Source organism: Malus domestica, chromosome 05 (genome assembly GCF_042453785.1).
Source record: "Malus domestica chromosome 05, GDT2T_hap1".
Lineage (NCBI taxonomy): Eukaryota > Viridiplantae > Streptophyta > Magnoliopsida > Rosales > Rosaceae > Malus > Malus domestica.
Genome location: NC_091665.1, coordinates 2,705,166 through 2,847,048, shown reverse-complemented (window position 1 = coordinate 2,847,048; position 141,883 = coordinate 2,705,166). Strand labels below are relative to the sequence as shown.

At 38.3% G+C, this 141,883-nt stretch overlaps 11 protein-coding genes and 1 long non-coding RNA gene across 24 annotated transcripts; 6 read left to right on the top strand and 6 right to left on the bottom strand.

Moving 5' to 3' along the window:
- Window positions 1-15,676: 15,676 nt before the first annotated feature.
- Window positions 15,677-18,959, top strand: LOC103407259 (bidirectional sugar transporter SWEET1-like). The gene is made up of 6 exons (XM_008346206.4): window positions 15,677-16,094; window positions 16,218-16,254; window positions 16,626-16,721; window positions 17,638-17,917; window positions 18,019-18,138; window positions 18,551-18,959. Exons 1-6 carry the CDS (start codon window positions 16,046-16,048, stop codon window positions 18,758-18,760), a joined length of 792 nt encoding a protein of 263 aa, XP_008344428.1. The 5' UTR covers window positions 15,677-16,045; the 3' UTR covers window positions 18,761-18,959.
- A 20,296-nt stretch (window positions 18,960-39,255) lies between these two features.
- LOC139195864 (uncharacterized) lies at window positions 39,256-39,678 on the top strand. The gene is made up of 2 exons (XR_011580932.1): window positions 39,256-39,356; window positions 39,532-39,678. It is a non-coding gene; the product is annotated as an uncharacterized lncRNA (long non-coding RNA).
- A 2,346-nt stretch (window positions 39,679-42,024) lies between these two features.
- Window positions 42,025-42,996, top strand: LOC114824719 (uncharacterized). The gene is made up of 2 exons (XM_029101784.2): window positions 42,025-42,167; window positions 42,248-42,996. Exons 1-2 carry the CDS (start codon window positions 42,147-42,149, stop codon window positions 42,899-42,901), a joined length of 675 nt encoding a protein of 224 aa, XP_028957617.2. The 5' UTR covers window positions 42,025-42,146; the 3' UTR covers window positions 42,902-42,996.
- A 9,340-nt stretch (window positions 42,997-52,336) lies between these two features.
- On the bottom strand, window positions 52,337-52,750 carry LOC103407265 (zinc finger A20 and AN1 domain-containing stress-associated protein 5-like). Its single transcript, XM_029103625.2, has one exon. It carries the CDS (start codon window positions 52,748-52,750, stop codon window positions 52,337-52,339), a length of 414 nt encoding a protein of 137 aa, XP_028959458.1.
- A 9,021-nt stretch (window positions 52,751-61,771) lies between these two features.
- LOC114824735 (transcriptional corepressor SEUSS) lies at window positions 61,772-70,734 on the top strand. 2 transcript variants are annotated; one of them, XM_029101838.2, is made up of 10 exons: window positions 61,772-62,249; window positions 62,557-64,087; window positions 64,167-64,286; window positions 64,522-64,570; window positions 64,733-64,947; window positions 65,034-65,102; window positions 66,205-66,302; window positions 66,901-66,994; window positions 67,601-67,670; window positions 69,607-70,734. In XM_029101838.2, exons 2-10 carry the CDS (start codon window positions 63,035-63,037, stop codon window positions 70,539-70,541), a joined length of 2,703 nt encoding a protein of 900 aa, XP_028957671.1. In that variant the 5' UTR covers window positions 61,772-62,249; window positions 62,557-63,034; the 3' UTR covers window positions 70,542-70,734. The 2 variants fall into 2 exon arrangements, with proteins under 2 accessions (XP_028957671.1, XP_028957672.1); XM_029101839.2 differs by having other exon boundaries at window positions 61,774-62,249; window positions 62,626-64,087.
- A 1,393-nt stretch (window positions 70,735-72,127) lies between these two features.
- LOC114824736 (uncharacterized) lies at window positions 72,128-73,815 on the bottom strand. The gene is made up of 2 exons (XM_029101840.2): window positions 73,235-73,815; window positions 72,128-72,530 (listed from the first exon to the last, which is right to left on the bottom strand). The coding sequence occupies exons 1-2, from the start codon at window positions 73,461-73,463 to the stop codon at window positions 72,211-72,213; spliced, it is 549 nt and encodes a 182-aa protein (XP_028957673.1). The 5' UTR covers window positions 73,464-73,815; the 3' UTR covers window positions 72,128-72,210.
- A 2,540-nt stretch (window positions 73,816-76,355) lies between these two features.
- On the bottom strand, window positions 76,356-81,224 carry LOC114824734 (glutamate--tRNA ligase, chloroplastic/mitochondrial-like). Its single transcript, XM_029101837.2, has 13 exons — window positions 80,874-81,224; window positions 80,632-80,750; window positions 80,284-80,405; window positions 79,746-79,928; window positions 79,446-79,564; window positions 79,242-79,290; window positions 79,032-79,133; window positions 78,747-78,849; window positions 78,526-78,589; window positions 78,124-78,238; window positions 77,682-77,782; window positions 76,892-77,048; window positions 76,356-76,791 (listed from the first exon to the last, which is right to left on the bottom strand). Exons 1-13 carry the CDS (start codon window positions 81,116-81,118, stop codon window positions 76,561-76,563), a joined length of 1,710 nt encoding a protein of 569 aa, XP_028957670.1. The 5' UTR covers window positions 81,119-81,224; the 3' UTR covers window positions 76,356-76,560.
- A 1,510-nt stretch (window positions 81,225-82,734) lies between these two features.
- LOC114825197 (phosphatidylinositol N-acetylglucosaminyltransferase subunit C-like) lies at window positions 82,735-90,939 on the top strand. 3 transcript variants are annotated; one of them, XR_011581146.1, is made up of 3 exons: window positions 82,735-82,895; window positions 89,920-90,209; window positions 90,300-90,939. XR_011581146.1 is itself a non-coding variant. In XM_070822085.1 (2 exons), exon 2 carries the CDS (start codon window positions 83,169-83,171, stop codon window positions 84,078-84,080), a length of 912 nt encoding a protein of 303 aa, XP_070678186.1. In that variant the 5' UTR covers window positions 82,735-82,895; window positions 83,155-83,168; the 3' UTR covers window positions 84,081-84,228. The 3 variants fall into 3 exon arrangements, 2 of the variants coding, with proteins under 2 accessions (XP_070678186.1, XP_070678185.1); XM_070822085.1 differs by lacking the exons at window positions 89,920-90,209; window positions 90,300-90,939 and adding an exon at window positions 83,155-84,228; XM_070822084.1 differs by lacking the exons at window positions 89,920-90,209; window positions 90,300-90,939 and adding an exon at window positions 83,118-84,228.
- A 200-nt stretch (window positions 90,940-91,139) lies between these two features.
- On the bottom strand, window positions 91,140-102,530 carry LOC114824733 (uncharacterized). Of its 4 annotated transcripts, none has more exons than XR_011581148.1 (6): window positions 101,966-102,530; window positions 101,693-101,795; window positions 101,471-101,534; window positions 97,391-97,711; window positions 91,990-92,416; window positions 91,140-91,838 (listed from the first exon to the last, which is right to left on the bottom strand). XR_011581148.1 is itself a non-coding variant. In XM_070822086.1 (6 exons), the coding sequence occupies exons 5-6, from the start codon at window positions 92,101-92,103 to the stop codon at window positions 91,479-91,481; spliced, it is 474 nt and encodes a 157-aa protein (XP_070678187.1). In that variant the 5' UTR covers window positions 92,104-92,416; window positions 97,391-97,856; window positions 101,471-101,534; window positions 101,693-101,795; window positions 101,966-102,520; the 3' UTR covers window positions 91,140-91,478. The 4 variants fall into 4 exon arrangements, 2 of the variants coding, with proteins under 2 accessions (XP_070678187.1, XP_070678188.1); XR_011581147.1 differs by having other exon boundaries at window positions 97,391-97,856; window positions 101,966-102,526; XM_070822086.1 differs by having other exon boundaries at window positions 97,391-97,856; window positions 101,966-102,520.
- Window positions 102,531-106,853: 4,323 nt separating this feature from the next.
- Window positions 106,854-111,234, bottom strand: LOC103407408 (uncharacterized). 4 transcript variants are annotated; one of them, XM_008346341.4, is made up of 7 exons: window positions 110,594-111,234; window positions 109,512-109,592; window positions 109,075-109,218; window positions 108,637-108,766; window positions 108,348-108,548; window positions 107,710-107,877; window positions 106,854-107,556 (listed from the first exon to the last, which is right to left on the bottom strand). In XM_008346341.4, exons 3-7 carry the CDS (start codon window positions 109,206-109,208, stop codon window positions 107,053-107,055), a joined length of 1,137 nt encoding a protein of 378 aa, XP_008344563.1. In that variant the 5' UTR covers window positions 109,209-109,218; window positions 109,512-109,592; window positions 110,594-111,234; the 3' UTR covers window positions 106,854-107,052. The 4 variants fall into 4 exon arrangements, with proteins under 4 accessions (XP_008344563.1, XP_008344570.1, XP_008344579.1 ...); XM_008346348.4 differs by having other exon boundaries at window positions 109,075-109,210; window positions 110,594-111,083; XM_008346357.4 differs by having other exon boundaries at window positions 109,512-109,577; window positions 110,594-111,071.
- A 1,812-nt stretch (window positions 111,235-113,046) lies between these two features.
- LOC103407433 (small RNA degrading nuclease 5) lies at window positions 113,047-120,174 on the top strand. Of its 3 annotated transcripts, none has more exons than XM_070822963.1 (14): window positions 113,047-113,252; window positions 113,649-113,705; window positions 113,844-113,909; window positions 114,187-114,320; window positions 114,408-114,520; window positions 115,370-115,477; window positions 115,590-115,660; window positions 115,906-115,965; window positions 117,027-117,082; window positions 117,866-117,926; window positions 118,094-118,361; window positions 118,703-118,884; window positions 118,967-119,120; window positions 119,637-120,174. In XM_070822963.1, exons 1-14 carry the CDS (start codon window positions 113,139-113,141, stop codon window positions 119,639-119,641), a joined length of 1,449 nt encoding a protein of 482 aa, XP_070679064.1. In that variant the 5' UTR covers window positions 113,047-113,138; the 3' UTR covers window positions 119,642-120,174. The 3 variants fall into 3 exon arrangements, with proteins under 3 accessions (XP_070679064.1, XP_008344594.1, XP_070679063.1); XM_008346372.4 differs by having other exon boundaries at window positions 118,967-119,262; XM_070822962.1 differs by lacking the exon at window positions 113,047-113,252 and having other exon boundaries at window positions 113,654-113,759; window positions 118,967-119,262.
- Window positions 120,175-120,600: 426 nt separating this feature from the next.
- On the bottom strand, window positions 120,601-124,087 carry LOC103407439 (scarecrow-like protein 1). 2 transcript variants are annotated; one of them, XM_008346384.4, is made up of 3 exons: window positions 123,298-124,087; window positions 122,270-122,574; window positions 120,601-122,176 (listed from the first exon to the last, which is right to left on the bottom strand). In XM_008346384.4, the coding sequence occupies exons 2-3, from the start codon at window positions 122,514-122,516 to the stop codon at window positions 120,810-120,812; spliced, it is 1,614 nt and encodes a 537-aa protein (XP_008344606.3). In that variant the 5' UTR covers window positions 122,517-122,574; window positions 123,298-124,087; the 3' UTR covers window positions 120,601-120,809. The 2 variants fall into 2 exon arrangements, with proteins under 2 accessions (XP_008344606.3, XP_008344600.3); XM_008346378.4 differs by having other exon boundaries at window positions 120,601-122,574; window positions 123,298-123,980.
- Between the last annotated feature and the right edge of the window lie 17,796 nt (window positions 124,088-141,883).

Below are 141,883 nucleotides of genomic sequence, written 5' to 3'. Positions count from 1 at the left end.
TCAAGGTGAATTGACGTTGGCGCGGGAATTGGCGAAATATGAGGCTGAAAAGGCTAGAGATAAGGCAAAAGCTGCAGCTATTCAACAAGCATTTCAAGCAAAACAGAGGGAAAGAGAGCTACTTAGGCAAGAAAGGGAGTTGCTTAAAGAATAAAGAATTGCACAACGAGATCGTGACATTATGAACACGCGTTTAGAAGGGATGTCTCCAAATTCTAAATATTTTTGGCAGTCGGAGAAAGCGGATGTGGTGCAAAGGAGACGTGCAAGAGAAGCGAGATCAAGACAAGATGGTCCTAGCACAACAAGACAAGATGATCCTAGCACCACAGATTGGTTAAGTGATGATGAATAGGGTACTTTTTGTAATCGGAGCCCATAGTTTTCCAATCACTTTGGGTTGTAATTTATTATTTATGTTGTTTCCAATTTATTGAAGTTAGTACTTTATTTAAAGTGAGAGTACATTTATTTAATTTCATAATATATTTATCCTAATAATAGAATCTTTATTCATCAAATTGTTCACGTATAATGAAATTATAAAACACACCAAATAAATCTAAAAAACTCACCAATTGGAATTACATAAACACACCAAATAAAATTACATAAACATACCAAATAATACAAAACTCACTACAAAAAACACACCAAATAAAATTACATAAACACACCAAATACAAACAAACATACTAAATAAACTTAAGTATCTTCAGCTTGTTTCAATGCCCACTGGTGCTCTATCAAGTCAATTTGCCGATCATTGTGCATAGATGACCTTTGAAGTTTAGTATATCGTTGAATGACCCTTTCATTGTAATGTCCATCCCTTTCTAATGGCTCATGTTGCACGGGTTCTTCGGTGGCATCATGCGCACAATATATCAGTGTTCTTGAATTGTTCATCGTGTCTGGCTCTGGCTCATATTCATCAACCGCATCATAATCGAACTCATCTTCCACAATCATGTTATGAAGAATGACGCACGTCATCATGATAGATTGAAATGACTCTACATCGAACATTCTGGCAGCACCCCTGACAATCGCCCAACGATAGGATACCAAAACAACGCTCCACATCCTTCCTGCACCCTTCTTGACAACTTGCAAAGTGTTTTTCCTTTGCACTTCGCGGACGTGGCACTGTTTTGACAAATGTTTCCCACCATGGGTAAATGCCGTCAGCTAGGTAGTATGGCCCGTCGTACCTACGTCCATTGACGACATATGTGACTTTTGGTACCTTTCCTTGCAGGACGTCGTTGAACACTGGGGATTGGGCAAGGACGTTGAGATCATTTTGAGCCCCCGGAACCCCGAAAAAGGCGTGCCATATCCATGTATCAAAAGATGCCACTGCCTCCAAAATAATAGATTTTGCTCATTTTCTGTCCCCATATGCGCCTTGCCATGCACTTGGACAGTTTTTCCACGTCCATTGCATACAATCGATGCTTCTTATCATCCCAGGAAAACCTCGCATCTTGCCCTTCTTCAGAAGCCTTTGCAAGTCCATGTGAGTAGGTTTTCAGAGGTACTCTGCAGTGTACAAAGATTCTACTGCTCCGCAAAACCTCATCAGGGCCTCAAGAATGGTTGATTTCCCCATCCTCATTATCTCATCCACTTGGTCTGCAGATGCTCCATACGCAAGCATCCGCAACACAGCAGTGATTTTTTGCTGAGGTAGGAGACCCATAACACCACAAGCATCCTTCTTTTATACAAAGTAAGAATCATGGTTGCAAACATCAGTCATGCTTCTGTTGAACAAATGTCATTCCATTTTAAAACGACGTCTGAAGTACGTATTAGGAAATGCACTGTTATGGACAAAGTAATCGTCCAAAAGCTCTTCACCACGTCGTTGCCTGCTTCTATCAAAGTTTCTTGAACTGTTGGGCCTGTATATCTGAGCAACGGTTTGGATGACTCGACAGGAATGTGAGGCTCTAGCCATTCTTGTTTCGTCATCTCTCCTTCTACGCTCCTCATCCTCTTCCATCTCATTTTCGGCTATCTAAAGGTTGAACATTCCTTCATATTGGTTAAACAATTCTTCCTCTTGCTGAAGAAGACATTGTAAGGATGGATGGTGAAGAAGAAGCAAAAACTATGAATAATGAGATAGAGATGTTGAGAAAATTAGTGTGAGATTTGTGAGGATGAATGGTGGATTATATGGACGATTCAGAAAGGATTGGATTGTAGATAAGGCCACGTGACATGTCGTCATTCGTTAAAAATCTGATCGAAATCTGTCCTCAAAGATTCTGAAAAGATAATGACACGTGGCACGATCGTATTGGATAAAAATCTTATCGAAATCAATCTCCAAGAATTATCTTTTCGGATAATGACAAGTGGCGCAATTTTGAACAAGTTAAAATCTGATGGAAATCTTTAGACAAGATTCTCAAAAGATAACGACACGTGGCACGATGACATTGGATAAAAATCTTATCGAAATCCATCACTAAATAATTTTTCTTTTATATAAAATGACACGTGGCGTAACGAGAACGATTTAAAAAATCTTATCCGAAATTACAAATAATTTTATTTTGTATTATTTAAACAAACAAAAAAAACTAATATTTTATTGCCTATTGCCCGGGGGGAGGGCTTCAAGGATGGAGATACAAATGGTAATTACTGTTCATTAAGGGCAATTACTATTCATTAAAGGCAGTTACTGTTCAATAGGATGGATTCAATAGTGGATTGCCAGGGGAAGGGCTCCATGGGTGGAGTTGCTCTAATAGAATATATATATATATATATATATATATATATATATATATATATATACAGAGAGCTTAAGGGGAGGGATCCCCATTTTTTGAAAAAAATGGGGATTAGGTGTGGGGCCCACTTCACCTCAAATTTCAATGATCCGAACCGTCTATTTTGTTAGTCTCGATTCATAGATCATCCTTGCAAAAATTCAATTCAATCCGAAACCATTTGCCTATTTAATTATCAATATCAAATTTCATATTTTCTTATATAACAAAGTATTCGTTCATTTCCTTGAACCCAATTAGATGTCTTAAACATTTTCAATTTAGCTAATATTTTGCAAGGATGATCTATGAATCGAAACTAACAAAATAGCCGGTTCGGATCGTTGAAATTAGATGTGAAGTGGGCCCCACACCTAATCCCCATTTTTTTCAAAAAATGGGGATCCCTTCCCTTAAGCTCTCTGTATATTTTTGAAATATATATATATATATATATATATACAGAGAGCTTAAGGGAAGGGATCCCCATTTTTTGAAAAAAATGGGGATTAGGTGTGGAGCCCACTTCACATCTAATTTCAACGATCCAAACCGTTTATTTTGTTAGTCTCAATTCATAGATCATCCTTGCAAAATATTAGCTAAATTGGAAATGTTTAAGACATCTAATTGAGTTCAAGGAAATGAACGAATACTTTGTTATATAAGAAAATATGAAATTTGATATTGATAATTAAATAGGCAAATGGTTTCGGATTGAATTGAATTTTTGCAAGGATGATCTATGAATCGAGACTAACAAAATAGACGGTTCGGATCGTTGAAATTAGATGTGAAGTGGGCCCCACACCTAATCCCCATTATTTTCAAAAAATGGGGATCCCTCCCCTTAAGCTCTCTGTATATATATATATATAAGGTGACAAGATTCGAACTCATGCCGTGGTGCAAGGGCAACTCCTCTCCACCATTGTGGTGGAGGGCCACTTACAAGTACAGTTCGTTTAATAAGTTAATCAAACTCTTATTTTAAACTTAATTATCCCACATTCTACTTCTTCATTATGCGTTAACTTTCATCCCATGCATTGCAATTGTGATATATAATTCCTTTTCATTTTTATGAATTGATATATACTTTCAGTGTTGTAAAATACAAGTAACCTTAAGAACGGTCCTACAATTTGACTAGACGATGTTACGGTTTCAATATGTATTTGCATAGAAATTAGGAGTTCCAGTTTCATCTCAAAGATCTCTAATGTTTTACATGCATGAGAGCATGCATCTCCTTTTTCTTTTTCTTTTTTTCTTTTTATAAAACCTCGACGATATGAAGAAAATTTTATTGATATTGAAAAAATGTACACTAGTCAGGAGAAAATATAAACTTAGCCCCTTATAATACAAGAAAAAAGGGATAAAAATACATGACAAGAAGGGGGACATAAACCCTACTCTTCTAGAAACAAAAACAACAAAGATACAAAGAAAAAATGAGGGGACATGAAACAGTAAACACCTCTATTGTATGTCAAAGAATTGCACACAAAATTTAGTTTTTTTCCATTCACATATAATTTCAAGTCACAATTCCGAAAAACTAAACCAAAATGATAATTAAGCTTAATCTGTCATTCGGTAGCTTTGCAGGTTACTTTCGTAATCTACTTTCTATCGTTTTGGGAATATTCTCTTGAGGAGAATGTACTTACCAGCTATTAGAAGCAAAGACGTCTGCATGCACATAAACTAATTTCTACGTTAACCAACTGGAGAAGACAAAAAGGGCTTGTAAAAGACAGCATGTTCATATCTTACAACAAGTATACGTACTCTCTTAAAATTTACTAGCTTATTGGAGAAAAGGGTCGAGAAGAAGGCCAATTTATCATTGGCTTTTAATTAGTACAGCATTTTGTATTATGTGGACTATGATCTTGATTAAGATCATGGTCTATCACTATCAGTTTATCAGAAAGTATATGAAATACTAGTTGCCAGTTAGTCAGTCGGTGAAGTTTTCTTAGAAAGCCATTTTTCATGAGTCGACAAAAAACTGTTTTATCTGAAAGAAAAATGCCATGATGACGTTTCACTGGAATATTATAAATCTGTAGAAAGATAATATGAGTTAGCAAGATGTATGGGAAATGGAGAATCAAGCAAGATATATATCTTGTGATTCAATTATTCCAAAATATATAAAATTTTCTTTTGAGATGAAGTATATAAAAACTTAGATAATCGATGTGTTACCAAGATATATTTCCAAGTATATACATATACAGAAGTTAGATAATCGATGTTACCAAGATAATATTTCCAAGTATAGGATCAGTTTAGTCATGTAGGTAAATGAAGTTAAGCCAAGGTCAGAAGAAACTCGTGTTCCTTAAGATAAAAGAAAAGTTACTTTTGGGTTGATTTAATACACAGTGATAGTGTAAAAAATCAATTGAATGACAAAAAAAAGGTTGTTTAATACACACCCCACAATGTTATGAATCCACCTCACATCCGAAAAACTCCTCAAAAATTCCAGCTTTGTCCCTCATATTTCTGAAGCCACCCCACCCCAAAAATAAAAAGAAACAACAAACATCTACATTCGACGAGCACCCATCCCTAAAACCCATTAGCACAGTATCTCCGACCTCTCTCCTTCTCTCCCTAACACCCTGAGTCCCAACACTGAAACTCACCAAGCCCATTTCAAAAGAAAATATAAAAGAATGTAATAGTCCTTCACTTCAATTAAGCAATGAAAATCCCCAAATTATAGAGGTGTTTACTCGCAGAGAATTGTAGAAACATGCAATTACAAAATGAAAATTAGAAGTGCAAAAGCACAAATCAAATCAACAAGCACTAACTGTCTTGAAAATTGAAACAAGATAACAATTTCAAAGAATTCATCCGAACAAGAAGATGAACTTTAGAAAAGGTGGTGCCATGGTGAGTGGCTGTGTGTGAGGTGGGTTGCCGGCAAATAATTGAATGGTTTTCTTTTTCTCACCTTAATTCAAATAGGGGTAAAAGAGAAAATTCATGTGACAAATTTTGTTTAAGGTGTCTTCATAAGATTATGGAGTGTTAATAAAGTTACCCAAAAAAATCAAGCATAGTTGGTTTGATCCTAATAAAATATCTAAACTGTCAGCAACGGAATCACGTTTCACGTGCAGCAAAACAAAATTGCGTTTATTTATTTATTTGAAAACAAAATTGCGTTTATAAGTAGGCAGAATTCCAATAAAAAGATGTTTTGAACATTAATTGAATGAAAAAATTAAGCACGTGTGTTTTAATTCCGATAAAAGAGACATCTATTTGTGTTACAAGCTTGTAAATGAATATCACATAATTTATTAAAGAAAAACTAACGAAAAATCTAAAAAAAATTAATTTTAATGAAAAATTACAAATAAAAATATAGTGAATAGTACAAGAGAAAAATAAAATGTGGTTTTTCATTAAAAGTAAATAGTATCAAGAGTGTTTCATTAAAACTCTCATTTATTAATGCCATGTTTGCTGACCATTTTATTGTTGAGGAATAAGAAAAGTACATGGAAGAAGTGATGAATGAATAAGGATGTTGGGAGAAAGAGCAAAAATATAAAAAAAAAAGAATAAAGGATGAAACTATTGCAGTCATATTTAGAATAGGAATGTGATTGTGTAAATCCTATGAGATTTGGGAAAGTATCTTATATTCCTATTAGGATTAGATTACCTATTAAATGTTGTAATCCTAAAGGGAAAGGTTTTTTTTTATCCTACTACTATAAATAAAGGCACAATAGGGTGAATCAAACACACCTCACAATTAAATCAATCTTTCTTCTCTCTAATAGTGGTCCGCCCCCTCTCTCTCTCTCTAAACCTTAGTCGTTTAATCAAATAGGCCTACAACACGTTATCAGCACACTCTTGACAGAAGCTGAGGAATTGACGCATCGTAGGAGGAGGTTATCATCCACCAAATTCAAAGGCTTATTTGTTTTCTGCTAATTAGGTACGCTTAAAATAAAAGAAGATATTTGAAACGTCCACGAAGCAAGAAAACATTCCCCATGATGCATGAACCCCTCTCTCTTTATATTTTCCTTTCGATATATATATAGTGTATATGTTTATATATTTGTCAATATATATTTGTTTCATGAATCACACAATTAAATTGTTATGTGGAATTGGTGAATCAAATTAAATTAGAAGCAAATTTGGGTTTCCTAAACCCTAAGGGATTTGAAAAAAAAATAAAAAAATAAAAAAAACTGGGAATTGGACATGGTGCGGCACACCACCGCACCATCACTGTACACGCCACCATCAGGCTTCGGCCTGAGGTCAATGTAATGGGCCTGAAGCCCTAAGCTTGTCTGCAGTTTGATCCATGGCCTGTTGCTCCATCTCGAACTGCACCAAGCTTCGGCTTGGGCTCCACGCATCCAAGGCCCGCAGCCTTTATCCACCAGCCAAGTCGGTTGGGCCCTTCCCCTTCGCACACATGCAGCCAGTGTAAGCTGGGCTTATCCCCGTGCCACCATGGGCTGCTTTCCTGCAGCCAACTCGAGGCCCTTTTTGGGCCATGCTTTCTTCTCAAGGTACCCAACTCATGCCCCCCTTACCCACGGCACCAAGCCCAAATTATTTTGGGGCTATATTTTCGATCCAATAATATTATTTTAATATTATTTAGCTTCTACAATCGACCTTATATGGCCCGATTTATTGAATTAATTAAAAGTGACTTGCAGTCCATTAATCTGATAATGAATCCAAAATTATTGACCTGAATATCACTTTTGGACATTAACGATCCAATAATTTATTTTTATACTTTGAACCGTCATATACTTTCATAGTAACGAAGCTCTCACACTTGAGTTCCCAAAAAACCTTAAATCCACTATATTCAAATTAGTATATTGCATTCTGTGTTTCTTGCAGGAACCTCTCATTATGAAATAATTGTTCATAAAACTAAATTGAACCTGTAGTTTCAAATTTAGTGCCTTTGAAACCCGAAGTTTTCATTCAAAACATACCACATGAAACCTGTAGTTTTCATGTATAAATTAAACCAATACATGTCTATAGAACCTGTATGTTCTACGATATATGTCTATGGTTTACCATATGACTACTCACGTTTTTCCCTTTGTTTTAGGGACATGTCGAACTTGAACAAGCTCGATTTCTCCCCTCTAGAAGTCTTTGGAAGAAACTATCTGAAGTGGGTTCAAGACGTGAATCTCCATCTGACTGCAAAGGGTATTAGAGCCACCATCGAGGCACCTATCGCCGACAAACCTGTTGACGAAGCTCAGAAGGCTACTGCAATGATCTTCATTCGAAGACACATTCATGATGCACTGCAGACTGAGTATCTCACTGAGAAGAACCCACGCACCCTCTGGCTTGCTCTGGCCGACCGTTTCGATCACCAAAAAGACATATACTTGCCTGAAGCAAGACATGACTGACAACATCTTCGCTTCCAAGACTTTAAGTCCGTAAATGAATACAACTCCGAAGTTTGCATAATCTATTCTTTATTGAAATTCTACAAAGTGGAACTAACCGAATCAGATCTCTTGGAGAATACCTATTCGACCTTCCATGCCACCAATATTGTCCTGCAGCAACAATATAGGGCACAAAAATTCACCAAGTTTTCAGATTTGATCTCTGTTTTACTTCTCATTGAAAAACAGAACTAGCTTTTGATGAAGAATCATCAAGCTCGACCAACTGGCTCGAACGCCTTGACTGAAGCACATGCAACCTATTTTAGCAGCTATAAACAACAAAAGAATCGTCGTGACCGTGGACATGGGTAGCAAGCCCAACCACGGGCCTAAGGTCAACAAAGTGTCACACCTAAGGGAAGAACTGTGACCCAACAGCGTTCACCACTCGCCCCTAAGGCCCCAAACTTCAAGAATAAGGGCAAAGCTCCCGTTCAGCCCACTTCTACTGAACTATGCATGTGATATCGTTGTGGATTAAATGATCATTGGTCACGCGTATGTCGAGCTTCCCCTGAGGCTATTGCCAAGTATCATTCCCGTCGTGAGTCTAACTTTGCACATGTGGATCATTCGGAATATGCAACTACATCAATGGAGATATCGGATTTCCAGGAGGAGTCAGCACCTATGGATGAATATATTAGACATGTTTTTAGGGTGTTTACCCCTAGTGGCCAAACCCACTATGAGTGGTCGGCCATACCCCCCTATTTTGCTAGGTTTATGATTTAATTTTGAACAATTTTTCTAAGTATTTGGAATAATTTGTTTGGTTTTGGTTTGTTTTGAATTATGGATTGTTATTGGAATGGATATTATTTTCTCGAATTGCTTAATTGAATGAATGTACTAATATTTATACATGTGACCAATTCAATCAATTTATTTCTAGGTATGAATAGTGGGGAAGTTAGTTGTCTGGCAGATAGTGCAACCATGCACACCATCTTGCGTGAACGACACTATTTTACTAAATTAATACCCAAGAAATATCTTTTGACAACTCTCTCATGCTCATCCAACCTGATTAAAGGATACGGAAAGGCACGTATCATGTTATCTAATGGTACAATCCTGACTATTAAGGAAGCACTCTATTCTCCACGTTTTGGAAGAACGTTGGTGAGTTTTAGAGATATTCGAGATAATCAATATCATCTTGAAACCACTGAAGATCATGGTTCTAAATTTCTTTGTATCACTTCGTATAAATATGGTCAGAAGCATATTCACGAGAAGTTGGAACGATTGCCGAGTGGGTTGTACATCACAACCATTCGCGGCATAGAAGCCCACAATGTGGCCGGCCTTATGCCTGAGTTCCAGGACACTTTGTTGCTTTGGCATGACCGTTTAGGACATCCTGGATGTGACATGATGCGCCATATCCTCAAATCTTCACACAGGCATAAGTTATATCCCTATGTTGGAGTTCCACCATGCAAAGCGTGTTCTTTAGAGAAGTTGAATACTCAACCCTCCCATACAAAGATTATTCACGACCCCCCTAAATTTCTTCAGAGGATTCAAGGGGACATTTGTGGACCTATCCAACCAACTTGCAGACCATTTAGATACTTTATGGTGTTGGTTGATGCATCGACACGATGGACACATGTTTTCTTGTTGTCCACATGTAACGCCACGTTTACTAAACTCCTAGCTCAAATCATTAAGATAAGGGCTCACCACCCTGATTATCCGATCAAGTCGATTCGACTGGATAATGCTGGAGAGTTTACGTCACAGACTTTTGACGATTATTGCATGTTAGTAGGGATTGATGTGGAACATCATGTGCCCCATGTTCACACCCAAAACGGCCTGGCAGAAGCTTTCATAAAGCTCCTTCAATTGATAGCTCAGCCTTTGGTTATGAGAACCAAACTGCTAGTATCTGCCTGGGGCTATGCAATATTGCACGCAGCTATGTTGGTCTACCTGAGGCCTATCGCTACCCAACCACATTCACCGTTATAGTTAGTCACTGGATACGAGCCTGACGTCTCGCATTTACGGATGTTTGGGTGTGCCATTTATGTGCCAATAGCGCCACCACTACATACCAAAATGAGTCCTCAGAGAAAAATGGGAATCTATGTCGGTTATGATTCGCCATCAATTGTTTGATACTTAGAACCCTTGACAAGAGATCTCTTTACCTCATGTTTTGCGGATTGTCACTTTGATGAGACAGTCTTCCCGTCATTGAAAGGAGATAAGCATGCTAACATTCTCGTAGAACTCCGCGAATTGTCGTGGTATGCTTCCACTATGTCTTATTTAGATCCCCTTACTGCCCAGTCTGAAACTAAGGTGCATCAAATTATAGATCTTCAGAGCATTGCTCAAAGCATGCCGAATGTTTTTAATGATCTAGCAAAGGTGACAATATCACATATACCCGCTGCAAGCACATCTGCAAAGATACTCCGTGTACGTCAACAACCCACCTGAGAATGCCAGACCGTCCCCGAAGATAGAGAAGTCCCACCCTCCACGCGGCAAGGTACATTGGCGGCTAGCCAATCATCTGCTCCGACCCTGAAGTGTGGTAGACCCCTTGGTTCAAAGGATTCACAACCTCAGAAGAGGAAAATGACACCAACTAGTGACCCTAGTTTGAATCCGACCATCACTTACTCATCCGTTCCAACGCATGAGGTTATTCTAGATTACGGTGATGTTTCAGACGAAACATGCCAGCCTCCCGAGAATCGCGAGATTTCGGTCCATTACACAGTATTGGATAAGGTTTGGAATATAAATGAAATGATCGTCGACAATGCATTCTTGTACTCAATAGCTACTGACATCATGCTTAGCAATGACATTGAACCACGTTCCGTCAATGAATGCTGACGTAGAACCGATTGGTCAAACTGGAAACAGGCAATCCAGGTCGAACTCGATTCGCTCGTGAAACGTAAGGTATTTGGACCTATTGTTCCTACACCACCACGCGTGAAGCCCATTGGCTATAAGTGGGTTTTCGTGAGGAAGCCTAATGAGAAAAATAAAATAGTACGATATAAAGCACACCTCGTAGCGCAAGGCTTCTCTTAGCGCCCTAGGATTGTAATAGACGTTATAACGTTCCGCTACCTAATCATTTTCGTAGTTTCTGAAAAACTGAATATGCAGCTTATGGACGTGGTAACCGTGTATCTCTATGGGGATCTAGATACGGAAATATACATGAAAGTTCCATAAGGACTTCCATTGACTGGCTCAAATAGTTATAGACCATGGAACACTCTCTCAATTAGGTTGAAGAGGTCACTCTACGGATTGAACAACGAACTATGCCCATGCGTGTTCATAAAGAAGTCACATTCCGGATTTGCAATTATTGCAGTTTATGTCGATGACATGAATCTCATTGAGACTCCCACAGAACTTGAAGAAATTGCTGCACACTTGAAATCGAAATTTGAGATGAAGGATCTTGAGAAAACTAGATATTGCCTCGGCTTGAAAATCAAGCATTGTTTGGATGGAATCCTAGTACATCAATTGAACTACACACAAAAGGTGTTGCGTCGTTTTAATGAGGATAAAGTGAAGCCTTCGAGTACACCCATGGTCATTCGGACTCTAGATGCTAAACGAGATCCCTTCTGTCCAAAAGAGGATGAAGAAGAGATTTTGGAACCCAAAGTTCCTTACCTAAGTGCAATTGGGGCTTTATTGTACTTGGCTCAGTGCACTAGACCTGACATCTCCTTCGCTGTGAATCTATTGGCTAGATATAACAATGCGCCCATACGTATGCACTGGAATGGTGTTAAAGACATTTTACGCTACCTCAAGGGTACTACGGATTTGGGCTTGTTCTATACCCGCGAATTTCCAAGTGTTGCTGCCCCATATGGTACTCGGATTGATTATCGCCTTGTTGGTTACACAGATACTGGATATCTGTCTGACCCACATAGAGCACATTCTCAAACAGGTTATGTCTTTATCGTTGGAGACACCGTTACCAAGCAAACACCAGTTACGACTTCGTCTAACCCTGCTGAGATTTTTGCCCTGCATGAAGCATCACGTGAGTGCTTTTGGCTGAGAGAAGTTATAGGACACATTTGAAGAACTAATGGTCTTACATCAGTCATTGACCTTCCTACGACAATCTTTGAAGACAATGCAGCATGTATCGAGCAGTTGAAGAAGGGATACATCAAGGGAGACAACACCAAGCACATAGTGCCGGAGTTCTTTTACTCACACCAGCAGCAGCAACATCAGAACATTGAAGTCAAGCAAATCCGTTCCCAGGACAACCTGGCCGATCTTTTCACCAAGTCATTGCCCAAGTCTACATTTCAGAAGCTTGTCTAAGAAATCAGTATGCGTAAATTATCTGAGTTGAATCGTTTGTAGTTCTCTTATTTAGAAGTTATGTCTAACTTAGGGGGAGTATCTAGAAGCATACTCACATGATCTTAGTGTACTCTTTTTCCTATGATTAGAAGCATTTTTCCCACTGGATTTTTGCTTCCTAACAAGGTTTTAATGAGGCACCCATCCTGGGATGATCATACTCCGATGAGTACACTATTTCCGTCCAGTTTGACGTTCGTTTTTAAACATTATGCATACTTCTCACTTTTCTCCTTAATCTATGGGTTTTCCCCATACCTTGGGCTTTACCATAACGAGGTTTTGTGAATTTTACTACAAATGCATACTTCACTTAAATTTGAGACTCGCGATCACCCGTTGTACCTATGACTTCATCAACTATTTTACCTTATCTACTGAAGATCTGATGCGATAGTTTGTTGAGTATTTACACACTCAATGGGGGAGTGTTGCAGTCATATTTAGAATAGGAATGTGATTGTGTAAATCCTAGGAGATCTGGGAAAGTATCTTATATTTCTATTATGATTAGATTACCTATTAAATGTTCTAATCCTAAAGGGAAAGGTTTTTGCATATCCTACTACTATAAATAAAGGCACAATGGGGTGAATCAAACACACCTCATAATTAAATCAATCTCTCTTCTCTCTAATAGTGGTCAACCCCCCCCCCTCTCTCTCTAAACCCTAGATCGTTCAATCAAATAGGCCTACAACATAAACCAAAATCTTGAACTAAAAATAATTATTAAAATAGCAAATGGCTTGTAGTTCTGTTAGTTAAAAGTATTCGCCCATGCATTCAAGTTTCATGTTCAATCCTCTCCTCGAATGAATTAATGTAAACTATCCTATCATTTTGTAAAAATAAAAAAATAAAAAAAACAACTATTAAAAATAGTTTTTTGTCATTATTCAATTCTCTCAAAGCAAAAAATTTAAAACTAAACCGTTATCAAAATGACATATAACAATATATAATAGGAGGGCAACCTACTTACTCACTTCAATATCTTCTTCACAAAAAAAAAAATATCAAATATCTCTGAACCTCTCTTTAATCTGCTATCATCATATTCGTCGGGGCCAATGGCAGAACCTCCATTCCTCCTCCTATCTCCTCCTCTCCCCCTCTTCTCACAGACTTCCCTTCTTTTTCCCTCACATCTGTCCATCCCTACTACTCTTGAGCCACCCTCTATATCTCGGACTACACATTGCATTATCTCCCTCCCGCCTTCCCGTTTTCTTTCTCCCACCATTTTGTGAGCAGTTTCTCAAGGCTTTAAGCCTCATAACTAGAACTGAGCCATTCCATTTCAAGGTTTCTTCTTTGATTGTGGCTTGATTTGAGATTTAAAGTTGGATTTGTGGCTACTGGTGGGTCAGATATGTTGAGATTTGATGATGTGAGGAAGAGTTTGTCCCACCTCGGTGAGAGACAAGCCTTGCTATGGGCTTATATATGGTATTAGGCTTCTCCCCATATTGCCAATTAGTTTTATGATGGAACCCCAATTTCATCATGGTATCAGAGCAAGTTGTCCTTCGTGTGAAAGCCCAAAGGCCACACTACTCATGCGTCACCCATTTGTTGTTCACGTTAGGCTTGAAAATCGGCCACATGTGCAAGGGCGTGTTGAGATTGATGATGTGAGGAAGAGTTTGTCCTACCTCGGTGAGGGACAAGCCTTGCTATGGGTTTATATATGGTCTTGGGCTTCTCCCTATATTTCCAATTGGTTTTATGGTGGAACCCCAATTTCATCAAGATCCACCTTCGCCAACATGATTATTCGACAGAGATGCAGTCATCAACCGATTATGTGGTTGTACAACCTAAGTGCCCAAATCAAGCACCTCTGCCGTTTTGAGTGTTCAGATCTTGTGGCTTTGTCGCCTTGTATGCTAAGAGATGGTGGCTCCGCATATGTGACTTGATCTGATGACTCGTAAAAACTTCGGATCTTAGTAAGGTGGTGAAGCTATAGATTACGTTGGATAGAGTGTCATTGTCCTCCACTTTGATGAGCCGACCAGTAATTACCTTCTTGGAGTAGTTAGTTTTCATGTTGTGGTCACTCTTATGCGATGACTGTATGTTTCCATCGTCATTGAGCGATGAGTTATGTGGTCTCTCATCTTCCAATGATGACTTATATGGCTTCGTTCACCCCTGATGACTTTATATGGCCTCGCTCGTTAACATTATGTGGTCGCCCGTAAAGATTGTTGCTTCTATCATTACATTACTAATGACGTCTCCTCTGCGATGACTTTATGTGGCCTCGTTCTTTATCGATGACCGTCGTAGTCGCTAGTAAAGATTTGTTACGTCTATTGTTACTCTCAGATAGATTTATTCTGATGATGTCTCTTCCTCTATGACTTTATACGACCTTGCTCATTAGTGATGACCAGTGTAGTTGCCGGTAAAGATATGTTGCGTCTATTGTTATTTTGCGACAGATTTATATTGATGATGTGTATATGTTTGTGCTAGTAGCCATATACGGTTTATTCTATTTTTTTTTTAATTGTGCAAATTCACTTCGTATCAATTTGTTGCTTATTAGAGCTATGTACCAAATTAGAACCGTTGTACTTATTTGTTTGGCACCGGTATACTTATTTGTATTCATACTAGCATTTGCCTACAAACTTTGTGTGTATGAACACTTTTTTTTTTTTTTGAAAAAATGGGAAGAAGAGAGGGAGAGAGAAAACATTGGGGGAGTGAGAGGTTTTTTTTTTTTTTTTTTTTAATTTTAAATATTAGAGATATTTTAACATCATATATATGTGAGACTCAATAAAAAAGAGTAAAATTTGGACATGTGAAATTACATTATTGTTCATCTTTTTTTTTTTGTGATATTTTTACCCTTTTTTGGTTGACAAAGAATATTTCATTAATGTGGTTTTAAATATCATTCTTATGGTTTAAAAAAATAAAAATAATAATTAAAAAAAAACTATATAATATATCTGTTATTTGGAATCATTTCGTGTAGAAGCAGCAAAAGCCCAACAAAATACGGTTATCAATTGTGAATTTGTGAGAGAGTTTTCACAAGTTATTTCGAATCATTTCGTACGTGCGCAAAATCACAGATTTCTTTCAGTATTTTTACTGCAAGAGAAACCGCTTAGATACCGTTTACTATTCTCTCTGAATTTTTTCTTTAAAATCCCAACCGCTTCCTGCACTCCTCTCTCAAAAACCCCATTTCCTACTTTGTGAAGAAACATCTTGCTCTTTCCTCCATCTTCTCTCTCTCTCTCTCTCCCCCTCCTTTTCAGTGTAGCTTCTGGTACTCTGAGGCTTTTCCTCAAGAGTTCTCTGCTTTTCTTTCTCTCGTTTCAAGATTCGGTTGAAATGGATCCAAAAACAATGCATGTTTTCAAGGTTTTTTTCGGAGTCATTGGTGAGTTTCTGAATTTTCCTCTCTGGTTTTTCTGATTATTTTCTAAACTGTGATTCTTTCTTACCCATTTCCTTTGAGATTTTTGCGTGTGTTTTTTAATGCTCTGTTTCTTCGTTTTTACAGGAAATGGCACTGCTCTCTTCCTCTTCTTGGCACCCACGTATGCCCTCTCTCTCTCTCTCTCTCTCTCTCTCTCTCTCTCTCTCTCTCTCTCTCTCTCTCTCTCTCTCTCTCTCTCTCTCTCACACATTCTTTCATTTGGAGTCTAAAGGTGATGCCTTTTTGCCTAAATTTCATTTTGTTAATTGGGTTATGATATTTTGATTCTCTGTACATTCTGCGTAGTTCCAAAAGCAATAACCTCTCTCTCGCGCTTTTTGAGGCTAAAGATCATGTCTTTTGTGTTATAAATTTGTTTTGTTAAATGGGGTTCTGCATATCTGTTGGAGAAACGAAAAGGTTGAATCTTTACTGGGTTTCTTTAATTTTCTGTGAAATTTACCGAATTATTTTGGTTTAAAAAATGTGTAGAATTACATTTAGGAGGATCATAAGGAAAAGAAGCACGGAGCAGTTCTCGGGCATCCCCTACGTGATGACTATGCTCAACTGCCTCCTCTCCGCTTGGTATGCTGCTTTGCTTCTCTCTCCTTCATCTCTCTCTCTCTCTGTTAAATTTCTTGTTGCTGTTGTCTTAACAGTTGCCTTAATCGCAATGCTTTTTATCACTAAAATGTGCAATTTGGTACAAAAATATGGTTGGATTTCTGTGTGAAATATATGAATCTTGATATTTGGGTCGGATGATCCTGACTAATATCCTTTTTGTATTACATGTTACTATGTTACAGGGCTCTGAGATTTTGGGGCCTTGTGCGAAATTAATAAAAGGCCCGTATTTAAGATAGTTTAAAAAAAATATAGGATAATGTATTGATGCTAGAAAGTAATCACTTAAATCAAAATAAAGTTTAGCATTCACTAATTGCAAATTTAAAAATGTCATTAATAATAAATAAAAAGAGCTACAAACATAACGTTCACTAAATAATCAAAAGCAGTTCAATCTTAAATAACCAAACAAGAAAAAAAAACTTCAAAAACTCTAACTTTAAAGTTTCACTTGAATATATAATATTATTATATAATAAATTGAAAAAAAATACCCTTTTTTAAGGTATTATTATTGCCATTAAAAGTATCTCATTGTACTCCAAATTTTTATATTTAGAAAGGAAAAAAAATTAAAGCTTATAAGGAATGCACGATGAGATTTTAAAGTGCTAACAAAAATAATTTTTAATATAGAACATTATTACATATAAATATTAGGTGATAAAAATTTTAGGGGCCTCTTCAAATTTGGGGCCATGTGCGACTGCATCTTGCGCTCCCCCTCAACGCCCCCTCTGCTATGTTATACCATGTTTTGTGTGTGACATAACAGTTTTGTGCAGTTCGATCATTGCCCACATAATCAATTGTGTGTAATTAATTAATAACTTGGATTAATGTAATTAATGTATGATCTGCATAATAATAGGTATGGCCTGCCATTTGTGTCCCCAAACAACATTTTAGTGTCAACAATCAATGGTACTGGTGCAGCCATTGAACTGATATATGTGTTGATCTTCATCATTTTTGCCCCAAAGAGGGAGAGGGCCAAAATTCTTGGTCTCTTCACTGCTGTGCTTGCTTTGTTCTCTGCTGTGGCATTGGTATCTCTCTTTACCCTCCACGACAAAACCCGGAAGCTCTTCTGTGGCCTCGCTGCCACCGTGTTCTCCGTCATCATGTATAGCTCGCCTTTCTCGATTATGGTAAGTTTACTTGTATTCATTCATAACATTCATTCAATTTTATGGTTTAATTATGTGGAATTAATTGGGATTAATTATGTGTTAATTTGTGTATAATGCAGAGCACAGTGGTGAGAACTAAGAGTGTGGAGTTTATGCCATTTTTCTTGTCACTTTTCTCCTTCTTATGTGGAACTTCATGGTTCATCTTTGGCCTACTTGGCCATGATCCATTTGTTGCTGTAAGTATTTACCCTTTTGAATTTCTGTTACTTTTACCATATACTTTAACATACGGCTGAGATGTCATGGGAAAAGTAAAAACAATGAGGTTTTTGATCCCTTCGTCTTTTAACTATATACATGAACTTTTCTGTTTAACTTTTTTATTTTTATTCCCCTCGCTAACCCCTTAATTGACTAAAACACAAATTAAGATGTGATTCAATTCAAATTTGAAAACTAGAACTTGTTAAACTCGAGAGAAATTTAGGTGTAACAAGACGTGCATATCTTTGTGATTATCTCTCTTCTCACATTATCTATTACCAATGAAAGTGATGTAGACATGCACTGTGATAGTGATACGGTTGTATGTAAGATTTGATGCTTAATAAACGCTCCGTCTTACAAATAATGTGATATGTGGTGCAGATTCCAAATGGGTTTGGGAGTGGTTTAGGGGCACTGCAGCTGCTCCTGTACTTCATCTACCGTGACAACAAGGGCAAGGGCAGTGGCACCAAGAAGCCCAATGGTGCTGCAACTACTGCTGACGAATCAATGGAGATGGGCGTTGCAAAGCCTGATCAACAACCAAAGCAATCAATTACCATTAATGGCGCCCAAGATGGGCATGTCTAAGATCCCGTCTGCTTCCTACAATTGGGTTATTGCCACGTGGTAATGGCTATCACCAAACTTCCATTTTCCAATTTCTAATTTCTTGTCGTTGTTCTAGTCTTGTACGTGTGGTAGCTAATAATGTTGTAATCACAATGCCACTCTAATTAGATAAGTCATGATGGAATCAATCATATACTCGCCGATTTCTCTTTGTTCACTGATTAAATGTGTCTTTTTCATGTCAAATATGCGAATAATATTACTTCAGTTACCATTTTATTAGGATAAACTCTTGTTTGCCTATGATGACACTATGACACACGCTCATGGATTCCTTGTAATTGTGATGTCGCATAAGCGGCCGTACTCAAGATCTTCTTTTTAAAAGGAGAGGACTTTAGGATCAGTAATCAAAGGGGCCTATGTAGCTAGCAAAACCCTTGAACATTTTAATTGTGAACGTTGAGATTGCCGTGCAATTTGTGTCATTGTTCAAAACTTCAAAGAGAGTGAGAGTGACCTTTGGCTAGTCGTTTTGTATATGTGCTTTGTAGTAGTAGTGTTTTGCATTTGCTTCCTCCTAATCCTAATGAGAATTAGATAGTGATGGAAATCTGTGCCACAGTGCCGCCCGGGGAGGTTTCAGTAAGTCTCTTCTTCTGTCGTGACTGAGATTATCACCGTGTTCAATTATTAGACCTCTCAAACACATCGGGCCAAAATCTCATGTTACATTATTCATTTATACAAATGGGAGAACTTGTACAACAGTATACCGTCGTTCGTGACATTCTGTGTAAATATGAAAAACATCAATGAAATGCAATCACACAATCGCGGCATTCAAGACCGCTAACACACAGACGAACTACAACAACTTTTCTCCCGATACAGGATGGAGAAGCTTGTCGTTTCCATTCAACCACGTAGAAACGTGGTACGATGTGAATCATGTGTTAATTTAGGCAGCAATCATTAATCAAATCACAAGCCTACAACCTTGCTAGACCTTACTAGAATAATCTAAGAAAATGATCAGAGACTACTTCCATGTTATTGAGCATAACCTTCATTTCTTGTCAAATTGCAATCAACTTGCCATGTCCGATCAACTTGTTACCAACTAAAGTTGAGAATTCGGATTTAAGCTGCAAGTGAGACTTCGACTTGCTCATTGTCTGTGTTTTTTCTTTTCATGTTTGTGTATTTTTAATATAACTAGATTTGGTTTAGTTTATTAAATTGGAGATTGAATTAGAATTCTCGTGGAAACAATAATTGGACTTGCGAAATGATATACTAAGAATATCTTGTGCACTTGCAAGTTTTACACTATTGGACTCCATTAAAATAATATATAATTGTTTCTACTGAATAGATGGGTCTGGAGAGAACCTACTAAAGGACAACAACATCAAGACATTAAGCCTGCACGCTAGCCGAAGGGTAAATGCAACAGATTAAAGGGTGAGAACCAATTCACAACATCAAACTCCTCAGTCTGCCAAACTAAGTCCTTAAAATGAAGAATCTCAAAGTTTAACACCAGTGAGAATGAGAAGCATGAATGACATCTAGGGTACTTGATTACTGTGATTGAAAGAAAAACTTTTGAGGAAGCCGAGAAAGATATTGCATGGCAAAAAACTATGAAAAACGAGATTTCAATGGTAGAAAAGAATGAAACTTGGGAATTGGTTGACATATCAAGTGACAACCAGTGATGGATGTAAATGGGTCACCGTAGAAGATCAGAGCAAGGCTGGTGGCTAATGGCTACTCACAAAATCCAGGAATTGACTTCAATGAAACATTTGCACCTATGGCAGGCTTGAGTAACATAAAGACGTTAATTGCCTTGGTTGCACAAAAGGGCTAGAAATTGTACTTACACTTGTTTTAGTTTCTCGTCCATGAATAACATGTATTTGTGCTACAATCATTTTTCTCCTTTATTTGATAGTAGAATCTAACTCCGCCGTGTAAGTTTATCTTACATTGCCGGTCCCAAGCCCGGATAAAGGAGGAGGGGGAGGGCGTCAGGTAGTCGACAGCCGGCACTCCATGATCACGTCGAATCCTTATGAAAATGAATTTGATAGTAGAATCTAAGTTTTGCATATATTCATTATTTTGGAATTTTGCATGAAAATTACAATGCAGGTAATGTTGCCCCTCCTCATGCCATTAGAGGGAATACAGAGGGAGAAAATGAAGCGAAGCCACAATTCTAATGGATAGTCATTGCCACCCTGAGGATTGGTACCGTATATAGCAAGAATCTGCTCAAAGTGACAATATCTTGTATGACGGAGTTTGGCAAGCTCCCGCAGGTATACATAATGCTTATTCATACAATTATTACAATTTATTTTTAATCAGAAGAAACAGCTTAATTGGGTGCATTAGAGTCGAACGTGAGTGATCAAGTTTGCTTTCGCTTCAATCACATGGTACTGAGAATTGCATTCCAAGTAATCCTTGTAAGTCTTCTAATTTTATTTGTTGCGCTGCAATTAGATAAATTCATCCAAGTTTTTTCAAGTATTTCTATTTCTTCCTTTGCCTATTAAGATAAAGACATGAGATATTCGTGGAGCGTTAATTATTGTTATTATTATTTGAGTAATGCAATTTATCACTACCATAATTTTTAGTAACTCGGACGCACCTCCATATGGTCAGCCGCAATGACAAGAATGGAACCAGGAGGAGAATCTGCATGGAGCCACTTGGCCTGGTGCTGTATCTGAACTCCCCTGCCCACGTTTCGTGCAACGAGGACCAGTAGACTAGGGTCGCGATGAGGGAATTGGCCAATCTAATCCTTAGGAACCGAGAAATTGGACAGTGCTGGATAGTAACTTGGTCCCAAAATATTGTAGCCGGACTCCAACTTCATTTTCTTTTCTATGTAGCATTCTTCAAGCCCGAGAGATTTTGAAATCCCTCTAAGTAACTGGATTCCCATATCTCGCATTCTCTCACTGTACTCTTGTAAGCTCCTGCTTTCGATCAAATAAACAAGAAAAATGTAGCTTCATGTTACGAACTTACTGTCGAGATTACACAGAGATCTAAATATTAATTCTTTGCCATCTATAAATATTGAGGGAACAAATCTATAAGCACACAAGAAAAATGTAGCTCCATGTTACGAGATTTCTTTGCACTTTCTAAAAATGGGATAGGTTATCTCTTATTTATTGCCAGTATATCGCTAATCATGACTGATATATGGGAGACATATGTGGGATAACTTATCTCATTTTTGCTAAAATTGAACTAAATACCCCTTGAGAAGCTTCTCCTATGTATGTTGTGGATTCATGTTAAGTTGCGGTGATTGATTCTAAAACTATTCTGTAATGAATATCAACAATCAGAACCGCCTATATTGTGTGTTTGAAAGCTGGCTTACGTACAATCCGCGTTCATTTTTTGACAATATGAAAGGTGGGACGTGTTCCCATGTGGAGCAGCTCTCTTCTGGTGTTGCCGCCCAAAAAGGATCTGATTCTATCCGTCGGATCATTTGTTTCCGATTGATGCTTATCCTCATACAACCGATCACTTTGGAAAGCCAACTGATAACACTCTCCATCAGGCTACCTGGGATCCCATGATTTGTCACCTAAAAAACCACCATGGACATTACCAGTTCAAACTTATATATTATTTATCAGGACATTATCATTCAAGAAATCAGAAATAATCTAGTCATCTAACTGATACAACATTACAAATAAATAATAGGTTATCGATAAAACAAAATGAAATACTCATGATCCTAATCAAATGGTTAAATACTTTCTGTTTATGCTCGTATTTAGACAGTGTGATGTGATCCATTTTACTAATATCAAAAGGAAACGATGCCCATTCCAACTGTTTCCCCATGAAATTCCTTAAATGGAAGCCTAATGACATAATATATATATATATATATATATATAGGGACACTTTGAATGCGGTCTCTAACCACCAATCTTCTTGAATTGAAACCTTATTAGTTTTCAGTTTTTTATCAGGTCCTTGACTTTTATACACTTCAGCATACTAGTATTAAATGTATTTCCATATCACCTATTTTATTTTTTTAATTTAAAAATCATAATTTGCAATTACCTATATTTATGAAATATTAAATAAAACACATAATTTGTGGGATTTGAAATATTAAAGATAGATTAGAAACTTAAAAATCATCACGCCATCTTCAATCACAACCCAGAACCTCAGAAATCATGCTAGCGCAATTAACCACTAGCCTAGGAAGAAGGCCGGTCCACAACTTAGAACTTAAAAGTCACTACAAGATCATGGTCTGCCATAAAAAAAATCATATAAGAAAGATAATTGATACATATATAACTATGGATACATTCATCAAATCACCGAAAAAAATAATGTGGCACAAAACATTGATAGATTCTCCAAACCAAAAAAACATGGATACATTCTTAAAAAGAAAAGAATGAACCTAATAGCAAACTCCACATGGATACATTATCAAATCAACAAAAAAAAAAATGTACCACAAAACATTGATAGATTTTTCAAACCCAAAAACATGGATTCATTCTTAAAAATAAAAAAATTAAAAAAAAATTAAAAAAAAAAGAATGAACCTAATAACAAACTCTACATGGATACATTCTCAAATCAACGAAAAAGAATGTACCCATATACATTCTAGCAAATGTAGTGCCCCATGAAAGTATGCGTAAGCTACCTATAATCGTCATACAATATGGATAAAAATGTACCAAAAGTGATCTATATTGACAAATGGATGCATTTTACAACAAAAAAACAATATACATATAATGATATGTAGGGATATGTGTACATAAAATGCAACAACCAAATGAAATGTAACTATTTTATGTGGAACATATACTAAAACAACCCAAAAACATTGTACCCATAGAATATGTTTGATGAAATTTAACTAATAAAAGAAAATTGCACCCGAAGAAATATATGAATAGAGAAATTGAATTGTACCTATGATATATGTCACGCCTCGATCGCGACATACGTCTAGGATCGACATGTGACGTCACCAAGTATTCGTAAATCCAACAGACCCTGCCTCCAGGATATGTACAAAGCACAACTCAAGAATCAGATTGCATAGAAATCTTCGTATACTTTATGGTTGCATCGAACCTCTTCGTTAGACTGCCTACGTACCCTGCATAGGGATCAAGCCATTCGTAATTCACCATTTGTCAAACTCTAATCTTTTCGTAAAATACTTCTAGCAGAAATCATAAAGTACCACACTACACATCAACCATACTCCAAACAACAATTATCACCTTATCATGCACGCAGGTATGCCATTCCCATACATATGCTATTCTCTAGCCATACTGGTCAACGAGTCTATCATAATAATAACAATCTTATCCAACATCATTCTACAATCACTCCAATTAATTAGTTCCATGAATCACAGATGCACAATATTAACATTTAACTATGTTAATCAATCAACAAGATCACATATCAATTCACGAAATTTAATAAAGGAATTCAACATATTTCCATGCATGGATTCCAAGTAATACTATGGTAAACCCAATTTATAAACACAATGTCTACTGTGAACAATTTCTATTCACTCAAATCTAGGGGCCGGACTAACTTTATGAAAGTGAGCAAGAGTAGGGATGCCAGACCACTCAACATAATCCAACTAAACTATGGTCGCCTATTGCAAATGTACCAAGTACAACTAATCTGCATCACCCCTAGAATGCGTATGGTTCCCCATCGCAGATATACCAAGCATGATCACCCCTAAATAAGTATGGTCTCCCATCGCGGATATACCAAGCAGGACCACATCCTAACTCTAGGTAGTGATCACCCAACGCAGATATATCAAGCTGAACCATATGCATAGTCTAATAACATAGGCAGTGATCACCCATTGCGGATATACCAAGCATGATCATCCCTAACAGTCCCCCAAAACGGATATACCAAGCAGGACTGTATCCTATATAGCTCTAGGTAGTGATCACCCAACACGGATATACCAAGCATGATCACTCCTAGAATGCGTATGGTCCCCCAACACGGATATACCAAGCAGAACTGTATGCATAGTCTGATCGTGCAGGCGGTGATCACCCAACTCGGATATACTAAGCATGATCACCCCTGAAATACGTATGGTCTCCCAATGCGGATATACTAAGCATGATCACCCCTAAAATATGTATGGTCCCCCAACGCGGATATACCAAGTAGGACCATCCATGTACCACTGCTACATAGTGCGGTAAATTCAACACACAACCTACCCACAACTCAACCCCTATGAGTTACAACATAGTCACCTACACCATCAACTTCTCATGGCCACCAACTAATATGTCACACAAGCATATAAGTTCTACTAAATACTTCTAATAGGATTCTAGAATCACATTGTCATAACATTGATCATACTTATCATTCACATTATTAAGAAGATAAATAAACACATATATATCACAATATGATGTCTCATACATGTAAACCGATGTATATATCATTTGGGATAACCCACTAACCAATATAGGCCCACTATCTAGTAATATTGATTTCAATATTTAAGATCAATTCATAGCATATTGACCAAAAGTCAAGTCTCTGTCAAAGGTGGGGGTCCACAACCCTATACAAGTCAATCTGGAACATCCGCCCATGGATTTTGGATCCGCAACTTACCAAGGGTCTCATTTATCTTCTAGAATAATATTCTAAAACTTCAAAATGATCCAACGGTCGGATCTTCGTCAATTGCTAGAATTAGGTTGCTATTAACGTTTGGTTTTACAAACTTAGAAATTCAATTTGGGAAGATCCATACATCAGATTCATAATCCATCAGTTCCTATGGTCCTCAAATATTACGTACTAATATGTATTAGAGTTTGGTGACAATCTAACGGTCGAATCGTCGAATCATAAAAGGTTCAAGTGGCGTAATATTTCATACTAGGTTCAAACTATCGAACTATATCAAACAGTTATCAAATTTGAAATCAGAACATCAAATTTAACTTAAAAAGGTAGTGTCGGCCCAATGGCCATTGTATCATATTTTTTATGAAAATGAAAGAGGAAAGGTTGTGGGGTATTTCTCAAGTGTTTAATCGGTGTAATTCGCTAGAATTTGGCCAGGAAAAACGTCGGAAACCCTTGTTTCCGTCGGGGTGGGGAATAAGCAAAATGGGTCAAGGGAATTCATGCTTCTCCTCTCCCTCCTTTCCCCTCCTTCCTTCCGTTTCGGATTGGTCCTTCCCCCCTCATTTCTCTCCCACAACTCTTATTTTCCATCTCTCTTGCTTCCATCTAGTAGCTTCCAACCTCCTTTTTTTTCCCCTCTTCTAATTGGTCCCTTCCCAAAGTAATGGGAACCCCAAAAATATCAAATTCCTATTTTATTTAAGAAACTTCTAACGTCCATAACTTTCCTTCCTTGTCTCGATTCACGAACGGCCTTCGCCTATGCGCTCGTGGTGTCAAGCTCAATTTGAAAACATTAAGAGTGACCCCTGAAGGTCTACGGATTATAAATAATTATTTTTCAAAAATTTGCACTTTGTACTTAAGTAATTAAAATCTAAAATTAATTTAAATTCGCGAAAATACTATAAAGTACCGTGAATACGAAATACGTGAATTATAATAGTGAAATCCAAGAATGAGATTTCACAATATATGTGTGTGATGACCACATATTGAACAACAAATATTAATATCAGTTTAAAGAAAAAAAAAACTAAAAAGAAGAAAAAAAAATTGATGACTGAACTGAGTGGAGGTGTTGCACAGCACTGGGAGTTGGAACTATGGGGAAGACAAAGAAACAAGAATAGATAAAAATGATTCAGAAAGAACGTGAGAAATAGAATGTAACATTTAAGAATATAATAAATTTTGGATTGATAATTAATTGCCTCAAATTTAGGAAATAAACACTCAATTTTAGGTTGTTTTATTTAAAAAAAATTAATAAAAAATGTTGAGTTGGTCAATTAAATGATGACATGGACAAAGTCAAGGGACTTTGATAAAAATTTGAAAACCAATAAGATTTTAATCAAATAACATTGTGAAGAAAGAATGGGATCCGAATACATATATAGATAGATAGATGACATGGACAAAGTCAAGGGACTTTGATAAAAATTTGAAAACCAATAAGGTTTCAATCAAATAACATTGTGAAGAAAGAATGGGATCCTAATATATATATGTAAAAATATAATGGCATATGATAAATATTATAATTTTTTTTTCCACATTGGAGGTAATGAGGAATGGCATATGATAAATATTATAATTTTTTTTTCTACATTGGAGGTAATGAGGAAAGATGAGAGTTAAATGAGTGAGAGAGTTTGTGGATTACTTAATGTTTGACCTTTTTTTAATGGATGAATGAAATTGAAATAAAATAAAAATAAAAGTACGATATTGAAATGTTTTAATAATGTTATATGATGTTGCAATTTCATCTAAACGTGAAGAGGTAAAATATAATTTACCTTTTTTTTTCTCGGCTAAATTTAGCTAGCAGTTATTTGCATAGTTATTTTAATTTGGAATGTGGTTAGGGAGATCATCTTATTATACTATATTAGTGTATTATTTTACATGATAAGTCATGTGCACAACCATCGTTTAATAAGATAAATTTATTAATTAGTAGCATATATGTACGTAACACTTATCACATCAAATAATACACAAATGTATTTAAAAAGTAGTATCCTTACATTTCCCTTAATTTGAGGTATAGCAGGTCACTTCGTGACCTCTAGTGAAATCCCATCTCATAATTTATTGATAAAAGTCTTCCAAAAAAAAATTGATAAAAAGAATATGAAATGTTTTTATATGTGATAGGATTTTTTAGGAAGGTTGGATTCTATCTGTCTTCCGATTGTGGCACATCTTCATCAGTTCATATCTTAATATCATAAGTGAGCATCTTCAAAGGTAAGTGATATGTACATGTCACGATAATTCTCGCCACCTAGTATTGTAGTTTAGTCATATTTTCATTCACTTGTAAGTAAGAGATCAGATGTCTTAAGTTTAATTTTTACTTAAGAGATCAGATGTCTTAAATTTAATTTTTACCAAAAACGAATTCAAACAATATTATTGTGGCTGACCCATTATAAGAGTTAAAATTAGGCCTAATCGGATAAATGTTCCCCGTGGTCATAAGGTATTCGGATGATAGCCCATGTGGTAAAAAAATTCGGATTTAAACCCCTGTGGTCTAAATCTGTTAGGATTTATGCCCTTCTGTTAAATAATGATGACGTGGCTCCCACATATATGCCACGTGGCTGCCAAATGTCTGCCACGTGGCAAAAATAATAATTTTAAAAAAAAAACCTGAATTTTTACAAAAAAAAAAAAAACCCAGATCTGCAAGAAGAAGAAGAAGGAAAAGGGAGAGGGAGGAGGGTTGCGTGGGGAGAGGGCTCCAGCGAGGGGGGGAGCTGGTCTCCGGCGGGAAGAAGAAGAAGAAGAAGAAGAAGAAGAAGAAGAAGAAGAAGAAGAAGAAGAAGAAGAAGAAGAAGAAGAAGAAGAAGAAGAAGAAGAAGAAGAAGAAGAAGGAAGAGGGAGAGGGAGAGGGAGGAGTCGCGCGGGGAGACCGGCAGGAAGAAGAAGAAGAAGGAAGAAGGAAAGGGAGGAGGGTCGCGCGGGGAGAGGGCTCCGGCGGGGGGGGGGGAACGGGCGGAGGGCGGGGGGAGCTTCTGGGTTTTTTTTTTTTTTTTTTTGTAAAAATTCAGGTTTTTAAAAAAAAATTAAAAATTATTATTTTTGCCACATGGCAGACATTTGGCAGCCACGTAGCATATATGTGGCAGCCACGTCAACATTATTTAACAGAAGGGCATAAATCCTAACAGACTTAAACCACAGGGGTTTAAATCCTAACAGACTTAGACCACAGGGGTTTAAATCCGAATTTTTTTACCACAGGGGCTATCATCCGAATACCTTATGACCACGGGGACCATTTATCCGATTAGGCCTTAAAATTATACGGTTAGTGAGCATATAATTAATCCCCAATCAGATAAAACTATTAATTAATGCAATCACTTACTGCACCTATTAATACACCAATGAAATGCAAAAAGATAACCTTTCTCACTCTTTCCCTTAAAAAAAGAAAAGGAGAAAATAATTGATGTCCCCATGCATCGCGAGCTAAGCAACTAAGGTAAACCAACTAGCATGGGATAGTGACACAATGCACGTCCTTCGCTAGGCAACCGATTGATAAAATATCGGCCAATAGGAAGGTGAGTTATTGCATGCAAAGGCAGAGGTGCAGTTTGAATATTCTAGGATGGAATATACTCAATCGCAACTCAAACAACTATAACATTAATTTACATAGAATATATATTATATGTCCAGTTCAATATATATATATATATATATATATGTGTGTGTGTGTGTATTATTACATGGTGTTAGCTAGGGTTTCATGAGTATCAAACACATCAGTGTACTCTTCTATGTATTGTAATAAAAGTGAATGATATTGTCATATGTTTTATCTCCAAAATATATTATTAAAGTCACTTATTATTATGTCCTAATAGTATTTTGTTCATTTGTAAGTGATATATTTTAAGTTCTATTGTTGCAAAAGACGATTTAAAACACATTATTACTAGTCAATTGTGAAACTTAGACCACTTTCTCACCTCATTAATGTATTGTTCAAAAAACATTATTAAAAAACAAATAATATTACCATTTAAAAATAAAATAATAGCGTTGTAAATATGTTTCGAGGACATTGAAAAAATTGCTAATTAAAGTCTTAAGACTCCAACTGTCAGCTGCTAAGCTGATATTTGCTTTAAACGGGCGTTATTGCCTTTATCCCCTCAACGTAACGGTGTCAAACCCATGTATGGTTTACACGATGTGACTCATTTGAGCCTACATATCCCATGCATGTCATATGTTTACAATAATACATGTGGATATGTGTGCATGTCTATATGCCATGCATGATGCCATTTATGCACTACGTATGAATTTCTGATAAGCAGGCCTAGGGTTTCTTGTAGTCTACCTGTCGTCACTAACTTCCAACTAAGGGTTAAGGAAGCCCTTTGAGCCAAATGGCAAATATACCCTTTAAAATATGCATCAACGCTTTTACATTAAACCATTATTTGCTGTTATTCATATATTTATTTTTACCTTTCATAAATTTCTGTTAATTTTTGTTCTTTGGTTACTTTTTAGTTATTCAACTTAGCGGTTTGAAATTACTAAGAGTGTATAAAAGGTAAAAGTAGTGTACGAATAGCATCATAACACCATCATTCTTTTTCAGAGATGATTATATAATCTCAATCTTCTAATTTACCTTAAATAAATATCCAACATTGTTACAGCCCCAAAATCTCACAAGCAAGCTCAATTATATGTCCATACTCGATTATCATGAAGGTGCCACAAATTAATGTGAAAGTGAGAAATTGAGGGGTACATTAATTTACAATCACGCCACACCAATAAAATACTAATTTATAAATGAGACGTTTGTATAATCACACCAAGGCCATGAAAATCCATGCATATTTAGCATGCCAAGCCATGTTACATCGTTGACTTCGTAGACAAGTCCTGACAACCATGTTACATGCTAAAGTGGCTCCAAGCCACTTATCAGAGTTTGCCAAGTGGATCATGGTGTGGATGGTTACGAAAATTTATTGAGCTTGCGTGAAACTAAGGTTGTGGATAAGTTCTCCCTCACGCCAAACCGATGAGCTTTTAGCTTTCATGCCACGCCTCACTTAAGCAAGCCATCACTTATCTTAGTTATTCAATCTTTGAGCCATTGATGGAACTAGGATATTCCTAACACACGCTAATTAATTCTTTTGATGTATCTCATAATTTGGTACCGGAAACAAACTACGGGAGCTAAGAGTTTCCATCGAGACCCAAATCAAACTCGATCAAAAGGTCTCCAACAAACTTCAAGAATACAATGAAAATTGTTAAAATTATTACTATTTACATATGATTATATTTTCATATCAAACAATGACCCTCATTTCTTTTTATTTTTTTTATTTTTAATATTTTCGTATGAACAACTGTAATTCATAATGTTAAACTCAAGGCTCCTCCAACAACTAAAGACTAAGTCATTCTGTTGTTTTAAATTTCGAGATTTTTTTTTTCCGCATACAAATTTTAAGTTTCTCACACCTACTTAAACCCCCAATCTAACCTAAAGCAAAACCATTACACAATTTTTATAAATTCAAGGGCATCCAGCCTTATAGCATATATGAGCTTGTAAATTAATTAAAATTTTAAATTGATTGGTTGCATGGAGAATAAGTCAAAGAGATGAAGGATCCATTGTCATTTGTCACCCTATACTGAGGACAAATTAAACACACCCAAGCACAGTAAACCTTACTCCTAATAAGAGAGTTAATTAGTTAATCACATGTTTGTTCCACTTCTTAAAAATATTCAGAGGTACTTTTGTAAACTAATCCTCTTATTTCAATTTTATAGCGAGTTGTATTCGAGTAAAAAAAATAAAAGTAACATGATGTATTTTTCTTTCACACAAAAAGTCTCTATTAAAATCTCACTTAAAAAAAACCTTCATCATGTTAAAGAATACAATAATCTTATTTATAAAAATTGACAAAGTATATTTTAATATACACTAAATGATTTCATTCATGACACCAATTTCTTTTGTAGTAAAACTGTATACCTGATGTGCTACAGTCCTTTGCGTGATAAGATACTTTTATCATTTCAAGAGATTACTTGTATCTTTATGGAAACAAACAGTACAGAAAACTTATAGTTCCCATCTGTTTATATGGTTGAGTTGACTTTGAAGGAAGAAATGAATGGTCCTGATGGTTTAGAAGCGAAAAATGGCGACTCAAATATATGTAGGAAACTCTATTGCCCTCGTTCATGGTGAGTGCTGTCTCTACTTGGATTTCAATTTCAATACAGACTTTTTGTAGGACTGAGATATATTATATTATGAATTTGTATTTTAATTATATCATACGTGGATGTAGGTACTCAGCTTGCATGAGATTACAGAAGATGTTAACGTTAATCTGAATATCATGAATGAGGGGATTTCATCACCCCAGGGCTCAAGTACTACTGCACTTAATTTGATGAGTTGAAAGTTTTAATTTCATTACTTATAAATTATGTCATTTTATTTCTTTGTTTGATATTGAATGTCTAATTAATTTTTTCTTATGGGTTGATTGGCGATGGAAGCTGCTTTGTACAAGTTATGATAAAAAAATAATAATAAAAAAAAAAAAGCTTGGGTTTTTTAAGATGCGCCTCTCGCTTGGGTTTTTGAATCCGCGACTGAAATTAGTTTAATTAAATGTAACTAGAATTGAAGCACCGTTGATTAAACATGTCGGTTCTTTTTAGGCTACGTAAGTACGTATTATTTATCTACCTTAAAAAAGGCATGAGGCTGATAAAAAAAAAAAAAAAAACATATTTTAATTGTGGCCTGAGTCAATAGTGGCCGACCTTTGGATGAATTCCGCATGCCCCCTGTATGATCTGTAGGACGTTGTTTGTTCACGTCCATGCCCTCGCGTTAGTAAACCAGTTTCATCAAGTTTTCTATAATTTTGATGGGTATTTATGTCAATTTGAGTGAGCAGGCAGGAGATATTGTATGATGTGTGTGGACTGTGGTCTGTATTCATCATTGGAAATGATTCAGTTTATGAGAACCAATCACCACATCCACATGGCCGTATCCCATACATGAGGATATCTGTCACCATGACGGAGCAGCGGCATTGTCGTCGTTTTGTATCTACTCTTGCATGAAACGAGTTCATCTAATATTACGACGTTCTTAATTATAATAATTTAAAATGTTGCAGTCACGTTGAACTTGTTTCATATAAAAATATCAAGACTGATAGAGATCATCAAATGACGGTTCCTGGTAGGCCGCTTGTCCTTGTATACGTTTTTTTGCTTTATGTGTTTCTTCTACCCAAAGAATTACATAGATGCATATAAACAGTGTTCATGCGTGATGCAGCACCTAATTGAACAAGGAGGCTTTGATTTGTCAGGAAAAAAAAATAATAAATAAAAAAAAAACTCTCCTAACGTCTGGTTTCTACAGTTACATGAGACCTTTTTTAATATTATTTACCATATAAATAAATATTTTATTACAACAATTGTTATATAAGAAAACTATTCCAGCAAAACAAATGCTTAAAAAAAAAATGCTAGGAAAACTAAATTTGTATATTAAAATTTCAAATTAAATAATATGTTACCAATAGAAATGAACACGTTTATCAACGTTTAAATAATAATCCAATTCTTAACTTTCATGTCATATAGTTTATCAAATTTTATCAAACTATGCTAGCTCGACTGCATGACAAGTATGTCACTATTGTATCTTATCATGATGCATGTTTTATTTCCAAGTGTTTGGGAAGCCTTCTTGAAGGCCACGTGTAGTAAGTTGTTGTTGGCTATGTATCCCCCTCAGACTAACAACCAGTCTGAACGGAAAATCCGAACTTTCTTGGTGTATTACGTTTATTTGTCTTATAATTGTGCATGATTGTAGTTGATACTTATCTTCACTAGAAATGCTTGTAACTACGGTTATAAAAATCGTTGGTCTTTGTTGTGACACTATAGAAACTTGGAATAGAGATTCTTTGCTTAACGCTTACTTGACTAAAGAGTGTTACGAACAAGTGTTCAATTGTGAGAGTTCACATTATAGGAATGTTATCCTATTGTTGTTGTTACCCAAGGATATTATGTACTTACTTTTGGAGTTCGCAACTTTCGATTGCGTAATTGAAAATGCTATTTTCAGTTTTAAGTATCAATACAACTACTCTAAACATTATGTTGTTACATATTTCTTCAACGGAGCATTAGCACATATATTTATTGCTTCCTTAACCTTGAGTTTTGTGTCACAAATCATTTTAAATTTTGGGGACGAAATTTTCTTAAGGGGGGTAGATTGTGACAACCCAACCCTAATTTTACAATTTTATAAATTTTAAAAGCATGATTTTACGAAAATGCCCTTAGAGGCAAGGGTGTTGACTTCTGTTGACCATCGTCTTGAGGAACATATGACTTATTCTTTTGGCGTAATTGTGTAATACTTGTTAGTACGAATGCATAGGCGAAAGCCGGTTGCGAGTCCGGATTATAACAGTATAGTTACAGGCATTTGAAGTCGTTTTACTAAACTATAGAATTTTTAAATTAATTAGAGCTCCCACCATGTGGGAATGGAAATCAATCAAATTTTTGTTGTTGGTGGGCCAATTAGGCATTGGACCAATAAAAGAGAAGCTCCCAGCATTCTCTTCCCGTGGAGGACACCCACGATAAGACCCGGTTTCGAACCGGTGTGAAATTCTGGCCACTTCCACCATATTTTCAGGCGAAATTCACTCATCCATTACCTGTAACCTCTTTCATAACCTCCCCTCTTCCATTTCCACCCAAAATTAGAAGGAATTTGGTTGAGGTTTGGTGGAAAAAACCACTATGGGTGCCGTGGGAAAGGTTACTCGAGATCCACCAATTACTCGAGATCCACCAAACCTGAAACAATTTCATTCAATTATCACTACCAATAGACTTCCCTTGAACTCCTGAACAAAGCCCAATAGGTTTTAGGGGCGGCGGAACGTCGATGAGGAAGAATCGAAGCACACCCTTTATAGGGTTTCCTGAGGGTTTGAGTGAAATTGGAGCCTTTCCTAGCTAGATTGGACTTGGCCACAGGTATAAATCGATTCCTCCTGTTGTGTAGATGAATTTTCATGTTTGGATCGTGTGATTTGGTGGAGAAATGAGAAAGTTATAACGATTTAAAGTTTGCCCAGTTTCCGACGACCTCCGCCACTTTCGAGGCGTTTTTCGGCCAAATCATGGCGAGATAGCCATCTTGTAAGATACCAATCTCTTCGTCTCGTCGATAACTATGATTTTCGTTTTTGAATCACTTGTTTTCGTTAAGTAGTAACAAAGTTATGGACGTTGAAATGTTGCCCAGAAATTCTGGTGAGTTACCAGTTTCCCCGCGAACAGCCGTCTTTCAGACCATTTTCCAGCTACCTCCGGCTACCATTTGGACTCCAAGCTGGTATAATTTTGTTCTACATTTCTCTAGCTTCGATTTGGTATATTATGGGTTGAATTTGGTTGAGAAACAAGTGAGATATGGAGTTCTAAAGATTGCCCAGGAAATCTGCAAAATATGCAGAATTCGGTGAAGTTCCATTAAGGTCCACCACTTGATTATAATAGTAATCGACATTCCGACTGTTGGATCGTAATTGTTGATGCACAAAATCAGTGAAGACTTTGGTACAACAGAAAGTGTCAGGTTTTGTGACCTTCGCTTGGTTGCTTCCGTCACTAGTGAGGATAAGTACGTAAATGAATAGAGACAGAGAAGCAAACACAGGATGTACGTGGTTCACCCAGATTGGCTACGTCCACGGAGTAGAGGAGTTCTTATTAGTAGTGAAGGGCTTACACAAGTACAAAGGATCAAGCTCTCAATTTAGTGAGTTCTTGTGAATGATTTAACACAAAATGGCATTAGCCGATATTGTGGGGGAATGACCCCTATTTATAGAAAAACTTGTAGCTTTGTCACATTGACATGTGTCATGTTATGATTGGTTCTTGATGTCGACACGTGCTGCGCTCTGGTTGGCTTCTAATCTTGACACGTGTCGAGTAGTGATTGACCTCCTGGTCGGAGGGGAACTCTTCTGGGTCCTTGACAGTATAGCGTTGGCCGGTGCTCGGTAGTTTCGGGATTGGTCAAGTATGGTACAAACAGTGCTCCCCTAAGTTCCCGAGTGAGGGAAACTCCTCGGTTGGGGACTTGCAAGATCCAATCCCTTGAGTAATCACGAAACTTCTAAGTACCGAAGTGTGGTCTGATCTTCATCTGCCCTTCTCTGGAAGTACCTTTCCTCCATCCGGGAATGGTGTACTTAGCTGATGTTGACGCACAAGGTAATGTATCAATTTCACTTAAAGCTTAGTTGTAGTTTCGGGCTTAGTCAAGTGTGATACAAACCCTATAGTAGGAGTCCCCCAAGTCGCCGAGCTAGGAGATCTGCCGAAAGAGGTGACAGACAAGGTAAGCAGTCAAACTTCCAAGTAAGCAACCCAGGGTCAGAGATTTGACTTCGGCTTCCGGTTGATTGTTCTTCTTCTCATTGTCTCTCATTCAACTGTCAGGATAAGGAGAAGCAAATGGATAAGAGATGATATGAGATACTTTTGCTTTTGAAGAAGTAACTTTCCACAGGCTTATTCTTGAACTGTGCTGGAGGGTTTTCTGGTGCCCTTCAGAGTATAAGGCCGACTCAAAAATTTGAGGGTCAAAACAAGTCCATCAAATCTAGAGTACGTTCGACCTTGATGATATGGGATACTTTTGCTGTTGACGGAATAATGAATGTGGTATGGGAAGGTGTCGTGCTGTAGTGATCTGTTTCAGCCCACCGTTGAACCTTCTGCTTCAATCTTTTGCATGGCAGAAGTGGTGTGCAACCTTTGCATTCAAATGGTCCTTCAGAACATTCCTTCATAGTGACTCATCCCCGCTTGGCAGCTTCAGTGTAAAGAGCCAATATCTGATCAACTGTCATAAGGTATTTGCCGGTGGAATTCGTGACCTTGACAGCAGTTGAGGATGAGTACTCGAGAGCAATGCTAAGTAAGCAACCAGGCAAAGGCTCCAGGCAGTCAGTTCCAAATTGGAGGTTTGATTCCAGGTTCCGACTGACTGCTCTCTTTCTCCTTGTCCTGCAGGTGTGGACAAGGACAAAGACAAAGACATGGAGAAAGCATGATATGGGATACTCTTGCTTTCGACCCTGATGATATGAGATACTCTTGTTCTTGGTGTGGCTTATTTGCTGAGGTATTATCGGGGGGAAATAAAGCTGAGTATTTCGAGAGGTTATGTTGAGGGTGCCTTTTCGAACGCGAGAAAGGGTTGAGCATTTTTGCAGGTTTGCCTGTCCGTTGAGGAGGGAGGTCAATGTATATAGGGATTTCCCAATAACAAGTAGTAATGCTATTCCTTTACCCTTCTTGGTCACAGTAATGTAGTGGGAGCTGCCAGCTTCACGTGTTTTAATTTTGTCAGAGCACTTTGAAAAAGTGGTATGTGGTATCTGGAAAGCTGATGTTACGTGTGAAGATTACAGACAAGCTTTATCTAAGGAAATCTGGCTCTCGAAGTTCTGAGAGTTGTGCCTCTTCGGTTTTCGAACAAGCAATCCCGTCGAGGATCTGACTCTCGAGATTCGGAAAGCGGTGCTACTCCGGTTTTTGAGAAAGTAATTATGTTGGGAGTCTTTTCTCGAATGTGAGTAAAGGTTGGACGTTCTTGCCAACCTGTCTTGCCGTAAAACACGGAGGTCGACACACATAGGGACTTTTCAGTTGTCAAGCAGTGGTGCTGTTCCTTTACCCTTATGGGTAATAGTAGGGTAGCTGGAACTTCAAAATTCTCGTGCCTAAACTTTGTCAGAGATCTTTGACAAAGTTATATGTGGTACCCGAGGAGTTGATGGTGCATATGGAGAGCGGTGATTGAACAATAAGATTCACGTGCTTTCTACTTCACCAGAAATCTTCGACAAATTGCCCGTAATTTCCGCAAAGCTGAGTGTGCATGTGACAGGTGCTGACGAGGCTGAAAAAGCAGGTGTTTCTTCGATTTCTGAGATCGGCCCTCGTGGTCTCTGAGCAGCCTAGCTTTTGAGAAAGCAAACGCCTCTTCGATTTCTGAAGCTCCGTCGAGTGCAGATTTTTATAGAGGCTGGCATTAAGTTCCACAGCACACTTGAATCTCTACCAGTAGAAGCTCATTTCTTGCACTTCTAAGATCTTGATTTGTCTGACCTTTTCCCTCTTCAACACATTTGAAAATGTCTGGACCCTCCGACCGTCGTTTTGACTTGAACCTTGGAGAAGAGACAGCCACGCCTTCTCCAGACAACATATGGCGCCCATCCTTCATATCCCCTACTGGTCCTCTTACCGTTGGGGATTCTGTGATGAAGAATGATATGACCGCTGCAGTGGTGGCCAGGAACCTTCTCACTCCCAAAGATAACAGACTACTTTCCAAACGGTCTGATGAGTTGGCTGTTAAGGACTCTCTGGCTCTTAGTGTTCAGTGTGCAGGTTCTGTGTCTAATATGGCCCAACGCCTATTTGCTAGAACCCGCCAAGTTGAATCATTGGCTGCTGAAGTGATGAGTCTCAAACAGGAGATTAGAGGGCTCAAGCATGAGAATAAGCAGTTGCACCGGCTCGCCCATGACTATGCTACAAACATGAAGAGGAAGCTTGACCAGATGAAGGAATCTGATGGTAAGGTTTTACTTGATTATCAGCGGTTTGTGGGTTTGTTCCAAAGGCATTTATTGCCTTCGTCCTCTAGGGCTGTACCTGGTAATGAAGCTTCAAATGATGAACCTCCAATGCCTCCTCCTTCTGGGGTTTTGTCAAGTACTGAGGCTCCGGATAACCACCCTCCGGTGCTTTCTCTTTCTGGGGCTCTACCGACTGCTGAGATTTCCCCTAAGCAACCTTTGTGAAGGCTCCCTTTTGTTTGTTTATTTTGACTCATGTATATGTACATATTTGTGGCTTATCGAAAATATTAATAAATAAGCTTTGCTTCATTTCAATATATTGTGTTAAATACACCAAAGCCTTCTTCATAAAGTTCTTTGAATTTTTTCTTTTGTTGAAACCTGTATTGTTGAAGCTTTGTGAGTGAAGCATGTAGTTTGAGGTAGTGTTCCCTTAATTTCCCGAGTGAGGAAAACTTCTCGGTTGGAGACTTGAAAAATCCAAGTCACTGAGTGGTTGTGAGACTGCCGAGTATTAAGGTGCAGTAGCATATGGTGGGAGTCCCCCAAGTCTTCAGGCGAAGAGAGTTGCCGAATGAGGTGTCTCGCTTGTTACTAATTTGTCAAAGTAACGAATCCTTGTTTCGATGTCACACATTCGCATATGCCTTATCTAAAAATATTTCCAACTTTTGTGTGTTTGATGCTGCATGCTATTGACTAGACAAGATCAAGTGCAATTAGTAGCTTTTCTCTCTTTTTCATCTTTTCTTTGGTGGAATTGCTTTTCGTTTCCACTAATCAGCCTGAGTGGATGCAAGATAACACCATTCTCTATAGCTCAGATCGCAAAGTCGTCTTCATGAAAGTTGTTCCTTATCTTGTGAACTACAACATCTCCAAATTTGAGATCCCTCGGAGCAGTATAACTCCAGAAATCCAGGTATGATGAGTGACTGTTTATCATTTGTCTGTCAACCCGTCAGATTTGTTGTGAGCTTTGAAACTCTATTTTCTCTTGCTCAGATCAGCATGCTTTCTTCATTGAAGTTGTTCCTCAGCTCGTGAACTACAACATATTCAAAATTGAGATCCCTCGGAGCTGTATAACTCAAGAAATTCAGGTATGATGAATGACTGGTTATTATTTTTCTGTCAACCCGTCAGATTTGTTGTGAGCTTCGAAACTCCATTTTCTATTGTTCAGATCGGCATGCTTTCTTCATTGAAGTTGTTCCTCATCGACTCTTTCATAACATATCAAAAATTCAGGATGAACTAACGGTTAAATATTTCCAGATCTTCGAAACATCACAACAGCTTCGAAATCTGCAAGAAGCCGACTATCATGTTTGGAGCTTCAACACTTTAATTTCCGTCGCTCAAACAGAAACGATTCCTTCTTGAAAGTTGTTCATCTGCTCAAGAACTAGAGGGTGTCCAAAATTCAGCTCCATTGGAGAAAAGCAGCAGCTGCAAAAATTTGATAGGGGAAAGGAGGCGAAGCTTTGTTGGATTTCTAGGCTGGGGAAGATTCCAGTTTTTGTAGCAACTTCAGTACTGGTGAATTGCTTGTATTTTTGTCCATAACTAAATTTTGAACTTTGAATTATTATTTGATCTATTATAATATGTTTGGGAACATATATAAGTGAATAAATAAGAAGGAAGATTTTGGGCCCTTGTGGGTGTAAAACAAAAAATGTTTATGTTTACCCAAGTGTTTTTGTACAAGTTCAAGGGCATCTTGGGTTTTGTGAACAAAATTTGTTTATTTGGAGCAAGGTTTTGTGTTGAAGCTTTGTAGGTGAAGCTTTGGTGTTGAAGCTTTCTAGGTGAAGCTTTGATGGTGAAGCTTTGTAGATGAAGCTTTGTAGATGAAGCTTTCTAGGTGAAGCTTTGATGGTGAAGCTTTGATGGTGAAAGTATGTAGAGGGAGCTTTCTAGGTGAAGCTTTTTTAGGTGAAGCTTTGTAGGTGAAGCTTTTTTAAGTGAAGCTTTTCGGGTGAAGTTTTTTTTGGGTGAAGCTTTGTGGGTGAAGCTTTTTAGGTGAAGCTTTGTGGGTGAAGCTTTGGAGGTGAAGCTTTGATGGTGAAGCTTTGATGGTGAAAGTATGTAGAGGGAGCTTTCTAGGTGAAGCTTTTTTAGGTGAAGCTTTTTTAGGTGAAGCTTTGTAGGTGAAGCTTTTTTTTTTTTTTTTTTTTTTTTGGCGCTTGACACGGTCTTCATTTGCTTGTTTTGTAGTGACTGTGGAAGACGGATTGCTTTCTGATTGAGAAGGGTTCCGGCATCGCTTTGCACCATCTTCATGTGGGTAATATAGGAACTTCCTTATGTTTTGATCATGCATGTAGTGATAGAATTTGTTTCTTCTTATTGTAGATGTCAGAGCCTGGAAGTTCTAGTGATGAGGGCTCTTCTAGCTTTAGCTCTAAGTCTGAGTCTGCAATGTCGGAGTCTTCAGGGTCTTTGTTAGAGTCCTGTACTAGAGAAACATTGGATGATCTTCCCAACCGTCAAACTTTAGCTATTGCTAGTTCTTCCTCCATGGCGTTGGGTGAGGGGGTTGTTTTTTATGCCATACCCATAGTTCGCTCTGAGTTCACAGCAGACCATCTAAAGAATAACTTGTTAAATAATGAGAAGCAGGTTGAGGCGCTAAGGCAGTCATGTAATATCCCTCGTAGTGTAGGGATACGTTTGGTACATGATGAAGAATGGCCTTCTGAGCCTCCCCAGGGTCATGTTATGTTCTACACCCAGATATTACTGACTTTAGGGGTGAGACTACCTTTACATCCGTGGTTGCAAAAGATGTTATCTTTGATCGGATATGCACCTGGGCAACTCAATCCTGGTTTCTGGGATACTTTGATTGGATTTTATATCATTTGGATGGAGTGTGGGTTGTGTGAGCCTTCCTTCCATCAGTGGCGTTACTGTTACAAGATGCGCCCAGCAAAATCATGCACTGGTTATGCCGAGTGTGCATGTCGGAGTGAGAGAGAGCGTATTGTGTATGGTAAGAAAAAGGCATACTACACATGGAAAAACCGTTGGTGCTTTCTGTATAATGATTGGGAGTATGATAAGGGTGTCACGCCTGAGCGACGTGTGCTTACTCACTTCCAGACTGTAGGTTGTAACGTATCAACCGTTCGTACTATTTGCTATTTGTTGTGGTCTTTTCTTGCTTCTAACACTTTGCTTCATGTAGTGACGCGGGGCACCATCCAACTGTTTGGGCAGGAGCTATCTGACATAGAGAAGGTGTTGAGGGTGCCCAAAGAGGATAGACACTTAAGCAAGCTACGACCCTTATTTCGTCGGTACGGTTTCCAACCCTTAGTTTCCGAGAGCCAGGGACGATCGAGTAAGTTGTATCCTTCATGTAAACTTAGCTCAATTCCTTACTTTATTTGGAAAGTTGTATTTCTTATTTTGATTTTCCTTATGCAGTGGAGAAGGTAAGCAAGAAAACAGGGACTAGCACCAATAAAAGGAAAGCACCAGTGTTAGTTCCTTCGGAAGACATCCTACCGCATAAGAAAATTCATAAGTTCCGAGGAGAACCATCCGTTAGACCTAAGTCCCAAGATGGGGTCCTTAAGGGGCCTGCCTTTAGGAAGACTGGAGTCGAGGCCGTTGAAAATGCTGCTGCCGTAGTTGCAGGAGAAGGGAGCCGACTGTTGCCTCCTCCTCTTACTGTGGAGCACACTGTCCAGGAAAGTGATCCTGGTTCCCGCCATGAGGGGAAAGGCAAGGAAAGAGCTGGCAGTGTCCCGTGGAAGGACTTGAGGGTTGCCACGCGGCCAAAGGATTTTGGGGATATCAACAATTGCTTGGCAGGGCGTCGATTCGCCTTCGATGAGCTCGGAGAGCCCTTAGCTAAGGATGAATCGGATTGCGACCGGATGTTGAAGCTGTCTTCATATGTGAGTGTTACTTTGTCATTTCCTTACTTTTTCCTCTTTATTATCATTATTTAGGTAGTGATGATCGTCTTGCCATGCAGGTCATGGCCGAGTATCACGACAGACTGCAAGAGGTTGAGCGGTACAAGGCAAAACTGAAGGAGAATAAGCAGCTTGTGGACGAGGCCAGAAGGAATAAGGGACTTTTGACTCAGGCTCTCCAACTGAAGGACGAAACCATGGAGAGCTTGAAAAGGCGAAATGGTGAGAACCTAAGGCTTAAGAAATTGTTTGAGGCAACTAAAAAACAGTTGGAGGTGGCTACCTTGGAGGTGTCCAAGGTTAGGGGAGAATTGGATGGTGCCTTAGTTGAGATTTCTGAACTGGAGAAGAGCATTCCAACTGAAAGGGAGGCTGCTGTGCAAGAATACTTAAGTTCTTCGACCTTTCACCTTGCTATTAAACCCTACTGTGCTCAAGAAGCTCGCTTTGAAAAAAGGAAATGGATGGCCGTCCTTGATCGTTATGATGATGGGAGCATTCTTCGAAAATACCACGAAGATATAGATGAGCATCATCGAAAGGGCGAGACATTTGTCCTTGCTGTTGATCCTAGCAGCGAAGATGGGTCTGATAATGAAGGTAGTGCTGATGCACAGACTCAGCATGGTGAAGAGGATCTTGGGGATGCAGAGGATGATGGTAGGACGCGGAGTGATACTGCCAGGGGTTCGGCTTCAGATGAGAATGAATAGCAGTGTCTTTACTATCTGCATGTATTCTGGATGTAGTAGTCTGATGTGTGTATAACATGTGCCCATGTTATAAGCTTGAGAGTTTTGGATTTTAGTTGTTTATGAGTGTTTGCACTATTATTAATGCATGTTTGGCTATGTATGAATAGATCTGTTGTTTGGATATAAGCCCTTGTTTGGTTGTTCCTTTCTTTGTATAGTCTTGTCGACACATACTTAGATTTTGTTTCGTGTTGGATATATCTGCTTTGAGGTTTCAACACTTGAGTGTTCCATTGCTAGGAATGTAAAAGAGTGAGGGCTGAGTTGGCTAAATTACCTCTTTATTGAATTCATTGCCAAATGGCCTTCATTACATAGGATGCCGAACGGCTATAGCTCAACACTTGTACATCGTGAGTCTATTTGTAGTAGTACTTCAAGTGATCAGCGTTCCATGGATGGCCAAGGGTCTTGCCATCGGAGCTTCTAAGTGTGTAAGAGCCAGGGCGACTGATGCCAATGACTTCATACGGTCCATCCCAGTTTGGACTAAGTGTGCCTTCACTCGGGACTCTGTCGCAGAGTAATCTTTTCTTTAAGACCCAGTCTCCTATTTTGAAAGAACGAGGCTTGACCCTAGAGTCATAATAGTTGGAGATGCGCTGCTTGTAGGCGACATTCCTCAAGTGAGCTTGGTTTTTGTGTTCCTCGACTAAATCCAAGTTGAGGGTGAGTTGTTTGTCATTTTCACTTTGAATGTAGTTCTGGACTCGGAATGTTGCTTGCTCGAGCTCAACAAGGACAACCGCCTCTGTGCCAAAGGCAAGTGAGAATGGAGTTTCTCCTGTTGAAGTCCGATATGAAGTGCGATATGACCAAAGAACTTGGGGTACAAATTCTGGCCAACAGCCTTTAGCTTTGTCCAAGCTGGTTTTCAAAGTGCGCTTGATTATTTTGTTGATGGCCTCAACTTGTCCATTAGACTGGGGATGAGCTGGAGAGGCAAAGCATAAGTTGATGTTGAACTTAGAGCAGAACAACCTGAACTTCTTATTGTCAAACTGTCGCCCATTGTCAGTGACTATCGCATTGGGAATGCCGAATCTACAAAGGATGTTCTTCCACACGAAGTCTTCTATCTTTGCCTCAGTAATGGTTGCCAAGGGTTCTACTTCGGCCCACTTTGTGAAGTAGTCCACTGCAACGACTGCGTAACAGACTTTGCCCTTCCCTGCCGGCATTGGGCCGATCAAATCAAGTCCCCACTGGGCGAAGGGCCAAGGGCTGATCATAGGAGTAAGAGGCTCTGGAGGGGAATGAGGAATAGTCGCATATCGTTGACATTTGTCACATGAGTGGGATACTTTGATGGCATCCTGGTGGAGTGTTGGCCAGTAATATCCTTGGCGAAAAGTCTTGTGTGCTAGGGACCGAGATCCAGCATGATCTCCACAGACTCCCTCATGTATTTCCCGAAGGACGATTTCCGCCTCGGCAGGCGTAAGACACCTTAAGTATGGCAGGCTAAAACCTCGCTTATAGAGTTGATCATTGATGATCAGGTAGCGGGTAGACTTGTATCGAATTTGCTTAGCCTGGACTTTATCATTTGGGAGGGTGCCATGAGCAAGGAAATTATAGATCGGGGTGATCCAACTATCCCCCTGTTGTAAGTTGCATACTTCTGCGGCCATGGTGCTTGGTGTTGCCAACAGTTCGACATGAATTTTTCTTCCAATCTTGTCTTCCACAGTTGAGGCGAGGCGAGCCAGGGCGTCTGCATGACTGTTTGCCGCTCGAGGAACTTGGGTGATCTGGTAGTGGAAGTGTTTGAGCAAAAGTTGTGTTTGCGCAAGATATGCTGCCATGGAGCTGTCCTTAGCATCAAAGTTGTTGGTAACCTGGTTGGCCACTAATTGGGAGTCACTGAAAATATCAATTTGTTTAACCCCGAGGTGTTTGGCCAAACGTAATCCTGCTAGAAGGGCTTCATACTCGGCCTCATTGTTTGATGCCTTGAATTTGAAACGAAGAGCATACTCCATTGCTACTTTGTCGGGCGTAGTCAAGACTAGTCCCGCTCCACAGCCCTGTTGGTTGGACGAGCCATCAACATACAGACTCCATGCTGGGGTTGTTGGTTCTATCTTCTGAGCTTCCGATGGTAATGAAGCTACTGCTTCAGGTGTAGAAGCAATGTCATCAGGATATGTGAAGTCGGCGATGAAATCTGCTACTGCTTGGCCTTTTTCGGCTGGTTTTGGTTGGTAGGAGATGTCAAACTCACCCAATGCTATCGCCCATTTGATCATTCGTCCAGACGTGTCAGGACTCTGGAGTATCTGTCGAAGAGGGTGATTGGTAAGCACGATGATGGCGTGTGCTTGGAAATAAGGGCGAAGTTTCCGAGCAGACATGACCAATGCCAGAGCTAATTTCTCAATGTTGGAGTATCGTGTCTCCGCATCTTGTAGGGCCTTGCTAGCGTAGTAGACGGGCCGTTCGACACCACTGTCCATTCGAATAAGAACAGAACTGACTGCTGAAGCCGAAACCGATAGATAGATGATGAGAGTGTCACCAACTTCTGGTTTGGAGAGCAGAGGGGCTTTACTCATGTACTCTTTGAGGTTCCTGAATGCCTTGGCACATTCCTCCGTCCATGTAATGTACTTCTTATTTCCCTTGAGTGCTTTGAAGAAAGGAGCACATCTGTCTGTGGCCTTAGAGATGAATCTGGTTAAGGCTGCCACCTTGCCAGTAAGGCTTTGGATGTCTTTTGAAGTTATTGGCTCTTTCATGTCGAGGATTGCTTTGATCTTTTCAGGGTTAGCTTCAATGCCTCGTTGGCTAATCATGAAGCCTAAGAATTTGCCAGAGCCCACGCCGAAGGCACATTTGTTGGGGTTCAACCTCATTCGATACCTCTTTAGAATGGTGAAAGTTTCAGATAGGTTAGTGATGTGTTGGTCAGCATGTTTGCTTTTGACTAGCATATCATCAACGTAAACTTCCATGTTCTTCCCAATTTGTTCGGCAAACATTGAATTGACCAGTCTCTGATAAGTTGCTCCTGCATTCTTTAGGCCGAAAGGCATGACTTTATAGCAATATAGTCCCCTGTCAGTAGTGAAGGCCGTGTGCTCTTGGTCTGAGGGGTTCATGAGGATTTGGTTGTATCCTGAATAAGCGTCCATAAAGATCAAGAGCTCACACCCTGCCGTAGAGTCTATAAGCCTGTCAATAAGAGGAAGAGGGAAACTATCTTTCGGACACCCTTTGTTTAGGTCGGTGTAGTCAACACACATCCTCCACAAGACCTTTTGAAGCGAAAGACTTTCTTTGGTCGGATTTTTCCTAACAATGACCACATTTGCTACCCATGTCGGGTAATTGACTTTGCGGACAAAGCCTATGCCTTTGAGTTTTTCAACTTCTGCTTTCATTGCCTCGTATCGTTCAGCGTCATAAGATCTTCGCTTCTGTCTCACCGGCTTGATCTTGGGGTCAATACTCAAACGATGACAGATGACATCGGGAGAGATGCCTGGCATGTCCTCGTATGACTAGGCGAAGACTTCAGTGTTCTCTTTCAAAAAAGATATCAATGCTAACCGAAGGGGTGGTGACAATGTGGTGCCAATCTTCACCATGCGATCTGGATAATCTCTTGAGATAGGTACCTTCTCCAACTCTTCAGCAGGTTGGGCTTGCTGGGTGAAAGAGTCATCTCGAGGATCATCGGGTTGATTGTTGCTATCAGGAAGATCCAAGTTCGCTTCATCTAGGCTGGTCTTTGTGACTTGGTCATGTACAGACAGGGTTTCCTTGGGTCCGGGCAAGTGTTGTTGCTTAACTGAAGTGTTGTAACATGATCGTGCAGTAAGCTGATCTCCTCTGATGTAGCCGTTGCCATGGGGGGTTGGAAATTTCATCAATAGCATATGCGTGGATACCATAGCCTTGAGATCATTGATGCATGTGCGCCCAAAGATGACATTGTATGCCGTTGGGCAGTCAACCACTAGGAAGTTAGTGGTAATGGTAGCCGTGTAAGGACCTGTACCAATAGTAAAGGGTAAATGTATGCTCCCTAAGGGTTGCACGATATCACCGGAGAAGCTTATCAGAGGAGAAATCGAGCGATCGAGCAAGTGTTCAGCTACACTGAGTGCCCTGAAAGCTTCGGCAAACATGATATTGACCGAAGCCCCTGTGTCTACGAGGATTCGTCGAACATCAAAGTTGGCTATGTGAGCCTCCACGATCAATGGGTCGTTATGAGGGTAGATGATGCCTCTTTCTTCCTCAGGGTAGAAACATATCGGATCCCAGTTAGGCTTTTGATACTTCCCTCCCCTGATGTCTTCCACGTGAAACACTTGGTGACCAGGCCTCAGAATTCGTTCACTGTTTTTCATGGCCCTATTGGAAGATTCAGATATGGGTGTGCCGCCGCTTATGGAATATATGACATTCACCTGACGTTGGTTACGGTTATCCCTTTGAGGGTGAAGGAGGAATTGATCAATTTTTCCTTCTCGTGCCAAAGCTTCAATACGATCACGGAGGATGATACATTTCTCGCTATCATGGCCGTTATGCTCATGGTAGCAACAAAACATGCCCGCGTTATTCGGGGGCGTGTAATCTGGGTGCCTCGGCTTTGGCTTTGGTATCAGGTGAGCTATGCTGGGGTAAATGGCCACGCATGTGGCATTCAAGGGCGTGTATGTCTCATACCTTGGGGTAGGGGGTATCTTGACGCGGGTTTGACCCACTGCATTGACTGGCTGGGGGCGAGCGTTATTGTGGCGATACCCTTGGTTATCGGGATAGTGTCCCTTACTCTTTTTACTGGAAGGAGAGTGGTGAGGATGGAAATCCTTCCTCTTGCCTTGAAACTGATATGTCTGTTGACTCGGTGAAGCATTATGCACGGCATGGGGAGGTGCCACTGCTGTTTGGAAAGTCGAGGTCTTCTCATTTAGGTGAGTCTGGCTTCCACCTCCCACTTGTTGATAAAGGATGGTTGTAGGGGGTTTCTCCTGATATGTCTTTGCCTCGGCGGAGGCATGGTTATAAGCCTGCGCCATCACCTCAGAGTAAGTCTTCCAAGTATTGGCATTGATCATGTATTTAAAGAAACAATCACGTAGGCCTGCCGTGAAGGCTTTGAGGGCAGTCTTGTCGTCTGCCTCGGCACACCGGGAGTATTCATGGCTGAAGCGGCCAGCATACATACGTAATGACTCGTCTGGCTTCTGGCGGATAGTGTACAGGTCATCTGCAGAGTGCAAGCGATCGGTTTGGAAAATGTGTTGGGAAACAAATAGTTTCCTCAATTCCTCAAATGAGTCTACCGTCTCAGGTGTAAGACGACAATACCAATTTAGAGCTCCGCCAGAGAGGGTGGAGGGGAAGAGAAGACATCGCTCTTCGTCGGTGTGCATCCGGTATGCGATGGTGGACTCAAAGAGGTTAAGGTGCTCAATCGGGTCATCTTTCCCAGTATAAAGTTGCAAGCCAAGCTTCTGCTTTGTCTTTGCTTGAAGGGGGGTGTTGAGGATCCTCCTTGTAAGAGGGCCAGGCCTGGGTTGGTTCCAGTCAGGTATTTCAGCCTGACGTTCAGCCTTCAACTTGTTTACTTCCTCAAGAAGTTGTAGGACAAGGGGGTCCTGAGCGGAGTTATGTGCCACTGGAGCTTTCTTTCGTAAATCTCCATCTCCTCTTGGAATTAGGAAGGTTTGATCAAGGGCATGTGATTTTTCCCTGGACTCGCTGTACTGGCTTCCAGGGTATGTCTGTCGGAACACCTCTGAGTCCCCTGTACCCTCATGTCTCTCTAGGACTTGTTGCCCCTTCCCCAAGTTGGTGGCCGGCTCGGGCCGTGGCAGGGGACCGAGTCTCTCAGAAATCCTTGGGTCATTGATCTTTGAGCTTATATGGATGGAATTCTCTCGACGTTGCTTCAGGAAATCCCGACAATCGCGAAAGACGGCTTTCGATCCTTCTGCCCCTTCAGCAAAGAGGTGTCTCCCTCCGCTTCTCATGGTTCGGGTCGAAGCAACTGGGTTAAGAGAAGCCTCATGTTGATTATCAAATCGAGGGGTAATTTGTTCCCTATCAGGGATATCTATGTCGAATGCATGTGACCCTCCATGTTGGAGGGCACCCAGTTGATGGTTGACTTCCACGGGGGCAACAAGCTCGCGTGTCTGAGCTTGCCTAGCTTCGTGAAGTGTCTCGAAGAGCTTCTCATATTGCTCCTGGAGGACCTCATTCCTCATTGCTATCTTGTTGTTCTGAGCTTCCAACTCATCGACTTTAGCTTGAAGAAGAACTCGTTTTCCTTCCTTCTTTCGTTGTTTCGCACTATGTGCAAGGGGGGTGTCATTCTGTGTGCTGTGGCTTCCTTCGCTTCCCATGCTGGAGAGGGATGCCTGATCAAAAGAAAGTGTACGAATGATAGAAACCAGCTTGACACAGCTGAAGAGAGTAGGAATAAGTGTCGTTTCCCACAGACGGCGCCAAATGTTGATGCACAAAATCAGCGAAGACTTTGGTACAACAGAAAGTGTCAGGTTTTGTGACCTTCGCTTGGTTGCTTCCGTCACTAGTGAGGATAAGTACGTAAATGAATAGAGACAGAGAAGCAAACACAGGATGTACGTGGTTCACCCAGATTGGCTACGTCCACGGAGTAGAGGAGTTCTTATTAGTAGTGAAGGGCTTACACAAGTACAAAGGATCAAGCTCTCAATTTAGTGAGTTCTTGTGAATGATTTAACACAAAATGGCATTAGCCGATATTGTGGGGGAATGACCCCTATTTATAGAAAAACTTGTAGCTTTGTCACATTGACATGTGTCATGTTATGATTGGTTCTTGATGTCGACACGTGCTGCGCTCTGATTGGCTTCTAATCTTGACACGTGTCGAGTAGTGATTGGCCTCCTGGTCGGAGGGGAACTCTTCTGGGTCCTTGACAGTATAGCGTTGGCCGGTGCTCGGTAGTTTCGGGATTGGTCAAGTATGGTACAAACAGTAATCAAACTTGATTATTATAGTATGTAATATTTGATTATTATAGTATGTAATATTTGATTATTATAGTATGTAATATTTGAGGACCATAGAAACTTACGGATTGGGAATCCGGCATACGGATCTTCCCGAATTGGATTTGTAAGTTTATAAAATAAATGTTAACCGCCACTTGGTTTTGGGCAATTTGCGGAGATCCGATCGTTGGATCGTAATGAAATTTTAGTATGTTATTTTAGAAGCACAATGTGAATCTTTAGAGATTGCGGATTATAAATTTGAGATGCGAATCTTCCGGATCGAGTTTTGCAGTGTTGTGGACCCAACCGTCGATCTTCGATCGACATTTGACTTATGGTCAATGGGTCTCAAACTATTTTAGAATGTCCTTGAGAATGTACTTTATGTGAATTATGTATTCTATTGATAAGAGTTCTGAGATATGATTCTATAATTGGCCACATGCGCTAATTGTTCGGAACGCCTTGATGTGCGTGCTAGAGAATCATAGCGTGGACTCAGGTATTAGATATTTTCCCTTATCATATGTATATAATTGATAGTTCCACAAACGTTTCTAAAGTGATTTATGTATGTACCTACAATAATTATTGTGAACTACGAATGGCTTGATCCCTGTTTAGGGTACGTAGACAGTCTAACGAGACGTTAGATGTAACCATACAATAAATGAGACTAAATAATTGAGATAACAGCCTTGTTTGGGGAATTGAACAATGTGAAGAAGGTTGGTGGAAAGAGCGAGGTTTAACCTTATGAATTTGATGGTTAAATGTTGATCATAAATCGATATGTAAGAAATTTAGTGATTGAAGTAAAGAATTGTAAGTAGTGATAATTAAGTTAACTAGTGTTTTGCTGGGCTTGTTGCTAATAATTATTCCCAAAAGTAAATGGTTCGAGAGTGGGGCATTACAGTTATTGCATTTTAGGCCATTTGTTTATATGTTTATATATCTGGAAATATTATGATATGGTTGAAATTCAGATTTACATCCTAGTATATCCATATGTATATTCCTTGCACATAATTATTGTGAACACTCTAGAGTGCAAGAATGAACGCATGACACACAGGTAAGTTCAGGTAAGTATACGGCATTAGTTGAACTCATGGGATTATGGTATGACTACATCTATGTTTTAAGTAACTCCGACACGGTCGTACAAATTGCAATAGTAGGCAACTCCGACATTGTCGTACAGGTTGCTTATGAGTCGTACATGTGGTATTAGATGCATTTAAAGCTCATAAACCTGCACCCCGGTGTTAGTGCTCCCACCCATGGCCAGGGCACAGTCCTTCACGTAATGTTCACCTCCCGCACCATACGCTCACCTTGAATTCAAGGTAGGTGCACATGCCTGTCGTACATACCACTATAGGTGGTTTCGACTCTTAGGTGACTCTTCACCTGATCGTAGCACTTGAGTGTATTCATTTACACCCAGTCATGTCGTACAAACCACTATAGGTGGTTCCAAATCATGTGCAAGCGTAGTGCCGTATAGGTCACTAGAGGTGACTCCGACCAGATTGAGATATGAGCTATAGACTTAGCCATACAGGCCACAAAAGGTGGATCCAGCTGACTTATTATTTGCATATGCGATGAGATATGAATATGTCGTACAGGTCACTATAGGTGACTCCGACTTATGAGTTAGTATATATTTATGATGAGATATGTGATGAGATGCTAGCATATATTTGTGATGAGATATGTGATGAGAAGCTAGCATATATTTGTGATGAGATATGTGATAAGATGCTAGCATATATGTGATGATATATGATGAGATGCTAGCATATATTTATGATGAGATATGTTATGAGATATGTGATGAGAAACTAGCATATATTTGTGATGAGATATGTGATGAGATGCTAGCATATATTTATGATGAGATGCTAGCTTATATGTGATGATATATGACGAGATGCTATATATATTTATGATGATATATGTGATGAGATGCTAGTATATATGGGGTGAGATATTTATACAACCGTACATGATGGGTGGATCCGGTTAACATGCCATTTCTTATTGGTTCATTTCACCTGGGTTACTCATTCTTGTTAAGATATTTGACGTAGCATAACCGTAAGACTATTATTTTGGTTATGGTTTTGATTTATAGTCACACCTGTTATTTTCTGGAAAATTAAACAGGTATTACGGCGAGGGGCTACTATCTTTGGTAGTTGGAATTGGTTTGAAGCAATGACCAAAATATCAATATTATCGGTGATATTTCGCCGATAATATCGGTTTTTTTAGAGGACTATATTTTCACACATATCCATTTAATTATCATCAATATATCGATATTTTTGTCGATATTATTGCGATAATATTAGATACAATATTTTCAGTATTTTAATGCATTATTTGGGAAATATATCTCGATATTATCGATAATATCGCGAGATAAAACCGGAATCCGGTCAACCCGACCTTTCTCCGGCATTCGAAACACTGATTGACCACGCACCTATTTGGCGATTCGTCCGATCTTGCGATTTCCGATGCCTTCGTCTTCTTGAAGGTCTCGGCCGGGGCCTCAAAGCTGAAGGATGAGGTAGATCTCGGACTTTTCTCCGCAGAAAACTTCAAAATCGTGACGGACGAAGAAGACGATGAGGTGGTGGCGGCGGCCGTGGCGGCATTGAAGCACTTCTGGCACATGTTGTTGGTGGATGGATTACCGGTGACGTCGTAGTTGTTGACGCAGTGCGTTAGAGTTTCGAGGACCTTGAACTCCGTCTCTTCCTTCTCGGCTCTCTGTGTCATTTTTTTCACTCAAATTCTAATCGATCGATTGATCTCTCTCTTCCTCCCTTTTTTTTTCTTCTGTTTTTTTTTTTCAAAGATATAGATAGATGGAAAGAAAGAAAAATGGAGGGTGTGGTTTTTCTAGAGAGAGAAAGGAAGAAAAAATTGTGGTTTTAGAGAGAGAGAATGGAGAGGAGAGGCTTGGACGAGCGATAGGGAAAGAGAAATGGGGAGGGGGATATTATGAAGGACGGAAAGGTCGGTAATGGCGATGAAAGATGGGCCTCAGAGAGACGCGTATAAAACAATTTTGCCATTTAGTTTTACCGCAATGCCCTTCGTGCTTTTCTTTGATTATTACCTTTTTTGCTTAAACAAATTAAAGTGAAAAAAGGAATAATTAATTTTTCTTAATTTTTTTTATTTTTTAATATATAAGATCGCTACATATGTGTTTGTGATTACATATTCAGCCTGTAATATTTATATGGTCATTAAGATGTCTACAAGGCTTGCAAGCTAATATTTATTATCTAAGATAAATTTCTATATTTAAAAAAAACATCAAGGGGATTCGAACCCATCCCATTTTACTCCTTCAACAACTTCACAATACACTTACTCTACACATAGAGATGATGAAGATAGTGAAAATTTTGAACCTCATAGAAACTCTATGTGGTACTAAGTCACTCATGTATCTTACCCTGCAATGTATAAAGTGTAAAATATTGTACTAATTCATTATATATAAATGATTATGGTGTGTTTAAACTTCTATCATTAATTACTACATATTTTCTATACTCACAATGTTTGACAGCTCGCTATATAATGAACTTAAATCAGTTATGTAACATCCCACATCGCCTAGGGGAGCAATCCTTAAATGTATATTCCCATCCCTACCTAGCATGAGGCCTTTTGGGAGCTCATTGGCTTCGGGTTCCGTATGAACTCCAAAATTAAGCGAGAAGGGGGCCAAAGCACTCCTAGGATGGGTGACCCACTGGGAAGTTGCTCGTGAGTTCCCAGAAATAAAACCGTGAGGGCATGGTTGGGGCCCAAAGTGGACAATATCGTGCTACGATGGTGGAGCGGGCCCGGGAAGTGGTCCGCCCCAGGCCGGGATGTGACATCCTAGAATTAAGGCGTGCTGGCCGTCACGTGAGCGTGACGTAGCCAAAAGTGCGGCACTACACCATTCATGTCGTACAGACTACTTCAGCTACTTCCGACTTATATGCAGTGTAGTGCCGCACTTTTGGCTACGTCACGCTCACGTGACGGCCAGCACGCCTTGATTCTAGGATCGGGGTGTGTCAGATTGGTATCAGAGCCAATCACTGGCCGGAAGTGTGCCGACGAGGACGTCGGGCCCCTAAGGGGGGTGGATTGTAACATCCCACATCGCCCAGGGGAGCGATCCTTAAATGTATATTCCCATCCCTACCTAGCACGAGGCCTTTTGGGAGCTCACTGGCTTCGGGTTCCGTCGGAACTCCGAAGTTAAGCGAGAAGGGGGCTAGAGCACTCCCATGATGGGTGACCCACTGGGAAGTTGCTCGTGAGTTCCCAGAAACAAAATCGTGAGGGCATGGTCTGGGCCCGAAGCGGACAATATCGTGCTACGGTGGTGGAGCGGGCCCGGGAAGTGGTCCGCCCCGAGCCGGGATGTGACAACTTAAATCCATCATGCAATGCATTTCCTTCCAATTTTTTGTGATAAACTAATAGATAATTAACTAAATAAACATCCTGCAAAGTTTCAATAAAAATTTCCAAGTTTTTCTTACAATTTCCGTAGTTTTATTCAATTTTATCGCTATCGATAATATCCTGATATTTCCATCGAAATTTCGGTGTTTTTGGACTACCGATATTTTCAATATCATCGATATTTTATGCATTGGTTTGAAGAGTTTTGTTTTATTCATTCACATTTTTTGTTTTTGTATCCTTCCAGGTTTTAGCAGCAGAGTTCCGTATCGATGAAGATTCGTGGCACTTTTTAGCATCGATGTCTTTTATGATGGTATAATCATTATCTCACCTTACTATACTATACCTATACTCTGTGTTGATGCACAAAATTAGCGGGGACTTTGGTACAACAGAAAGTGTTAAGTTTGTGACCTTCGCTAAATTGCTCCGATCACTAGTGTGGATAAGTATGCAAATGGATAAAGACAGGGAAGCAAACACAAGATGTACGTGGTTCACCCAAATTGGCTACGTCCATGGAGTAGAAGAGTTCTCATTAATTGTGAAGGGTTTACACAAGTACATAGGTTCAAGCTCTCATTTTGTGAGTACTAGTGAATGATTTAGTACAAATGACATTAGAAATATTGTGGGAGAATGATCTCTATTTATAGAAGAGAGTTTCTAGTTTCCTTCTGACACTGACACGTGTCGTGTTATGATTAGCTTCTGATGTTGACACGTGTCGCGCTATGATTGGATTCTGATGTCGACACATGTTGCGCTGTGATTGGCCTCCTGGTTGGAAGGAAACTCTTCTGGGTCCTTGACGGTATAACGTTAACCGGTGCTCAGTAGTTTCGGGATTGGTCAAGTATGGTACAAACAGTGCTCCCCTAAGTTCTCGAGTGAGGGAAGCTCCTCGGTTGGGGACTTGCAAGATCCAAGCCGTTGAGTAATCATGAAACTTCTAAGTACCGAAGTGTGGTATCGTCTTCACTTGTCTTATCTGTCTCATAGGTAGATATGGCATTTTCTTTGGAAGTACTCTTCCTCCATCCAAGGGTGGTATCTTTAACCGGTGGAGATGCACAAGGTAATGTATCAATTTCACTTGAAGCTTACTTGTAGTTTCGGGCTTGGTCAAGTGCAATACAAACCCTATAGTAGGAGTCCCCCAAGTCGCTGAGCTAGGAGATTTGCCGAAAAAGGTAACAGACAAGGTAAACAATCAGACTTCTAAGCAAGCAACCTGGATCAGAGGTGTGACTTCGGCTTCCGGTTGATTGTTCTCTTTCTCCTTGTGTCGTAAACAACAACAAGGATAAAGAGAAGCAAATGGAGAAGAGATGATATGAGATACTTTTGCTTTTGAAGAAGTAACTTTCCACTTGCTTATTCTTGAACTGGGCTGGAGGGTTTTCTGGCTTCCTCTAGAGTAGAAGGCCGACTCAAGAATTTGAGGGTCAAAACAAGTCCATCAAATCTAGAGTACGTTCGACCTTGATGATATGGGATACTTTTTCTGTTGACAAAGTAGTGGATGTATCGATATGCGTTCTGTTACGCTTGTCTTCACATGCTTCCTTGTATCCTTCTCACTTGCCTTATCTATTCCTCAGGCAAATGTGGTATCTTCTCTGGAAGCATAAGATGTTGAAGATGAGTACTCGAGAGCAATGCCAGGTAAGTAATCAGGCAAGGGGTTCCGAACAGTTAGTTCCTGACTGGAAGCTTGCTTCCAAGTGTTGACTGTTTGCTCTCTTTCTCCTTGTCTTGCAGGTAAAAATAAGGCCAAAGGAAAAGACAGGGAAAAAACATGATATGAGATACTCTTGCTTGTAACCCTGATGATATGAGATACTCTAGTTCTGGTGTGGCTTGTTTGCAGAGGTATTATCGGGAGGAAAAGAAGCTGAGTATTTCGAGAGACTCTGCTGAGAGTGCCCTCTTGGATGTGAAGAAAAGTTGAGCATTGTTTTTTTATTTGCAGGTCTGCCTGACTGTGGAGGATGGAGGTCGACATATATAGGAGTCTCCCTAAAAATAAGTAGTAGTGCTATTCCTTTACCCTTCTTGGTCATAGCAGTGTAATGGGAGCTGCAAACTTCACATGTTTTAACTTTGTCAGAGCACTTTGAAAAAGTGGTCTGTGGTATCTGGAAAGTTGATGTTGCGTGTGAAGATTGCAGACAAGCTTTATCCAAGGAAATCTGGCTCTCGAAGTTCGAAAAGCGGTGCCTCTTCGGTTTTCGAACAAGCAATTCTGTCGGGGATCTGGCTCTCAAGATTCAGAGAACGGTGCCTCTTCGATTTTTGAGAAAGCAATCTTGTTGGGAGTCTGACTCTTGAGATTCGGATAGCAGTGTCTCTTCGATTTTTTAGAAAGTAATCATGTTGGGAGTTTGGCTCTTGAGATTCGGATGGCGGTGCCTCTTCGATTTTTGAGCACGTAATCCTGTTGGGAGTCTGGCTCTTGAGATTCGGAGAGCGGTACCTCTTCGATTTTTGAGAAAACAATCCTGTTGGGAGTCTGACTCTTGAGATTCGGATAGCAGTGTCTCTTCGATTTTTGAGAAAGTAATCCTGTTGGGAGTCTGGCTCTCGAGATTCGGAGAGCAGTGTGTCTTCGATTTTTGAGAAAGCAATCTTGTTAGGAGTGTTTTCTCGAATGTGAGTAAAGGTTGGGTATTTTTGCCAGTCTGCCTTGCCATGGAGCACAGATGTTAACACACATTGGGACTTTCTAGTTATCAAGCAGTGGTGCTGTTCCTTTACCCTTGTGGGTAATAGTAGGGTAGCTGGACCTTCAAAATTTATGTGTCTAAACTTTGTCAGAGATCTTTGTTAAAGTTATCTGTGGTACCCGAGAAGCTGATGTTGCGCATGGAAAGTGGTGCATTTTTTGAATCCTGAGAGTGGTGCCTCTTCGATTTTTGAACCAACGACCATGTTGCCCTTTCTTTTATAAGGGCACCAATTGTGTGCAAGAAGTACATTCAAAGAGTTATTGCTTGTAGGAATTTTCCCCTTACTTCAGAGATTTATTGCACCTCATTTCTCTTTCATCATTTCTGAGAATGTCTGGCCCATCCGACCGTCGTTTTGACTTGAACTTTGGTGAAGAGGCAGCCATGCCTTCTCAAGACAACATATGTCGCCCATTTTTCTTATCCCCTACTGGTCCTCTTACCGTTGGGGACTTTGTAATGAAGAATGATATGACCGCTGCGGTGGTGGCCAGGAACCTTCTCACTCCCAAAGATAATAGACTACTTTCCAAATGGTCTGATGAGTTGGCTGTTAAGGATTCTCTGGCTCTCAGTGTTCAGTGTGTAGGTTCTGTGTCTAATATGGCCCAACGCCTATTTGCTTGAACCCGCCAAATTGAATCATTGGCGGCTGAAGTGATAAGTCTAAAATAGGAGATCAGAGGGCTCAAGCATGAGAATAAACAGTTGCACAGACTCACACATGACTATACTACAAACATGAAGAGGAAGCTCGACCAGCTGCAGGAATCTGATGATCAGATTTTACTTCATCATCAGAGGTTTGTGGGTTTGTTCCAAAGGCATTTATTGCCTTCGTCTTCTGGGGCTGTACAGCGTAATGAATCTCCAAATGATCAACCTTCGGTGTCTCCTCCTTCTGGGGTTCTGCCTAGTACTGAGGCTCCGAATAATCACCCTCTGGTGCCTCCTCTTTCTGGGGCTCTGCCGACTGTTGAGACTTCTCCTGAGCAACCTTTGTGAAGGCTCCATCTTGTTTGTTTATTTTTATTCATGTATATGTACATATTTGTAACTTATCGGAGATATCAATAAACAAGCTTTGCTTCATTTCAACGTATTGTGTTAAATACACCAAGGCCTTCTTCACTAAGTTCTTTGAATTTTTCTTTTTGTTGAAGCTGGTATGTTGAAGCTTTGTGAGTGAAGCATGTAGGTTGAGGTTTTGGAGTTGAAGCTTTGTAGGTGAAGCTTTGGAGTTGAAGCTTTTGTTGGGTACCATGAATTGATTTTGCTTCACATTATCTTGATCAAGATAGTGTGAAGCTTTTGAGAATTTGTAGTTGTCCTCCATTGATGAAGCTTTTGTTGGTGAAGCTTTGGAGTTGAAGCTTTTGTTGGGTACCATGAATTGATTTTGCTTCACACTATCTTGATCAAGATAGTGTGAAGTTTTTGAGAATTTGTAGTTGTCCTCCATTGATAAAGCTTTGTTGAATTTCCTAATTCTTTTTTTTTTTTGGAAACTAGAAATTTGAAAATGTGGGAGAGACAACATATACAAATTTTTCTTCCACACTGTTGAGCAAGAGATTGTGATGCAAGCCACACCTTGTAGTAGTCGAAGTTTTGGATGAACCATATAAATTGAATTTGCTTCGAACAGTCTTGAATTTGCTTCGATGGTTTGAGAATTGTAGTTGCCTTCCATTGATGAAGATTTTATTGGCACCATAAATTGGTTTTGCTTCACACTGTCTTGATCAAGAGTGTGTGAAGCTTTTGAAAATTATGGTTGCCCTCCATTGATGAAGCTCTTGTTGGTGAATAGTGTACAAGTCATCTGTAGAATGCAAGTGATCGGTCTTGAAGATGTGTTGAGAGACAAATAGTTTCCTTAATTCCTCAAATAAGTCTACTGTCTCAGGTGGAAGATGGCAATACCAGTTTAGAACTCCGCTAGAGACGGTGAAGGGGAAGAGAAGACATCGCTATTCGTTGGTGTGCATCCGATATACCATGGTGGACTCAAAGAGGTTAAAGTGTTCAATTGGGTCCTCCCTTCCAATATAGAGTTGTAAACCAAGCTTTTGTTTTGTCTTCGCTCGAATGGGGTGTCGAGGATCCTTTTTGTGAGAGGGCAAAGCCTAGGTTGGTTCCAGTCAGGTATCTCGGCCTGACGTTCGGCCTTCAACTTGTTTACTTCCTCAACGAGCTGTAGGACAAGGGGGTCCTGAGTGAAGTTATGTACCACTGGAATTTTCTTTCGTAAGTCTCCATCGTCTCTTGGAAGTAGGAAAGTTTGAGCAAAGGCGTGTGGTTTTTTTTTGGACTCGCCGTACTGACTTCTAGGGCGAGTCTGTCGGAATACCTCAAAGTCCCCCGTACCTTCATGTTCCTCTGGGACCTGTCGTTCCTTCTCTAGATTGGCAGCTGGCCTGGGTCGTGGTAGGGGACCGAGTTTTTCAGAAACCCTCAGCAGTCACGATAAACAGCTTTCGATCCTTCCAACCCTTCTGCAAGAAGGTGTCTTCCTCCACTTCTTCTACTTCGGGTCGAAGCATCTGGGTTGAGAGAAGTCTCATGTTGATCAATGTTTTGATGATTAGCTCGCTCCTCATCAGGGATACCCATGTCGAAGGGAAGTGACCCTCCGTGATGGGGGGCACCCAGATGATGGTTGATGTCCACATGGGCAAGTACGCCTAGTTTCGTAGAGCGTCTCAAAGTGCTTCTCAAACTGCTCCTGGAGGATCTTATTCTTCATTACTATCTTGTTGTTCTGAGCTTCTAGCTCGTCGACTTTAGCTTGAAGAGCAACGCTCTTTCATTCATTCTTTCATTGCTTTGCACTAGGTGCAAGAGAGGTGCAAGAGAGGTGTCATTCTGTGTGCTGTGGCTTCCTTTGCTTCCCATGTTGGAGAGGGATGCCTGGTCAAAAGAGAATGTATGAATAGTGGAAACCAGCTTGGCAAAGCTGAAGAGAGTAGGAATAAATGTTGTTCCCACAGATGGCGCCAAATGTTGATGCACAAAATCAGCGGGGACTTTAGTACAACAGAAAGTGTTAAGTTTGTGACCTTCGCTAGATTGTTCCGATCACTAGTGTAGATAAGTATGCAAATGGATAGAGATAGGGAAGCAAACACAAGATGTATGTGGTTCACCCAGATTGGCTACGTCCACGGAGTAGAGGAGTTCTCATTAATTGTAAAGGGTTTACACAAGTACATAGGTTCAAGCTCTCATTTTGTGAGTACTAGTAAATGATTTAGTACAAATGACATTAGGAAATATTGTGGGAGAATGATCTCTATTTATAGAAAAGAGTTTCTAGTTTCATTCTGACATTGACACGTGTCGTGTTGTGATTGGCTTCTGATGTTGACACGTATCGTGCTATGATTGGCTTCTGATGTCGACACGTGTCGCGCTGTGATTGACCTCCTGGTTGGAGGGAAACTCTTCTGGGTCCTTGACGGTATAACGTTGACCGGTGCTCAGTAGTTTTGGGATTGGTCAAGTATGGTACAAACACTCTGTATCGCACGTGAAATGGGTTCCTTCCCGCTCACTAGCGCACTCTTATGTTTAAATTTATTCACATTTTTCCACATCATCACACTTTATGGCTTCGTCACCTTCCAGGTGTCGGCCAGCGCAGCTCGATTCGGAGTCCTAATAGACATTCCAGGTTGGGGTGTGTCACATCGACATTTGCTGAAGCAATATGATGAGTGATATCGATAACATTTGTCAAGTGTTGTCGACGCAACCTGCTAAGTGCTACTGAGATATGCTAACATGCATTACATCAAACATTCGGAGGGTCCCCGAAAACATTTACATGCTTGGTTCACGAGTTTTGAATGGTCGGTGACCCCCGCAAGCCATACCTTTCGGCACCGCTTCCACTCCATGTAAGAAGAGGAAGGTTCCAAAGGTGAATATTGGGACGAGGAGGAGGAGCATAGGGTTGGTGCACGGAAGCACCATATTATTATTATTTAAAAGAAAGATAATCTCTAAACCAAATTTTGTAAATCAAATAATGTGGATTATGACTTAAGCGTTGATTAACGTGCTTATTTCCTATTGGTGACACATTTGGTTTGCAAAATTTGGTTTAAAATTTTGATCTTCCTAGTATTATCCTTAAAAAAATTAAATTGTTATTGGTAGTTTTGAAAAATTTAAACACTTTTTATAAATTTATTTTGTGTTATAATAAATGCGACAATATCTTATTGGACTTGTGGGTCCTATGCTTGCCATGTCAGGACATCAATACAATAATGTCGGCATCTTAACAGAATGACCAAATTAATTTGCTACATCGAATCTCAAGACGAAATTGACCAATTATGAATTTGCATGACCAAAATAAGGAGCTAAGTTAATTTGTGATAAAACCCTAATTTTATTAAACATTTAGAATTTGGCAACTTCGTAAATAAGGCAGCAAAGAGTGCCATTTAATAATTAAATAGATGTAGTGGATCATGTATCATGACAATGATGATGATGATCATAGTGGGATGGTATGGCATGATACATGCATGTATGTCTGTGTATATATATAAATAGGCATGGCATAACGTAAGAAAGTTGGAGAGGAGAGGAGAGTGGTAGAATAGCATTTGACTTGGTTTCAGAAGAGAGAGAAAAGGAAAGAGAAAAAGAAAGAGAAAAGAAGAAAGAAGAACAAAGAGAAAAAGGTAAAGAATGAAGAAAATTCAATCGAATCGAATACAATTTTGACGTCCGCAAGGACACACAGGCTCTCTCTCCCCCTTCTGTTTCTCTCTCTACGAACTCTTTCTCTCTCTACAACCCTCTAATCTCCCTGTAAAGCTAAACCACCGAAGAAGACAGGACTTGTGCTCAGAGCAGCCAACACACAGACCCGACTGGGAGAAAACGGAACCCTAAAAAGGGGAACAGAATCCCCACTCAATTCAAATAAAATTGAAGCCGAACTCAGTGAATAATCAAAATTCCGGGTTTTATGCATTAGAATCTTTGTGGGTTTTTGGGAAGTCTCTCTCTTTCCTTCTGTCTTACCGTTCGAAGTTCTACTGGTGAGTACAATCTACTATTTCTTGTGTGTGTATTTTTGTTTGTTTATTTTCTGATTTTCATTCACTAGTGGTGGATTTGGGGGCTTTGGGTCCGATCGATGCTGTTTTAGCCTACCGTTTTGGCATTTTCATTACTATTACTGGTTTAGTTTTGCAAACTTTGGAAATCTTGAGATTAGTTTTGGGGTTTTGGGTGTGGAATTTGGGTTTAACTTGTGGGAATAATCTTAATTGGGTTGTGTTCAAATTTTGTTCATTTTGTGGGATTTTTTCAATTCGTGAATTTTGGTGATTTGGTTCATTTCAGGCTTTTGATTGGCGGTGGTTTTGGTTGATAGAGTGACAAATTTTGAGATTTCTAGTCTGGTTTTGGCAGAGAGTTTGATTTGTTTGTTATTACGAGGGCTGAGGTTATGGTGGATCTGAAAGTTCGTGTAATAAACAAAGATTCATGTGGAAGCCGGTCGGAGACTGCTTTCTTGGTGAAGATAGTGAGATTGTAGAATGTTCAGAATTACAGCCTGTTTATTGGTAATTGGTTTCTTTTTTATTTGGCCCGTGTTTGGTAAAACTGAGCACGACGTGCCCAAGACACAATGCTTAGCCTTTTCTGTTGGTGCACAATAAAGCCTATGGCCTTGGATGTAGGGGCACGATGCTTTCAGAGTTGAGCTCCATACCCGAGTTTTTGCATCTTGTTATGTAATCTAGGCTTGTGGAATTCACATTGCTTTAGATAGATTTAGTACTTTCACCAAGTATTTCTAGTTTGTGATTTTGGAAATATGGTGCCTTCGGGGCCGCCCACTCCAATTGGTGGTGCCCAGTCTGTTTCGCCTTCACTTTTGCGTTCAAATTCTGGAATGTTGGGAGGTCAAGGTTCCCAGTCGGCTTTTCCCTCGCTTGCCTCACCACGAACTCAATATGGTAATATGCTTGGCAATGTAGCCAATGTGTCTTCTCTCCTTAATCAGTCGTATGGAAATGGAATTTCGAATCCAGGGCTTTCTGGTCCTGGTAGCAACCAACGTGGAGGTATGGATACTGGTGCTGAATCTGATCCACTTTCTGGTGTTGGCAATGGAATGGGTTTCAATGCACCTTCTTTGTCATACGGTGCATCAAACATGGCTAATCCCGGTACGTCTGGTCATGGTCATGGTCAAGGGCAAGGGCAAGGGCAACAATTTTCAAACCCTTCTTGTAACCAACTGTTGACGGAACAACAGCAGCAGCAACTTGAAACACAGCATTTCCAGCATGGTCAGCAGCCAATGCAACAGTTCTCTGCCCCTCACAATACGCAGCAGCAGCAGCATCAATTTCAGGCTATTCGAGGAGGCTTAGCTCGTGTTGGGCCGGTAAAGTTAGAGCCCCAATTGACAAATGATCAACATGGACAGCAGCAGCAACAGCAGCAGGTGCAGTCTTTGAGTCTTGGTCCAGTGAAAATGGAACCCCAACAACTTCAAACTATGAGAAGCTTGCCACCTGTAAAATTGGAACCGCAGCAATCTGATCAGTCATTGTTTTTGCATCAACAGCAGCAACAACAGCTCCTCCACATGTCAAGGCAGCCTTCTCAGAATGCTGCTGCCCAGATGAACATCTTGCATCAGCAGAGATTATTGCAGTTACAACAGCAACAACACCAGCAACAGCAACAACACCAGCAGCAGCAATTCTTGAAAGCAATGCCTCAACAACGCCCCCAGTTACAGCAGCAGTTCCCGCAGCAGAATCTGCCTATGAGATCTCCTGCGAAACCAGTATATGAGCCTGGAATGTGTGCTCGGCGTTTGACACATTATATGTATCAGCAACAGCACAGGCCTGAAGTAAGATATCCCCATGCCTAATTTGTTGGTCTTTTTGGATGATTGTTATAGTTAGTGATGATGCCTGCCTTTTATATAGGACAACAACATTGAATTCTGGAGAAAATTTGTTGCTGAATATTTTGTACCCCATGCGAAGAAGAAGTGGTGCGTTTCTATGTATGGAACTGGCCGACAAACAACTGGCGTTTTTCCTCAGGTCTGTATCTAGGATATAGTAATCTGGTGAACCCCATCTATGTTTGGTATCTGTACTAGTAAAATGAGGTTAATTGCAAAATACATGCATCATGGATATTAGTATCCACATCTCATTTTGAGGAGTGTCCTCAATGTCATAGTAGCTGTTACATTATTCAAAATACACTTTCGGTTGGTGTTATATGAATCTTGAGCTATTTGACATTCATGAGAATATTTGCCATATTGTGCAGGATGTATGGCACTGTGAAATATGCAATCGCAAGCCTGGGCGTGGCTTTGGTACGTTATGCAATCTCTTTTAAGTACTATCTTTTGTGCCTATCAATGTCATATCTTGGTTGGATAGACACCAGTGTTACTTTTAATGCTCTATGTAGGTGCTTTGTTCATGTTCTTCTCAATTTACAACTGGTATCTGAGCTATTCTGATCAAATTTTCAGAAGCGACCGTTGAGGTTCTTCCCCGGCTTTTTAAAATCAAGTATGAAAGTGGTACATTGGAGGAGCTTCTTTATGTTGATATGCCGCGCGAGTATCATAATTCATCTGGCCAGATTGTGTTGGACTATGCTAAAGCAATACAAGAAAGTGTTTTTGAGCAACTTCGTGTTGTTCGGGATGGCCAACTTCGGATAGTTTTCTCTCCAGATCTGAAGGTTGGACAAAATACTGTTTTCATAACACCTTTTACCGTCTCGCACCACCAGGTATTTATCAACTGTCTCTCCTGTTCCTTTGGCAGATATGCTCTTGGGAATTTTGTGCAAGGCGCCATGAAGAGCTTATCCCTCGAAGATTACTGATACCTCAGGTTACTATCAAATTTCTACTTTTGATGGGTTCTTTTCTCCGTTATTGTTATGAATATAACTTATTTTTCCTTTCTAAGAAATATTTCAAAACAAAGAATATAATTTACTGATTGATTTAGAACCCTTGTCAAGTCATTGACAACTGGACACTTAAATGATTGAACACGATTAGGTGATGGGTTATCCTGTGCTTGACATTATATTCTAGGAACAAGGTTAAGTAATCACATTGATTTTTTATGGATTGTATTACCCTTATGATTTCATAACTAGGGAGTTTCTGTTCTCTTCATGTGGAAAATCGAAAAACTTCCAAATTCATCTGTTCAACCTCTTTTTGTGCAAGAATATGTACATTGTTTGGATGAAATAGGACTTAGTTGTATGTGAAAATATTGAGAACTAATATTGAATTCTAAACTTATTACTGTTCCACCATTTGCTCAAGGAGCAACTGCATTTGTAAGTAAAGAGCATTTCTTAGGATGCACCGTCAGCCAAGTGTTCCACAGTGAATTGGCTTAATGTCTTTTCTTGGATTTGTATGATTTGGAATTGGCGAATGATTATATCTTGAAGTATCATATGGGTAACTCTCAGTTGTATGCATTTCTTATTAATCCCGTTCTTTTATTGCATATTTATTGGATGTTCAAGCGTCCATGGCACCTCTTAAGTGTTGATCCATTGTCAATTTGTTATTTTGTGTAATGCAACTGAAAGGGTAGGTGCTTATGCCAAATTCTTTACAGATAGTGCTTTTGCCGAATGCTTTACTGATGGTACTTCTGCTGACTTTTGGAGCTGAAAATTTTCTAGACCATACCAAAATACATTGGCTCAAATTCAAGTCTGAGTCTAATTTGATTAAAAAGTTGACTATATAAGTATATATTTAGTAATGTTATATAAATGACTTATAAACGTCTGAGATTCAGGTCGAAGTGGTCTGGATTGTGTATGTCTTTTGGACATTAATCTCGATTTTACCAAACTAGCAAAATTCTTGACATTCCCTATCTGTTGCATGTGAGGCAAATTTGAGTATATTTACCAATCATATAGTACTTTGCATATCTAATGTTTTCTTGCCTTATGCAGGTTAGTCAGCTTGGTGCTGCAGCTCAAAAATACCAGGCTGCTACTCAAAATGCATCATCCAATATATCTCTTCCAGAGATACAAAGTAACTGTAATATGTAGGTTCTTAATCTCTCCGTCTCATTTTTGTAAACATTTGAGTGGTGTTTTTGCCTGACAAGGTTTGGGCTTTCAAATGGTTTTTCTTTTATAGAAGTTTGGCTATAATCGATGTTCATGGCTTGTTTGTGATAAGTGAATGTTGGATTGTCCTTATGCCTTCTTTTGCTCTGTATCTCTCTATTTATCAGTTCATGTTCTGTGCACGCACTTGCTCATACGAATAGTCTCACATTTCAAGTGGAGACATCAGCAGTCAATGCTTTTCTTGAAGATGAATGCTGCACATTGCCCCATCTATTTATTTTGTTAATGTCACAAAATTGTATGTTCTTGATTACTTATATAGGACTTCTCCGGAAAAAATAAACTTGTATCAGGAGAGACACAACAGAGGAATTGTGCAATTATTGTGTTTTCGTCATATAGATCTTAATGATACAGTGAGCCTATGTGCAGAAATCACCCGCCTCCATTTCAACCTTTGTTCTATGCAGTGGTGGATTTGTCTTTTTCAGTTCAAATGTCTAAGCAAATATATGGTTGGTTTAGAATTTATGATATTTGTTTAATTCCTCCTGTGTAATTTTGGTTTAGGTTTGTATCATCAGCGCGGCAGTTGGCAAAAACCTTGGAAGTGCCTTTAGTAAATGATTTAGGTTATACAAAGCGATACGTAAGGTGTCTTCAGGTAATTTCTTATTTTTATCTCTGCAAAGTTTAAGTATCATCATTGGCTTTGAGAAACACCTGGTATTTTGCATATAGTGCTGGAGCATTTGTTTGTGCTTTATAGCCAATGTTTAGCACCAACCTACTCGGTGTTCATCGTATTTGCCCAGGGATCATATTCCTGATATAAATTGTATGATCATAGTTGAACCTGTAGAAATAATTATTTGCTCCTATGTTAGATGTAGTGTCCATCTAAAATGAAGTTTCATTTGTTTGTATGGACACATGAGGAAAAGGGGGGAAAAAGGGGGGAGGGGCGAGGGGGGGGGGGGGGAGGTTTGGAATGATTTTTCTCATTCACTCTATCTTTTCTATAGATATGCCATGTAATTGTAATTGGACTGCTTGTGCCAGAAATTCCTTTGTTTCAAGAAAAAATTTATTACCAACATCTTGTCTCTTCTTCATGAAGTGTAATATCATAGATTTCAAACAAATTATGTTCCTAAGTTGGGGTCCTGTTTCAGTGAACCATGTAATTGAGGTTTCTTGTAGCCTGATCGACCATTTTGATGTTTTCTTATTTTATTTTAAATATTTAATTTTTTGGGGTGTAATGCAGATATCAGAAGTAGTTAATAGTATGAAAGACTTGATTGATTACAGCCGAGAGACAGGGACTGGACCTATGGGTAAGTTGATTTTGCTATGTTAACTAAATTACCATGATTATACAAATTTCTGTTCTCCATTCTTCTTTATAGTCTTTACTTTATGGAGATATAACGCTACATAAATAATTAGAAAAATTTACTTGTCACTAATAAGACTTAATGAGTTAACTTAAGACTTTTACAACTAAGATGTATAGATTTCTTAAGAATAACAAATGAGCCTACAGTGGAGTAGATTGGGTACTTAGCTTTGCAGTAAAGCTTAAGCTTTAATACTTTCATTTGGTCTCTAGGATTGGGTTGGACTGGATAACACATTATATTCAAGGTATATTGAAGGTTGAGGTGAATGATTTTTCATTTTAAGGGGATTAAACATGAGAGAAACTCATCCCTTCTGATCCTGCCATTTTGGGTGGGACAGGAATGGCCAAGTTTCATGAAAAAGTAATCCGTCTTCTAACTTCAAGTTGGACACAAGTTTTTCATTTCTTCCATCAAAGTACCCTGAATATAGTGGGTTATCGAACCCAATCCTAGACACCAAAGGAGACCTTAGTTTATTTCTATTTCTTGGGATATCAAAGGAAGTGTAAACATAACTAAATGGAAGAAGAGTATGAGAACTAATGACCTGATGCCTAGAAGTAAAAGACAGATTGGAAGAAATCTGCTTATGTTTAGACTTGGGTTGGGTTTTAAGAAACAAGGATTTAGTATACATAAACTGATTTTAATGTGATAAGATTCTCGAATCTTGATGAGAGAAATTTGTGGAAAGCGAGAAGGATGCTTGCTGGAAATTAAAGTATTGACTCAATTAAAGAGGTGATATTGTCCTAAACTACTCGTAACTTGGACTTCAAACCATAGAGGAATTTATCTTTCCTTCAATTTACAATGCAGGCTGCCCACAAGTCAAAATCTTGAGTTTCTGAACGTAAAAAGTTATAAGTGAACTAGCAGTGTGATCTTTTCTTTCTTGTTTGCTCCAGTAATAGGTATTCACAAAATTTGTATTCTGCTTAGGACATGAGGCTTAAAACGAAATACAATTTCTAAGAATAACAGAAGGTTCAGAACGGATAAGGGGAAAGAAAAGCACCCAAGAAATATATAAAGTTTTTTGCTGAAATTATGCTAGAAAAAGCTGGCAACTGTACGAGATAGGGGAAGGGTGTTCAGGAAAGAGTGTCCTGGTGAACAACAATGATTAGAGAGCACAAAGAAGACTGACAGTTTATCTTTGTGCGAGTGAATGAGGCTGCTGCTGGATCACCAAGCTTCTACAAGAAACATTTTTTGCGTGCATAGAAGTGATTTTTCCTGCACTCTTCTTCACAGTTTTGTTTGAAGAGATTCCCAAATGCTTCATACCCCATATCAATGTTTGGAATTGTAACATAGGAAATGAAGAAAAAGCTAAAGAATATTGAATCTAAATATTTGTGCCCTTGCAACTGTAAAATCTAGATGACATTAGCCTGAACTTGTTCCAGTAAATGCAGAAAATCCGAATTGGTTCAATCAGGATCCAGGGGGTCCCTTGCCATTTAACAATTTAGACCGAGATGTAAACTTGGTTCTTTAATTGGGCTCTAGATTCTAGATAGTGGATGTGATAGTGATTGGGGTGATTCATTTTTTCTTACTACGGTCATAGGGCCCCTGCTATCTGATTTGTGATTTTTACAATTACCTTATAAATTTGTTTACAGACATACATTTATATACTCTAAATTATTGCACTTGTGTTCTGATCCCTAAAACTGTTTCTTTGCACGATATCATGGCAGTTTAAAGAATTATATTGTGGTTTTCATGGTAGTTACAATTCATTATAGTGTTGCAAGTTATTACGCTAGGCTCAATACTTACAATTCATTAAACGTTAGCAGCTCCACCCTAGTATAGGATTGGGTCGCAGTAGTTCATTGCTATTGTTTTCTTTCAGAGAGCTTGGCCAAGTTTCCTCGAAGGACGAGTGCTTCAACTGGGTTTCACTGTCAAGCACAACAGTCCGAGGAGCAAATGCAGCAGCAGCAACAACAAACGATCGCCCAGAATTCAAATGGAGATCCAAGCTCTGTTCAGGCCGCTGCTACGCAAATTGCTGCCAGTAATGGTGTTGCTAGTGTAAATAATGCTCTGAACACAGCATCCACATCTACTTCTGCAAGCACCATTGTTGGGCTCCTCCATCAGAATTCTATGAACTCCAGACAGCAAAGTTCTATGAATAACGCAAACAGTCCATATGGAGGAAGTTCTGTTCAGATTCCATCCCCTGGTTCTTCTAGTACAATCCCACAAACACAACCAAACCCTTCTCCATTCCAGTCACCAACACCCTCATCAAATAATCCCTCTCAAACATCTCAAGGTGTCATGACAGCTGCCAATCACATGGGTGCAGCAAATTCACCAGCAAATATATCCATGCAACAGCCAACCCTTTCGGGTGAGGCTGATCCAAGTGATTCCCAGAGCTCTGTCCAGAAAATTTTACATGAAATGATGATGTCCAACCAGCTTAGCGGCCCAGGTGGTATGGTTGGTGCTGGTTCTTTGGGCAACGATCTGAAAAACATGAATGGGATTTTGTCAACAAGCAACAACACAGGATTGAATGGCATGACTAACAATAACTCAGGAATTGGGGGTGCTGGATTTGGGAGTATGGGTGGCGGACTAGGTCAGCAGCCTTCCATGGCGAATGGAATAAGAGCAGCAATGGGAAATAATTCTGTTATGAATGGAAGGGTCGGAATGGCTCGAGAACAAAGTATGCACCATCAACAACAGGATATGGGGAACCAGTTACTTAGTGGGCTTGGAGCGGTGAACGGCTTTAATAATCTTCAATATGATTGGAAACATTCTCCATGAAAGGCTCCTTCGATCATGTCACCGGTTCTTGATTTAGCCGCTTGTGCTTGCGCAGCGTGAGAAATGGCAGGAGTTGCCTCTGGCCTCGTCTAAGATGGCAGTGCATCGATTGAATGAAATAGTTGAGAGGGGCTTTCGCTCCCACTCTGTACTAATCTGTTAATTATATATAAAAGAAGGAAATTTGGTGGCTGGTTGTGGTTGTGGTTGATGAGGCTCATGTTCTTGTGGTTTTGAATGTACTTCATTTTTTTTTTCCGTTTCGAAATATCGTCATAGTAAGCATACGACACATGGTTTTTTCGTAGTAAAAACCCTTCTTTTTTTTTAATCCTTTGAGTAGAGGAGGTCAAAGAGTGCAAATGATTTCTGCTTGGCTGTTGATCTTTTCATCCAATCCTAGAATTGTATTTCTGACCTATTCGTTGGGCATGTTTTTTGGTTATCTCCAAATTTCAGATGGGAGCTGGGGTTTCGCTATGAAAGTGTATTTTTAGGCTTTTCCTGGATTTGGTTACATGTAAGTTCGTTCGTTGACCTGCTTTGAGCGACAGGGCAATGAATATCACGAGTACTGGTGGCAGTGAATATCAGGACATCCTCTCCGGATCTTTGTACGGAGCTCAAGGACTTAGAGGTTGGAGTTGTTGAAGAGAAGAGAGATCTAGACCCTTGGTTTGTGCAAGATGGGCCAGTGTAATAGCCTAATGAGGACTGCAGGGTTTAAAATGAGTGTTCTAGATCTTTGGATCTATCGGCTTCGGACACAAAGATCCGGGAGGATCTCAATTCAGGAAGAGGCAAGAATGAATGACAATAAAATTGTGAAAGTGAAAACAAAGCAGAATGCAAGTAATAGTTTCGTTTTTGGTGTTTAGTTTTCAGTTTGTGTATATTTTCTACATTAGTTGTGCATCATTCTTCAACTATTCTGTATAGACCAATTTCACCCACATATTTTCTCTTTATCTCCAAGACAATAAGAACTAGAACAAAATGGTAAACAAGCGAGCTCCAAATCTAAAAAGTACTATAACAATAAACATAAACATAATACTAACGTTTTTCGAAGTGTTTACGCAGTTTTTGCTTCTTTAACTTTGATTAATTACGTGTCTACTAGCTATCTCTTAATCTAGTAATGCATACTTTTCCTGATGTATAAAAAGGTCGTACCCAGTGCACAAGGCTCCCGCTTTACGCAGGGTCTGGGAGAGGTGAATGTCGGCTAGCCTTACCCCCATTTATGGAGAGGCTGCTCCCAAGTCTCGAATTCCTGATGTATAAAGTTCTAAATTCCTCTCACTCGGAAGTGGTTAGTACGACTAAGACTACTAACCACCTTTAATCTTGGAAGTTGTTATTGAGACGCTCAAAAATCATTCTGCAAATAATTTCCCAAGTGTTTTTTTCTCTCCTAAGTTTCTTCATCAAAGAGCGGGTTGACTATTTTAGATTGTCAATAACAACACCCGCAATATTTTATCTAAAGTTAGAATTTTCACATAAGAGAATATTCTAGGGGATAGTTTCAACGAAAATTTGTGGGAAAAACTTGCATACAATAAAAATGGAAATTATATGAATAATTCGAAGGGAGAAGTTAAGATTAAGAAGAACAGCTTCATGAGCACAAGAATGGAAGTCTATCATTATATACATGATTTGATTAAAGATCTACATATTTTTCAATGGTTGCAGACAATGTGGACTTTGGCACTGCACCAATAACGCTCTCTTTCTTCTCCCCATTCTTGAAGAAGAGCACAGTTGGTATGCTCCTTATACCGTACTGAGTGGCAGTGTTGGGGCTTTCATCTGTGTTGAGCTTGAAACAAGATATCTTTCCGGCGTACTCTTTTGCCAGTTCATCGATCACCGGCGCAATCATCCGGCACGGTCCACACCACGGTGCCCAAAACTCCACCAGAACTGGGTTCTCACTTGCAATCACAAGACTACTCCAACTTGAATCATTCACCACTTGAACTGCATGCAAAGCTTGCAGATTTCAGTCAACTCACTAATTCCATTTATATATGGCAAATCTGCATTTTCTTTTCTCCCAATAGTAGTTTGGGGATTGGTTTGGACTTGTATACAAATAGTTGAACTTAAGTTAAGAACATCTAGATGTGTAGCGAATGAAAAATTCTTGTGCAATGAGTGTATACATCTTTATTAAAATAATTGGTGAATGACCAACACGAGTCGACACATGAACTATATACACTAAAGAATTTCGTGTAGTCGAACATTGCAAATCAACTACAAGAAATAAAGTACAACAAATTGCTTTTTGTAATGATTGATGATTGAGGGCGAACCTTGGCGCAATGAAAATGTTGCTCTTTTGTGACCGAAAGATCACGGGTTCGAGTCATGGAAACAGTCTCTTTGCAAAGTAAGAGTAAGACTGCGTACGATAAACGTTCCCCACCCCTCCGACCCTCACAAAACGGAGAGAGCCTTGTTGGCTTGGGGTAGCTCTAATTGATTAATGATTGTTGTTGCTTTCAATACCCCTCTAATTGTCCATTATCCTAAATGTGTTGCTATTTGTTATTCTAATCGCCATATTCACACACACACACACACACATACATATATAAAATACTAAATTTATTCCATATATATGTAGCTACGCAGAAATTACAAGAGTAATAAAGTTATATTTATAAAGTTAGAGTTACCTTCATTGAGAGCTTCACGAGCTTTGCAAATGAAGCGGGATTTCTGTGATTTGCTGGAATGAGGAAACGATGAAGTCGATGAAGAGAATTTCAAAGAAGATTTCTTCAAGCCATTACAAATTGGCACAACAAACTTGCCCATGGAAGAAAATGGATGGTAGCATTGTGCAGCAGCACCAACTCTTGTAGTGCACACTGTGCTTAGCTGCAAGCAGTTCTCCAAAGCCATTACCTTCTCTCTTTCTTTCTTTATCTGGTGTGGCAGCTGTCTAGCTAGCTATAATTTCACAAGTGAAACAATGGAACTTGCTGAAATGTGGCTTTTGTTTTTCTGTAAATTTCTACGAATTTGTTTCTTTGAGAATTTCTTATTTGCTAAAGGTTTGTATATATAATTTTGAATACTTTTGGCAGTGTGGATATTATACAAAGATTGTAAGGTGCTAAGTGTGCTGAGATGTATGTGGATAATATTTTCATGTACTGAACCGTCCAAATGCCCCACTTTATGCCCTCTACAAAAAATCTCCAAAACTCGAAAATTTCAATGCAAGAAATCTGCGAGAAATTTTATTGGCATTAATAACATGTCAAGTGATGTATTATTTCATATATTATAATAAAAGTAAACGATAAAATTGTACTTTAAGTGAAATAAAAATGTAAGTGGTCATTTTACAAATATTGGAAAAATCGCCTTGAAAAAAGATCCAAATAAAGGACCAAAAGTAAAATTATTAGAATTCATCTGATCGTTACTGGTGGGTGGACCATTGATATCTCATCAATTAGGCGGCTCCTTTTCTTCATCTTCCACCCTAAAACCTATGGTCATTATCCGTCAGACAGCTTTGCCAGGATTGGTTCATTTAATTTTAAAGAATTTTAACGAAAAGCTTCCGATACTATTCATTTTAACGAAAAATCATATTTTTACATTAAAAAATCAATTCTGATACTATTCATTTTACTATTTATTTTGTCTGTTTTCAAGCTCTTTTTCATTAGTTTTTTTTTTTTTAAATTTTAACCCAATAAACAAAAACTAACTGCCGTTTCATGATGAACAATGCTTTGGTTTCATCCAAAAATATCTCCTGTAAATTGGGCAAATTGCATTTTGCACCACAAGATTTCGGGGTTATTTGTAAAATGAACTTTTGTCCATTACTTACACCACGTGATTTCTGGTTGCACCAATTTAACGTCATCGACAATTTTACCATTTAATTAGATGTTAAGTGTTAATATGGTATAGATTGAACCCACATTATAAATTCACAGTTACTATCAATTTCGTAAAGGGATTAACAAAGTTAAAGAGTAAAGATACTAAACATTGGAACTTATGGTAAACAAGGGCTTAAGTTGTGGGTCAAGTTTATACCACATTAGCACTTAATGTCTAATTAAACTGTAAGATTGATAACAATGCTAAATTTGTGCACTTCAAAAATCATGGCATAAAATTTCACGTGGTGCATGTGACAAATGTAACTGTCCATACACTAATTTTTTTTCTTTTTCCGTGTATGGGATTATTCCATGTCTGTTGGCCCAAATTTCATTTCAAGATCTTGGATGGTCAAGAATGGTTAGATTTTTTAATTTTACTTAGAACCATGTAGGTACCATTCCAAGTGAAAACCCAAAAATCAAAACGAAATATCCGCTCAGATTTTTGACAATCCTACATGAATTATCACTCTTACAATGTTAATTTTTTTAACGATGTTTGTACCACATTTATTGATCACCTCTTTAATATAAGTGAAACATAATATGTATATAAGACTCCTACATACTAAAAAAGCAGTCAATAATATAGTCGAAATAGCACTCCCAAGCATACTTATTATCTTGTATTCGATTATCTTTCTCAAAAAAAGTGTGTGCGATATTCGTTTTAAGTTATTGTAGAGATTTTTATTTATCAACATTAATGTTAATAAGAAATTTTCATAGATCTAATTTGATACCCATGTTTCACAACATGTACAACTAAATTCTTTATTTCATATAATTTGTTTTTGATGTTTAAATGCTCTTATATTTATGGGTGATAATACAAATATTTTTTCATAGAATTTTTTTAAATAGTGTAAATATATTGTTGTATAAAAAAGATGTAAATTAATCCCTTGATTTATTACACTACAACAGTGGAGTCGTCAACCAAATCCGGCGTGAAGGATAAAACGATACCATGGGCCGGATTTCACTGTATCAGGTTCCTCCGTCAAAGCTCGTAGGTTGGCCGGAAACTATGGAGCCTCGACACCGAACAAATCCAAGGTTTTTGGTGCAGGCTCGGGCACCATGTTGGGGACTCATAGTAACCAATTTTTTTACTGTTCATGTACTAGTTACTAATGGGATAGGAGAGAGAGGCTTGGAGTTTGAAGAATTTACGTACCAAGATCCCTAATTTTTGTTTGTTTGTTTGATACAAGCGATATTGGGAGAGGTTGCTTCAAATTGAGCTACAAAAATTGGACATTAAAATGACAACTTATATATCTTGTATCCTATGAAAACAAGGCATAAAAATAGTTAAAAGTAGGGAAAATCAAAAGAGGCATGGAGCTAACAGAAGACTTAGCGTAAAATCTAACGTTATGACGTTCTATCATTCATACAGTCGATCCCACTTAGTGAAATAAGAGAAATAAGACTTTGTTGTTGTTTTAAGTCTTTTCTAAGTTCTGGGCAACTTTCAATCTTGTAACTTGGCAAGTGAACATGTTTTCAAATTAAAAAAATTGAGGTTATCCTGCAGTAGATTAAGCTTTTTCTCCATAATTTCTATCTGTGTTCAGATCCTTTTATGCAGCTCTTGGTACAGTACCTGTTTCACAAATATATAACACGACGGAAATCAAGCACATACACGAGGAGACATCGCTCCATCGGATCTGTAAAGCGCTTTGTGGCTTCGCCGAATTGTGCTGATACGGGAAGACGCTATCTTTTCCTAACAGCCACCGAAACTGATCAAAAGTGAAAACCAAGCAAAATTGGAACCCGATTTTGTACCATCATCCCACCAAATTTCTTACGAAAATAAAGACATAATTCAACGTGGAGCAAACACACGACCAAGGAGACGACCTCGTAAAACTCTATTTAAGTCTGGCTTTTCTTCATTGTCTACGTTACAACCAAAGTACTTGTCATAAGACTCGTAACAATCACTGAAACACCCGGATGTGGGTGGAATTCATGTAACTGAGTAAAGATTTCGTGTTTTCTTAACAATAGGAATGCGATAGTTACCCTCTTTTGAAGCCAAAGAAAAAAAAAAAGCCGGTGAAAACTGCGTACTCTCAGTTTGATACAATGGTGGCAGTCTCCAGGAGAGGCTGATCCTTGATGAATGCTTCCCAGTCAACTTCCCTCAATATTTTGAACCTTTCATCTATTGTCACAAACCCGGCTTGAGGTGCAACAATACCAGACTTTCCCGCTTTGTGCAGTAAAAGCACGCTAGTCCCCATATCTGGGCCATGGAACTTTCCTGTTAACAGCACTCGGAGAGGCATAAACAGTGATTTTCCCTGCAATTAGAATTTCAAAGGAACAAAACTTTCAGTCCATTTCCCAGAAATGGAAAAATGTTTACCAAAGGTGAAAAAAAATGAATGAAAATGAGGTCACCTTGCGCTTCAGTGATTTGCCAAAGCTCTTAACCCACTTTTGCCAACCAGCATGGCCTTCTTCAAGTGCACCAACAAGCTCACCGCTGTCATAAGCAGCAATAAAACTGGCAGCAAACTCAGAAAGTTTGTCTTCTAAGACTGGTTTGGCTTCAGCACTGCAGCCAGGACAGACAAAATCTAGTTATCATACAGCACTCTGTTAACATCAGTAGCCAACAACCATCCCCAGCTTACCATCAAACATAACTTACAAGTTACAAGAAAACCAAATATTATGAACAGCAGGCCATAATTTATACAACTAGAAGTGGCTTAACCTAAATGAAACCTTCGATTTATGAATATTCCACCCTTCCATTGAAATAAATCCATATCTTTTCCTATCTGAGTGAGAGCACAAACTTGTACAAGAATGGCCTAGCCCAACTAGGTTCCAAAGAGCGATGTCAGCTATTGATCATAAATCCAACTGTATACTTTTACAATACTCAGCTGTTGTTTGATGCCAATGTTTCATACAGAGCACTCTAAGTCATTTTCGCTTCACCCAATTCAAAACATAATTTCCAAAAATACCAATCAATGGGGAAATCAATGGTTATCCAAAAAGTGAGGAAACGCATATCAAAGTTGACAAGTGGGCAAACATTTTTTTTATATTTGATTAGAGAAAATTATATCTTAAATGCTTAGGAAATTCTCAGAGTACCCTTCAAAAGTTGATTTTTCCAGCGAGCTGCAGAATGATAAAAACATAAAGCAAGAGTTTAAGTGCAATTAAAAATCACCTGGATAAAGTGTCATGTAAAGGATAAGATAACAAGTTGGAGAGAGCTTTATCTGAATCTGGTGTTAAATCGATCCCATCTTTGAGCAGCTCTACTGCCTCCTGCAAAATTGCAAAGTGCACACATGCTTCACTTTTCATGAATATAGAATATCTCTAGAGAAATCAAATTGAAAGTATAAGAAAAGCAGTCAACGCCTTTTCATTTAAGGAGAGTTTCAACTAATATAGAAATCATCAGAAAGTAAAGAGCCTCCTCTGGAGGCATATGCATCCACTCTTTGTAACAGAACTATCTCACTACAGCAGATCTATTCTAAAAGATCGTAAACCACAAACAATTCTGTTTGTAAGAGAAGTATCATCTACAGCAATGCAGAAGAATCAATCTTGAAAACAAAAAATAATCTGCAAAATGAAAATGTGGAATAAATGAGTCTTACTTCAACAAATGAGCCCTCTGAATCAGTAAGGAGGCCAGTATTTTTCCACTGCTCGCCAATAAGCTTTGTCAACTCCTCAGATGGAAGTGCTCTTAAGTGTTGACCATTCATCCACCTTTAGTTTGTAAGCATATGTTAGAGGAAAATATCAATAAAAAATGTCAGTTCTTCAACAACGCAATTAATTCAAGAATTCAATAAGCAGCCTAAATTCTCTCAGACACAATCCACATTAAAATCATAAAATCATAAAAATAAAAATCTAGATGTGGGATACAATGCAAAACAACCATGCAACTGCAAAATGTTCATTCAATCTGCTTCTCCAGGGAGGGGAATGCTACATAGAAGCAATAATTGGCAACCATTCTTGGTATATGGCAGATTAAAAGCCAAAATTACCTTAATTTGGTCGAGTCGAAAATGGCACCACTTTTGTTGACGCGACCAATTGTAAATTTCTCAACTATGAATTGCATGATAATATTCAAGTAAGAAATTAGTCAAACAAAACACAAGGATATTTAAACATCATGCAGAAGGTAAGCAGGAGATTTCTGAGGAGAGGATGATAGAGAGCAAGAGAGTGACAAAGTGACAATTAAAGAAAAGGGTACACTAACCTAGCTTCTCAAGGGTGAAGAATTCATTCTCAGTGCCATCACCCCAACCTAACAGTGCCAAGTAGTTCACCATTGCCTGGGGTAGATAGCCCATCTCCCTGTACTGTTGTGTTCTAGTTATTAGATGTCAAGACTATTTATCAATCAATATTGACAAAGAAACTCTTAAATAAAGGAAATCAGAACAGAGAAAGGTGGGGCTCGACCTCTAGGAAACCATGGATGAAACATCCTGTAGTCCAACATATTTATCAAGTAACAATAAGCATATTTATAGATAACCACCTGGCCTACAGAAGTCGCACCATGCCTCTTTGACAGCTTACTCCGATCAGGGGCAAGAATTAAGGAAACATGTGCAAAGTCTGGCATTTGGAATCCTAGAGCCTGTGTTACAATGGTATTCATAAAACAATATCAGCTTCACTGTAAATGTTGAAAAATATTTGAAACCCTGCCGGTAATAAAAATTAGGGCATGAGTTTAAAAAATTACCTTATATATTAATGCTTGCCTTAGAGTATTTGGTAAATGCTCCTCTGCTCTGAATGCAAGTTTTAAGAGATCACACGATATTAATAAACAGACGTACGAAAAATCATCAAACAAAAATCCAAAAAGCAATAGTAGTGAACGAAGAAACTACGCAGGTTGGCAAAAAGCTCATCCTAACCATGTTAAATAGGCTGTTCATATTACCTAATAACATGTGAGATGGCCATAGTAGCATCATCAACTGTGACGCAAAAATTGTACACTGGTTGACCATTGCTTCTCATAATTACAAAATCTCCAAGAGTGTTCAGGTTCCAACTGACCTTCATGACAACATATAAAGTTAACACTCTATACACGTACTTGAATAAAAGTATGATAGTGGCTGAAGCTAATTAAAATTTCTTAGAAGTTCCCTCCTTTGATAGTGAACAGCACACTTTACCATACTAGGAGTTCCTAAGCGCCCCCAACCCAACAACAACAACAAAAAGATGAACTAACCTCGCCTCGAATAAGGTCATTGATTTTTAAACTCCCTTCCTTTGGCACACGAAAACGATATGTGTATGGAGTTCCTCTTTCCAGCTCTTCTTGTACTTCTTGGTCTGTTGCATTGGCCCACTTCCCTGTGTATACCGGTGGCAGTTGTTTTAGTTTTGCAATCTCCTTCATTTTCTCTAGTTCCTGAATAGAACAATATTAAGAATGCTTACTTAAAATAGCTTTGTGGTTTAGTAGGGATTCAGAATCAGAAAAGAAAAGGATTCATAATGCTAAAAAGGCCCCACAAAATATATGAAGCAAGTTCTTTTGTTGAACAATAATCTCGCACTCGTTTAGCCAAAAACAAGACATACAGAATAAATTAAAGGAAAAGAGAAAAAGAGGCAAGGAAAAGTAATAAATCCAATCATGATTAATACTCTGAAGTTCCATTTGAAAATCTCTTACAAGCATAGTTTTGGTTCTAGGCAGTTTCTGATCATATAAATTGGCAAGTGAAGACATGTTTCAAGACTCAACTACAGAAGGGAATCACCTCACTAGAGCAAAAGCAGCGATAGACATGACCAGATTCTACAAGCTTCTCAGCATACTGTTTGTACAACAAATTTCTTTCTGATTGTCGGTATGGACCATACTCTCCATCCACACCAGGTCCTGCAAAGTTAAACGAAAAATGAAATGACCCAGTTGGACACTTTACAAGATAAACCCAGTTGAGAAAAGTACTAATCCTACAATCTTAAAGCTCAAACTATAAGGCATTATAATTCAAGTAATATCCAAATGCATTCACATATACAGAGGAGCACAAAACCGGGTTCGACCAAAATTAGGAATTTAAGAACTGGAGAGGAATCAAACAAGAAAAAGTTAACAATACCTTCATCCCAATTGAGGCCAAGCCAAGAGAGATCATGTAAGACAGCCTCCTCAGATTCCTTAGTAGACCTCTCCAAATCAGTGTCTTCAATTCTCAAAACAAACTTCCCTCCATTGGACCTGACCCAACACAACACAACACAGACACTCATAACCCATCAATGCTCAACCAAATAAGCAAAAACCCGAAACCTTTCAGGCTCGAAACCGGAAAACAAACGGAAAACAAAAAGAGGAAGGAACCTGGCAAACAGATAATTGAAGAGCGCAGTTCGAGCTCCACCGACATGGAGGTTCCCGGTGGGAGAAGGAGCGAAGCGTACGCGTACTGGGTGTTGGGTCGACTTAGCAGAGACCGAAAAACTCCTCCTCCTCCCATGGAAGACTGAGAATTTGTTGTGGGATTGAGGGAAGAATGGCGGGAAAAAATCTGTTGGGAAAGCTCTAATCTTCATCCGGATCTTGGGCATGGCAACCACAGTTGCCATTTTTAATCGGCAATTTTGAGGATGAAGATGAAGATGCTTTTGCTCAGCAAGCTATCTTGATTCTTGACTCTTGACAACAGAGTCGATGTGGGGGAATGGAAAGCAGTTTTTACCGGATTTTAAATCCCAGCCCTTAAAATAAGCACAACCGTTTTGATGGTGCCACGTATGTAAATTTTACCCCGGAGTTTAAACTCTGACTAGAGGATTTAAGGCTGATTTGGTATTGCTGCGCTTTAAAAAAAACTTTTGTGAGAATAAGCGGCTGTGCTGTGAAAATAAGCGGCTGTGAAATAAATCAACAGAGTGTTTGGTAAACTTTTTTGTAAAAGTGCTTTTGGAATAAAAAAGCAGTCTGATAGTGAGTCTTTTCATTAAAAGAGCACTGTAGCTCTGTGTGCTTTGAAAAAAAACCAGTTTTCCAAAGCTGCAAATGGTAGCTTCGGCTTTTTCCTTTGATTTCAGCTTATTCTCACAGCAGCTTCCAAAATACGTCCTTTTTTTTTCAGTTTACTAAACACCTAAAACTCTCACAGCTTTTTTTCATGGGTGCTTTTTTTTTAAGCACCTCACTCCCAAACCACCCCTTATTAGCATTTGAAATCTTGGGCGATACCAATTTATTGGCTCATAAGTATTTCTATCAAAATATTTGAAATTTTTTACGAGAATCGAATTAAAGATGTTCCACATACAAGTGAACAAGAGTAGTACTAGACCATATAGTTTGGACTGTTGGGGCGTTTGTTTGCCCTCACTAAGTGGGACTGGACTGGACTGGACTAGCTGTTAGTCCAATATTGTGTTTGTTTCATGCTGGGACTAACATTAATGAGACTAAAGGGGACTAGCATGGACAAAACCCTTCACTAAGAGGTCTTAGCGAGACCCCCCAATAACCATGGGACTAGCTAAGACTATCCTCTCTCGTCCTCGTCATGCTCAACAACCACTCCCGATAGACTCCTCGTCATCTCCGGTCACCGAGATTATAATAAAATATTAATAATTTATATATTAAATAATATAATATTAGAATTTGTTATTATCCGCTTCTTAGTCCAACACTGCACCAAACGCTTCACTAAGTTAGTCCAGCTTAGTCTAGTCTAAGCCAGTCCAGCTTAGTCCTTGAAGCTAGTCCAGTCCGAGATAGTCCAGCGCAACAAACGCCCGAGGTTAAAAAAACTTGAAGAGTATATTAGATATTGAAAAAAGAATTAAATGAATCATCATACTAAAATCTAACGTGAAAGCCTAATTACTGGACTAAATCTATTAATCAAAAGGAAATGAACAAAATCCATTAATCAAAGGGAAATGAACAAAACCCATTAATCCATTAATCAAATTGGATTCATATCAAATTTTGTTCTAAATAAAAATGCTAAAGTAAGTTTTTTTAGTAGCTTTGGAAATGTTTTTAAAATAACTAAAAAAATTATTTATAAAAGCCATTTCACTAAAAATGCTTTTATCATTTGAAAATCATTTCTAAACAAACTACAAATAACAAAAAAATAATTTTTACAGCTACATATAATTAGTAAAGATTTCATTAATTTTTTACTAAAAAAATTGTTTGTTTTTTTTCCTTTTGGTAACTCAACCAATCCATGCTCATTTTTCTGGTTGGCGGAAAGAAACGAAGTGAACATTGCGAAACTCAGAATCCCAACTCAGGGCTAACCTAGACAGACTTGTTCATTTCTGACGAGATTTTTCCGGTGGAGATGCATTCATCCACAACCAACACTCCGCCTTTTCCTCTCTAAAGGTATTTTCTTTCCTTTTTCTCTCCACCACCTTCATTTTTTCCCCATATGAAATACAATGCCTTCCTCGGTCTTCATTCAACTCTGGAATTTGAGTTTTCTTCTTCTCTTGTTTGTGTCTGGCTTCGCATATTTTGTTCATCATTGTCCAGATTGCGCATACTTGTTTTGTTACAATATTGATCGTTGAGGAAAACCCCGCTTTGACACTTTTGAGTTTGAAGGCGGGATTTTGAGCGAAAAGATTTGGTTTTTGCTCAGAAATTACGAGTTTGATGGATGCATTCATGAGTGAAATCCTGTCTCCGACGCGACCCAGATGGCGAAAAGTGGCGTATGGAGGGATGCAACCTGGGTTTGATGACAATCACACGGATGACTCTTTTCTTGAAGATATGGTTATGAATGCCAATGTTGTTAAGAGGGACATTCTTAAAGTCATGCTGGATTCCGTTTCGATATCTCAGTACCTCTGCATTGTTGCTCTTGTTGGTTTGGTTTGGACATACACTCTCAGATCGATTCTTAATGAGAATTCGCTCTTGCTTCTCGATGTCACGCTTCTTGGATTGGGGTTTCTTGTTCTCCTTTTAACTAAAGAAATGCTTTCCTTTAGTCTCTTCTTTCGTTACTTGCTCAATATCTCCTTTTTCATCAGTGGCTTATATGTTTTAGCTCCCATCTATCAAACGCTCACCACTTCCATCAGCTCAAACTCCATTTGGGCAGTAACAGTGTCACTCATTGTGCTCCATCTCTTCCTCCATGACTATTCGGGGTCCACCGTAAGAGCTCCCGGGGCTCTACACAATCCAACCTTGACGAGTTGCATCTCTTTGAATGCTTCAGTTGTGGCCTCGGTATTCATTGCTTCGTGCCTTCGGTCAAGGCTGCTTGTTTTCGCTATCATGCTTTTCTCTTTGCAAGTTTTCCTTTTCGCTCCCTTGGTTACTTACTGTATCAAGAAGTATTCCTTCTGTCTGCACCTTTGGTTTTCTTTTGGTCTGATGATTGCGACCTTGACTCTTGTTTATACCTTGCATCTGTTACTTTTTGTGATGTTGTTAGGGTTGTTGATTTTTGTAACTGTGGTTTGTCCGTATTGGCTTATACGGATGCAAGAATACAAGTTTGAGATCAATGGTCCTTGGGATGAGGCTAAACTTTGTTTTGATATAACTGATTGAGACTTTTGTGCTGTGTTTCTGATAGCTTTTGAAGATCAATAAAGGAAGCAATTGACTCATTATTTTCAGCCATTTTAATTTGCATAGCAACATGCATTCTACCATTTGTCGCCGATAGACTTGGGAGTATTCAAATATCTTTACTTTCAAGGAGATTAAAGTTGGGATACATGTATACATGATATTTTTAATAAATACTGTTGAATTGTGGCCAAGTGTACAACAAAACAAAACAACTTTCGGCTAATAAACAAACCAAAATAAAAAAAGGTGAAAGACATCATGATGAGGAGGCATCATGATTATGTTTGTTGAAAAGAAAAATCGATGGTCATGATGATGTTTTTGAGTTTTTTATTGGGTGCTTTTGTATTGATGAAGTGAGGATACGGAAGTGAGAATGATAGAGGAAGTGTGCACCATTTTTCTGTTTTAGTAGCCCATCTTTGAGAGATCAAAGAGAGCTGCAGAGAGCAGAAAACTGAGAGCAGAAAAGAAGAAGAAGATGCTCTTTTTTTTGGTTAGCAATCATCCATCATAATTATTGTTGTAATAGCTTTGAGCTACATGTACAGAGAAGAAATTATTCATTATATTTCTTTCTCTATTTGTTTATGTGGTGTGTGAGAGCTATTGGGTGTATTGGGTTATTTGGGTTGTGAGATTGCCAACACTTTGTGAACTCCCATTTGGTTGATAGTGGATTATTGGGTGAGCTCCTACTGCTCCGAGGACGTACTCCAGTTACACTGACTGTTGAGGAACCTCGTTAAAATCTTGGTGTTCTTTAATATTTTGTTCTTGCATTTCATTTGATAAATTTCTTGTGGGTTAGCTTGAGTTGGTTCCAACAGGTTTGGTGCTATCCTAGCATAACAATTGGTATCAGAGCACTGGTTGCTCTTGGGTACTGTCTAGTTGCCAAAGATGTCAGATGGGCAAGATGAAAATCCTTTTGGAAGCAGCTCCGGGTTTGCAAGAACTACGGTGCAAAATGCAAAGTTCGAAGTGGAAAAGTTTGATGGCACAAACAACTTTGGGATGTGGCAATGTGAGGTCAAAGATGTGTTGGCTCAACAAGATCTACTTGCCGCTTTGGGAGAGAAGCCGGAAGTTATGTCGAAGCCAGAATGGGAGAAATTAAATTTGTGGGCTTGCTCTTCAATTCGGTTGTGCCTTGCAAAAACTCAGAAGTATTTTGTGATGCGGGAGATGGTAGCAAGTGTGTTGTGGCAAAAATTGGAAGACAAGTATATGACGAAGAGTGCAGAGAACCGGTTACACTTGAAGAAAAAGCTCTACCGCTTTCAATACAAAGAAGGTACAAAAATGATTAGACACCTTGATGTTTTTAATAAGTTGATTGCCGACTTGTTAAATTTAGATGAGGATATTAAGGATGAAGATAAGGCCTTAATATTGTTGAATTCCTTGCCGGACTCTTATGAGCATTTTGTTACCACTATTATGCATGGTAAAGAAACTGTGAAATTTAAAGATTTGTCAAATGCCTTGATGAATTATGAAATGAGGCATAGAGATAAAAATTATGATAGTACCTCTGAAGCTTTATTTGTTAGAGGTAGATCATCGGAGAGGAAGTCATCTTCTAGTAGGAAAAAATCACAGTCTTGACCTAGAGGAAACTCTAAAGGTAGAAAACCTTTGGAAAGGGATGAATGTGCCTTTTGTCGTAATAAGGGCCATTGGAAGAAAGATTGTCCTAAATTGAAGACCAAAGGCAAAGAAAGTTCTGAAGCTAATGTTGCTGAGGTTGAAACAGATTTTTCTGATTTTGCTTTAACCACTTCCTCATCATTTGATTGTGCTACTAAGTGGGTGTTGGATACGGGTTGTACTCATCATATGACTCCTCACAAGGATTGGTTTTCAAGCTTGAAAGAGTTTGATGGTGGCGTTGTGTTCATGGGAGATGACAATCATTGCACAACAAAAGGGATTGGTACAGTTTGTTTAAAGTTGCATGATGGCATGGTTAAAGAGTTGACAGGTGTTCAGTATGTACCAAATTTGAAGAAAAATCTTATTTCTTTGGGTACTTTGGAATCCAAGGGTTTCAGGTTTCATTCAGATGGGCAGACATTAAAAGTTACTTATGGTGCACTTGTTGTGATGAAAGCTCCTAGATGTGGCCATTTGTATTTATTGCAGGGAAGCACTGTGACAGGTGAAGCATATGTAGTTTCTGAAAATATGGGCACATCTGATTCAGATACTACTAGACTATGGCATATGAGATTAGGCCATGCCGGTGAGAAAGCTCTATAAGGGCTTGTGAAAAAAGGTCTTCTAAAAGGTGCCACGACTTGTAAGCTTGATTTCTGCGAGCATTGTGTCTTGGGGAAGCAAACTAGAGTGAAGTTTGGTACTGCTGTACATCAAACGAAGGGCATTCTTGATTATGTGCATTCGGATGTTTGGGGTCCTACAAAGACTCCCTCTTTGAGTGGTAGACATTGGTTCGTGACCTTTATTGATGATTATTCAAGAAGGTCTTGGGTCTACACTATGAAGCACAAGAGTGAGGTGTTAAGCATTTTCTTGGGATGGAAGAAAATGGTTGAGAACCAGACTGGGAGAAAGATTAAGATTTTGAGATCGGATAATGGTAGTGAATACACATCCGACCATTTCTTTAAAGTTTGCAAAGAGGAAGGAATTGTGAGGCATTTTAGTGTTCGGGGAACTCCACAACAAAATGGAGTTGCAGAAAGATTGAATCAAACCTTGCTTGAGAAGGTTAGATGTATGTTGTCTCAATCGGGTTTAAGCAAGTCATTTTGGGCAGAGGCAGTTAATTATGCATGTCACATCATCAACCGGTTACCCTCAGCTGCTGTTCAGGGTAAGACACCAATGGAGGTATGGACTGGAAAACCTTCTTCTGATTATGACTATATCCGTATTTTTGGTTCACCTGCTTATTTTCATGTGACTGAAAATAAACTTGATCCTAGAGCCAAAAAGGCTATCTTTCTTGGTTTTAGTAGTGGTGTCAAAGGTTACAGGTTGTGGTGTCCAGAGATGAAAAAACTTGTAATCAGCAGAGATGTGACATTTGATGAAGAAAGTATGTTCAAAGACTCTGAGAAGAATGTGAAAGATGTCCAACAGGTGGAGCTTGAGAAAGTTGCCTCTGGTACTTCAAATCCTATTTCCGCTGATGTCGAAGCCACTACAAGTGAAGAAGTTGGAGACCATGAGGATGTTGAAGAAGTTGAACTTGAAGATTCTATTCAAGTTGAAGAGGAAGTTTCACCTCAAGAGTCTATTGCCAAGAATAGAGGAAAGAGACAAATTACCAAGCCAGCTCGGTATAGTGACTATGTTTCTTTTGCTCTTCCTATTATCACTGATGAGATTCCATCTAATTTCGAGGAAGCCATTAAGAGTGAGGAGAAGAAGAGGTGGTGCAATGCCATGGGTGATGAGATGAATTCTCTCTTGAAGAACAAGACTTGGGAGTTAGCTAAATTGCCTAAAGGCAAGAAAGCTAGCGGTTGCAAATGGGTGTATGCTAAGAAGGAAGATGCTGATGAGAAAAGCAATGTGAGATTCAAAGCAAGATTAGTTGCTAAAGGGTATGCACAAAAGGAGGGCATTGACTACAATGAAATCTTTTCTCCGGTTGTGAAGCACTCCTCAATTCGCATTATGTTAGCTCTTGTTGCACAGTATGATCTTGAGCTTGTGCAACTTGATGTGAAGACGGCTTTCCTACATGGTGATTTGAATGAAGAGATTTATATGTGTCAACCGGATGGGTATATAGTGAAAGGGAAGGAGAACTTGTTTTGCAAATTGAAGAAATCACTATATGGCTTGAAGCAATCTCCAAGGCAATGGTATTTGAGGTTTGATAAATTTATGAGAGGCCAAAATTATTCTAGAAGTCAATATGATCATTGTGTGTACTTCAAGAAGTTGCAAGATGGATCTTTCATTTATTTGTTGATATATGTTGATGATATGTTGATTGCCTCAAAGAATGTAGAAGAGATTGAGAAATTGAAGAAGCAAATGAAAAATGAGTTTGAGATGAAGGATCTTGGTGAAGCGAAGAAGATCCTTGGCATGGAGATCACTAGAGATAGAAAGAAGGGTTTAGTCAGTTTGAATCAAAGACAATACCTTGAGAAGTTGATTCGAAAGTTTGGAGTTCATGATTCAACCAAACCGGTTAGTACCCCTTTGGCTCCTCATTTTAAATTGAGTTCTCTACAGTGTCCTAAAACTGATAAAGAAAAGCTGCAAATGAAAAATATACCATATGCAAATTTGGTTGGTAGTTTGATGTATGCAATGGTATGCTCTAGACCGGATATTGCTCATGCAGTTGGCATGGTGAGTCGATATATGCATAATCCAGGTAAAGAGCATTGGCAAGCAGCTAAGTGGATTTTGAGGTATCTCCATGGTACTCAAGATGTTGGTTTATGCTTTGAGAGAGATGACTCTGGTATTGGTCATTTTGCAGTTGGTTATGTTGATTCAGATTATGCAGGTGATCTGGATGGAAGGAAGTCTACTACAGGCTATGTGTTTACTATGGCTAAAGGACCAGTTTGTTGGAGGTCCATTTTGCAGTCGTCTGTTGCCTTGTCTACTACAGAGGCTGAATATATGGCAGTTGCTGAAGCTATAAAGGAGGCCATTTGGATACATGGGCTGATTAGAGATTTGGGGGTTGATCAGAAGCAGGTGGAGGTACATTGTGATAGTCAGAGTGCCATTTATTTGGCTAAGTATCAGGTTCATCATGCGAGGACCAAGCACATAGATGTGCGTTATCACTTTGTTCGTGAAATTGTTGGTGAAGGGGAAATCATTCTCCAGAAGATTCCAACTAAAGACAACCCCGCTGATATGTTGACTAAGGTTGTTGGTGTAGCCAAGTTTGTTCATTGCTTGAATTTGGCTCACATTTTGCCTATATAAAGAAGGCGTTGAGCAGTAGGAGTTTTGGAGCATTTGGCTCGGCATGAGTTGTTCTCTTGCTAGTGTTTGGGAGTGATGTTGTGTGTTAATTGTGTTGGTTGGCTTATCATGGCGTTTTTCGGAACTTGGCCAAGGTGGAGATTGTTGAATTGTGGCCAAGTGGCCAAGTGGACAACAAAACAAAACAACTTTCGGCTAATAAACAAACCAAAATAAAAAAAAGGTAAAAGACATCATGATGAGGAGGCATCATGATTATGTTTGTTGACAAGAAAAATTGATGGTCATGATGATGTTTTTGAGTTTTTTATTGGGTGCTTTTGTATTGATGAAGTGAGGATACGGAAGTGAGAATGATAGAGGAAGTGTGCACCATTTTTCTGTTTTAGTAGCCCATCTTTGAGAGAGCAAAGAGAGCTGCAGAGAGCAGAAAACTGAGAGTAGAAAAGAAGAAGAAGGTGCTCTTTTTTTTGGTTAGCAATCATCCATCATAATTATTGTTGTAATAGCTTTGAGCTACATGTATAGAGAAGAAATTATTCATTATATTTCTTTCTCTATTTGTTTATGTGGTGTGTGAGAGCTATTGGGTGTATTGGGTTATTTGGGTTGTGAGATTGCCAACACTTTGTAAACTCCCATTTGGTTGATAGTGGATTATTGGGTGAGCTCCTACTGCTTCGAGGACGTACTCCAGTTACACTGACTGTTGAGGAACCTCGTTAAAATCTTGGTGTTCTTTAATATTTTGTTCTTGCATTTCATTTGATAAATTTCCTGTGGATTAGCTTGAGTTGGTTCCAACAGGTTTGGTGCTATCCTAGCACAACAAATACATTTGATTACAATTGTATACATGTATATATACACATTCACACAGATGGGAAAGAAGAACAATAAGCTCAAGGGTGCTGAAAATGTTGGAACTAGGTCACGAGCTGCAACCATATGGAATGATCAAAGTGTAGCTATATTCTGTGACTTGTGTATTAAGGAGGTGTAGGCAGGACATCGTTCCCGCACTCACTTTAACAAACTTGGATGGCAAAGTTTGGTTGAGAACTTCAGTAAAAAGACGGGAAAAGAGTGTGACAACGTACAACTGAAAAAGAAGTGGGATTCACTTAAAGTTGAATGGAAAATGTGGAAGAAGCTGAATGGAAAATTTAGGTTTGTAAATTTCCCTTTAGTTTTTAATGTTGTATTTTATTATATCATCATGAGTCCTTTCTAATAGGTCATATCTCTCTAAAATGCCAGCTGGATTGTGATTATGCGAAATTTCGAAACAAGGGCATTAATCCAGAGTTGGAGGAGAAGCTAGATAGGATGTTCGTGAACACCACAATCAACAGGGAATGTCATTACACTCAAAGGTAGTGGCGATGCAGATCAGGCAATCCCAATTGTGATGACCCAAGCTATAAAAAGGTCGTCAGGGAGGGGGAAACGAAGAAAAGTTGAAGAACCCGACACTCAAGTTAGGAAGGAAAAGAAAGGTAAAGGAGTCGCCATAGGTAGGGGGAAGGTGGGAGGTGCTTCAAAATTGTCACAACAGAATGATCAACCTGCGGAGTCAGTTGACAGTAGTAGTTCTGTAACACTGATATCATAGGGTGGTCCACATGGCAGTAGCATTGCCGAACTGATGCAAGCAGTTGGAGCTCTACCCGGGGTAGAGACCGGGAGCGAATTGTGGTTCTTTACAACTCAGTTATTCCTGTCTGAAGGCAAGAGAGAGGTGTTTGCATACAAGAAAGATCCCGACATTAAGCCTCCAATGGCTTAATTATGAATATGCTGCAAAATAAGCCGGATGTATTTTTCTTATGAAGTATGAACATTGTTATATTACGTTGTTAAGATTATGACTTAAAGCTGGTGGCTGTTATCTGGAGAATTACCATACATTTGGTTGTTACCGCTGTTAATTCTTATCGGCGTTGGTTGGTTTGTTCTAATTCGCGAGCATATAACCACGAATGTGTAAGTTCCATTACTTTGGAGAGACTTAAAGGCTAAGCAATCGAGAATCATATATATATATATATATATATATATATGAGAGAATATTGCCATACAGTGTCCAGGGACTTTCAGTTCGTAGATAACACAGCCTTAATACATTGGATTTGAGTTTGAGTACATGCCAAAATACACGATATTGGGTAAAAAAATTCTTCACAAACAGTTGTAAAACAGTTCACAAAATCATTCATTAGCTCTAATCAAGATTTATCCAAAAGTAGTCGGATCTTTCTCAATCAACTCGAGCCTTTCGACTTTAACATTTAAGTCCGTTAGAAGGACTAATCCCTCAAATCAGCTTTGTAGTCATCCATTTCCATGTCAGCTGCACACTCTTCTTCAGTAAGGGGAGGAAGTTGTCTGGTTTTGCGTTTCAAGTTATGCTTGTGCCACTCACTCTTGAAGTGATCCCTATACTGCTTGGAATCGCCCATGAATGCATTGCATGTGCTGCATTTGTTCTGCTTTCCCTGCAGCATTTCCACTCCCAGTAGAGATGCTCTGTTTCAGCAAATCATCGCTCAGTTTTAGCACAGGATCAGCTGACTCCTTTTTCGACAAGTCAGGATCAGTAGATTCTTTTTTCTTTAATGAACTGATGTTCGAGGAATCTTTGAGTGAGTGTGACGGTTCATCCTCATGATCATCATATTGATCGATAACAGTGTCACCCTCCGCATGCACAGAGAGTGCAAGAACTTCATATCTACCATGAAACTTCATCATCAATCCCTCGCATTCACAACAAGAACCAGGGTCCAATTCACAAATCTGCACAACATAAAACACAAGATTAAACAGGAAGATCACGATTACTCCAACAATGGTAGTTTTTAAGTAGCATGCTTAAAAAGTACTTCAACCCTCTATTGTACTTTAGGATTACTAAGCAAAATAAGGCGGACAAAGTACTTCGACTTACAGTAGATATCTGACTTCCAGATTGATCGTTAGAAATTATGCTAGCATTCCAGGCAGTCAGCTTCTCCGAAAGAGATGAAAATTCATGGTCAGGAACTATGAGTCGCAATCTCATTGGAGACCGTTTGATTGGGAAGTGCTTCTGAAGCTCATGAATAACTTCCAGAGCCTGCACAAGAAATGGTAGTGTATATATTCAACACAATAAGACAATGCACAGTATAACCTAAATCCCATATGTTGCACTCCACATACACACAGATATACCTCCACATATATTTGGATAACCTGCAGAGGTTAACACCCTGCGGAAATGTGCACATGCATACAGAAGTCTACTTATTATACATATAAGTCGCCGAAGAGTAACATCATGCACGTGCACACACATAAATTATGTGCATACTTATTTTCCACCAACATGACACCTGTTAGCGTGAGTCATAAGATATTATAGGAGGTTTCCTTTAGGAATGTAAAGTTTGTTTCCTTATGTAATTAGGACTATGTAATTAGGGTTGTATATATATCCCTTTTTGTCTTGTGAATAAACAGATGAATTATTCCTACCGTATATTTCTACTTGGTATCAAGAGCCTGGCACCGTAACCCTAGTAAGAAAAAATCTCATCGTGCGCTGCTGCTGTTGCTGCTGTGTGATTCTGCAAGGGCTGTGCGTTTTCTGCCCTTGTTGTATCGGTACTGCTGTGTGTTACAGTGAAGAAAGATGGTGAACGTAGAAGGTGGAGGCTCGGGGCAGAAGCCTGGAGTCGGTGGTAGTTCGGCCAATAATTCTGCGTTCAACTCAGTGATAATCCAGAATGATGCCTCGGCAGTGCCGAGTGCAGTAAAACTTAACGGATTGAACTACCCGCTTTGGTCCAAAGTATTGGAGATCCATATTGCAGGACGTGATAAGAAGGGGTTTGTGTCAGGGAGCATAAAGGAACCAAGTGAAGATAGTATCGGGTTTGAGACATGGGAGACTAGGAACGCTATTGTGAATGGATGGCTGATTAATTCCATGGAGCCGGCTATCATGAGTTTTTTCATTCACCTTCGTACTGCCAAAGAAGTATGGGAGGAGGTTGCTCGAACATACTATGATGGTTCTGATATCTCTCAAATTTATGAGTTGAAGGTTAAGTCGTTTCGACTTCGTCAGGAAGGACGTCCAGTTGGAGTGTACTACGCTGATCTAAAATCTGTGTGGCGGGAGTTGGATCAACGAAGGCCGATTAAGATGGAGTGTGCTCAAGATTTGAAGACGCTGCGAGAGGAGGTCCAATTGGACCGAGTGTATGCCTTCCTGGCAGGTTTGGATGATATTTTTGATAAGGTTCGTAGTGACATCTTACGAACTCAGCCTCTTCCGTCTGTTGAGGAGGTGTTCTCTATGGTTAGGTGTGAAGCTCAACGTCACGCCACTATGATGGGTGGAAGTAATGTTGGCAGCCAAGGAAGATGACCTGCAGCTGCTATGGTGTCACGGTCTCCTGCCAGTCTTCCTTCTGGTGGTTTGTCAAATTTATCTTTAAATTCCCGTCCATTCACCCGGGAAAACAAAGATAATTTAAAATGTACTTTCTGCGGCCAAACACGCCATTCTGAAGATACATGCTTTGCGAAGCATGGAGTACCCGAGTGGTTTCCGGAGTTGAAGAAACGGTTGCGGGCAAAAGATCGTGGGAATAATAGCTCTAATGGTGGACGGGCAGCCTTTGCTGCTGCCACACCAAGCAATATCACAGGAGCCGAGGTACAATCTGGTGAGCCAAGTCAGTCGTTGTTGAATCGTACGACTGTTGGTGAACCATCGTCGAATACAGGTACTGTAGGCCGTGTTCTCTTAGCCTCCGACACTGCTCATCATACAGGTTGGATTCTAGACTCTGGTGCAACGGATCATATGACCTATGATAAGAATTTGTTTCAGTATATGACCAAGCCCCATAGAACATGTGTGGAGACGGCTAATGGTACTACTGCTTCGGTTAATGGAGCAGGCACCGTGTGTCTCACACCATCTCTCTCTTTGCACCACTGCTTATTTGTTCCGTCTTTATCTCATCACCTACTATCTATACCGCAAGTCATGGAACAGTTGGATTGTGTTGTATTAATATATCCATTTTTTTGTCTGCTTCAGGATATTCAGACCAAGGAGATCATTGGGCGTGGCACTAAGAGAGAGGGGTTGTATTATGTGGATGATGTCGTTCCGGGAAGAGCTGCTGCGGTTCGAACGTCCACTGCTAGTACGTTAAAGGACGTATGGATGATGCATTGCCGTTTAGGCCATGCTTCTTTTGGTTATTTACGGCGTTTGTTGCCTAGTTTATTTCATGGAATAAATGAATCAGACTTACATTGTGAAGTATGTATTCTTGCTAAAAGCCATCGTGTTTCGTATCCTTCAAGTATGAATAAAAGTGTGTTTCCGTTTGACCTTGTGCATTCTGATGTTTGGGGTCCCTCCCCTGTAAGTGTGACTTCTGGAATTAAATGGTTTGTCACCTTTGTGGATGATTGCACCCGTATGACCTGGTTATATGTGATTAAACATAAGAGTGATGTTACTATGGTGTTTCAGTCTTTCTGTCAGATGATAAAGACACAATATTCCTCTATTATTAAAGTTCTCCGCTCTGATAATGGAGGTGAATATATTAATTCTGAGTTGTCTCAGTTCCTTGGGACTCATGGGATTCTCCACGAAACGACGTGTCCCTACACTCCACAACAAAATGGGGTTGCAGAAAGGAAAAACCATCATATCTTGGAAACTGCTCATGCATTGATCCTCGGTACCTCTGTACCTCAATGTTTTTGGCCTGAAGCGGTCACTTATGCTATCTACCTCATAAACCGTATGCCATCCCGTGTTGTGGAATTTTAAACACCACTTCAAGTGCTCAGTAAACATGTCCCCGTGGTGTCCACCAACACACTCACACCTCGTGTGTTTGGTTGCGTGGTGTATGTTCATATCCAAAAAATACATCGTAGTAAGCTGGATCCATGTGCTCTTCGGTGTGTCTTTGTGGGTTTTTCCACCCACCAAAAGGGTTATCGATGTTATCATCCTGGAACCCGCCATATATATGTGACTATGGATGTTACTTTTTCTGAATCCGAGTATTTTTATACTTCTTCCCCATCTACTTCAGATCACCAGGGGGAGAGTGAGACTGTGGGTGATCTGGGTTGGTTGGATTGTGATTTAAGGGGAGATATAAGTGGTCACCTCGAGTCTAACGATGCTGAAGAATGCGACAGGCCACAATCTGTGATTGCCGAGAGGAATGAAATCAGTGCTGCTGCACTGCAGCAAGTTGTTGCCGAAGGGAACAATCAGGAACGGCAAGATTATGCCGAGACCAGTATTGAACAAGAACAGCTCAGTGTTACCGATACCAGTGGTGAAGTTAGTAGCAGTTTACCCTTTCTCTCTAGCTCCACAATGCTGTCCAATGTATCTTCTCTGAATATACCTGAGGTAAGTACAATAGATGATTATACAACTAATTCAAATAATATTGTTAGTACATATAAGTTGCCACCAAGACAAAATCGAGGTGTGCCACCTGACAGGTTTTCTCGGGAAGGGAAGGTGAGGTATCCAATCGCCAACTACGTATCTTGTAAGAACCTTGCACCTGAACGCAAGGCTCTGGTAAATAACATAGAGTCCATTAAAGTTCCAACTCAAGTGGAGGAAGCTCTAAAAGATCCAAAGTGGGTGAGAGCAATGGATGAAGAAATGATGGCTCTACAGAAAAATAAAACTTGGGAAGTAGTGGAGCTACCTAACGGGAAGAAGCCGGTTGGATGCCGCTGGGTGTTTACAATCAAATACAGGGTTGACGGGTCTATAGATAGATACAAAGCAAGGTTGGTAGCAAAAGGATATACTCAGACATATGGTGTAGACTATCAGGAGACATTCTCTCCGGTAGCCAAAATGAATACGGTACGTGTACTTATCTCTTTAGCTGCAAACCTGGATTGGCCCCTAAAGCAGTTCGATGTGAAGAATGCTTTCCTTCATGGGAATTTGGAGGAAGAAGTATATATGGTCTTTCCGCCTGGATATGACGCAGGTAGGAATACGGGGGTTTGTCGATTGCGTAGGTCACTTTATGGACTTAAGCAGTCTCCTCGTGCATGGTTTGAAAGGTTCACACAAGCCATGAAGAAGAATGGATATTGTCAGTGTCATTCCGATCATACGTTGTTTGTGAAGCGTAGATTGAGTAAAGTAACTGCTTTGATTATCTATGTAGATGACATGATTATTACAGGGGATGACTCTGATGAAATATCAAGGTTGCAGATAAACCTTGCGGCAGAATTCGAAATGCAGAACTTGGGAGACTTAAAATATTTTCTGGGAGTTGAAGTTGCCCGTTCATCTAGGGGTATTTTCTTGTCTCAGCGTAAATATGTGTTGGACTTGTTGAAGGAAACTGGTATGCTAGGGTGTAAACCGGTAGACACCCCTATTGTTGAGAAGCATCATCTGGGCATATATCCAGATCAGGTACCGGTTGATAAAGGCAGATATCAGAGACTTGTAGGAAGACTGATTTATTTGGCTCATACTCGTCCAGACATTGCTTATGCCGTAAGTGTTGTGAGTCAGCTTATGCACTCACCAAGTATAGACCATATGGCCACAGTCATGCATATTTTAGCATATTTGAAGTCTGCACCGGGAAAAGGAGTACAATATGGGAGACACGGACATCTGAGAATTGAAGGTTTTACTGATGCAGATTGGGCTGGTGATGTAACTGATAGGTGATCAACATCTGGATATTTTACTTTTGTTGGAGGGAATTTAGTTACTTGGCGTAGTAAGAAGCAGAAAGTGGTCTCACGATCATCAGCTGAAGCTGAGTACAGAAGTATGGCACACAGGCTGTGTGAGGTTCTTTGGTTGCGGAAGCTTATTTGGGAGCTTGGGTTCAAGCCAAAGGATGCTATGAAATTATATTGTGATAACAAGTCTGCAAGAGATATAGCAGACAACCCAGTGCAACATGATAAGACTAAGCACGTGGAGGTTGACAGACATTTTATCAAGGAGAAACTCGAAGGGAAAATTGTCTCTCTCCCGTGTGTGACTTCCGAGGAGCAACTTGCAGATGTTCTTACTCATGCAGTATGTAGTCGAAAGTTTAATGACTCACTCATCAAGCTGGGCATGTGTGATATCTATGCACCAACTTGAGGGGGAGTGTTAGCGTGAGTCATAAGATATTATAGGAGGTTTCCTTTAGGAATGTAAAGTTTGTTTCCTTATGTAATTAGGACTATGTAATTAGGGTTGTATATATATCCCTTTTTGTCTTGTGAATAAACAGATGAATTATTCCTACCGTATATTTCTACCACACCGTGAAACAAAATTTGCAAGCTGGGAGACTCATTTTAGAATCCACCAATCTGTCATATCTATCGTAATTTTATACGAGTATATTCTTATGTAACATGAAGGGAAAGAGAGATCCAATCATCTGCTTCTTCTAGCTTTTATGTGGGTCTACAGCAAAGTGAATTTCATGCATTAGACTCTCAATCAAGCTAATAGTGTAAGGGCGCCGGATCTCAGGATTATAGGTTTTCTGCATAACAATGGTGGCTATGTCCCGAAACTGACTGGACAACTGAGATTCCCTCTCCTTCCCAGCCACTTGAAGCTCTCCTTAGTCCAAAATCTACAAGAAAAAGCTTACGACTCAACAACACATTTACGAAACCAACTCAAATGCGGCCTTAAAGTCTTTTGTCTTGGCAAGAACACCTTTTGAAACATTTGTGTAAACAGTATGCGATTGCAGTACTTCATCCAAATCTTTCTCACTGTCCCACAACATAAAACATCACAACTTTCATATATACATATTAATTCCTGCAAGATGTTTCAAATTCAAACTACAAAAGTTTCGCTGTCATTTTTGTTCTTCGTTTTCTCAGTTATACTTTCACATATACATGAACAAATTCGCATAAACAAAACACTATTATGCAAATTTATTACACATATTTCTCAACACTATTCTTCACAGTATTCAAAAGCACTTGCAGAAAATCTTGTTTTGATATTAATTTGGCATATAAATACAAATTACTAACAAAAGAGATTAAAAGTTCATCTTGTAGTTGTAGTCTCAAACCTGTATTATTTCCAGTTTTAACAAATAAGAAAAATAAAAAACCGCTTCTCTACAGGATGTCGTACTAACTAATCTTAAAAAAGAAAAGGAAAACTAATGAAAAGGGCTTGAAAACTTTGAGTTTTAACGATAAGGACAAAATAAAGGGTAAAGTGAATAATAATAAGATTGACTTTTTAGTGTAAAATGTGGTTTTTCGTTAAAGTGAACAGTACCAGGAGCTTTTTGTTAAAGTTCCCAAAAAGAAATGAATATATCTGAATTCTCCGCCTATCTGATATCGTTTCAACAAGCTTGTATTGCTAAACTCTCTTAACTAATACATTGCAATTCAATCCCTATACTTATCAGCTAACCAACACATCTGACATGCTACAATTTTTCCTTTTTGCACACACAAACAGACGTAACCTCTTCCATATAGGGATCCATTTGGAATTGTAGCATTTCGGAGGAACGCGCATTCATTTGAGCTCCATATCTCTACTAGTAAGTATGTCGATAGCATGCTTTTGGTACGACTCTCTAGTGTCAAACTTATTATTCCTTCAAAAGAATCCACATTTGCTTTGCAGTTGAAGGCAGCATTCGAATCCAACGGTGATAAAAACTATCGCCAGACGCAATATTACCCACAACGCCTAACTAATCTACAAATTCGTAAATACTAATAAAAAGAGCAGTAGACAGATACCAACAAAAACAAGGGGACTAACCACGCTTTCTTCAAACGTATTCATACCAACTTCGAAAGTATACGCTGTCCTCAAAACTTGCTACGGATTAGAATGTTGAGCTCTTCCAAGTTCCATAAACTTGCGTTGATTACAAGCTTTATTAAAAATAATTGAAGACTTTATTTATAAAGCAAACATGGCACACAGATAAAAAGTGAATAGAAGAACATCCAGTCGAAAGTAGGTAGTAACTACACATAACCACCCAGCTACAAATTCATAACAAATTTACAATTCCCGTGAAACCATTTATAAATAACTACACATTTTCTCCCTAACCAATTTCATTTTCCCCTTTCCCGCTACTACTCCCATTTTCTCTGCTCTCTCTATCCCATGGCGGCAATGGGTGAGTTGGCCTCAACTCCAAACCTCCAAACTCGAACCCTCCAAAACTTGACGCCCTAGGCCAACTCTGGGCCGTCGAGGAGGCCAAGAAATCGGTTGATGATTGCACAGCCAAATACAACAAAAATGGCGCAAAACTTCTCATCTGGAAGAAGGCATATGTGCATTACGACAATGACATAACCGCCGCAATTTCAGCACGCAGCCGGCTCGGATGGGAGGGTATGTTGGCGGCCGACGTCAGAAATCAGAAGCGCTTGGCTCGAAAAGCCAGTAAGAAAATGGAGATCGAATATCACAAATTTAATCAAATTCGCGAGGTGAGCTAGAAGGACGAGCAATAGAAAAATGACGAGTCATATGACGATAGCTGCCAATAAAACGTTAGCATTTTGTTTCTTTTTTTTTTCTCTCTTTTCTTTTTCTTCGTCGGTTGTAATCAGGCGTTGGCCGGATTTGCTCGATCAATACAATGCTTCACTGATCTTCACTCATGTTCATGCATTTCTTCAATGTTCGTTCATATATGGAAATTTTTAGTTTAATTGTCTATGTGATTAATTTTGTTCGATCGAACAAAGATCGACGATCTCGGAACCAATTCTTTAATATCCGATTTATGAAATTTTTAGTTTCATTTTCTGTTTGTGATTAATTTCGTTCGATCGAACAAAGATTGACGATCTCGGATATTAATTTCGTTCGATTGTCGATCTTCGTTTGATTGAACAAAATTAATCACAAACAGAAAATGAAACTAAAATTTTCATAAATCGGATATTGAAGAATTGGATCCGAGATGGTCAATCTTCGTTCAATCGAACGAAATTAATCACACAAACAATTAAACTAAAAATTTCTATATACGAACAAACATTGAAGAAATGCATGAACATGAGTGAAGTTCAGTGAAGCATTGTATTGATCGAGCAAATTTGACCAACGCCTGATTACAATCGACGAAGAAAAAGAAAAGAGGGAGAAAAAAGAAAAAAGAAACAAAATGCTAACGTTTTATTGGCAGCTATCACGCATCGTTTTTCTATTCCTTGTCCTTCCAACTCACCTCGCGAATTTGATTAAATTTGTGGTATTCGATCTCCATTTTCTTACCGGCTTTTCAAGCCAAGCGCTTCTGATTTCTGACGTTGGCCACCAACGTACCCTCCCATCCGAGCTGGCTGTGCGCTGAAATTGCGGCGGTTACATCATTGCCGTAATGCACATATGCCTTCTTCCAGATGAAAAGTTTTGCACCATTTTTTTTGTATTTGGCTGTGCAATCATCAACCGATTTCCTGGCCTCCTCGACGGCCCGGAGTTGGCCGAGGGTGTCAAGTTTTGGAGGGTTCAAGTTGGGAGGTTTGGAGTTGAGGCCAACTCTTAGGCAGAGAGCACCCATTGCCGCCATGGGAGAGAGAGCTGAGAAAATGAGAGTAGCGGCAGGAAAGGGGAAAATGAAATTGGTTAGGGAGAATATGTGACGGTATGTGTAGTTATTTATAATTGGTTTCACAGGAATTGTAAATTTGTTATAGTTTGTAATGAATTTGTAGATGGGTGGTTATTTGTGTTGTTTGTGCTATGCATTTCAATGTGAAAAATGAATGCACTATCTACCATCGAGTTGATTGCATATAAGTTTTTTTGTCTTTCTTAGTAGAATTCTGATTAGAACTCGTTTCAAGTTGCATTCAATTGTTTACTGATATATTTAGTTTTTTCCATTCCATTTGTTGCTCTTTGTAAATTGTCTCACTTGTCATTAGGATTATGAATCTCTTGTCTCTGGCAAGACACAAACCAAAAAAAGGCCCCAGAGAAACAAACTTCTTAAAGATATAGAAAAGGCCCTCCAAGTTCACACTCAAGAAAGAGTCTTGAACTGCAATCCTACCTTGAAAACTCGTGTTGATCGTTCTTGTATTCGGGACTTTTGTGAAGCTCTTACTCTGTTCCGCTGTTTAATTATAATACAGATCACCTCTGTATCTCACAGTACGCCCTATGCGTTGATCACCTTGCTTTCACTTCTTATTTCGTGGTATTTGTTTACTCTTAATTAGGTATTTTGTAAGTTCATCTATTTATTGATGTTGAGGCTTTTGAAAGTTTACATTTTTCCGCTTCCTGGGAAAATGTATTGCTCCTAGTTATATAGCAGCAATAATTAGCAACCATTCTCGGTATATAGCAGATTAAAAGCCAAAATTACCTAAATTTGGTCGAGTCGAAAATGGCACCACTTTTGTTGACGCGACCAACTGTAAATTTCTCACCTATGAATTGCATGAAAATATTCAAGCAAGAAATTAGTCAAAACAAAACACAAGGATATTTAAACACCATGCAGAAGGTGAGCAGGAGATTTCGGAGGAGAGGACAATAGACAGCAAGAGAGTGACAAAGTGACAATTAAAGAAAAGGGTACACTAACCAAGCTTCTCAAGGGTGAAGAATTCATTTTCAGTGCCATCACCCCAACCTAACAGTGCCAAGTAGTTCACCATTGCCTGAGGTAGATAGCCCATCTCCCTGTACTGTTATGTTCTAGTTATTAGATGTCAAGAATATTGTCAATATTGACAAAGAAACTCTTAAGTAAAGAAAATCAGAATAGAGAAAGGTTCAAGCCCTAGGACCATGGATGATACATCCTGTAATCCAACATATTTATCAAGTAACAATAAGCATATTTATAGATAACCACCTGGCCTACAGAAGTCGCACCATGCCTCTTTGACAGCTTACTCCGATCAGGGGCAAGAAGTAAAGAAACATGGGCAAAGTCTGGCATTTGGAATCCTAGATGATGGGCTACAAAACCCAAGTGGTGGCGTCGGTCATCGCTTTGTCGATTCACCGGAAAAATGAAAAGGGTGGCCGGAGAACTGTTGATTTTCGTCGGTTTTGTGGCCTCGCACTGCCACGTACGGTGGTTAATCAAGATGGCTCTTGGGTGAGTTTTGTAGAGAGGAGTGAGAGCTTCAAGATGGTGGTGGTGGCATCGAAAAATATGATAGGACCAATTCCGTAGGAATGGAGAAGAAAAGGAAAATGCAAGGAAAGTAAGAAATAAAATAACAATTCTTTTCATTCATGCCTTTCCCAAATGATGAAAGGAGGCTTAAATACAACCCTAGATGAGGAGTTCTAAGATTGGAACACATCTCCACCCTCACTCCCGTTGGATGAAACCAACTACTACAGAGATAAGACAAAATACCATAAATGATATAAACCCAATAACTAGAATCCTAACAAATTCCACTGGAGGTGGCCGGAATAGTCGTCGGAATTTCGTGGGTTGCGGGGGTTCGTTTGGGTTGATTTTTTGGGTTTTTGGGCTTCTGAACCAGGTTTCCTGAAGTGGAAACTTCCTAATTTTGGGTTGACTAATTATAGACTCACTTCTAATAGTAAGTCCACATGTCTAAAAGGTTTCACTACTTCTGAGGCTCGTAATTTTTCCGTTCTAACTCGGAATTAGTATCCGTTTGTACCTACATGCTCGTGGAATTAAGCTCTACCTAAATAACTCTAGAGTTGACCAAAAAGGTCGAGAAAATTGGAAATGACCAAATTACCCCCTCACTTCGCTTTTCTCAAAATCAGAGAATTAACGAATTAACTTCAATTAAATCTCTGAAATACGTCAAAAATTAAATAAAATACTAATTTTGGGTACGGGATATCACAATTGGTCTCTTAACTCATCAAAACGTGCATCTATGGTTCTTTTCGTTAACTTCGTCAGAATTTCGTCAAAACGAATTATGTCAGTGATAGGAGCATATTTATGCAACTTAGTTAACATGTTTTCTTGCATTTACTTAGTTATTTATTGCTTATAAGAGTGTTTTAAGCTATTTTCGTGTGTTTATAGGTCCTAATAGCAAAGTTGGAAAGAAAGTGCATTTTGGTGCAATTTGGAGCAATTTTGGGCCAAAATGGATTGCATGCATATGGAGCAAGTGGGATGGACGTTTTTGGTGTTTTAAAAAGGGTTTCAACACATGCAAAAATCTGAATAATGAAGTTGAAGTATGGAAGTATGCAGATACATACACTTAAGGAACAATTTGAAAGGAAAAGAAGTGAAAGATGCCATTTGTTGGATTGCTTTACAAGTTGTATTCACCTTTTCAGCAACTACAAACATCATTGCAAGCTGAAATGATGCATAGCATGTGTGTAGAGGTGTAAAGTGGCCAAAAGTTGATGTTTGCAAGATGAAATGATGCAAAACATGTGTGTGAAAGTTGTCTAACAGCTAGTATATGTGGAAAAGGGATGGAATACAAGGCAAATGCATCAGAAATTGAAGAATGAAGGCACATGGACAGCTACAAAGGAGTTGAATTAGCAAGAGATGAATGATTGCCTTTTGTTAAAGGCAAGACACAATGATAAAAGAGCATGTAAACTAGTTGTTTTTGCATCATTTTGGTCTTTGTTTGTATTGTTTATTGAAGCCACTTGAGTGATTCTTTGCTTTGGAGCTTCTATAAATAGGGAGTGAAGGGAAGAACACTAGAGACATGAAAAATACCCCCTTTCATCTCAGAAATTCGTCCAGCCACATTCCACACCATTCTACACTCCCAAATCACCATACATCCATAATTCCTTACCTTTGCCGCACCCTCCACCTATCCTAAACACTACCATACCATCTCACATCCATTCCTCCATAAAAATATCACCCAAAACCTGTCCCCAAGTCTTGTGCCGCAGCAAAGAGGAAGGAGGACAGTCCATAGGCGTGCTTGTTGTTCAAAGTGGATCATTGGAGCATCTAGGTGTTTTCTTTCTTTTGTTTTCAATGTCTAAATTTGTTCATCTTTGCTTTGTGAGTATGAGAAACTAAACCCCCCTTAGATAGGGGGGAATTCGAAACCATGTTTATGCTTGCAATATGATTTGATTACTTCTAATTGCGTTTCATAAGTTATGAATTCAATTTACTTATCCGTTCGTATAAAAACTGATTTGTGTATGTTGGTTGAGAGTGCACGCTTAATTTTCATGCATGAATTTGATGCTAGAATATAAGGGAGTTTCACCTAATTGTTATGAACTTATATTCGCAAGTAGTGAAGGTTGCTAGTCACAATCGCGTTAAGTAAATTTTTGGCATAAGTTTCATGCAATTCATAGTAACGAGTGCCTCGTCAATGCTTATGTTTTTCATAGAACTTAATGATTCTTGCTTGTATCTCTATTATGCAATTCATGTAGGGAACTTGTAGGGAATGTTTTGGGTTGTCGTATGCAATCATCCAACCCAATAACTTGTGGAAAAACTGAGGGTTAATTAGTGCAATTCACGGTTAATTTGGGGCGTTGAGTATTCATAGTTTATCGAAAGCAACTGGAAATCGTTTTGTATGCAAGTGTGACATGTGTGGAGAAGAACCTCCTAGCTAGCCTTCCATCCATAAGTTTCATTCAAATTCATTTACAATCTGTTTTGTTTTACAAAGTTTGTTTTGTTTTCAAATTCGTCAAGAACCAATCTCCCATTTATTTCAAAGTGTTAGATTAGTTAGTAATCACTTTAGATTATGTTTTTAAGTGTTTTAGTTCATTAGAAAACCAAAATTCGTCCAAGTTTGTGTTAGAGTCCCAAAACTGCCCAGAAAGTGTTTTTAAGGCAGTTTTGAGTCTTTGGTTGCTGTTTTGAATCTTTTTGTTTATCTTAGTATTTTAAAGTATAGTATTGCATTCTTTGAGTTTAGTTTAGTGTTTTAAACTTTGTTTTTACGTTTTCAAGTCAGTTTCCAAGTGATTTAGCAATCACTCCTAATCCCCGGCCTAGAACGATCCCTACTTACATACTTTACTACATTTGATAAAAAGAGGGTTTAATTTGTGTGTTAAGTTAATTTTCGCATCAGTCAGAATGATCATTGCTACAATTGGGTTAAAGTTGATGGACCATTACTCTAATTGGGTTAAAATTGAGGGATCATTAATACAATTTATTTCATTTGATTTTCCATATTTGCCCTCGATTTAGCCTTATATGTCACACCCCGATCCCGACATTACATACGTCCAGGATCGACACGTAATGTCATGAAATACCCGCACTACCATTATCAAACTTGGATGGCAAAGTTTGGTTGAGAACTTCAGTAAAGAGACGGGAGAAGAGTGTGACAACGTACAACTGAAAAAGAAGTAGGATTCACTTAAAGTTGAATGGAAAATGTGGAAGGAGCTGAATGGAAAGGAATCTGGTCTGGGGTGGAATTCCGTCAAGAATACCATCGATGCATCCAAGGGATAATGTCGTTACACTCAAAGGTAGTGGCGATGCAGATGAGGCAATCCCAATTGTGATGACCCAAGCTATAGAAAGGTCATCAGGGAGGGGAAGACGAAGAAAAGTTGAAGAACCCGACACTCAAGGTAGGAAGGAAAAGAAAGGTAAAGGAGTCGCCATAGGTAGGGGGAAGGTGAGAGGTGCTGCAAAATTGTCACAACAGAAGGACCAACCTGCGAAGTCAGTTGACAGTAGTACTTCTGTAACACTGGACTGATATCACAGGGTGGTCCACATGGCAGTAGCATTGCCGAAGTGATGCAAGCAGTTGGAGCTTTACCCGGGGTAGAGACCGGGAGCGAATTGTGGTTCTTTACAACTCAGTTATTCCTGTCTGAAGGCAAGACAGAGATGTTCGCATACATGAAAGATCCCGACATTAAGCTCCAATGGCTTAATTATGAATATGCTGCAAAATAAGCCGGATGTATGGCGGATCTACAGAGGGACCTGGGAGGTCCCAGGACCCCTCGGCGATCCTAAATTGCTGCCGGAAATTTTCCGGGGACCCCTCGTACTCGACAATTGGTCCAAAACTCCTCTGCTTTTCCCCCTGATCCCCATCATTCTTATATTCACCCAAAATCCCATTTCTAATCCCACCCAATTCCATATTATAATTACGTTACTCCAATATCATACCTCCACTGGTTTCAATTCTCCAAGCCACCACTATTTGGTTCAAAGTTCAAGTAAGTTTTTTGGTATTCTAATCTAATCTCAATTAAATTATATTAGATATTGGTGTAGATTTTTAGTCTATTATTGATATGGTTGTTGATATGTTTTTTGTTTGTATACTCATTTTATCATTGCAATTTAGATGAAATTTTTGTTTATTGGTTGATTGGTATATGTTTTGTGTTTTTGGTTAAATGTGTAATTTAGAAATAAGAAATATGGAAAGATTTTTCAAGCCAAAGCCAATAGCACCATCTAATTTTTTAATGAAGTGTATTATATTTAACTTTTCAATGTTATTTTTATCTATAAATTTTTTGACCTTTATTATTGGACCCCTCGAGTTTAAAATTCTGGATATTATGGAGCAAGAACATTGTTATATTACGTTGTTAAGATTGTGACTTAAAGCTGGTGGCTGTTAATTCTGATTGTTATCGGCGTTGGTTGGGTTGTTCTAATTCGCGAGCATATATAACTACGAACGTGTAAGTTCCATTACTTTGGAGAGACTTAAAGGCTAAGCAATCGAGAATCGTATGCATATATGAGAGAATATTGCCATACTATGTCCAGGGAATTTCAGTTCGTAGATAACACAGCCTTTATACATTGGATTTGAGTTTGAGTACATCCAAAATACACGATATTGGGTAAAAAAAATCTTCACAAACAGTTGTAGAACAGTTTACAAAATCATTCATTAGCACTAATCAAAATTTATCCAAAAGTAGTCGGATCTTTCTCAATCAACTCGAGTCTTTCGACTTTAACATTTAAGTCTGTTAGAAGGAATAATCCCTCAAATCGGCTTTATGGTCGTCCATTTCCATGTCAGCTGCACACTCTTCTTCAGTAAGGGGAGGAAGTTGCCTGGTTTTGCGTTTCAAGTTATGCTTGTGCCACTCACTCTTGAAGTGATCCCTATACTGCTTGGAATCGCCCACGAATGCATTGCATGTGCTGCATTTGTTCTGCTTTCCCTCAGCTGCAGTATTTCCACTCCCAGTAGAGATGCTCTGTTTCTGCAAATCATCGCTCAATTTTAGCACAGGATCAGCTGACTCCTTTTTCGACAAGTCAGGATCAGTACATTCCTTTTTCTTTAATGAACTGATGTTCGAGGAATCTTTGAGTGAGTGTGACGGTTCATCCTCATGATCATCATATTGATCGATAACAGTGTCACCCTCCGCATGCACAGAGAGTGCAAGAACTTCATATCTACCATGCAACTTCATCATCAATCCCTCACATTCACGATAAAAACCAGGGTCCAATTCACAAATCTGCACAACATAAAACACAAGATTAAACAGGTAGATCACGATTACGCCAACAACGGTAGTTTGTAAGTAGAACGCTTAAAAAGTACTTCAACCTCTATTATTGTACTTTAGGATTACTAAGCAAAATAAGGAGGACAAAGTATTTCGACTTACAGTAGATATCTGACTTCCAGATTGATCTTTAGAAATTATGCTAGCATTCCAGGCAGTCAGCTTCTCCGAAAGAGATGAAAATTCATGGTCAGGAACTATGAGTCGCAATCTCATTGGAGACCGTTTGATTGGGAAGTGCTTCTGAAGCTCATGAATAACTTCCAGAGCCTGCACAAGAAATGGTATGGTGTATATATTCAACACAACAAGGCAATGCACAGTATAACCTAAATCCCATATGTTGCACTCCACACACACACAGATATACCTCCACATATATTTGGATAACCTACAGATGTTAACACCCTGCGGAAATGTGCACATGCATACATTAAGTCTACTTATTATACATATAAGTCGCCGAACAGTAACATTATGCACGTGCACACACACAAACTATGTGCATACTTATTTTCCACCAACATGACACCGTGAAACAAAATTCGCAACCTGGGAGATTCATTTTAGAATCCACCAATCTGTCATATCTATCATAATGACATATGAACTGTTAAGATAATCTACTTAAATATCAAGTGAAAGTGCCAAAAACCACATCTATCAGGGATGCATGCATCTAGTGAACTCCATACAAGTATATTCTTATGTAACATGAAGGGAAAGAGAGATTCAATCACCTGCTTCTTCGAGCTTTTATGTGGGTCTACAGCAAAGTGAATTTCATGCATTAGACTCTCAATCAAGCTAATAGTGTAAGGGCGCCGGGTTTCAGGATTATAGGTTTTCTGCATAACAATGGTGGCTATGTCCCGAAACTGACTGGACAACTGAGATTCCCTCTCCTTCCCAGCCACTTGAAGCTCTCCTTTGTCCAAAATCTACAACAAGAAAAAGCTTACGACTCAACAACACATTTACGAAACTAACCAACCAGATAAACAACCAAAACAAATTTGTTTCCCTGACCTCCAAACAAATCTTGGTCTGGTCATCGGAATCAAATGCGGCCTTCAAGTCTTTTGTCTTGGCAAGAACACCTTTCGAAACATTTGTGTAAACGGTATGCGATTGCAGTACTTCATCCAAATCTTTCTCACTGTCCCACAACATAAAACATCACAACTTTCATATATACATATTAATTCCTGCAAGATGTTTCAAATTCAAACTACAAAAGTTTCGCGGACATTTTCATTCTTTGTTTTCTCAGTTATACTTTCACACATACATGAACAAATTCGCATAAACAGAACACTATCATGCAAATTTATTACACATATTTCTCAACACTATTCTTCACAGTATTCAAAAGCACTTGCAGAAAATCTTGGTTTGATATTAATTTCACATATAAATACAAATTTCTTACAGAAGAGATTAGGGTTGGAAAGAGGGGGAGCTTACACGCCAGAGCGCCATGAGAGGACCTTGTTCTTGTAACAGGCGATTTCAAAGCGGGTGCCGTGCTTTTTCAGACGCACCACTGCCACGTTCGTCAGCCTCTTCTGCCCTACCGGCTGCACCAGTGATCTCGACATTTCTGCAGAACTAACATAAATTGCAGTTCAGGAATTGGGATTCATATTATCCTGCACTAAATATTAAAAAGAGAAATTGCAGATTTTTTTCTTGAACCTTCACCTAATTCTTGATTTAGTCCCTAATATTTGAGAAATCGGCAATTTCTCTTTTTAATATTTGGCAATTTAAAAGTTTAGCCACCATTCTTATCAAGAATTAGAGAATTCATATTCATTCATAAAGAGACTATACTTTTAGTGAGATAAAAATGGCGTCACTCGTTTCACTAAAAAAAGTATCACTGCTACAGGAAAACATACCTGTTTATGGATTCAATTGAAGACGCTATGCGATCCCTAAGGTGAAGTCCAAGGTTCCAGCACAATCTGCAGAGGCAACAACTTGTATGACAGAAAAAGTGAATCAACATACATTTTTATTTACTCAGCTCCTCAAATGAAATCATGAGCATTTCTTATAGAAAGGGAAGAAAAACATGCCACTAATCTCATCTGAACAGCTACTGTATTGTAGACCAAATAGCTACTGTATCATTATAATTAAAAGGACTTGTGGCGATTCTTGATGAAGTGAATTATTGAATTCTAGAGCAAAAATCTACTGTATCTGTACTAACTATCAAAACATGCACAATCAATACACTACGAAACCAAGATGATTAAACATATAAAATGCAGAAATGATTAACATATAAATGAGCCTCAATTAAAAGTCTTTAACCTGCCAAATCTAGCCAAACTCCTAAAACGAAAAAAAAAAAATCATAAAAAGTCTTTAACCTGCCAAACTCCTAAATGAGCCTCAATTAAAAGTCTTTAACCTGCCAAACTCATCTCCATATCCTAGGATTTAGGAAAGCTCAACTTTAATCTATCTCTTTTTACGGTCATTATGTCATATATATGACAATAGAATATAGGTTGGTGCTGGGGTTGTTTTGATCACCGGTGCTTTTGACAATGAGTCGTCATCATTTGGCATGCGGCCAATGAAGGCCGGTCCGAACTCTCGACCCAACTTTTTATTTTTATTTCAAAGGGGTTGGATCGAACGTTTAAGATTGAGATTGACTATAAATTCAGATTGTTACAGTTGATATTCAATCCAAAACTTTAATTTTGTAAATATTCGAACATCAATTTTCCTTATATTCCTAATGGTAAACTGCAAACATAAATACAGAAATTAAATTAGGGCCGGTATCAATCATGAACATCCAATCCAAAACATGAACAAATTTCACAAACCCTAATCTAGAATTCAAAAATTAAATTTCAAGAATTGGAATATTAAAATTCACAAACCCTAATCTAGAATTCGAAAATTAAATTTCACAAACCCTAAATTAAAATTCAAACCCTAAATTAATTCCAAAATTTACCTGACTTGGGGGAGAATCGGTACACAGTGAGTGCACTGGATGAAGAGTCGAAGACTATCAGAATTTGAGTGTCTGAAATCTGAATCTCTGATAGAGAGAATCGAGAGAGAGAATCGCGAGAGAGAGAGAGAGAGAGCGGTGCTCTGTGTGGTGAAGGAAGGCTCCACCGTCGGAGAGAGAAAGCGGTGGCTCCGTGTGGTGGTGGGCCGGTGACTGGCCGGAGTTGAGCAGAGCTTCAAATTCGAGACAGAGAGGAGGAGAGGGCTCGGTGGGCTGACGGCTGAGAGTGGCTTCAATTGAAATTAAATGAACGGAGGCTGGAGCCTGGAGAACCTAAGGTGCGTTTGTTTCACCGACTAACTGGACTGCATTAGTTTTAGGAATAAGCTAGATTGGTTTATAGATTAGATTAAGCTGAATCGGTTTAAACGAGAATAAACTGAACTGATTTAGTAAAACTTTGATAGAGTGCCGGACTAAAAAAGAGAATAGATAACAACTATAATTTTATATCATTAAATACACATTTAATAATATTTTATTATTAACTCAACAATATTTTATTTTTTATTCAAGCTTTTTCTTTTTTTTCTTTTTTTCTTTTGAAGGGAAATTCAAGCTTTTTCTTTGTGTTTGTGTCTGGAACACTCTCCTCTATCTGGACTTTCTCTCTAGGAGTTCATTCTTTTCTTCCCCGTTAGTGCCGTCCCCCAACACTCATTTTTTCTTGCAAAACAATATCCTTCAAAGTGATTTTTCCTGCAAAATCGTCCCTAAAGCTACTCTCTCCTTCGTCTCTCCATTTTTCTTTGTACCAAAGCTACTCTCTCCCTTTCTCTATCCATTTCTCGAGAATTTTCTGGGAAAATAATTTATTTTTTTTTGGGAATTATTGGGAATAAGGAAGAAATTTTATATGGGGATTGTTGTTGTTTTTGTTTGAATTTATTTTTCAAATTTTGGTGTTGAGATTTAGGCAGTGGGTGGGCTGGGTTTCAGATCTGGGAAAGAGGGAAGCAGATTGATGGGCAATGGGAGAGAGAAGCAGATGAAGCAGAGCAAGGGAGAGAAGCAGACGAAGAGAAGTAGATGGAGTGAAGCAGCGAAGGTGTTAGCAATCCGGTGTCTTTCCATGGGACTCGCTAAGACTGTCTAGCGACGTCCTTTGTCGAGGCGAGTCTCGGCAAGTCCCACTAAACGTTGTCCTGCTGCGTAACAAACACAGTATTGCTCTAAGTTTTAGTCCAGTCCAGTCCCAGGGCAAACAAACACCCCTAAGTTCCTAACAATGAATGGACAACACAGATTAATTTGAAACAATCCAATTTTCAACTATAATTAAATATATATATATAAATAATATATATGTATATGTTGCAGTCTTATTGGAATAAAAATATGATTGTGTAAATTTTAACATATTTTAAAATATCTTTTATATTCTCTTTTGTAGTTAATATTATATTAGAATTGTAAGGAATTAACTTTCCCTATTACTATAAATAAAGATACAATGAGGTGGAATAGTACACACATCATAATTACACATCTCTTTCTTCTCTCTCTATGCTGCACATTCCCTCATTCTGGTCTCCATAATTGTTCAGTAAATTATGTCTGCAACAGTATACATATATATATATATATAATAATAATTAATAATATAATAATAATTAATAATATATTATATTTTTTGTTCGGTATGAGATTTCCGAAATATTGAGAAGACAATCCCGAATCCCGTACCGAAATTTCGGGATTGGTTTGGGATAGCATTGCGAAAATTTTGAGAATTTTGGTTTGGGACATTTTTGGTTTGTAATCGATATTTTTTTGTTCAAATTGAGATTTTGGGGAATTTTTTCCACTCCTAGTTGGTTTACCCAAATATTAAAAAGGAAAATTGCCGATTTTTTTTCTTCAACCTTCACCTAATTCTTGATTTAGTCCCTAAACTTTGAAATTGAAAAAATCAAGGACTTAAAACTTTTTTTTTTTTGCCGATTTCTCCTCGACTCATAGTTTATTTATTTATTTTTATTATATATATATATATATATAAATTCAATCTAAATTAATGTTAACTTTTATTACGTGCACACTATTTGACTTTCTTAGAGAACAAAGACGTCACATCACTAGACATTTAGACACAAAAGTTATAGACTCACATAGATTTGCACAAGTCAACATTTTAGAAATCGAGGGTTTTTAATTATTTTAAAGAACGAAGCGACTAAACTACCCTCATATGTTGTGCACATATTTTCATTTAACATAAATTTAGATAGAATGAATGAAAAACTAACAGGGGAAATTGGTCAAAAACATTAGTTTAAATTCTTAATTTTTCAATTAAAAAATTCATGGGTAAAAATCACAAACTAAATAAAAGTTCTGCAGTATACTAGTATTAAAAAAAGGCTTCTCAAATTTAAAGCATATTTGGGTGCATGGGTCGGCCCAAAAGATATAAAAGGGTTTATAACCTGTCCCCGTCCCTCTCACTGGGTTCGTAAAGCTTCACAAAGACTGTCGCAGAGGCATGCCTTCTTCCCCCATTAAAGTCGAAACTTTAGCTTCGGAGGAAGAAGTGAGCTCAAGCAGCAACGCAAATGTTAGCAACCGCTCCACTTTTTTCGATGTCTACGGCCCTCAAGTACTCTCTCTCTCTCTCTCTCTAATTTTGTTTTCTTTTAAATTTCGTCGCCTTCTATATTTTGCCATGAATTCGTTTTGCGGCTAAAATTGTTTGATGCTCTAATTGTATTAGCATTAGCATTGAAAGTTGCAATCTTTTAGTTTTGTTTCGAATTTCGGTGATGTTGGCCATACCATGTATTCTTGTATGAAGAACAAGTCTGCTTACTTATAGCTTTCGATTCGATTCATAGATGGTTAAGTTAGCTGTATTACGTACATATGTATGTATCGCTTGGATTTTGGTTTATACCAGTAATACTTGTTCATCGAAATAGTTTGTGCGGTCTGACGGGATTTTTATTGAAACAATTGAACTCTAGTGCATTACATTTAATCTTATTTGCCCTTGTAGAGTAAAGCAGAGGTGATTTTTAAGACGCTGGAAACCGACACAACTCTGAATTTGCAAGTGGGTACTCTTGTTCACCCCTAATTTATGAACTCTTTGTTCTTTTTCTGAGAGGTGATAGGAAGTTTCGTTCGATTTGAACATTTATTGTCAGAGAAATAAGAGTGAGCGAGTGATGGAGTTTGTGTTGTGATGCAGGAGGTTCAAGAACTGGTGACATGGGTGCTTGCTGAAGGTTTCATGCCATCATGGGTTTTTATTAAGGTAAAAGGAGTATCTTCTTTTCTAATACTTCCAATGCATGTATGGTTATGGTCCAATGAAACCATGACGAACAGTATTCCTAAAAATAGGTGGATTTGTGAAACTGTGAGATTTCTAATACTTCCAAAACTTCTCACAAACAGGCAGATTTGTGAAACTGTTACCCAGCTATATACATTTCTCAATCTTGTTGGCTTCTGTGCTTAATTTATAGACATGAAGTTGAAAGAAACATGAATTCTTATAGTTATTAATACTGAAACCTTACATTTTGCAGAACAAGCCCCTCATTCCCAAAGTGGTTATGCTTTATGTCCCAGGACTGGATGCAGCATTGTACTTAGCACATCGTCGACTTCTTAAGAGTCTCAAAGCATTGTGTAGCAAGCCAAGGCCAGTTTTAGCTCTCAGGTTTGTCACAAATGTGATTTTGCTTCATCTGCCTTTAATTTCCCTGTACATCCACTTTATATGGCTTTATGTTTTTGCCCATGCTAGCTGTATGTCAGATGGGATGCAGACGATTGATGCACTCCTGACGAGCAAAGTGAAAAGAAAGAGGGAAGAAAGTAGTTTAACTGTGGAGAAATCTAACCTGGCATCCAAACAAGGTATGTGACATGTTCGCAGAACATCGATCATACTGAATTTCTTGCTTTATTGTAACTTTGCTAATTTGCATTTCAAAGTTAGTAATTGTACGGAAATCAAGGATACTTTACTAGGAGAGTCACAAGTAACCTGAAGTTCTGTGTATTTATAAACTTCTCCATTCCATTATGGCTAGCAGTCCTCATTTGGGTACATTGGTTGTTCTAGTTTCTTGTACTTTTGTGAATCAATATGGGTATCCGTGTTCAATTCATTACCAATAGGTAAGAGCAGAAAAATGTCCTATGTTTAGAGAGTCTCTCCTGGATTGGAACTATTAGGAAACTATCTACAATGGTGTGATTAACAATTAAGAAAACAAATGCTTCATGCCCATCTAGATGGGCTAGATTTTGAAGAACAACTTTTGTTGCTACCAGAGCTGGTGTTGTTGTCTTCCTGCTGTCAACTTTCACTCTCATATTAGTATTACCAAGTCTTTGCATGCATACAACATAAAAGTTTGGAGTGTAACGTCAAAGTTATTTCAGTGTGCAACATTGGAGTGCACCATAAAAGTTTTTGCATATGGAAGTCTAGAAAAGGTTTTCCTTTTGTAATTCATGCACTCATGATACAACATCAGTTCTGTCAGTATGAATAGAATCAAGATTTCTGCCAGATTTCTCATATCTTGGATATCGGTTTTGTATTGATTGATTAGCCATACAGTTTTTGTGTTTCTTAAGCTGTAAACTAATTTTATAACAAGTATGCATCCCATCTGTCCTGTAAAATCATTTAACACTACATGAGGATCCTTTTAATTTTTTTTTTCTGGGTTTTCTCTACATGTTTTTCTGGTTTAGATGATCTATCCTCAGTGGACCTCATGAAAGATCTACCTTTCCCTATTACATTTTACACACTTACAACAAAACAACTTGAAGACAATGGATATTGCTTCAATTTGCCAGGTAACAAGACAGATGCTGCTTAGATTATTAATTATAATTTCTCTTTGATTTAATTTCTAACTAGTTCCTTAAACTTATTATTATTATTGATTATTATTTTCTATCAATGCAGGTTTTCTTTCTACTCTTCCGGCCCCTTCAGGATCATCCCACTATCAAATGCTGGCACTTGATTGCGAGATGGTAAATCCTTAAATATCAATTTCTGAAGATAAGAAAGAAGTTTGTTAACAACTTCACATATAGTACTAAATAACTGTTATCTTGTGGGAAGTTCATTGTTGAGGTGTATTCGTCCTTTCAACTTGTTTTATACATGTCAGATGAATTGTTCGGATAGTGGTAAATTAAGTTCATTTTTCTTTTTCTGTTCTCACAAAGTAGCCGTGTACTGATGTCATCTTGGTTGATCCATTTTTTTTTGTTAGTGTATCACAAGTGAGGGTTTTGAGCTAACAAGAGCAACGCTGGTGACTATGAAAGGAGATGTAAGTTTTAACTATTTTGTTTCCTAATTGTGCAAAAGGAACTGGATGTTAATCTGAAGGGATGTGTGAGTTTCATGCAATTTGTTCTTTATGAATTTATTTAAAGGACAAGTTGCATTTGTTTTCTGACTTGGCAATGGTTTAGTGGTCTTATTTATACTTGAATGTTTCAAAACTTGTAAGTTCAGTTGAATAAAACGTAATATCTGAGTGATTTATGCATTAACTTTCTTGTTTGAGTAAATCTTGCTAATGTCTCTGAACTTAGGTTTTGTCTCTTTTTAGTCCCTAAACCATTGTCAATGTCCCTGAACTAATTTTCTCTGGTCCACTTGTAGAGCATCTCCGAGAGACTCTTTTAGACTTCTTTGGATAGCTATTTTACAGAGCCAAACCAGTGAAATCAAGCTCCAAGAGACTCTATCCCACTCTTTATTTTAGTTTTTGTGAATAGTTGCTCTTAACTTTAAAGAGAAGGAGAGAGAATTTAGAGAGTTAGCTAAACATTAAAATGTATTAATTGTGGAGAGAGATGTCAAGGGATGAGAATGATGAGAAAGATGGGTTCTTTAGAGTAAAATATTTAGAGTTTGTTTGTAGTGTTGGAGACACTAAATTAAATGGGCTAAAGCTAAAATAGTTTTTGGTTACACAAGCTAAACTAATTTTTTTTTAAAAGAAACTGCCGGAGATGCTCATTTCCTAGTGTTGCTAGATTATCATTTCCAAATATCAGGGCTTCAGCATATTTTCTAATTCGCATCTTATCCCATCCTGCTAACGGCACAATCTTGAAGCTAGAAATCTCTGGTTCACTAGGGTCAACATTTTATCCATGTCTGAATCATATAGGTTTTTTTGAATCCTCATATCTATGATATCAAATTCTTGCTTAACAAGATTTTGTCTGAAATTTTGACTAGTGTGATTCCGAATGCTTTAAAACTTTTGTGCAACCCCTAGTCTTAAATTTGTTCTACGTAGTTTTGTACAAATGACTTGGTTACCACCTAAAGAACTTTTCTTCTCATTGCTTGAACTTTTCTTTTAATGAATCTCAGGTTGTGCTAGATAAATTGGTTAAACCAACAAATCCTATCACTGATTATAATACCAGGTATGTTATCATTTTAGCTTTCATTAGTCCTTCCTTTGATATGTTGCTCTATGTGTTGAAGCAGTTAGAATTGCTTCTTGGAATTCATATTTATTGTCATGCAGTCTGGGGCGCTGCAGTGGCAGCTCTGTTTTTTTTTTTTTTCTTCTTCTTTTAATATATTGTTATGCAACCGACATCAATTTTCCTTAGCTGGCCAAGGATATTTTAAAGCAACTCAATTTTGGTGTTTATTTTTTTTATAAAAAAACCCTCTATGACATGCTGGGTTTGTGTCCACATCTTTTCTTCCATCTCTACTCAAATCCCATCCAATACTGCAGCCTTAAGTTTCTTCCAGAAAAAACTCCCTCTTTCTCCAACTGAGTTCCACCAGTACATCTCAAGTCTCAACTCAAAAAACTAAAATGATGATCCAGTAGGTGTCTTCTACAACGAGACCCAACCCTAGCAGCAGGCTGGAAATAAATTTTAGTTTCTTTGCAAGGTTGGAATCCTGAATTGGAGTGAGTTTAAACGTTTATAACTCAACCACACTTGGGCTTTGGTAGTTTACTACTCTATGAGAAATAAAACATTTCTGGGAAAGTTGTAAATCTTTAGAAATCATCACTTTTCATGATTTATTTCTGGATAAAGGTGATTCTTAATGTTGTTGCTTTCTCTGGATTCGCTTCATCCCTGTAATTTGTTTGCAGGTTTAATATTTGAATTTTTGCGGTATGAACGACAAGAGGCTTCTTATAAAAAGATTAAAACAATAACAATCAATTTCCTGTTCAGGTTTAGCGGAATCACAAGTGAGATGTTAGATGGGGTGACTACAATTCTTAAAGAAATTCAGGTTAATCCTTGGGTCTTGTTCGCTATTTGTACATATATATGTATTACATTTGCGCTTCGTGTTTTCCATAGTTGTGACTCGTGAGATGCTGCTTCACTGTTAATTTTGTCATTTCCTGTTAAGTAACTCTTTGATTCTAATTTATAACAGTTGCTTTCTATGCTCAGGAGGACTTTCTAAAGCTGGTTTACAAGGAGACCGTGCTAGTGGGGCATTCCTTGGAAAATGACTTGTTAGCATTAAAAATCTCCCACAATCTAGTGATCGATACTGCAGTGTTGTACAAGTACCCCCGTGGTAGGTCTTACAAATCTAAACTTCGAGATCTTGCCCAGAAATTTCTTTCTAAAGAGATACAGCAGTCAGGGCTTGGCCATGACAGTATTGAAGATGCAAGAGCTGCTATGGACCTGGCACTTTTAAAGATTAGACATGGTACGTGACTATCTTTTGCATTTACATTGTATGATTGGCCAATTTATGGAAAATAGTGGAACTCAACTAGTGTGGTATCTATCACCTCCTTAATGTACAACTTATATTGAACCTTGTCATTGCCAGCATACATTTATTCTTAATTTATATGGAAAATAGAACACTGTTGTTTCAAAAGTTTAGTGGCTTCCAGATGTCAGAATTTGATACCTTGTCTGAGCCTGAGGTGGAAGGAGTAATTAAATAACTAATAGTAAATAGGTATAGTTCTGCATCTGATAATTAGTATGTCCTTAAATCTGTCGATGTCTGTTATAAGAATGCTTCTTTTGCTGGATTAGGACCTGACTTTGGTACAGCACCATCACTGGTACGGAAAAGGTTCCTAACTGTTTTGAGTGAGAGCGGAAAGACCTCCTCTATCATTGATGATATTTCCATTGTGAAGCGTCATGCCTCTGAATTATCCCATGCAGTGCCTGTGTTCTCTGATGACGAAGCTCTTTCAAAAGCTCAAAAGGAGGTAGACTTGTAACGGCTGTGTTCACCTATTTTCTCGTCTTTATCATTTGGCTTGGCTACGTAACATTTACTTTTGATTGTAGGCAAGGAATGAGAAAGTGCAATTCATCTGGACCCAGTTTTCTGAATTGAATCGTTATTTCACTAAACAAGCAGAGGATGCTGAGAAATTGAATGGAAAAATTGCGGAGTTGATATCCTTGCTTACATGTCATAAGAATTCTGGAAATAAAAAAGGTATTAGATGCAGCTTAACGTCTGAACTAAAGGAAATTCTTATGCGACTGGATACTAGAATACATACCTTGTATGCCTCATTGCCCACTAATGCCATGCTTATTGTCTGCACTGGTCATGGAGATATAGCTACTGTCTCTAGGTATGTACTACATTTCACCTTGATAGTTATTAATTTATTTACATTGTTAGTTTTCCTTTGTTCCTTGAAAATATATTTATAGGGCAATAGATGACTAGTTGACTCTGCTTGTTGAATTTACCTATTGCCACTGTCAGATTGGTGGTGATTTTGAATGTTGGTATGGGTAGTAATTTGATATGAAACGTGAGTGTAAATTTTCTGAAACTCAAACGTCGTTGGGACATCTTATTATAAGAGAGTTATTTAATAGAAGCCATTTGGTTGACATGTAATAGAATAATATGGATTTATCTGGATTGTTGCATGCCAAGATACTTAATTAGAGTTGATTCACATCTGACCCTGTTAACTTTTCTTGTACATGGACGAAGATTAAAGAAAATGCTTATGGATCGTAGTGAAACAACAATGTGCCGTGAGAGCATTGTAAAGGTCTTGGAAGAGCTCCAAGCCCAAGCTGAGGTAGCACTGTGTTTTGTTGGTGTGAAGAGTTGAGTAATTCAAAGGCTTGTAGGGGTGACTTCCAGCAAAGATTAGGTGATGAGAGCTGGACAAAGTTGAGCTTTCCAGCTGCTTTTACCACTTCACTCAGAAGAGCAAGGCGGTTTGGTGTCTTGGAATGTTCAAACAGCACTATTGTCGGAATGATTAGTTGGGAGGCTTGGACAGATAACAAAAACCCTTTAAACGTAAGTAGGAATGTATGGGAAGAAAACAAGGAGATATCTTAAAAGAGGGGACGAGAAAGTAGTAGAAATGTCGGAGCATTTAACTCGCTTACTTGCCAGAGGGAAGTCCTAATTGTATTTTCTGATCTTGTAATTTATTTACAGTAATCACAATTTTGATGATCCATCATATTTGAAGTTAATTGTTTGATATATGAAGAAAGAAATGATTAATAGTGTTCTCCTATTAGCATACCCATTCCAGGGGTTTTCAGAAACTCATGGTATATGTACTTTTTCTAGTTTTTAGTCATTCTTTTTTATAGAAGCGATCCTGGGGGACGAGAATTGAACTTGGGGCCTCGGATGTAAAATTGTTCTTAACCAAATTAGCTACAAGCCTACAACCCTTGCGTCGTCATTTGGTCAAATGACTCCTTAAGAATGACCAAATGACGCGAGAGATTGTAGACTTGTAGCTAAGTTGGTTAAAAGCAAATTTATATCCGAAGTCTTTGTTTCTATCCCATCTTATTCACATTCTATTTTGCAATATTTGAGAATCACCGTCAATATAACCTTTTGTTCCATTTATGAATACAAAATCGCGGAACATATTGAGAATTTTAAATTTGCAATATCAAACAGTATCAACACATTGGCGACATGTCCACACAAAATTATATAGGAGATTATATAAAGTTATTCTATTACAAGCATCGAGATCGTTTATCAGTGTTAGAAAACTAGCAGCTCCCTACGTTCCTTATTTATAAACACTCCGAAATTACTGATATATAGCCATAACTCTTGAACCCCACACAAAATCAAAGTACAAAACTGAATGAAAGCATAGCAGTAGTTTGGAGCCGAAGATCACCTCCACGCTGAAGCAACAATCAAGTTTTTTTCTTCCCATCCGAAATGAAGCGCCCCCGCCTCCTCCTTCACCTTGTACCTCTCACTGTACCGTCTGCTAAGATCCCGAATCGAATCAGTCACACTGGTGCTCATAGGACATGAAGTAAATCCTGCCATGGTCATCCTTGCCCTCCACTTCCCAGCTACCTCATACCGCTCTATTCTTTCCTCTCCTTCGCACGCTACAATGTTCACTATGTCCCGTGCCAGACACTGCCTTTCAACATTCATCCTATCCTGACTCTCCCGGGGGAGAGCTGCATCAAGGGAATCAAAAACAGCAGAGTAATAGTTGTAGGCTTCAACAAATCTTGGGAGAAAAGGGGTCGTATTGGTGTTCATGTCTTGTTCTACAACTGTAACGAGTTTTGGCCTCAAGCTCTTCACCATCCGAAGAAGCTGGTCCCTCTGGTTAACTGTTGAAACACTTTCGTCTGGCATGTGGTGAAGCTGAAAAGCAAAGTTAACCACAAGTGCTTCCCCAGGCCTGCAGCCGAGCATTGAGGTATTGACGATTGAAGTCCTCGAGGCTACTGCATGAAACTCGAATGGAACTTTCAGTGCTTCTGCTAGCTTCTCAAGCCTTTGTCCAATGATCTTTAGGCCTCCAACATGACGCTGAACTGTCTCGGGATCATCCACCCCTGTTAACTTCAAGTGTGGTGGCTTACCTGGCAGACTCGAAAGTGTTTGTATGAGGGTTATGTATTGGTTCCCCTGGTTTATGTCAAAATCTATGATGTGAACTCTCTTTTCATCTTTGCATGCCTCTATGATGGCTCCATTTGCTGCCATAAATCCAAATTTAAAGCAAGGACACACCTCAAAAAGGATTTGCATGGCTGCAAGGAGATAAGAGGACGGCGGTTCCTTGCATTTCAAAGACTTGTAAAGAAATTTTCCTGAGGAAGCCACGCGAGCTGCTAGGCCTTCCACCATGTAAGCCGCAATCCTTTGTGTAGGATCTCCTTGAATTGATACCATCTGTCGGAGCTCATTTATCATTGTTGATGCTTCTTCGACATTTCCCTCTGAGAGTGCACCAGCACACTCAAAAAGCAGCTGCTTGGGTGTCCGAGGAGAAACCTGTGATATTTCTTTGTTGCTGCTGATGCTGCTCGCGTTAGAATCAGAGGACGAAGACTCCTTGGGTGAGTCATGGAACAATTCATCCACTTCCATGCTTTGACTACTGCAATTTATCTCCCCATCGTCTTCATCTGCGTTGTCATCAAGGAGTGCTCTCTCCAATTCTTTAAGCTTCAATCTCATTTTATCTTCATCAAAGCTATCCGCATCGGGGCTTTGACTCTCTAAGTAATCTGATTCAAAATTGGACATTAAAGAAGTGCTAAATGGATTTTGAGTATTCAAGGAGGAAACCGATCCAGCTGTTAGCTGGTAAGATGAGGCACCTTGTGGGTTAGTCGAACTCCCAGAAACGCCTGAGTTGGATGGATGTGTATCTTCTTCCATTGGGGAGTCAAGGAAGTACTTCTCGTAACTCTCAGTGCTGTAAGGATCATCCGAATACACCACCTTGTGCTTATCAGAGCCAAATATTTGAGTTGACAAGCTGGAACTATCATTGCTGCCCTTTAGAGAGTAGAAATTAGGATTTCTGTACGATGTGGAGAGCTCTGATGGCCGAACTAAAGACATGGTTTTGGTTACTTTTTCGGTCGTTGAGGAAGACAAGTTCTATCACACAATTCGAGTTCTGTATCACAATTTGTAAAAGATTAGAGGGTAAATTACTTTCAAACAATCATTAAACCTGGAAACTAGCAAAATTGACCCAACAGATAGAAATTACGCGCAAACGTAAACACAATTAATACCACATCAAATTAGTAATGTCTACTAAACCGGGTAAAAAAAGTTGTGCAAGAAAGCAAAATCAATGGAATTGTATGAGCATTCACCCCTGCGCTTGAGGTCCCAAGTTCAATTCCCCCTCCCCCAATATCGCTTGTATCAAAATGTTGAAATTGTATGAGCCTAACCAATTACAAGCTACAATTAAGAAAACCCTGAACGAGCTGAACAAATTCTGAAATAAGCTGAACCGATTCTGAAATAAGAGAACCCCTTAAACAACATGAGAACTCCAAAGGAACCCAAAAAACAAACAAAATTCTTGTTTCATGGCAGCTGGCAATTGCAGAGGAACAAAGTTGTCAAAACATCATGACAGAAATTTTCTGAGATTACAACAACATGCATAAACGTCATCACAGAGAGAGAGAGAGAGAGAGAGAGATCCATGCCTGCCTGGACCAATGATTTCATAAACACTTAACTATCTGTAAATACAATACTATATATGCAAATTTAATTCATGACAATTAAGTTCACATATAAGGGGAGAGATTTAAGAAACAAAAGTAAATAAATAAATAAATAAATATAAAAAATAGGAGGGAAAAGAAGAGAGATGTACCTGCTCTGCTTGCTGCAAGTGAAGGATGAAGAACACAAAAATGAAGAGGAAGCTGAGAGTTTGGTCTGAACTTTGAAGAAAGAGGAGAGAGTTGAGGATTTGACCTTGGGATTAAGACAAAGGGAAGGGGCCAAAATTCCTCCTTGCAGTTATTGGTAATATAATATAAATAATTAAACAATTTTTAGATTGTTGTGAGGAAGGTAGGTAAGGTTGAGAAGCAACAAGCAAGGTAGAGAAGACAACCCAAAAAGCAAATTTGAAGACCAAAAACATAAACAAATGAAAAATGAGCCAGATTAGTAAGAATTAAATATTAAGAAACTGTGTGTGATTTGAGTGGATATTAACTACCTATTTGAAGCATCTGACCAGAGAAAATATTGTTCCTTAAAGACCCATTTGTTGAGAGGAGACTTTGGTTTTGGTGCAGAAAATTCAAACGTTCTGGAATTTGATGAAGAAAAAAAAGGCAGTGAGGAAAGAGAAATCCAGCCAACAATTCCCTTCGGAGTTCAGAGGAAATTTCCTTCCAATTTGCTTTTAGCTTTTGTTTTTGCATTTTCTGTTCATCAGTCAGTCTGCATGTTTATACCAACTTTGTCTGACTAACATTCTTGTGACATTGCTTGATCAAAATCACAATTATGGGGTCTTTTGAAAGTTGTTAAAATTTTGATGTGTTAAAAGATTTTGAATCCTTCTTTACCTTTAGAATTTTAACCACTTGACGGTGTTTGAGCACTAGCTCTTGAATAGGTCGACAACGATATAAGTAGTGTTAAAATTCATTCATGGAATACATCCTTCAACATTATGTACTAACGTATTTTTGATATGATAACGTTAGTAAAATTAAATCTTAATTTGATAATAGAAGAGTGCTTGAACAAAACCTACATTGACGAATCAAATCCCGACGCATCAAAGTGGAAACCAATGAATGAATCTAGGGTGGCAGAATGATTTTTCAAAAGTCTAAGCGAGTTGGCTATAAGGTACATGGACTTGTGGTCGTGTAGACTCGTATGAACAATTGTTTGTACGGTAGCGGTAGAAAAATATGGTACTAATGTTTTGTTGTGCTTAGTCCTTAGTGACGTTTGATCGGTACATAATTAGAAAAAACACTTCGTGGTGGGGCTGCTGCTTTCCTCAGTTTCTCATTCCGCATGGAAGAACTATAGCTTTTGTATGACACAGTCAAAGGTTTTATATTCTAATAATGTTAAAGGAAATTAAAATTTTTGCAAATCAAATGGTATATCATTAATAAGAAATAAGTATATTAATCAAGCCTTCTTATATTAGCATTCCACAAAATGTTGAATGTACCTCACTTTAAAATTTAATATTAATGACTTATCAAATGAACCTAAACATTTTTTGAAATCATTCAATTTGAAATCATTCGGCAAACTAACGTTCAGATAGTTTGAAATCATTCGGCAAAATAAAAAATGAGTGTTATAAGATTTGAGAAATGTGAGGTGTGTGTAGAAACTATAAGGTGTATATTAAGAATGTAGGGTGTGAGAGTATTATGGGGAATGAAGTGGGGTGTATTAAGATAAATTTTAATTGAAAAAGTAAATGTGGGGTTTATTCAATAATTTGTGGGGTACTAATATAATAAGCCTTAATCAATACTTAAGTAATAATCTAATAAACAACAATCACATCATTTGATTTGTAAAATTTAGTTTAAAATTTTAGTTTTCCTAACATAACCGTTTATATTCAGACCTTTTGTTGCAAACAGTGTTTAAAAAAATCAATTAAAACGTCGCTAAGACATGTCTTTAAAGCATTAAGTCTCCTTCGTTAAACACCATATCTTACCTAATTTGGTTTAAAAAAAAATAGTCCAATAATAACAATAGGAAAATCAGTTTAAACTTGTATGGGAGCATTTTGGCTCGCTTTCACAGTTATGGTGTATGCTCACCATACATCTAATTATTTGTCATGTATCATTTCACTTAACTCTAGCTAACTTTCATATTAAATATTACTTATTCAATTTAAAAAAAAATAACCAAAATTAAATGAAATGACACGTGATAGATGATTATAAATATGTAAGATGGTGAACAAAAATGCTCACTACAGAATGAGAAAGGAATCAAATACGTGTCATTAATCATGGGGTTGGGTACTAACTAGTGGAGTAAAACTATGTATTTCAAAGTTTTGTCCAATGGAAGTACTTTAATACCTCCTCCTTATCATCCTTATCTTATCCAATACATAACTACTACAGTTATTCACATACATGGGAATTGAAGTTGTTTTCGTCATTTAATATTAATTAGTTACATTTTTTTTATGAGAAGTGCTAATGAGACTTTTTTAAAAGTGAAATTCTTCATGGCTTTCTAAGACTTTATGCTTTTGGTATAATAATTTATAAGGCTTTTTAGCCGAAATTGTGAAATCCCGTTCCTGGATTTCATTATTATAATTTACGTATTGATATTATAAAGATTTTATATTATTTTTCGGGAAATTAATTATTTAAAATCCGTAAACCATTTGAGGTCACAATTTATATTGTTGAATAGATATCGAGATCACGAACGCATAGGCGAAAATCATTTGCGAGTCCGGATTATAACGGTATAGTTACGGATGTTTAAAGTTGTTAAAAAAAAAAGAGAAGAAAAAGCCACGGGAGTGGCTGAAAGAGAAAAGAAAAAGAAAGCCACTGGAGTGGCGGGAGAAAGGAAAAAAAGAAAAAAAAGGGGGGGGGGTGGAAAACGGGTCTTTTGACCGGTGAGACACAGACTGGCAGGATTCATGATCTCCCGCCCAATTTCCGGTGAGATGAAGGTCCCCCACCACCTGAAAGTCATCTCTCATCATTCCTTCTACCTATTCCACCCCAAATTGGAGTGGAATTAGTCTTGGAATTTGGGGAACCTGCACCATGGGTGACGCGGGAACCATTGCTCGAAATCCATCAATTGTGAAATGTTTCCCTTCAACTACTAATACCAAAGCACGCCCCTCGAACCCAGGAACAAAGCCCAAGCAGTGGTGGAGGCGTCAAAGCAAGTTTGGAGGTCAAATTGAACAAACCCATTCTAAGGTTTCCGTACGATTTTCGTAAAATTGGGGACTTTCTAGGCCAAATTGGACTTAGCCACATGTATAAAGTTTACTCTACTTTTTGATATCTTCAATTCTGTAATTTTTGAGAAAATTTTAAAATAGTTGAATTTTCCGGCAAGTCGGGGTGGCCGATTGCCACCTGCGGCGGCGTGTGGCCTATGGGCCGATGATGTCTTTTTAAGCACTATTAGATGCCATGGGTTCATGTTTGATATCCGTATGATATAATTTGATTGTTTGGATTTAGTTTCATTTTGATACGTGAATAGGTCAAAATAGAAATCGACGATTTGACTGTTGAATCGTCACCAAACTTTAATATGTTATAGTAAGTAATATTTGATGATCATAGGAACTTAATTCTATTGATAGGTTATAAATGAAATTCTATTGAAATGTGAATTAATTCATCTGTGAATAGGTTCTATTAATATCATATGTGAATAGGTTCTATTGAAATGTGAATTAATTCACATTTCAATAGAATTTCATTTATAATCCACATCCTATTCACAAATGATATTAATATAAGAAATCAAGGTAATAGTTATATGACATATATTCAAGTCACTCTCAAACCAATGTGGTCCCACTAGGCTTCACTTAGATCCCCGTAGTACTAATTTTAGTAATTAGAACGTTTCGAGACATGTTGACCAAAAGTCAATTCTTGGTCAACAGTAGGATCCACAACGCTACAAAATTTGATCTAGAAGATCCACACATCATAATCTAGATCCGTAACTTCATAGGGTCCACATTATTCTCAAAGAACAACGTACTAAAATCTCATCGCAATCCGACGGTCGGATCTTCGCCCATTGCTAGAATTAGGTGGCGGTTAACAATTAATTTTATTAACTTAGAAATCTAATTCAAGAAGATCCGTACATCGGATTTGCGATCCGTAAGTTCCTATGATCCCCAAATATTACGTACTATAACATATTAAAGTTTGGTGACGATTCAACAGTCGGATCGTCGATTTCTATTTTGACCTATTCACGTATCAAAATGAAACTAAGTCCAAACAATCAAATTACGTCATACGGATTTCAAACATGAACCCAGGGCATCTAATAGTGCTTAAAAAGAAATCATCAGCCCACAGGTCACACACCGCCGTGGGTGGCGGTCGGCTGCCCCGGCTTGCTGGAAAATTCAACTATTTAAAAAAATTCTCAAAAATTACAGAATTGAATATCTTAAAGAGTAGAGTAAACTTTATACCTATGACCAAGTCCAATTTGGCCTAAAAAGTCCCCAATTTTGCGAAAACCGTACGAAAACCTTAGAATAGGTGTGTTCAATTCGACCTCCAAACTTGCTCCGACGCCTCCACCACTGCTTGTGCTTTGTTTCTGGGTTATAGGAGAGTGCTTTGGTAGTAGTAGTTGAAGGAAAACATTTCACAATTGATGGATTTCGAGCAATGGTTCCCGCGTCACCCATGGTGCGGGTTCCCCAAATTCCAAGATTAATTCCACTCCAATTTGGGGTGGAATAGGTAGAAGGAATGATGAGAGATGACTTTCAGGTGGTGGGGGACCTTCATCTCGCCGGAAATTGGGCGGGAGACCATGAATCTCGCCGGTTTGTGTCTCATGGGTCAAAAGACCTGTTATCCACCCCCCCCCTTTTTTTTTTTTTTCTTTTTTTCCTTTCTCCCGCCACTCCTGTGGCTTTCTTTTTCTTTTCTCTTTCAGCCACTCCCGTGGCTTTTTCATTTTTTTTAACAACAACTTCAAACGTCCGTAACTATACCGTTATAATCCGGACTTGCAAACGGCTTTCGCCTATGCGTTCGTGATCTCGATATCTATTCAACAATATAAATTGTGACCTCGAATAGTCTACGGATTTTAAATAATTAATTGCCCAAAAAATAATATAAAATCTCTATAATACCAGTACGTAGATTATAATAATGAAATCCAGGAACGGGATTTCACATTCTTCCTCCCTTAAAAAAAATTTCAAGACGAAATTTTAGTATCAATTCCATATCCACCACTGCCACAATTCAACCGAATAACAATTTCGAAATGGCATTTACTCTTTAATTATAATCGAATTTAATTAACATCAAGCTCGACAACATCGAATACAATTATCATCGTCTCAGCACGACTTCACCACCAATCTTTGCACAATCACCACCAATCTTTGCACAATCACAAAGAATGGCAATACTAACAAGAATTCATCAATATACTCATAATTCTGGTAACCATAGCAACCAATTTTGTAATTACAAGTATTTCCCATTATTCCATTTATGGTGAATAAGATCATAACCTCAATCTACGAGTTTATTCAACTCAAAACAAATAAATTAATGGATAGATCATCATGATTCTCACCCATATACTCAGATTCCCAGCAACATTTATTGTCAAAATAAATATTAGAAATTCTAGCCATACACATTGACAAAATATTTATCAGACATCAAGCCGCAATCTTCATAACTTAAAATAATTACTAAATTATCAAATCACATTTACTATTGGTTAGACAGATACTAACATAATAATTACAATCATTGGTAAACCATCCACCATCAGTGGCTATACATAGTCGTAACTATGATTCTTTCTCAAAATTTCTAGCCACATTCCCTTGCAAAATAATATCAACCTCAAGCCATAAGTCTTGTTGGCTAAATGAATATTAAAATTGACAAATCAAGTTCCAAAATTCCAACCAAAATTATTGGAATTTCCAATCACATCACTAGGTAATGGAAAGAAGAATACCAAGTGATCACAAATGAACCGAATTATGAGTCATTGATCAAATTTGACTCAAATTATTTCCATATCATCTATTATATGCTTACTTTTGCTCAAAAACAAATTTTGACATTCCTTTAGTGTTGTTTTTAGAGCATACCTACGTCATATTTTACCACACATGGAATGAGATCATAGGTATCAATGTGAACGTTGTGAAAACAATCTTTGAATCAAGAATAGTTATCATGTCAGCAGTTATTCTCTTTCTTACAAATGAAGGGTTAAACTTTAGTCACCATGCCACATTCAACCAATTTGTTTTGAATCAAGGTTATAACGGTGAGACGAGCATCGATATTAAGATCATTTATTGGCTGAGTTGTGCAACAACAATTTTTATAAACTTTCACATACTCCAACACAATGAATAAGATAGTGATAATTCAACCAATTTGTTCCCAATTTCTCACCAAAACAGATTATGCAACCAGTTCATGTATCAATTTAAAGATAGTCTCAGTCATAGAACTAACTTATCTCACATTGATAAAGTCACATGCTAAATCTCAAGCCATGACTAACGTGGCTAACAAAATATCGGAATTTCACACCATAATGCGTTAATGGTAAACCAACCAATCAAATTTATAATTATCAACCTTTCCTGTCAATTCTTTTCATCAGACGAAGAAACTCAGATGGGAAAGCATTTATATTAAATGAATTCAAAAAATTTCATTCCATAATTTCATTCATATTCATTCACCATTCTCATTATAATGGCAAACCATAATCACAGTTTATAATTTCATTCCCCTTTAACAAATCACCATATCTTCCTTAAATATTAACATTTCCAACCACTTTTATCATTGGCCAAAACATTTTAAAATTTCTATCCACACTTATCATTGACAGAATAATGATTCCACCATCAATTTTTTTTCACATCTACGGGTCTTTCTTGTCCAATCTTCCATATCCACCCTTATATCCACGAGCCTTTTTGCCCAATTCAATTTCTCAAGTGCCAGGTATAATACAAATTCTCCATCTACTTATCACCACCTCACAATCACCTTAACATTCAACATTTTCATAATACATAGAAAATAACCAAGTAGGCAGTGACGTGACTCCCCAACGCAGATTAACAAAGCAGAGTCAGGGTTTCCTATTAGCCCTCAATTTAACAACCATTCCAATATGCAATTCAATTCACTTTTTCAAAAATATTATCAATGCAATTTACTTCACTTCATGATGATTCACAACATAAATATACTTCTCACATAACTTTCTCATTACTCAAAGAACTTAGGGAATAATGCAATACCAATGCAAATCATAATTCCCATTAATGAGATTTTTCATAATCACCATGGAAATTTCACCACAACACAATGCAATTCATATATGTATCTCAAATGTATATGTGTCCATATATCACATGAATGCATCTTTATGCCCAAAAAAATTATGAAATCATGCAACCACAATGCATATCATAATTCACGCCAACAAGACTCGAGGAGGTTGCATATCATAGAGTATGATCATTTGCTCTGATACCATTAAAATTGTCATGCCCCGATCCCGACATACGTCCAAGATCGACACGTGACATCACTAAATGCCCATAACTCAACGTACCCCACCTTTTGGATATGTACAAAATATAATTCAAGATCCAGATGCATAATAATTTTGCGTATACTTTATGGCTGCATCTAACCTTTTCGTTAGACTGCTTACGTACCCTCAATAGGGATCAAGCCATTCATAGTTCAACCTTTCACTGCACTCGAATATTCATCACATAAACTGCCATATTTCAACATAATGCACAATTCAGAGCGTGCAACATCTCAAGGAACAATCGACGAGGCGCAATAATAATCTATAGCCATATTGGTCAACGATATATCATAATCATAACAATTACATCCAACAACATCCAATAATCACACCAAATAATAACCCATACAACACACTGACATGCAGGACTAGAGTGACACAATTCGGCCGAAGCCTACATCTCTGAAGCTGAAATCAAATCCAAGGAACCAAGTCACCAAAGGGATTCCGGACCACTCAACGGAATCAAACTCAGGATACGATTTCGGACCATCACTCAACGGAACCGGGGAGTACCATGCATATAGAACCACCCAATGGAATACAAGCTGGATACGATTCTGAACCATCATTCAACGGAATCGCATAATAGAAGGGATTCCAGACCATCATTCAACGAAATCCGAGCCAGGGTATGATTCCGGACCATCACTCAACGGAATCGCAGAATTGGAGGGATTCTGGACCATCACTCAACGGAATTCGAACGAGGATACGATTCCGGACCATCGCTTAACAGAATTGAGTGGAAGACCAAGGGATACAACAACGGCTTGCAGAAACAATACAAGAACCAAGTACTTAATTTAGAAGGGTTGAATGACACAAAAAGTGAAATAAGGAAACAAGATGTGAAACAAGTGTCTAAGTAACAAACCCTATGACAATAGTTTATCGATCCACTACTAGCCCTCACATTTTATCACATCAATCCAATCATACAATACAAACCATATTTCCAAAGCACAAGTCAAACCATACTTAATGAAAATAGATCGATGGCCATAAATAAAAATAACACTTCAATAGAATTCACATTCAATAAACATAGGTCTATGGTGTATGTATATATATATATATATATATATATGTCTATGGTATATAATTCACATTTCAATAAACATAGGTCTATATAATTCACATTTCAATAAACATAGGCCTATGGTGTGTGTGTGTGTATATATATATATAATTCACATTTCAATAAACATAGACCTATGGTGTGTGTGTGTGTGTAGACCTATGTTTATTGAATGTGAATTCTATTGAAGTGTTATTTTTATTTCTGGCCATCGATCTATTTTCATTAAGTATGATTTGACTTGTGGCCATCAATCTATTTTCATTAAGTATGATTTGACTTGTGCTTTGGAAATATGGTTTGTATTGTATGATTTGATTGATGTGATGAAATGTGAGGGCTAGTAGTGGACCGTTAACCTATTGTCATTGGGTTTGTTACTTAGACACTTGTTTCACATCTTGTTTCCTTATTTCACCTTTTGTGTCATTCAGCCCTTCTAAATTAAGTACTTGATTCTTGTATTGTTTCTGCAAGCCGTTGTTGTATCCCTTGATCTTCCACTCGATTCCATTGATGGTTCAGAATCCCTTCGATTCTACGATTCTGTTGAGTGATGGTCCGTAATCGTACCCTGGCTCGGATTTTGTTGAGTGATGGTCTGGAATCCCTTCTATTATGTGATTTTGTTGAGTGATGGTCTGGAATCGTATCCAGCTTGTATTCCATTGGGTGGTTCTATATGCATAGTACTCCCCGGTTTCGTTGAGTGATGGTCCGAAATCCCTTCTACTCCACGATTCCGTTGAGTGATGGTCTGGAATCGTATCATGAGTTTGATTCCGTTGAGTGGTCCGGAATCCCTTTGGTGACTTGGTTCATTGGATTTGATTTCAGCTTCAGAAATGTAGGCTTCGGCTGAACTGTGTCGCTTTAGTCCTGCATGTCAGTGTGTTGTATGAGTTATTATTTGGTGTGATTATTGGATGTTGTTGGATGTAATTGTTATGATTATGATATACCGTTGACCAATATGGCTATAGATTATTATTGCGCCTCGTCGATTGTTCCTTGAGATGTTGCATGCTCTGAATTGTGCATTATGTTGAAATGTGGCAGTTTATGTGATGAATATTCGAGTGCAGTGAAAGGTTGAACTACAAATGGCTTGATCCCTATTGAGGGTACGTAGGCAGTCTAACGAAGAGGTTTGATGCAGTCATAAAGTATACGCAAAATTATTATGCATCTGGATCTTGAATTATATTTTGTACATATCCAAAAGGCGAGGTACGTTAAGTTACGAGCATTTAGTGACGTCACGTGTCGATCTTGGACGTATGTCAGGATCGGGGCATGACATAAATAGTCTCAGAGATTTGAAACTAATAGAAGTAGTTTATGAGTTTGTCCATTATCAATCATTTTGGCCATTCCATGAAAAATCTCCATTAAATAAGGCTAAAATGATAAAAATACCCTCAAAATTTGTCAAATCATTTGGCCCATTGTTTATTAAATTGAGGGTGTTTTTGTCATTTTGATACTTATTTAATATAATTTTTCATGGAATGACCAAAATAATTGATGGTGGACAAACTTAGAGACCACTTATATTGATTTCAAATCTCAAGGACCAAAGTGATGAGTTATGCAAATCTCAGAGATGACTTTGGTTAAAAAGCCTAATTTATAATGATGGCATAAAAATTAACATTAAATTATGAGGTGGCAGAGATTCTCCTTAGCATTCCTCTTTTCTTCATTTATAAGCAAAAAGTCTTAAGTTTGTTTTCATGAGTAATGGACCCATTATGGAACTATAATCCCAATCCCCCATACTAGTGTGATACACTGCCTTCATGTCTTCGAGCAGATCAAGGAGTTTTATTTTTTTATTTTTGGAGAAAACAATTTATCTATCATAGAGGGTGAAGAAGTGAGCTAAGCCTCGTAATGGGTTAGCAATAATGTGATTCAAATTCAGCTTTGATGAGAATTGAATCTAAGACCTCTTACTTACAAGTGAAGATGAATACCACTAGACCATAGTACTAAGGCAGATCAATGAGCTTCTTAGTATTTATTTTTCTTTCGGAAATTTGGTTGTGTATCAACTTTTGAGACTTGATTAATTCTCTTGTAACAATTATGTTGGGGTTGAGTTTTTATTCACTTTGTACTATGTAAAACATAAACAAGGCTTCTGCCTTGAGGTCTGTTGAAATACTCTGATCAAATCTAAACAAAAAAGGCTCAACGTATCTTGAGAACACTCGGGAGTACAATGCTTGGATAGGTGAACCTTGTATTCTTAGGATTTTTGAGGAAAGTGCTTCTGTCACGTATATGAGACATTCTGGGTGTAACATTCATCTTTAAAAAATAAACCGATCATAGTGCATCTACACTTACAATTAGTTATCCTTTAAAAAAAAAGTTGTATCAAAGAACTACATCAGTAGCAAGGAGAGATACCTAGTCTCTTTAATGCCGAAGTCCCATGACTAGAAAATGTAAACATACTTGAGAAGTCAAAAATATTTTGACCTCAACAATTATTTGTGGCATTGTCAGAACAAGGATTTCGGGCAATTGGTGTAAAGTATGAGAGTTGGAGCCCAATTACGTAGTCATATTGGGTCAGATTCTAACCCAAAGTTAAGTTGGGCTAGTTCGGGGCCGTAGAAAGCAACATGCATTTTAGAAGTACATTGATAAAGTCCAAGAGTAGTAGGACAAGGCCCAAAGATGTCCGGAGATCCAGACCAAAAAGAAGAAGGCCAACAAATCCAGGGTTTAATCAGACAAAAGGATCCGGCGAGGATCATTTTCCTGGGGATCTGGAGGATCTTATGATTGTATTCGTTTATCGTATATTATGTGGTCATAAATCATTTGAAATTTAAAATTTAAATTTAAATATAAATAGTACCTAACGAAAACTGACCACACGATGTACGATGAACGGACACAATCACGGGATTCCCCAGATCCCTAGAAAAAGGATCCGGCGAGGATCCTTTTACAAACTGATCAGAGTTTAGGCTTGATGGGTTTTGAACTTTACTTTTCCTCCCTATCACAAACCATTTTGTTTGAACCTTTCTTACTTTTTCTTCAATGTCTTGTATGATTTTTAGTATATTGTTTATATTGGTTAAACTACTATTTATACCTTATTCATATACAATTTATAAGGAAAAGGATCCTCGTCGGATTCTTTTCCTAGGGATCCTGCAATCATGACCGTTTATCGTATATCGTGTGGTCAATTTTTATAAAGTACTATTTATATTTAATTTTAAATTTTAAAATGATTTCTGACCGCATGGTGATAAACGGTCACAATCTTAGGATCCCTACGATCTTTAGGAAAAGGTTCCGGCAAGGATCCTTTTCCAATTTCTAAAACTTTTGAATATAAAATATCCATATTTAAATATAAGATTTTCAGTATGACATGTGGAGGTATACATTTAGCAATTCTTCGCATAAATTTTTTCGTCCATATGGTACCTCTTATTCTATCGGAGTCTTAACAAGGGGTGTGCTATCCACACACTTTATTTTACTTCTCACACATCTCTTGATAATTTCTGTCTGTTGATCTTCTTCAATTCATCAAATCCGATAATCGAAAATTAAAAAAATGTGTAAGAAGTAAAATGGGGTGTGTGGATATCACACCCCCTTAACAATTCTTTTGAATATGAATTTCGAGCCCCACATGTTGGTTCAAGAGCAATTCTTCGTATTCTGATTAGATTTTTGCACACATGATATCTTTTATCTTCAGGTTTAGATGTTAATAAATGGTTTGCTTTAAGTTTCGTATGTCATCGTTTTTTTTTTTTTTTTTTGCTTCCTTTAAATTTCTCTCTTCTTTTATTATTGGGTGAACTGCCAATTTAGTCCCTGAATTATCACCTAGGTGAAAATCACGTTCCAAAACTATTTTATCAGAAAAATCAGTCATTGAATTATAAAAATTTACCAATTACATCCCTAATATTAGATTCGAAGTTACTAATATTCAATTTTATGTCAATTTAAGTAACGTTACTTGTATGTGATACACATTGGAGGGTTTACTCATAAAGAAATTGTGTATGAAGTTAACTTTGAGGGTAAATTAGACGTTAGATTTGCAACCTATGTGAAATGTTAAGGGGTTGTATGCAAGAAAAGGACGGTATCACGCTCTAAAATAACTTTGAATATAATAGTAGGGATGAAATTAGCAATTTTTAATGAATTTAGGGACTTATTTTACTCAAAAAATAATTCAACGACCTACTTTTCACTGAGGTGATAGTTCAGAGACTAAATCAGCACTTCACCCTTTATTATTTTAATTTACACCTACTTTTGTCAAAATTGTTTTAGAATCTAAAATTCATGGCAAACTTGGGGTTTAGATGTTAGACTAAAGTTTTGAACATGTTTAAAGGGGATTCTTTTTATTTCGTGGTTTCATCCTGATGAATCTGCCTGTTATGAACTGATATGCTTTCTATTGCTTCTCTCTTTATAGATTGAATGAATGATTCTATAAGTTCAATATATAATTGAAGGTATATGAGAAGGATTTGTCTTTTAAGAGGATTAAAAGATGATTCGACATGAGAAAACTTCTCCTATCTAATTCTCCTATTTTGAAGAGAATTGGAATAGATAACTTTTCTTAAGTAATCCATCTTCAATCTCCAAGTTAGTCACAAACTTTTCATTTCTTCTATCAGCATACCTTAAAAATAAATTACTAATCCATTCCAATCCAATTCTCTGTACCAAACAAATGCCTATAAGTTAATCATTTGGGGTATCTGTACTGACACTACTACATTTAACACTCTTTGCGACGAAGGGCAATTTGTTGCGTAAAGCGGCATAGCGTCACAATGGAATTTATGTGACAAAAATTTTGTCGCGCAAAAATTGTGAAAACAGATTTTGCGCAACCAGAAAAAAAATTTTGTCTTGCAAGAATGAACATGCTTGATGACATAGATGTTGTCGTGCATAATTTAAGGGAACAAAATGAGTTTGTCGCGCGTAACCTGATGCAACAAAGTGAGCTGGATGGGATACAGTACATGGGACGGTGGGTTTGGTGGCTAGCAAGTTTGCGCGACAAATACTTGATATAGGACACTAGTTCACAAAAAACTTTATGCGACCACGTGTTCGTCGCATAGTGTCAAAATTTTAATTAATTTTAACTTAAAAAAAAGAAATTGTCAATATTACTTTATGCGATGAACATGTCGTCACGTAAGGTTATTTGTTATTTTTTTTATTAATTTAATTGTTTTCCTTTTTTTTTGTTTTGGTTACATAATTTATTTAAATAATAATTACTTTTTTTTTAATTAAAATTTCAACTATAATTAATGGATGAAAAAAATGACATTTATATATCAAATACAAATGTACATACAAGTAAAAAGTTTAAAACTAAGAAAATAGAAACCTATAATCTATTTGGTCATTAAATGGGCTCGTCTGCTAGTTGGGGTGCAGGTCGAGCTGGAAGTCGAGCTGCTAGGCGAGTTCTGAGTTGGTGTGTTGGGGAGGATGACGGTGAAGCTGGTGGATAGGCTTGGAGGTTGACGGGTTATTTGGCTCAGAGGTGGAGGGGACTGCAACCCCGGGTGGGAAACGGATGCCATTCGAGCTAAGAGCCTCAATGATCAACGTGAGCTTACTCTTCAGGTCGGCCATTTCATGCGTTAGTTCAGTGACGCTGGGGCCCTGTGGTTGCGATAATGATGAGGCCCCAGTAGCACGCTGATGAGCCTACCTCATTTCCCGACAATACTTCCTTGGCCTTTGCCCGAGGGTCGCATCCAAGGTCTCATTCAAGATCTGAAACCCCACATCCTTGGGCGGAGCCACGAACTCGATAGGAGTGTCTGAGGGAAGTTGGGAGGCAGACTTCTGAAAGACGGTCTAGCTCATCTCCACCATCGTCGACTATGACAATAAGACAGAAGTGGATTGGTAAGAATTAATATTAAATTAAATTTTGTAATTTTTGGAAGCGTAAAATAGGAAATTGAAAAGAAGTACTTACGTGCAGTTGCATGACAAGCTCATCCCCGACCTGAACATAAACGTCCTTAAAGATGTCTATCTCAGGAAATTTAGAACCCTCCAAGAATAAAAGCAAAAAAAAAAAAAAAAAAAAAAACAAAAAAAAGATAATGGAAAATAAATTGAATATTTATAAGAAGTTGGAAGTGCGAATATTAAACTCTCATTACCTGTCGTCACGCCTTCATCCTATAGGAGAAGGGTCTCGAACCAGAATGGTGAAGAAGAGTTTTCTTCTCCCGGTTGATCTTGTTCGCCTTCGCCTTCGCCTTCTTCTGTTACCATAAAATAAACGTATTAGTGTAATATTTAAAGATAATGAAACAAATTCATAACCCAAAGTAGGAATAATTTTTAAAACAATTAAAATTAAATAAGTAATACATATATAAAAATGTACCACATAGGCGGGCTCCTGAAAATGGTTGCAGAGCCACGCCCACTCGTCTGGCCGATCCTCCAATTCCAGCGGGCAACCCTCATCTAGAGCGACCTTCGGATCATCAAACAACTCATAATGTTTGTGAAGGTTGTTTTTCCACAGCTTGTACCACTCATAAAACAACTTGTCCAGGTAGCTGTCCATCGACTCGTTTATGTTGTCAAAATTGTAGTTTGTCTATAATTTACCGAGTATTAAATTAAACTAAATAAAAAAAAACAAAATTAAAATTGAAGTCAAAATTGAAAAAGGAAAAAAAATAAATATATATATATATATATATATATAAATATGAACTTGATATATAATTGAACAAAACAAAGTTAGGAAATTACCAATAAACAGTTGTGGACCAGGTTCTTCGTCTTCGTCGAGATCTTGTGCCACAATTTCCACAGCATAGGGCACTCGGTCCTAACGACGTGTCCCATGTCGTGGGCCAATGCACTATGCTACTTCACTGTAGGTGTAGCTCGATGCCTCTCGTTGTATCCTATCGTGATACAATCATTTGTCACCCGGGTGACCTTCCCTGTCTTCAGCTATTGGCAAGGTCCCCGGGTGTTTTTCTTAGCTGCAAAACGACAAAACAAACGTTAAACATTAAGTTAAAAATTTACCAAAATTTCGAAAGAACCTCCTCTACATTTATACCAATTCCTAAAACCTGCAAACCGTAATATACAATAAAGCACACAGCCAAGAAAAATTGTGAACAATTTTTTAAGGGATGAAAAATCTAAAACAAATCTTTTTTAAGATAAAAATCAAGTTTTGTAAATATATTTAACTAGTCATTTAGCTAGGTTTATATTTTTGTTCTCCATTTTTTTGGGTGTTAAAGTAGCAAATAACAACATTTGAATTACCTAAATTAAATGGATTTTGTTATTTTTCCTAAGTCGGTGGTGTCGGATGTGGATGCCATGTCAGGAGGCCAGGCACACTGATGAGTACGATGTGCACTAGGCGGAAGCGCCACCGAAAACATTGATGATGCCGGCGCCTGTGCCACATCGGGACCACCTGATGCAGCCATGTGAGGGTCCACTATTGTTGGAGAGCTCCTCGTACTAGGAAGTGGTGGAGGAGTTGCGAGGAACCCATTGCTCGCAACCCTTCGGGTAGATATAAGGTGAGACATCTACAAAATTAAAAGAGAAATATAATTTAAATTTAAATTTAAAATTTAATTATTATAGGTAAAAAAATTTGAAACTAAATGTTTAATTACAAAATAACATTATATAACATGAATGTACAAATTTAAATTAATCCACTGCAACCGTAACCTATTCTCCTAGAACCCTAACCTAATCAGGCCATTAAAAGCCATCCTTATCCTTAATTTGATTATATAACTATAATTTAGAAAATTAAACTAAATGTAATTTTAATTATATAACTATAATTTAATTATACAACATTCCCCTATCCCTAATCTAGTATGTGCATACCCCTAACCCTAACCCTAATTGACACACCCCGATCTAGGTCGAGGCACGCTGGTCATCACGTGAGGGTGACGTAGCCATGTGCACAGTGCGGAAGTAATATTAATATAAAAAATGCGAATAAATAAAAACCAACTGACTAAAACACTAGATGAGATAAGGTGAAAGTGCGATATTAAAAGTGACTACACATAACCAGAGCGTAGGTAGCCTAAGTGCAATCCAGCATGACAAATACTAATTATACAATACCAAAGATGGTCCTACATTAGTGATAATCTGTCAAAGCTGCTGAGAATTCCTCGTAAGCCACCGACGAGCACTCATACCTAAAACCTGGAGGGGTGCAAAAACAGAAAGTGTGAGTGGGCAAAAACAAAGTTTTTCAAAACCATTTCATGTATCAAAAGTAGTAACCCCTCGTCGTAAAACCTGTATAATTCCCAGAAAATAGCATATACTATTATATCTCAAAATCATATTCATGGTAACAACCCAACGAATATACCATGTCAAATCTCAGAAAGAAATAAGTAAGCCAGGTGCAATAAATCAATATGAAATAGTATGCCAGCCGAAGTCACCTAAAGTGACCTGTACGGTTGGGTCCACAACTCATCAATCAAATTCTGCAGACGAGTTGGAACCACCTAATGTGGTTTGTACGACAGGCTAGGTGTAAATAAATACGCTTAAGTGCTATGGTCACGTGAAGGCTGTGCGAAGTATTGCAAGTCACCTACGAGTCGGAACCACCTAAAGTGGTCTGTACGACAAGTTGACACCTACCTTGGATCCAAGGTGAGTGTTTGGTGCGGGAGGTGAACGATCAAGTGAAGGCTAGGCCTTGTCCTCAGGCGGAGCACTAACACCGGGGTGCAGGATAATAAGCTCGAAATATGATGCGAAAATTATCTTAAAACACAAATTTAACCCTCTTTTGACAACTGTAGTATAAGTATAAGTAGGGATCGTTCTGGACCGAGGATTAGGAGGGCTTGCTAATAACCTCTAAACTGACTCAAAAACATAAAACTAAAATTAAAAATACTTAACAAGACTCACAAGACTCCAAGAAAACTTAAAATACTCAAAACAGTTTAAAACAACTAAATAAACTTAAACTAGACACTAGGAATGACTTTGGATGAAAATTGACTTTTACTTGAATCAAAACATTTAAAAACACAAATTAAAACAGATTCTAACTAATTAGACACACTAAAGTAAAGGGGGATTGAGTTTTGGACGAAGTTGAAACAAACAAACAAGTATGAAAAACTTGACAGATTGTAAAACAAATTTGAGAAATAAGATGATGGATGGGATAGCTAGAGGCTTTTTCTCCACACATGACATGTATGCAAATAACTCGATTTCCAGTTACTACTTCATTGAATTATGAATGACAATGCTCCAAATTAATCGTGACATCACTAGTTAACTCTCAGATTTTCCTTGTTTTATTGGATTGGATGACATCATTCGACAACCCAAAACATTCTTCAAAAGTTCCCTACATGACATCATAATAGAGATACAATAAAAGATCATTACGTTTAATGAAAATAATAAGTATTGACAAAGCACTTGCAACTATGACATCATGTCACTTATGCTAGGAATTGAACTTAACGCGATCGTTTATAAGCGACCTTCACTACATGTGAATATAAGTTTGTAACGATTATGTGAAACTTCCTTATATTCTAACAACGGATTTATGCATGCCAATTAAGTGTCGACCCTTAATTAACAAATACAAATAAGTTATCAATCAAATAGTTAAGCCAATTGCATTCACGATTCAAGAGTTCATAACTGGAATTTATCAAATTATATTGCACACATAATCATGGCTTTGAAATCACCCCTAGCCAAGAGGGGTTTAGCCACTCATATTTACAACAAAACGAAAGGAAATGAATTTAAACATTAGAAACAAAAGAAAGAAAACACATAAACACTCCAACGATCCAAGTTGGACAGCAAGCACGTCCAAGCACTTTCCTTCCCTTCCTTTGCTACGACACAAGGTGTTGGTGAGTGTTTGAAGGTTTGTTTGTATGGAGGAATGGAT

What these genes read in the sequence shown, in the direction of transcription:
- LOC103407259 (XM_008346206.4), top strand. Translation starts at nt 16,046, where the DNA reads ATGGATCCAAAAACAATGCATGTTTTCAAGGTTTTTTTCGGAGTCATT. An exon ending in GGTTTTTTTCGGAGTCATTG is followed by an intron (nt 16,095 to 16,217) that starts GTGAGTTTCTGA and finishes TCGTTTTTACAG; the next exon opens with GAAATGGCACTGCTCTCTTC. An exon ending in GCCATGATCCATTTGTTGCT is followed by an intron (nt 18,139 to 18,550) that starts GTAAGTATTTAC and finishes TATGTGGTGCAG; the next exon opens with ATTCCAAATGGGTTTGGGAG.
- LOC114824719 (XM_029101784.2), top strand. Translation starts at nt 42,147, where the DNA reads ATGTTGAAGCTGTCTTCATAT. An exon ending in TGTTGAAGCTGTCTTCATAT is followed by an intron (nt 42,168 to 42,247) that starts GTGAGTGTTACT and finishes CTTGCCATGCAG; the next exon opens with GTCATGGCCGAGTATCACGA.
- LOC103407265 (XM_029103625.2), bottom strand. Translation starts at nt 52,750, where the DNA reads ATGACACAGAGAGCCGAGAAGGAAGAGACGGAGTTCAAGGTCCTCGAA.
- LOC114824735 (XM_029101838.2), top strand. Translation starts at nt 63,035, where the DNA reads ATGGTGCCTTCGGGGCCGCCCACTCCAATTGGTGGTGCCCAGTCTGTT. An exon ending in GAAGATTACTGATACCTCAG is followed by an intron (nt 65,103 to 66,204) that starts GTTACTATCAAA and finishes TGCCTTATGCAG; the next exon opens with GTTAGTCAGCTTGGTGCTGC. An exon ending in ATACAAAGTAACTGTAATAT is followed by an intron (nt 66,303 to 66,900) that starts GTAGGTTCTTAA and finishes ATTTTGGTTTAG; the next exon opens with GTTTGTATCATCAGCGCGGC.
- LOC114824736 (XM_029101840.2), bottom strand. Translation starts at nt 73,463, where the DNA reads ATGGCTTTGGAGAACTGCTTGCAGCTAAGCACAGTGTGCACTACAAGA. An exon ending in TCGTGAAGCTCTCAATGAAG is followed by an intron (nt 72,531 to 73,234) that starts GTAACTCTAACT and finishes CTTTGCATGCAG; the next exon opens with TTCAAGTGGTGAATGATTCA.
- LOC114824734 (XM_029101837.2), bottom strand. Translation starts at nt 81,118, where the DNA reads ATGGCAACTGTGGTTGCCATGCCCAAGATCCGGATGAAGATTAGAGCT. An exon ending in CTTCACCCTTGAGAAGCTAG is followed by an intron (nt 78,590 to 78,746) that starts GTTAGTGTACCC and finishes TGCAATTCATAG; the next exon opens with TTGAGAAATTTACAATTGGT. An exon ending in TTCGACTCGACCAAATTAAG is followed by an intron (nt 78,239 to 78,525) that starts GTAATTTTGGCT and finishes TACAAACTAAAG; the next exon opens with GTGGATGAATGGTCAACACT.
- LOC114825197 (XM_070822085.1), top strand. Translation starts at nt 83,169, where the DNA reads ATGGATGCATTCATGAGTGAAATCCTGTCTCCGACGCGACCCAGATGG.
- LOC114824733 (XM_070822086.1), bottom strand. Translation starts at nt 92,103, where the DNA reads ATGAGATTGCGACTCATAGTTCCTGACCATGAATTTTCATCTCTTTCG. An exon ending in CTGGAAGTCAGATATCTACT is followed by an intron (nt 91,839 to 91,989) that starts GTAAGTCGAAGT and finishes TATGTTGTGCAG; the next exon opens with ATTTGTGAATTGGACCCTGG.
- LOC103407408 (XM_008346341.4), bottom strand. Translation starts at nt 109,208, where the DNA reads ATGTCGAGATCACTGGTGCAGCCGGTAGGGCAGAAGAGGCTGACGAAC. An exon ending in ATAAAAGCTCGAAGAAGCAG is followed by an intron (nt 107,878 to 108,347) that starts GTGATTGAATCT and finishes TTTCTTGTGCAG; the next exon opens with GCTCTGGAAGTTATTCATGA. An exon ending in CTGGAAGTCAGATATCTACT is followed by an intron (nt 107,557 to 107,709) that starts GTAAGTCGAAAT and finishes TATGTTGTGCAG; the next exon opens with ATTTGTGAATTGGACCCTGG.
- LOC103407433 (XM_008346372.4), top strand. Translation starts at nt 113,139, where the DNA reads ATGCCTTCTTCCCCCATTAAAGTCGAAACTTTAGCTTCGGAGGAAGAA. An exon ending in TAACCTGGCATCCAAACAAG is followed by an intron (nt 114,521 to 115,369) that starts GTATGTGACATG and finishes TTTCTGGTTTAG; the next exon opens with ATGATCTATCCTCAGTGGAC. An exon ending in TGGTGACTATGAAAGGAGAT is followed by an intron (nt 115,966 to 117,026) that starts GTAAGTTTTAAC and finishes AATGAATCTCAG; the next exon opens with GTTGTGCTAGATAAATTGGT.
- LOC103407439 (XM_008346378.4), bottom strand. Translation starts at nt 122,516, where the DNA reads ATGTCTTTAGTTCGGCCATCAGAGCTCTCCACATCGTACAGAAATCCT.